At 41.1% G+C, this 141,247-nt stretch overlaps 3 protein-coding genes across 3 annotated transcripts; 1 reads left to right on the top strand and 2 right to left on the bottom strand.

Moving 5' to 3' along the window:
- Window positions 1-25,797: 25,797 nt before the first annotated feature.
- ndufs1 (NADH:ubiquinone oxidoreductase core subunit S1) lies at window positions 25,798-51,931 on the bottom strand. The gene is made up of 7 exons (XM_034173457.1): window positions 51,797-51,931; window positions 45,278-45,354; window positions 42,979-43,070; window positions 32,009-32,116; window positions 26,445-26,521; window positions 26,223-26,304; window positions 25,798-25,959 (listed from the first exon to the last, which is right to left on the bottom strand). Exons 2-7 carry the CDS (start codon window positions 45,351-45,353, stop codon window positions 25,798-25,800), a joined length of 597 nt encoding a protein of 198 aa, XP_034029348.1. The 5' UTR covers window position 45,354; window positions 51,797-51,931.
- Window positions 51,932-52,264: 333 nt separating this feature from the next.
- unc50 (unc-50 homolog (C. elegans)) lies at window positions 52,265-77,022 on the top strand. The gene is given in 8 exon segments (XM_034174179.1): window positions 52,265-52,402; window positions 54,938-55,137; window positions 55,140-55,172; window positions 55,175-55,207; window positions 66,021-66,141; window positions 66,281-66,420; window positions 71,647-71,754; window positions 76,378-77,022. Coding segments are annotated over 7 exon segments (768 nt in total). The 5' UTR covers window positions 52,265-52,402; window positions 54,938-54,941; the 3' UTR covers window positions 76,515-77,022.
- A 6,993-nt stretch (window positions 77,023-84,015) lies between these two features.
- Window positions 84,016-117,360, bottom strand: LOC117513919 (inosine-uridine preferring nucleoside hydrolase-like). The gene is made up of 8 exons (XM_034174168.1): window positions 117,243-117,360; window positions 95,624-95,805; window positions 95,368-95,547; window positions 87,041-87,152; window positions 86,819-86,955; window positions 86,612-86,689; window positions 84,940-85,056; window positions 84,016-84,315 (listed from the first exon to the last, which is right to left on the bottom strand). Exons 1-8 carry the CDS (start codon window positions 117,298-117,300, stop codon window positions 84,163-84,165), a joined length of 1,017 nt encoding a protein of 338 aa, XP_034030059.1. The 5' UTR covers window positions 117,301-117,360; the 3' UTR covers window positions 84,016-84,162.
- Window positions 117,361-141,247: the final 23,887 nt, after the last annotated feature.

The raw sequence follows: 141,247 nt of genomic DNA, 5'->3' as shown, positions 1-141,247 counted from the left end.
CATAATCAAAAAGTGAATGACAATTCAAACAAATGAAGCCCCAGGCGGAAATACACATAACTCCAAACAAGATACAGGGCGGTGTCACAACGGGAAGAACAAGGGAATAAACCAAATTCACTAAGGAATAAATAAACAGTAGGGGATTATTGCCAGGGAGTACTCACAAAGCAGCTGAAAGTAAGGCTGATGTAAATACGAACAGCAACATGAACATGACAGACAATGTCAGGCAATGACAGACATGAACAGATAACATCAAACAACTGGCGACCAGATGGGGAAAGGTGCAGCTTAAAAGCAAACAAACTGATTAACAACAGGTGCATGGAATCACGAAGGAAAGGAACAACAATGACACGTGAAAATTAAAGGAAGACAAGGAGACTGAAAACTAAAAAGACATGAAAATATGTCTTAGGGTGCCACTCAATTTATGGCCAAAAAACATTCAACTTTTTCCAGATCCCACCCCTAATTTTTTTTCCTCTCATGAAGCATATTAACTGCTACAAGTTTCATTCACAAATATGGATATTACTGGTAGCTCAATGATCGAAGTGTTTCCTATATCACGTAATATAATTGGGGCTCAACTGACCAGTCTGGCTATGAAAGTGGACTAGATGTAGGGTTCATAATGTCGACTGTCAATCCAGTTAAGGGTGATATCATTCGCTTCATTCAGCAACAACTAGCAGAATTTCATCCCAGAGATGATTACTGTGAGCTCCTGCACTTGTCACTGCTGTTTCTGGGATATGACTGCAATGGTGATGTACACATTCGGGCTCCTAGGGGATTCCATCAAGCTAGATGATGGCAAAGGTCATATGCAGCTTGAAGATATCATATTTCATTCCCAGTTCCAAATGACTGCACATTTCACTCATCTCTTGGCCATTTGAAAACACATTTGTGATAAAGGTCTACCTCAAGGTTCGGTTCACATGCATGTGTGCGTCATCTGCTCCACAAAATGATCTGCAGCTACTGTGTGAGCTGGACAGCTACAAGAGGACAAATGAAGCTGTTGCTAAAGCTGCAGTAAAGTCATTTTGACATTTTCAGCCATTTTTTGTGTTAATCTATTTTTGTTCAAAAAGCACGCATTAAGTTCTGAAGTAACTGCTAGCAGCTGTTAGTCTTTATTTTAAGTATTTCTACCATATTCTTATGTTTATGTTAAAACAACTGTTATTTATCATATCCAAATTTTTCCAAAAATTACATTTTGATGCTGTTCAGCTACCAGTAAATATTATTAAAATACATCAAAATTTTGTCAGCTTTTTTCTTTTCACATTATGAACAAATCTGGGTGGACAATAAAAATTAGAAACTTTATTTTTGTGTGACACCCTAATACGTAGGAACATACAGTGAGGAAAATAAGTATTTGAACACCGTGCGATTTTGCAAGTTCTCCCACTTAGAAATCATGGAGGGGTCTGAAATTTTCATCTTAGGTGCACATCCACTGTGAGAGACATAATCTAAAAAAGAAAATAAAAAAACGGAAATCACAATGAATGATTTGTTAATAATTTATTTGTATGTTACTGCTGCAAATAAGTATTTCAACACCTGTGAAAATCAATGTTAATATTTGGTACAGTAGCCTTTGTTTGCAGTTACAGAGGTCAAACGTTTCCTGTAGTTTTTCACCAGGTTTGCACACACTGCAGCAGGGATTTTGGCCCATTCTTCCATACAGATCTTCTCTAGATCAGCCAGGTTACTGGGCTGTTGCTGAGAAACACGGCGTTTGAGCTCCCTCCAAAGATTTTCTATTGGGTTTAGATCTGTAGACTGGCTAGGCCACTCCAGAACCTTGATATGCTTCTTACGGAGCCACTCCTTGGTTATCCTGGCTGTGTGCTTCAAGTCATTGTCATGTTGGAAGACCCATCCACGACCCACAGTGGTGGGCACAGTTCCGATAATCCGATAACAGATAATTATCGAAGATAACTTTAAAAACCATTATCGGACTAATTATCTTCAGATAAATTTTTGTCCGATAACTTTTAGACCGATACCGTAGTAAAAAGCAAACATTTTTAAAATTTAAAATCAGTTGAGCACCTACCTGTTAAAAGTTTTATAACAGATGTATAGTTCTACCTTTGAGAGCTGCTTCCAGGAGAAACTGCGTTATCCTCTGCAGGCAAAAGAGAAATGGTCACCAAAAAAAAAAAACAAAACATTTCCTTTAACACCATACTGCTGGCAATCACCCAAGTCATCCAGAGGCATACATTTTTAACTTATGGTTCAAATTTTAACCAAACTAATTTTGGACAAGTTATTTAAAATTACTGTCATGTCTGAAGTTTTATAAAGTGAAAATATCAGATATATGTTTTAGTTTTAAAGTAATGTGCTAATTTTTAAGGTTTTAGTGAGCACATGCTGTGCCCAGCAGCGCATTATGGGTAGGATAGGGTAATCTCAGTACGTTCACGACAGGACAAATGCATTTCAGACACTCTGTTCAGGCTCCACACACAACAGCATTAAACTCTAGTGCCTAAAACTCTCGTGAATATATTCTCTGGGCTTATAGACGTTATTGTATTTGCGTTTGTTAAATTCCACGCATCTTAAATGTAGCAGACACGGATTATCTGGAATTTTGTTTGGCAAGTTTTCATGGCCTCTACTGCTACTACTGGCCAGTAGTGCTCATGGCAGTTCATGGCAGTATACATCCTGAAGCAGGGCAGACACTGTATGATATTTTAATCACTGTACTCGGTTTCATTTCAAACTGTACCACAGAACCGCACGGTGTTAAACTTCAGAGCGCCCGATTTATGTTCTCACACACACTGTACATTCAAAAACCACAGGTTGGACTTGTGTTTCCAGAAGCAAAACATAAGCTTTTTTTCAAACTTAATTTACAAAAACTCTTGATGGGAGACTTCAAAGTTTAAAAACAAAACAACAACAACAACAACAACAACAAAAAAAAACATTACAAGACAGCTGTGTGCACAGTGGTTGCACTGGCCGATATCTGACCATACGATCGGCGATCAGGAGGTGGTCATGAGATGTTAACACAGCTTGTTACTCCATGTACTACACGATGCAGGACGTGCGATTAACCTGAAACTCGGTCCAAAAAATCTTGCACGAATGAAAAATCATCTGAAAAAGGGCCAAAACTCACACAGTGTAAAGCCAACATTTATGTGTCAAGACAATATTGAGTGCACGTTTTACAACATCATAAACATGCGCACATCATAAAACGTGTGCACATTTTCTCCACATGCAAAACATTTTGCGATGACACTTCCAGGGCTCCGTAAAAATGCCTGTTTTTACAAATAAAAAATGGAATATTTTACAAAAGCACATTTATCTGTAAACACCAACACACGACACACATCACATTAACGTGTTGGTTTACATAATGAATGAGTGAACCAATCAGTGTTTAGCAGAAGCACTTTTACCCAGAATACTTACAAAACATCAGAATTAGTGCATTATTCAACATTAAAAGATATGTGTTATATTTTAACTTTGTACAAATGACAGAATTGACATTAATGGAGTTATTCTATCAGTATTCACACCAAACCATAAGTCAGCATGACTTTATTTTCCAAGACCTCCGCCTGACCGGAGCGTTGTGGTTGGTAGAGGGCTGGCTTTGTGGCTGCTCTCAGGGTGCTTCTGCGCTGGAAGCTGTGTAGTAAACAAGAGCTTCCAGCAGGCGGCAAGATGTTCAAAGACAGAAGTGTGGGCTCATTGTATGGGTCTGTTGTTGTTTTTAATGCTATTAGAAGCGATCGTGGTGTTAAAACTCAAATTCAGTTTATTAGTAGTTGCAAATGTACCAGAGACAATACTAGAATTTATCGGTTTTCTGTAACTTCTGATACATTTTTGGGTGGTTTATCGTTTTATCTTTATCAAAGATAACTTTTCAGTTATCTGATTATCTGTTATCGAAGTTAATTTTTTGGTTATATGTGCCCACCACTGATGATCCATCTTCAATGCTCTAACTGAGGGAAGGAGGTTGTTCCCCAAAATCTCGCAATACATGGCCCCGGTCATCCTCTCCTTAATACAGTGTAGTTGTCCTGTCCCATGTGCAGAAAAACACCCCCAAAGCATGATGCTTCCACCCCCTATGCTTCACAGTAGGGACGGTGTTTTCGGGATGGTACTCAGCATTCTTCTTCCTCCAAACACGGCAAGTGGAATTAAGACCAAAAAGTTCTATTTTGGTCTCATCTGACCACATAAATTTCTCCCATGACTCCTCTGGATCATCCATATGGTCATGGGCAAACGTAAGACGGGCCTGGACGTGTGCTGATTTAAGCAGGGGAACCTTCTGTGCCATGCATGATTTTAACCCATGACGTCTTAGTGTATTACCCACAGTAACCTTGGAAACAGTGGTGCCAGCTCTCTTCAGGTCATTGACCAGCTCCTCCCGTGCAGTTCTGGGCTGATTCCTGACCTTCTTAGGATCATTGATATGTCACGAGGTGGGATCTTGCATGGAGCCCCAGTCCAAGGGAGTGACTTTTAGCTTATTTTCTAATTTGCACCAACAGTTGATCTTTTTTCACCAAGCTGCTTGGCAGTTGACCCGTAGCCTTTTCCAGCCTTGTGGAGGTCTACAATTTTGTCTCTGGTGTCTTTGGGCAGCTCTTTGTTCTTAGCCATGTTAGTAGTTAGAGTCTTACTGATTGTGTGGGTGGACAGGTGTCTTTATGCAGCTACCGACCTCAAATAGTTGCTTCTAATTTGGAATAATAAATGGAGTGGAGGTGGAATTTTAGAGGCGGACTAACAGGTCTTTGAGGGCCAGAATTTTTGCTGATTGGCAGGTGTTGAAATACTTATTTGCAGCAGTAACATGCAAATAATTATTAAAAAATAATACATTGTAATTTCCGGGGGTTTTTTTGGATTATGTCTCTCACAGTGGACATGCACCTAAGATGAAAATTTCAGACCCCTCCATGATTTCTAAGTGGGAGAACTTGCAAAATCGCAGGACGTTCAAATAATTATTCTCCTCACTGTAAAACCTAATAATGAAAAAACAAAAGACATAAGACCAAAATACACACCAAGTACAAAACAACCATGGAACTCAGGAGTGAGTGCAACAAAAGGAAAATTAACATAAAGACTAACAATAACACAGGCAATGAAACTATACCAGGACCTAACCAAATCAAACACTAAATCAAAGAACACACAGTGAAGAACATGGAACTCAAACATGAGTGGAGTGTAACATGAAAGACTGGGGAGCCAACTGGGGAGCAAGGAACCACAAAGACCAGGACAACGAATGGATGACTAGGACCAAGACCACCAACAGACGGGACAGACCACAAGGATGAGAAACACAAATGACTGTCACAGGAAGGAGAGTGAACACAAAGGATTACATGCACCCACACAAAAGGCACAGACATAACTGATAAAATGTACTTGACAGGGACCCACATGGATGACAGACAGTGGAGGATACACACAGAAAACTAATGTGGTGTGGGCAGCAGACAATGCAATATTGGAAAAAGTATAATGTAAGCTTAATTGAAAATATTATGAATGTGTTGACTATATACTTTTAGATTCACCAAGGGAGGAGACTGACACTGATGATGACCATGCAACATTGGATGACAACAGCAGCTGTAGCAGTGGGTGGAACCTCCCAGTTCAGCCTACTTTTGCTGTACCTAAGGGCCCCTTCACACATAGTGGGAAGTTTGGACAAATGCACACTTAGTGTGCATGACGCAGGAATCGTGTGCAAACCGTGTAATGTCATCCTTGCCCCCAAGGCCTCGTACACCTGTTGCTACAACTATTTGCGCACACAAGCGCCTGAAAGACAAAGTGTGTGCTGTGCGAACCTATCGCACCCTTTCGTGGCAGGTGCCGGCCAAATTCCAGGTGACACGCAGACACACTTTGTCCCCTGTTTACAATGTGGTACTCAGGTCAAAGCAGTTTCAGTCTTTTGTTCATGGTAATGAGTCATTCACGTCATCAGGAGAGAGTCGTCAAGGGAGCCATCAGGGGAGGCTTCCGTCCTGTCATTAGGAGAGTCCTAACTTGAGCACAATAGGTGCTAATTAGAGCTATTGTTTAGTCACTAGCCTATAGCAGTCTGCCTCTCGGTAGGTAGGGTCTGGTTAGGTTAAAAAACTCCAGCTTTTGTTGGCTTCTGGTTTATTCTTCTCTACAAGAGTCAAGACAGAAGTCAGACTACCAGAGCAAGAATTGTAGCTGAGGAAGCTTCTGTGATTTGAAGCGAAACGTCCTCACGTCAAGCAACCCAGTCCAGTCGAAGATTCAAGCTTCTCTACTCTGTTACAGATGATTAACCTGTGGAATGTCTAATATGTGTAAAAAAAAAATGACCTTCTTTCATTAATTACGCCCAGATGCAACACGATTCAGAAGTGGGCATAGGCCTACTAATAAATGTTAGGTTAATTTAATGTTTCCTAAATAGGCTACCTTGACTGTATGATTGCTATTCCTAATCCTGTCAATATTTCAGATGCAATAGCAGTGCCAAACGCACCTGGCAGCAGGTGAAGATGAAATATAAAAACATCCTTCAGAACGGTAGGTTTATATTCATAGCTTGATAAGCCCCACTTCGCCTAATTAATGGACATGCATTAGACCTAGTTTGATATTAGTAATTACCCGTGATTGCATAAAACCCTTCTTTGATTTGCATTGCGAATAAATGGCCAGGGAAAACGACAAATGCATCCAACAGTTTAGATAGAGCAAGTACTACCTTGCGAATCATACGACATACAGTATTCTTGCTCAGATGTTCAGCATCACCGATGGAATACATAAATTGTCCACTGGCAAAATAGGCACATTATCTGCTCGATCGTTGGGGCATTGCTACACTGTAAAAAATGATTGATTTTACAGGAAAACTCTGGCAGCTGTGGTTACCAGGGAATTCCTGTGAAACATACAGCAGCACAGTAGATAACATTACAGACATAATATGTATATGGATTTACAGTGAATGAACCACGGCTGACTCACATTAAAAGAACTGTTAAATCTACAAACAAGAGCTCTCTGTTTTTGTACATTTAACTGCTGTATTTTTTACAGGAATTCCCTGGTAACCACAGCTGCCAGTGTTTTCCTGTAAAAACAACAGCCTTTTTTACAGTGTATGATGGGTGACGTTACAGACTTCTGGCCCGATCAGCTGACAAAGATAACGAATTCCCTCGGCTGAGAATCTATATCTTTCATAGAGAATATCGTCCAGGTATGTCAGCGGTCTTCAAAAACCCTCGCCCCGCGAAATGAGCCCCTCACAATTTGTGCCCCAATATCAAACGGATCATCCAGGTAGGCCGGCAGTGTCTGTGCTGTGGTGTGTTGTCCACAAGATACGTGTGTCGGACACAACACGCGCGCGGCTGACTGGACGCGGCTGACCAGTAGATGTGGACATCAGAGCACACTGCTTCTCATTCATGTAATTTCATGACTGTATGTCTGTGACCATGGGTCATCACCAGAGGATTTTTTTTTGTTGTTGTTGTAATACTTCTATGTCCTTCCTGATATGAGGCAGCTTCCTGCAGCTTTCAAAGAACAGCTCTGTAGCTCAGTGGTAAAGTCTCTGACTGGGAATCAGAGGTTTTGAAAGGCGTGAGTTTGCGTTCCTGGTGCTGTGTTTTGTTTTTGTTTTTTGATTTTTTCCACATAAGCGGCGCGATGTGGTCCCACAGGTACTGGCTGTTTTTTTTTTTTTTTATTATTTATTCCACATAAGCGGTGTGATGTGGTTCCACACGTACCAGCAGGTTTTTATTTCTTCCACATACGTGGCGCCATGTGGTGCACCTGTTACTGTTCCTGCTCGATGGACACCCGCGCATGCACGAACTCTCGCACCGGGTTTGTGCACGCCCGTCGGCGCGATGTTTTGGCGCTAATTTCGAACTTTTTCGCACTGTTTCGCCATTTTCATCCAAACATCGTCCAAACTTCGCACTCTGTGTGAAGGGGCCATAAAGGTTCCCAAGGTAGAATGTTAATACACTAAAAATGTTATGAACCCATCATATAGTAATATGTGAATGTGAAAACAGGTACAACGTGACTACCTCAGTATGTTATTTCAGGCTGTCATTGCTTAATGATGCTAGACATGTTTTAAGATGATATAAAATACTCTACTTTGAAAAGTTAAATAGTCTTGTAAAAACCCTTGAAATTACATCTACTCTTTCCCCCTCATTTAAAAATTCCACAATCTATCAATATGAAAGTATTTTTTTAACTTTATTTTTATTGTTTTTAAAGGTTCATACAAAAATTAAATCAACAATAACATCAATCACAGTAACATAACAGTCTGAAGTTACAGATTTCTATAACAGATTGACAGATATTTTAGTACAATATTACAATATCAAATCAAAATATTTATGTCACTACATTGGTGCCATTTAAGAAGATTTTCCACTTTTTCCATTGCTTGTCATATTTGTCCCCCTTCAGTTTAAGATTATAAGTAATTTTCTCCATCCCTGAAATATTTTCCACAATATTGATCCAGTCCTGTTGTGTGGGTGGGTCTGGTTGTAACCATTTCTTTGTGATTGCTTTTTTAGAAGCAGCTAAGATGATTTTTGTGAGATACATGTCTTCATTCCTCACCACTTCAGTTATGTTTCCCAGATACAACACCAGACATGTATCTGGAATTTCATATCCCAAGATTTTAATGAAAGTTGTTTTAAATTGTTCCCAATAAGCCCTTATTTTTAAGCATGTCCAGAATATATGAGTATGATTAGCCTCCGTTTCCCCACATAACTCCAGCATGTTTGCAAGCTTGAGGTTTGTCCACTCTTGATTTTAGGTGTAATAAAAAAACAGGTCAATTCTTCCAGCAGTATTCTCTCCACAGCAATGAGTTTGTTGTACTGTGTTGCGTTTCACACATCTTAAACCAGTCCATCTGTAATGTCTATTGCCAATTCAGTTTCCCATTTCCTTTTTATGTAAAGAGTGCTTTCTTCTCTACCTTCTCCCTGTGAATTGTAAAAAGCTGAAATTACTTTAGCTGGATTCTGTTCGTATGCGCCTTTCACCACCCCTATAATACCTAGTGACTCATCATACAAGTCAAATTTACATTGTTTTTTACAGTAGTCCCTTACTTGCAAGTACCTAAACAAATCCTTGTTTTCTAGGCCATATTTCTCTTTCAGCTGCTGGAAGGACATCATTTTACCATTTTTCAAAAGAGTACAAATTGCAGTTATCCCTTTAGTTCCCATTGTTTAAATGTTTGATCTAGTTTACCAGGCTTAAAATTTGGGTCGTACCTAAACCATTTTAGTAAAAAGGATTTTTCTTTTAGTTTGTATTTTTCTAATGCAGTGTGCCATGTTTCTAAAGTAAATTTTACAATTGGGTTCATTTTTCCCCTTAATGATAACATTAACTGTTTGTCTGAGATGAGAATTTGAGTTTTGTATCCCTCCACTTTTCCCTCAATGTCCTTCCAGCGTGCTTCGTAGTCCGGAATGCACCAGCATGCCAAGGGTCTAAATTGAGCTGCATAAAAGTATTCCTTCAAATTAGGTAAACCCATTCCCCCTTTCTTTTTGGGGAGCTGCAATGTTGTATATTTTATTCTTGGCTTTTTGGAATTCCAAATAAACCTTGAAATCATTTTGTCCCATGCTTTAAATCGGTTTTGTGAAACAGGAAGTGGTAATGACTGGAACAAGTACAGTATTCTTGGGAGAACATTCATTTTAATTATTTGTATTCTGGAGTAGAAATGTGTAGGTAATGTAGACCATCTATTCAAATCCCTTTTAATGTCTTTTCTATTTTGTTGTAATTAGTGTCAGAAACTTCAGAGAGTGACTTTGTCAGAGTTATGCCCAAATATTTCAGGGTTTCAGAGTTCCACTTTAATTTATATTGATCTTTTATCTTTTGGGAAGGGGAGTAATTGAACACTAGAATTTGTGTCTTAGATATATTAATTTTGTAACCAGAGATGTATTCAAATGTTTCAAACAGGTGCATTAGATGTGGTAGGCAGTGTTCAGGATTTTGCAGAAAAATAATCACATCATCTGCAAATAATCCGATAAGGTGTTGCTGTTCAGCTATCTTAACACCCTCTAAATTTGGATTTTGCCTTACTGCCTGTGCAAGAGGTTCCGCATAGAGAGCAAAAAGTATCGGGAGAGAACGCAACCCTGTTTAGTTCCTCTCTGTAATTAATACTATCTTAAGCTGCCATTCACTTTGATTCGGGCTGTAGGTTTGTGGTATAATGTCTTAAAACACTGAATTGAACTATCATTAAAGCCAAATTTTCTCAATACTTCGTATAAAACTGCCAATTAACACTATCAAATGCTTTTTCTTGATCTAAACTAATTAATACAGTGCTAGTGCCAGTTGTTTGGGCATTATCAATAATGTGGGGATCTCTTATATTATCTTGTGTTTGGCGCCCCCTAATGAAACCAGTTTGATCTACCTCAATTAATCTGGTACAAATGCTTCAAGTCTTTTACAAATAATTGATGCATAAATTTTGTAATCCACACTGAGAGGGAAACGGGGCGAAAATTTTGACAGTACTCTTTATCTTTGCCTTCTTTCGGTAAGATGTAATAATGCCTCTCCCCAAGATGGTGGAGCAATGCCATGCTTTAGTGTCCAATTAAAACAGGATAAGAGGAGGGGTTTGAGATCTTCACTAAATACTTTATAGAATTCAGATTGATACCCATCACTGCCTGGTGACTTTGAAACCTTTTTTAAAATGGCTGCCTCTAACTCTTTGTCTGTGATCTGTGATGTATTAGTTTGTTCTGACTCTCCCCGATTGAGGCAGGTCAAGTGAATCAAGAAAATGTTTTATGGTTTCAGGATCAGCAGCTGCAGGTTGAGAGTATATTTTGTATAGTATTTTTAAACTCATTCTCTATCTCTTTTGGTTTAAATGTAGGTTATTATTTTCAAGATTTCTAATTTTATTTACAGTCATTGAGATTTGTTGTTTTGTTCTGGCTAATATTTTGCTGCTTTTGGCCCTGATTCATAGTATGTTTGCTGTGTAAACCTTGACTTTTTTCAACCTCTTCTCTTAGTATTTCATCAATTTCTTTCCTGACTGTGGTTATTTGTTGTAAGGTTCCTGGGTTGCTGGTGCGTTTGTGTTCCTCTTCAAGATTTTTAAGTTTTTCTATTTTGCTCTCATAAGCAGCCAGTCTAGCCCGTTTTTGTGCTGATGTGAGCGCAGTCAATTTTCCCCGCAAAACTGCTTTTAGTGCATCCCAGAGTATGACTGGGCTCACATCCCCTGTATCATTTTCGTCTATGTATCTTTTGATTTCTTCCTTTATACTTTTAATGTTGTCCTCTTTGTTTAAAATACCCACATTTAATCTCCATATTGTATTTATTTTCCTGCTGTTGAGGTTGATTTTAAGACTAATCAAACTATGATCTCAGACATCTGCTACATTAATTTTACATTCTGTTACATTATGAATTTCCTCAGCATTGATTAAAAAGTAATCTATTCTAGAATAAATTGAATGAGGAACTGAATAGTGTGTGTAGTCCTTAACTTGTGGATTCAGTGTCCTCCATACATCAGTCAGTCCCACTTCCTGTATTATTGTGTTCATTAAATTAGTCATGTGATTTTTGCACTTTTTAGTACTGGTTGTATCAATATTCCGGTTCAAAACAACGTTATAATCACCTGCACATATTAATAGACCTTCAGATTCTTGTACTATTAGGTTGAATAGAGTTTTAAAGAAATTCTTATTACTCTCCGGGGGAGCATAGATGTTTACCAAAGTAAAGTCTATTTTCCAGTTTACCTTTAATTATTACATACCTACCATCTTTGTCAGTTTCTCTTTAGCTAAATCAAATTGAACAGAGTTGGCGATTAATATAACTACTCCTCTTTTCTGGCTAGGTTTATAGGCGCTATAATATGTTTCTGTATCCAAACCTCTTGAGTTTTTCATGTTCTAGTGAAGGCAAATGTGTCTCCTGTAAAAGTATGATCTGGGCATTTTCTTTTTTAAGCTTAGACAAAACCTTACTTCTTTTTATTGGATTATTCAACCCATTTACATTCAATGACACCACTTTAATATTAGTAAAAGGCATGATCTTTTCCCATATTTGAATTGTAGCTCTCCAGACATCTGACACCGGCCTGAACAAATGGCCAACAACAAAACACCAAACATATCAAATAAAATACAAATAATAATCAATCAATCAATTTTTTTATATAGCGCCAAATCACAACAAACAGTTGCCCCAAGGCGCTTTATATTGTAAGGCAAGGCCATACAATAATTATGTAAAACCCCAACGGTCAAAACGACCCCCTGTGAGCAAGCACTTGGCTACAGTGGGAAGGAAAAACTCCCTATAAAAATAAAAAAGAAAAAATGTCTGACTCCCAAGTTAGGGTGAACTCTTCACACCCTTGGTCCCCGTTGGAAGGCTGAGGGGAGATTCTCTTCGTGGAGGGCCCCTCCTTGGTGGCGAAACACGCAGTCTCACACATCCAAAGTCCAACTTTACCTGATAGCAATAATTTTAGTTTAAACAAAGTTGAGTGTTTGTTGGAGGTATAAATCTCACGTTTCCACTATATTTCTAATTTACTAAGCACCCATTTCTAACAAAAACCTTACTTGCATACCGTAATTCCGAAAGTAGTGGGCGCTCTGATACGCGCTGGTTAGTGGTCACGCTGCGTCAAAGTGAGCGCTGGCCTCTCAGCTTCACCTATCGGCTCACTGCCACTGCGACGCCAGTGACAGACGCTCCAATTCTGGGCTCATCTCCGCTGGATCTGGTCCCAGGTCTGGTACAGCGAAACCTTTCATCACCAGGGCTGCTTCTTGCGTGCTACCGTAGGTGCGCGCGCGCCAGTGTCCCAATGAATACGTATCTTATCCAGCGGTGTTTGAAACTGAACACTTCCCCTCACTACCCCTCATACATGGCTCTTCCTGCCCAAGCCTTTCTCAATATCTCTTCCTTGCATGTGAATTCCTGGAAGTTTATTATAATCGACCTGGGTGGGGCATTTTGATCAGGTTTTGGGATCAGGGCTCTGTGGGCTCTTTGAATGCGTAGGTTCATGTCCTGTGGTAGCGAGAGTGATTTCTTCAGCAGCTTATCAGCAAACTGTAACACTGAATCTTTTTCAGTCCCCTCTTTGACGTTGTAAATGCGGATATTATTTTGTCATGATCTTCCTTCCAGATCTGTCAGTTTATGTTGCATGATTTTTTTTTTTTTTGCCTCACGAGCGCACCTTGTGTGTGCTTTTTATATGTGTTCATGTACCGGGCAGGCTTATGTGTGTTGTGTGTGTGTCGTCTGTTGTCATGAGGCCGGTCATGGTTTGCTCAGCCCTGCTGTTGACCTAGGCAGGGATGTACATCTGGAGCTGGTCCCTGGGCGCCTAAAGGCGACCTCTGCTCCTAACTGGCAATTAGGATGGGTTAAATGCAGTAGACACAATTCATTGTGCAGGGAACATGTTCCTATGTGCATATGACAATAAAATTCTTTTGAATCCTTGAATTATCCTGTTGTTTGAGATCACTTTGGTCAAAGCGTCCTTCATGGCTGCGGTCAACGTCTCAGCCTCCCTGATACGTGCCTAGCCTCGCTTAGCTTGTTTTCCAGTGCATTAGCTCGTTCGGTGTTTGCAGTAATACTCTGGTATATTTCAGTTTTTAAAGCTGCCATCTCAATTTTCATGTCTTCTCTCAGTTCTTCACGCATTTTCTGGAAGTCTTGCTTATTTTCTGTGCGGAATATTTGTAGTTCCATTTGAATCTCTTTTAGCATGTTGCTAATGCTATCTGCACCTTCACGTTGCTGTTCGGGGTTCTTGTTGTCGTGTTTCACGTTTTGCACAACTTCTAGTCCACGCACCCCCTTTCATTCCAGATGAATTTGGCTAAAAAAAAACCCACATTGGTCTTGAATTTGGGGTCTTTTTCTGAACTTTGCTATCGGGCACTCTGAGTTATGCTGCCATCTTGTCTCGCTCGCTACTGGAAGTCAGACCCAATATGAAAGTATTTTTAATTTCAAAAGTTTTCCTGTTGAACAAAAACAGTTGCACCATCAGTCCTCCTACAGAGTGACATGGTGTGTATGTCATAGTATGTGTATTACAGCTGTGGCACTCTGATCAGCTGCACTGTGGCGTGCTGCGCCAAGCCCCTGAAATGCATTGACACGCCTTGGGGCACCAGCCCAGTGCCAGCGCGGTGCCAGCATGAGGTTTCTACACGTGGTGTTACAACTATCAATCAATCAATTTTTCAATCAATTTTTTTTTATATAGCGCCAAATCACAACAAACAGTTGCCCCAAGGCGCTTTATATTGTAAGGCAAGGCCATACAATAATGATGTAAAACCCCAACGGTCAAAACGACCCCCTGTGAGCAAGCACTTGGCTACAGTGGGAAGGAAAAACTCCCTTTTAACAGGAAGAAACCTCCAGCAGAACCAGGCTCAGGGAGGGCAGTCTTCTGCTGGGACTGGTTGGGGCTGAGGGAGAGAACCAGGAAAAGACATGCTGTGGAGGGGAGCAGAGATCGATCACTAATGATTAAATGCAGAGTGGTGCTACAGAGCAAAAAGAGAAAGAAACAGTGCATCATGGGAACCCCCCAGCAGTCTACTGTCATAGCAGCATAACTAAGGGATGGTTCAGGGTCACCTGATCCAGCCCTAACTATAAGCCTTAGCGAAAAGGAAAGTTTTAAGCCTAATCTTAAAAGTAGAGAGGGTATCTGTCTCCCCTGATCTGAATTGGGAGCTGGTTCCACAGGAGAGGAGCCTGAAAGCTGAAGGCTCTGCCTCCCATTCTACTCTTACAAACCCTAGGAACTACAAGTAAGCCCGCAGTCTGAGAGCGAAGCGCTCTAATGGGGGCATATGGTACTACGAGGCCCCTAAGATAAGCTGGGACCTGATTATTCAAAACCTTATAAGTAAGAAGCAGAATTTAAATTCTATTCTAGCATTAACAAGAAGCCAATGAAGGGAGGCCAACACGGGTGAGATATGCTCTCTCCTGCTAGTCCCCGTCAGTACTCTAGCTGCAGCATTCTTGAACCAACTGAAGGCTTTTTAGGGAACTTTTAGGACAACCTGATAATAATGAATTACAATAGTCCAGCCTAGAGGAAACAAATGCATGAATTAGTTTTTCAGCATCACTCTGAGACAAGACCTTTCTGATTTTAGAGATATTGCGTAAATGCAAAAAGGCAGTCCTACATATTTGTTTAATATGCGCTTTGAATGACATATCCTGATCAAAAATAACTCCAAGATTTCTCACAGTATTACTAGAGATCAGGGAAATGCCATCCAGAGTAACGATCTGGTTAGACACCATGCTTCTAAGATTTGTGGGGCCAAGTACAATAACTTCAGTTTTATCTGAGTTTAAAAGCAGGAAATTAGAGGTCATCCATGTCTTTATGTCTGTAAGACAATCCTGCAGTTTAGCTAATTGGTGCGTATCCTCTGGCTTCATGGATAGATAAGCTGGGTATCATCTGCGTAACAATGAAAATTTAAGCAATACCGTCTAATAATACTGCCCAAGGGAAGCATGTATAAAGTGAATAAATTGGTCCTAGCACAGAACCTTGTGGAACTCCATAATTAACTTTAGTCTGTGAAGAAGATTCCCCATTTACATGAACAAACTGTAATCTATTAGACAAATATGATTCAAACCACCGCAGCGCAATGCCTTTAATACCTATGACATGCTCTAATCTCTGTAATAAAATTTTATGGTCAACAGTATCAAAAGCAGCACTGAGGTCCAACAGAACAAGCACAGAGATAAGTCCACTGTCCGAAGCCATAAGAAGATCATTTGTAACCTTCACTAATGCTGTTTCTGTACTATGATGAATTCTAAAACCTGACTGAAACTCTTCAATAGACCATTCCTCTGCAGGTGATCAGTTAGCTGTTTTACAACTACCCTCTCAAGAATCTTTGAGAGAAAAGGAAGGTTGGAGATTGGCCTATAATTAGCTAAGATAGCTGGGTCAAGTGATGGCTTTTTAAGTAATGGTTTAATTACTGCCACCTTAAAGGCCTGTGGTACATAACCAACTAACAAAGATAGATTGATCATATTTAAGATTGAAGCATTAAATAATGGTAGGACTTCCTTGAGCAGCCTGGCAGGAATGGGGTCTAATAAGCATGTTGATGGTTTGGATGAAGTAACTAATGAAAATAACTCAGACAGAACAAGCGGAGAGAAAGAGTCTAACCAAATACCGGCATCACTGAAAGCAGCCAAAGATAACGATACATCTTTGGGATGGTTATGAGTAATTTTTTCTCTAATAGTCAAAATTTTGTTAGCAAAGAAAGTCATGAAGTCATTACTAGTTAAAGTTAATGGAATACTCAGCTCAATAGAGCTCTGACTCTTTGTCAGCCTGGCTACAGTGCTGAAAAGAAACCTGGGGTTGTTCTTATTTTCTTCAATTAGTGATGAGTAGAAAGATGTCCTAGCTTCACGAAGGGCTTTCTTATAGAGCAACAAACTCTTTTTCCAGGCTAAGTGAAGATCTTCTAAATTAGTGAGACGCCATTTCCTCTCCAACTTACGGGTTATTCTGCTTTAAGCTACGAGTTTGTGAGTTATACCACGGAGTCAGACACTTCTGATTAAAGCTCTCTTTTTCAGAGGAGCTACAGCATCCAAAGTTGTCTTCAATGAGGATGTAAAACTATTGACAAGATACTCTAACTCCCTTACAGAGTTTAGGTAGCTACTCTGCTCTGTGTTGGTATATGACATTAGAGAACATAAAGAAGGAATCATATCCTTAAACCTAGTTACAGCGCTTTCTGAAAGACCTTCTAGTGTAATGAAACTTATTCCCCACTGCAGGGTAGTCCATCAGGGTAAATGTAAATGTTATTAAAAATGATCAGACAAAAGGGAGTTTTCAGGGAATACTGTTAGTCTTCTATTTCCATACCATAAGTCAGAACAAGATCTAAAATATGATTAAAGTGGTGGGTGGACTCATTACTTTTTGAGCAAAGCCGATAGAGTCTAATAATAGATTAAAGTGCAGTGTTGAGGCTGTCATTCTCAGCATCTGTGTGGATGTTAAAATCGCCCACTATAATTATCTTATCTGAGCTAAGCACTAAGTCAGACAAAAGGTCTGAAAATTCACAGAGAAAACTCACAGTAACGACCAGGTGGACGATAGATAATAACAAATAAAACTGGTTTTTGGGACTTTCCAATTTGGATGGACAAGACTAAGAGACAAGCTTTCAAATGAATTGAAAGCTCTGTCTAGGTTTTGATAATTAATAAGCTGGAATGGAAGATTGCTGCTAATCCTCCCCGCCCCGGCCCCGTGCTACGAGCATTCTGACAGTTAGTGTGACTCGGGGGTGTTGACTCATTTAAACTAACATATTCATCCTGCTGTACCAAGTTTCTGTTAGGCAGAATAAATCAATACGTTGATCAATTATTATATCATTTACCAACAGGGACTTAGAAGAAAGAGACCTAATGTTTAATAGACCACATTTAACTGTTTTAGTCTGTGGTGCAATTGAAGGTGCTATATTATTTTTTTCTTTTGGAATTTTATGCTTAAATAGATTTTTGCTGTTATTGGTGGTCTGGGAGCAGGCACCTTCTCTACGGGGATGGGGTAATAGGGGGATGGCAGGGGGAGAGAAGCTGCAGAGAGGTGTATAAGACACAGCTCTGCCTCCTGGTCCCCACCGCTAGACAGTCCAGTTTGGAGGATCCCAAAAAATTGGCCAGATTTCTAGAAATGAGAGCTGCTCCCTCTAAAGTGGGATGGATGCGTCTCTCCTAACAAGATCAGGTTTTCCCCAGAAGCTTTGCCAATTATCAATGAAGCCCACCTCATTTTTTTGGACACCACTCAGACAGCCAGCAATTCAAGGAGAACATGCGGCTAAACATGTCACTCCGGTCTTGATTGGGGAGGGGCCCAGAGAAAACAACAGAGTCCGACATTGTTTTTTGCAAAGTTACACACCGATTCAATGTTAATTTAGTGACCTCCGATTGGCGTAACCGAGTGTCATTACTGCCGACGTGAATTACAATCTTACCAAATTTACGCTTAGCCTTAGCCAGCAATTTCAAATGTCCTTCGATGTCTCCTGCTCTGGCCCCCGGAAGACAATTGACAATGGTTGCTGGTGTCGCTAACTTCACATTTCTCAAAACAGAGTCGCCAATAACCAGAGTTTGATCCTCGGCGAGTGTATCGTCGAGTGGGGAAAAACGGTTAGAGATGTGAACGGGTTGACGGTGTACACGGGGCTTCTGTTTAGGGCTACGCTTCCTCCTCACAGTCACCCAGTCAGCCTGCCTTCCCGACTGCACGGGGTCTGCCAGGGGGGAACTAACGGCGGCTAAGCTACCTTGGTCCGCACCGACTACAGGGGCCTGGCTAGCTGTAGAATTTTCCACGGTGCGGAGCCGAGCCTCCAATTCGCCCAGCCTGGCCTCCAAAGCTACGAATAAGCTGCACTTATTACATTAACCGTTACTGCTAAAAGAGGCCGAGGAATAACTAAACATTTCACACCCAGAGCAGAAAAGTACGGGAGAGACAGGAGAAGCCAGCCATGCTAAAACGGCTAAGAGCTAGTAGCTACGCTAAGCTAGCGGATTCCTAAAAACACGCAAAGTGAATAATGTGTAAATAATTTAGAGGTGATTCAGCAGAAGGAGTGCTTTAGTTAAGGCACGTAAAGATTACACTGGGAAACAAATCGTAATCTAGATAACTAGATCAATCTAACTGCGCAGATTAAACAGCTAACAGATACAGAAAAACACCGCTGTGCTCCGGAACAGGAAGTGATACAATACCGCAGTGAGAGCCAACCACCAGTAGAGGCAAGCAAGCAAGTGCAAGTACAAGTGCACTTGTAAGCCACAGACTTTGCACATTATAATATGTCCTTAGCACACCAAACGGGATGCCCCAATGTGCTGTCCGGCTCATCTGGTGCACACTTGGGACGTGCCGGCAGGATTAGTTGTGCCTGACCTTGGCAAATTACTCTTGAACATGATCAGACTGTTTCAAATTTTGAAACTGTTAGAACATTTAGAATGCAGTCAGACTGCACTTTGACCGCCATTTGAGCTTTTTCGTTCGAACGCACCTCGAGAGTTGGGTGCATGTGCTCCACATTAGGGCTGGCTGTGCAAACGTGCTCAAATGTTTGGACTGCACTCAGATAGCTGTCTGAGGTTTCTGATTGTGCCTCGACTTAGCCTTTGACTTCAAGTGGCATTCAAATTTTCATTCGGAGAGCATTCGGACTCATTTGACCTCTAGTGTGACGGGGGTTTAAAATAAATAACAAATATTCCAATATGTGATCATTGACGATGCTGCAAAGGCTACTGTTGTTGTTGAGATTACTAATTGCACATAAGATGTTATGTGTCGGACGCAGCTCGGAGAACCGACCAGCGTTTGAAGGACCCAGTATGAAATAAGCAGAGCACGGTACAAAGGCTAACTGAATTTAATACATAACAGTGATACAAAAATAACAGAAAGTGCGGTCTGGCGTGGTGCGCTCCCAGCAGCGCTAACGGTCCGGAGCCAGAAGCTGTTCGGACCCAAGGACCCCGCCGACACCCCCCAGGTGGCCGCAACAAACCGAGTCTGTGAAAGAAGGAACCATTATGTGAGTCCACACTCTACACACAGAGAGAACACTTAAAGGTGTACAAACAGCAAACACTTCCTGGCTTGATTACTAATCAGCTTCCCAACCTGCAGGCATGGAACATCCAGTTCACAAAACTCCACTGCAGTGGAAGCCGATACATGACTAACATACAGCTCAATATAATAAAGGTGTGAGGGACACCACATTTACTGACTGTATAAATGTTAGTCACAAAATCTAACGTACCTCAGGAAGTGTGCTGACGAGCGTGAGACCTCACCCCCTCCTCTTTCACAGACCGTGCATCAAACCCTGGACGTTCTCTGCATCCACTGATGATGAGATGGCTCCCAAACGACGATCTCACCCGTCTGGTCACAAGGTCGAGTCTCTGGCAAATACACACTGTATACTCCAGTCTTAAATGCCACCATGTTCCAATCCATATAGATGCACCTCAGCTGTGAGTCCTGACGAGCCGCAGGTGATCAGGGTGAGGTCCTGATAACCTCAGCACACAGCCACTCAGATGCAAGCCACCTGGAAAGGAGAAAGAGGCATGACAAACTGCAGGATTGTCTTACAGACATAAAGACATGGATGACCTCTAATTTCCTGCTTTTAAACTCAGATAAAACTGAAGTTATTGTACTTGGCCCCACAAATCTTAGAAGCATGGTGTCTAACCAGATCGTTACTCTGGATGGCATTTCCCTGATCTCTAGTAATACTGTGAGAAATCTTGGAGTTATTTTTGATCAGGATATGTCATTCAAAGCGCATATTAAACAAATATGTAGGACTGCCTTTTTGCATTTACGCAATATCTCTAAAATCAGAAAGGTCTTGTCTCAGAGTGATGCTGAAAAACTAATTCATGCATTTGTTTCCTCTAGGCTGGACTATTGTAATTCATTATTATCAGGTTGTCCTAAAAGTTCCCTAAAAAGCCTTCAGTTGGTTCAGAATGCTGCAGCTAGAGTACTGACGGGGACTAGCAGGAGAGAGCATATCTCACCCGTGTTGGCCTCCCTTCATTGGCTTCTTGTTAATGCTAGAATAGAATTTAAAATTCTTCTTCTTACTTATAAGGTTTTGAATAATCAGGTCCCATCTTATCTTAGGGACCTCGTAGTACCATATTACCCCATTAGAGCGCTTCGCTCTCAGACTGCGGGCTTACTTGTAGTTCCTAGGGTTTGTAAGAGTAGAATGGGAGGCAGAGCCTTCAGCTTTCAGGCTCCTCTCCTGTGGAACCAGCTCCCAATTCAGATCAGGGAGACAGATACCCTCTCTACTTTTAAGATTAGGCTTAAAACTTTCCTTTTCGCTAAGGCTTATAGTTAGGGCTGGATCGGGTGACCCTGGACCATCCCTTGGTTATGTTGCTTTAGACGTAGACTGTGTTTCATAATTATTGTATGGCCTTGCCTTGCAATGTGGAGCGCCTTGGGGCAACTGTTTGTTGTGATTTGGCGCTATACAAGAAAAAAGTTGATTGAGTTGATTGATATATACATATACATACACACACATACGTATGTATATACATATATACATATATACATACACACACATACGTATGTATATACACATACATACACACACATACGTATGTATATACACATATACATACACACACATACGTATGTATATACACATATACATACACACACATACGTATGTATATACACATATACATACACACACATACGTATGTATATACACATATACATACACACACATACGTATGTATACACACACATACGTACGTATATACACATATACATACACACACATACGTACGTATATACACATATACATACACACACATACGTACGTATATACACATATACATACACACACATACGTACGTATATACACATATACATACACACACATACGTATGTATATACACATATACATACACACACATACGTACGTATATACACATATACATACACACACATACGTACGTATATACACATATACATACACACACATACGTACGTATATACACATATACATACACACACATACGTACGTATATACACATATACATACACACACATACGTACGTATATACACATATACATACACACACATACGTACGTATGTATATACACATATACATACACACACATACGTACGTATGTATATACATACACACACATACGTACGTATGTATATACATACACACACATACGTACGTATGTATATACATACACACACATACGTACGTATGTATATACATACACACACATACGTACGTATGTATATATATACACATATATACATACACACACATACGTACGTATGTATATATATATACACATATATACATACACACACATACGTATACACATACGTACGTATACACATACGTATACACATACGTACGTATACACATACGTATACACATACGTATACACATACGTACGTATACACATACGTATACACATACGTATACATACGTATACACATACGTATACACATACGTATACACATACGTATACATACATATGTATACATACATACGTATACATACATACGTATACATACATACGTATACATACGTATACGTACGTATACATACGTATACATACATACGTATACATACGTATACATACATACGTATACATACATACGTATACATACATACGTATACATACGTATACGTACGTATACATACGTATACGTACGTATACATACGTATACGTACGTATACATACGTATACGTACGTATACATACGTATACATACATACGTATACATACGTATACATACATACGTATACGTACGTATGTACGTATACATACGTATATACGTATACATACGTATACGTACGTATACATACGTATACGTACATACGTATACATACGTATACTACATACGTATACATACGTATACGTACGTATACATACGTATACGTACATACGTATACATACGTATACATACATACGTATACATACGTACATACATACGTATACATACGTATATACATACGTATACATACGTATACATACATACGTATACATACGTGTACACATACACGTATACATACGTGTATACATACACGTATACATACGTATACATACGTATACATACATACGTATACATACATACGTATACATACGTATACATACGTATACATATGTATACATACATACGTATACATACATACATACGTATACATGTATACATACATACGTACATACGTATACATACATACATACGTATACATACGTATACACATACATACGTATACATATGTATACACGTATACATACGTATACATACGTATACATATGTATACATACATACGTATACATACGTATACATACGTATACATATGTATACATACATACGTATACATATGTATACATATGTATACATACATACGTATACATACGTATACATACGTATACATATGTATACATACATACGTATACATACGTATACATACGTATACATATGTATACATACATACGTATACATACGTATACATACGTATACATACATACGTATACATACGTATACATACGTATACATACGTATACGTATACATACGTATACATACGTATACATACGTATACATACGTATACGTATACATACGTATACATACGTATACGTATACATACGTATACATACGTATACATACGTATACATACGTATACATACGTATACATACATACGTATACATACGTATATACACATATGTACATATTATATATATATACACATATGTACATATTATATATATATACACATATGTACATATTATATATATATACACATATGTACATATTATATATATGTATATATATATATATACATATGTATATACATATATACACACATACATATGTACATATTATATATATATATATATATATATTTATTATTTTCTTTTTTAGTTCTTTTTAGTCAATGTTTTCCTTGACTTTCAACCTAATTACTCCAAAATCTAATAAAATCTCAATAGCTTTCCAAGTGATATTTCCACTAAGTTCAAAGAAAATCCATCAAGCTGTTTTTGAGCAATCTTGTACAAAGACAGACACAGATGAAAGGGATCAACAACCAGAGGAGGCTGTTCAGCCAAAGCCTACTCCTCCCCAAGTGCAAGGCTGACAGGCTGACTAACAGGAAGACAGAGGCTCGGAAGGAGAAGAACTGTTGTAGCCAGTAAGACAGTAGTGGTATTTATATTTGTATTTACTTGCAAATTGTTTCTTACTTCAACTTTGATACCTGTGAGCTTCTTACCCTGTGTGCTACTGTCCAATGCTGCTGGAACCTCAATTTCCCTGAGGAAGTCTTCCCAAGGGATTAATAAAGTTCTAACTAGTCTAATCTAAAAAATATCTCGCTATCACTGCTTTGCAGACCTGCAGGGTAATCAACAGCTGTTGTTAAAGACAATGAATTGTTTCTACTGCAGTATTATTTTCATTTCACAAAAAAAAAAAAAAAAGCTTTTGATTTCAGTGATAGATTAACATATTTCAAACCCTACAAACAGATGTTACTGCATTACTATGCTATGCCAATTCATTTAGCATGGTAGCAAGTTTCATTACAATCAATGAAGACCTTGTGACATTACTGCATACAACCTCTGGTGGCCACAGTCAGGAGTCAAATCGTGATTAACGTCAAACAAGCCCAAGATGTTATTTAAGTGACCTTGTGTGCCATGTTTTGCCTTAATACAAAGTCTTTGTTTAAATCTCACAAACACAATGACTACACGGATACACATGCATAGGAGTCAATGAATTCCAAAAGCTGCTCTGCCTTTGACATGTCAAAATCCTAAAATGTCTATAAACCCAGAGAATATATATTCACGAGAGTTTTAGGCACAATATACGAGTTTAATGCTGCTGTCCATGTGCAGCAGTGGAAGTGCAGCCTCATCAGAGCATCTCAATGCATTTCTCCTGTCGTGAAACGTTACCCATAATGCACTGCAGCATGTGTGGTGCAAACACTAAAACCTTCAAAATTAGTGCATTACTTTAAAACTAAAACATATAGCTGATATTTTCATTTTATAAAACCAGACGTAACATTAATTTAAATAACTTGTCTGGAATTAGTTTGGTCATAATTTTAACCATAAGTTAAAACTGTATGCCTGTTGATGACTTGTGTGATATGCCGACGAGTCATTATGGTGTTTAAAGAAATGATCTTTTTTCTCTCTCGCTTCCTTTTTCTCCTGTAACCAGCTCTCCTCTCCCCGCAGAGGATAGAGCTGTTTGTCTGCTAGGAAACATTTAACAGGTAGGTGCCAAAATCTCTGACTTCAGACTTCACAAATGTTTTTAACTATTAAGCTTTATTCGCTATGCCTGCAAAAAAATGTTAGCAGTCTAAAAATTATCGGACCTAAATTTATCGGAAGCTAATTGGAAGCTAACCCTACATAAGCAGCTATAATTATTAGAATTTAGAACAAATGGTAAATGGACTGCATTTATATAGCACTTTTCCATCTGCTTCAGACGCTCACAGCACTTTACAATTATGCCTCATTCACCCCGATGTGAGGGTGCTGCCATACAAGGCGCTCACTACACACCGGGAGCAATAGGGGATTAGGCCTTGCCCAATAGGCCTTGCCCAAGGGCCCTTAGTGATTTTTCAGTATGTAGTCACACAGACATAAGTTGCAGGACCAAAACTAGTGAATAAAATTTAAAAAATAAAACTCGACTTACACTCTGGAAAATACATTTTGATTTCTTATTCTACGTCTTCAACATCTCAAGGTATTTTATAAATGATATTCTTCCATTAGCAGACCTAAGACCATGACAGTTGAAATTAATTTTGGATAATGAAGACAATATAGAATAGACTGCACTCAAGTATGTCAAAACAGAAATATGATGTTTTCGGAGCAGTTACATTTGAAGCTTTGCAATGTACGTAAAAACTTTCACATCCTTTGGTGTTTTGTAAACACTGACCGGACACAGCGTGTACACTGGATGCAGCGAGTCATGATGGTTTTGATCAGAGGCCCAATGTTCTTGTCCTCCACTGCTCTTTTCCCTTCTGAGAAACGACTGCGGTCTGAACCAAACTGCATGGACTGATCCTGGTAAAACAGCCAGCAAAGTTACGAGGTCAAAACTGGAAGCTACTCGTAGTGAATTAGAGTTTACAAATCTGTTGTACAATAGCAACACCTGGCATTTCAGGTTCTCCTAAAAGTAATACGAATGACCTATACTGCTACATAATGGACAGTAAGTTGAAATGATTTATTTTGGTACTTTTGGTTATGTAACTCTTCAGCCTACAAGTGATGTTACAATTACAATGAAAGTCCTAAACCAAAGGCTTTCCATAGACAATTACCTGCAGGTCACACTCTCCTCCCTGATCACAAATGGGGCAGTCAAGTGGGTGGTTGGCCAACAGGAACTCCATTACTCCCTCTCTGAGGTTAGACACAGACACACAGAAAACAAGGGAACTGCTAGACAAACAACTCAAAAAACTGCTAACACAATAAATGTTTATGAAAGCTGGGTTTGGTGACATTTAAAAATTTTAGATTGGAATGATTATATTTTGTACCTGGCTTTGCATGTCTTCTCTGAATTGGTGAGAATATTCCAACCTTTCATGACAGGCATGGCACAGGCTGCTACTGGCTGCGACCATAAGACAAAACACACACATTTAAATATTTGTAGTGACTTCCAGAAGACTTCAGTTTCATTGGAAACTTACATTTGCATTGCATTTTGTGTCACCAGTTATCCATCTTCATGATGAAGTGGTACAGAGGAGGGTTTTCTTAAAAAGAAGACCTGAAAGTTTAGCTACAAATCGCCAGAAGGTACATCTGAGATGCAAGCCTAGATTTGATCTGTTTTGGTGAAAGAAAATCCTTCTCTGCTCTACTCCACTATGGAGCTAAGAGTGGTGATGCAAAAATGCAAAACTTGCACTGTGCACAATTTCTCCAATCACAGCCACATAAGCCTATAACTTCTGGGTTGTCTGGGTGTCTTGGTGGCTTTCCTCACTGTTCTTCTTGCACAGTCACTCAGTTTTTGAGAACAGTCTACTCCATGCAGATTTACCATAGAGTGCCATACTGTTTGTATTTCTTTGTAATTGATGTAAATAAAGTCCGAGACATATTCAGTGGCAGCTTTACCATCAGAGAGCCTCATCCAAAACCACCACAAAAAGACTCCAAGCTGCCATTGATGTTAAAGGGGGCAACACACAGTATTAAGAACAGGGGTATGTAAACCTTTGATCAGGGTCATTTGGGTCGTTTCTGTTGTCATTATGATTTAAAAAGAGTAAACACAGTTGTTTGACAATAAATGGCTTCACCCAACCACTAACCATGAGCAAAAAAAAAAAAAAAAAAGTTATTGTATCATTCATATTCTCTGAAAAACAGCCAAAAAAATTAGAAATTCTGCCAGGGTATGTAAACCTTTGAACAAAAGTGTAAGTCACACCGGAGTATAAGTCGCATTTACAACTTCAGGCAACAAGAAAATTAATTTAATCACTGCATTATTTAATTGTAAGGCATACACAGTGTTAAGAAGCACAGCTAACATCCAAATTAATGTCACTATACTAGGCACAAAAAGTGAGTAATCTCTTTCTCTGCAGCTGCACACACACTTTGCAGCAGTGAACCCACAAGGGCAAGGGGAAAGAAAGTCCCCCCACTTAAAGGTCCACTTTTGTAGCCATGTTAAAGACTTTTTTTGCATATAATAATAATAACAACAACAACAACAACAACATTAATAATGATAATAATACTTCGAAAAAATAAACTAATAATTTATTATCATCACTGACTTACTATTTGTAATATTTAAAAATAAAGTATTTCTGCCTAAAACCCAGGAGCTTCATACACTAAATACCAAGTATGTAGTGTATTATTTTAAAAATGACTGTATAATTCCTATCCTAAATCCTACTCAAATTGGTCTTATTTCACCATTGGCACTCAGTTGACTACACTGCGCCTCATTGTCAAACCCGCCGACATGAGAAAGTGAGGACAGCAATAGGACAAGTGGATCTTTCATTCTACTTGTTGTATTGGACAAGTTCCTGAAATGTTTCATGTCTATGCCTGCACTAATTTAAATGTGCAACGTCCTGGGGACATGGAAAGGCTCACGTGTTTTAATGGTGACCATAATAATTTTATGACATTGCTGACCACATGGCATTTTATGACAATGTTAAGGTGCCCTGACACTTGCATGACTTTGATCTGTGCACTTGCAACGATCGTCATGACGATCCCACCTGCTGTGTTCCCAGCTGAACGCTGCACTTTGTTACATTGGCTGCCACATGTTGTGCGCTGGACGCTACGTATATAAAACAATTATTTTATAGCGGATTAATCATTTTCTCTGTGAGTTGGCTGCTGAAAACACCTCTACACCGGTTTACAAAGACTTTGAGACAAGTTTACGCTCGTGCATGGCAGAGTACGTGCAAGTGCGTGGATCAAAGTCATCCAAGTGTCAGGGGGCCTTAATGGACATCATTCATTGATCAATTTGCATTCACATATAACATGCATACAAAGGGTTTAGTTATGTATCGTTAAACACTAAAAAAACAAAGAAAAAACAAAACACAAAAACAAAGTATGCCCATGAATCTAGCAGCAAATGGCCCATTAAAATTGCAAAAATGCCCATTGTGCTCAGCACTGAGGGGCCAATGGCCCATTCACGTTTAAGGTGCGCTGACACTTGCACAACTTTGATTCACGCACTTGCACGGCCTGTGTCGTGCAGGAGAGTAAACTCATCTTTAACGGGTGTAGACTGAATGTGAGAGGGGCGCCAGCGCATGCAATTGTGCAAAGAGAATTTTGAATAGTTCAAAAAATCTTTCATGCATAAATGTTGTGCAATGTGGTGCGATCTGCTCGCCAACACTATGTGCAGTTCATCAAGTTGAATAAAGTAGAAGTGAACAGAGCGAGTGGTTGCATCAGCGCACCGCATCAGAGTGCAGTTTGTCTGAACGATAATAACGAGATGTTAAATCTGTCACAAACATACTTTTACAGCTGCACACAAGAAGGAATGAACATGCAACTGTTTTATCAAGCCATGACAATGTAAACATGACAAATAATTACCTTTTTAGATGGCTCCAAATGCTTTCTAGAGCTCATTCAGCGCACACATGAACGGCTGCTGCTGGAGCGGTCCTCTATGATTCAGTAAGATTAGAGCCGTTTTCAGCAGCCAACTTGCAGCGAAAATTATTAATCCGCTACAAAATAATAATTTTATATACGCAGCGTCCAGCACAGAGTGCGTGGCAGCCAGTGGAACAAAACAGGGCGTCCAGATGGGAATACAGTGGGTGGGATCATCACAACAACATGCGTGTATCAAGTATCAGTGCACCTTCACTCGCTGAATCATTGTATGTGGAACAGAGCAGTAGTCCAAGAAAAAGGTGAGTCCAGTGCAATCCCAGCTCACTGGCATTTAACGGTTATTGTTTATGTTCTGTTTCTCTGGTCTGCACTCAGTTGTAACTCTGCCGGTGTTACTCAGTTGTTATTTAGTCTGCACTTTTTTCTGTTTAGTAATGACATTTATTCATATATGCTTGAAATTAACATGGCTGCTAATTGTATTTTATCTCTGGAGCCTGATGATCACCAAAGACATGAGGAAAAACTCAAAGGAGTAACACCATCATTAAGTACAACCCAACTCCATTTTAAACACAAAATAATTGAGCACAGTTATGAATCTTCCCCCCGATCTCTTGCTTATTTAAAACAAAAGAGATAGTTTAATGTTGTGTTTGTCGTTTCATTGTCATGAAAATATATGGAATCTTGATTTTTCAGTGTGTAATTCACAGTGGACTATAAATGACAGGAACTCCCAAATTAGTGAAAACACACACACACACACACACACACACACACACACACACACACACACACACACACACACACACACACACCTTGCACTTTGGAAAATACGGTAGTCTATTAGTTAAATACCTCAAAAGGAGATGAACAGATTTCAGTTAGTTCTGATGCCCCCTTCACATTGGTGTATTCGTAGAGCTGCTCATTGTGGCGTATCGTCTACGCTGAGTTGAGCAGCTCTACGCCCACTTTTAGCAGCTCTACGTCGAGTTTTTTCTTGCTACGCAACAGTATGTTGAGGGCTACGCGCGTAGGATGGAAGAAATTAAGCATGCTTAATTTTCTTCAGCGTAGAGCGCTGGACACAGGTCTGCATCACACAGCGTTACTGCATGCAAGTCTGTGCAACATTGCGCTTCTGTACACAACCAAAAACTGAGTGCTGCATCCAGAGTGAATCAGCTGAGAACATGATCACACAGCCCACAGCACCCGTGTGCTCATAACAGGGAATCGAACCTCGTTGCATGTCGGTGCGCTCATCAAACGCCCCGATCTTGGCAGTAATGATGTAAAAACCTCATGATACAGTCCACTGTTTTCCAAGTGCAGTGATGTTGTTCTGCACAGCCGGCAGGAGTGAACTGGGTTTAAATAGTGGCAAGGTACACGCAACTGTGTGCACACATTAAAAAAAGCGAACACACGCAGCTGCAAGTATGAAACGAACATGGAAAAAGGCTGAGTACGCGCGCATTTCGGGCATATTTAAATGACACACAACGCTGCAATACGCAGCTCTACGAATACGCCAATGTGAAAGGGGCTTCATATGTCTTGGGCCAAAGAAGCGATGACTAAATTTTGGTGTAGATCTGTATCAAGGGGTAGATCTTGCCTTTGACTTTTGACAAAAGAGAAATAATTCCATAGCAAGTATCCAAAATACTCCAGCATGTCACCATGTCAATATTCTGAGTTGATTTTAAGTCCACATTTTGGTTTGTATAAAAGCAAGCATATACTGAATAACCCATAAGATTGATCATATACAGCAGGGGTTTTCAACGTGTGGGAGACTGAACCCCCCTCAGAGAACAAATAAATAGTTGCCCCCCCCCCCCCCCCCCCACACACACACACACACAACACACATACAATTTCAACATCTTTGTGTATTTCTTTTTATTCTTTCACACATCTTAAACACATTTTAAAAGTATTTGTGTGTTTTTAAGGAATTCTGTATGCATTTACACATTTTGTCATATTTTAAACATCGTTTTTAACAGAGATGTTAAAAAAACGATATTTAAAATATGACAAAGGGTAAACACATGTTTAAAATGTTTGAAAAGTGTGTAAAATGTGTGAAAGAATAGAAAGGTCTTTGTCTTTGGCATAACTAACACATTTTAACATAAGTAATATTAATTCAACTTCAGGGATGGGTATTGATAAGATTTTATCGATATGGATGCCATTAGCGATTCCGCTTATCAATCCGATTCCTTATCGATCCCCTTATCGATGCCTCCTGTGGATTTTCTGTGTACTAAAAGTAGGCTTCACAGGTTTTCTATGTCAACAACATTTTGAGTCTTAAAGTAAATAAATATGAAATTGGTCACTGGATCCTTGATCTGTGGACATAAATAAAAATAAACAAAATCTGTAGTTTTTCTCAAAAGCATTTCTTTTCAGACATTAATGGCATGAATGTCACTCCATACCCATGAGCTCAGCTCAGCTCAGCTCGCTGCGCTGCAAGTCAGCATCAATGTAATTCATACAGAACACAAGGCGTCTCATTTTGGGAGGAAAAAATGTTTTAGTCTGTTGTAGTTTGTTGTCTGTGTGACAATGTTTGGAAAGAGGTGTCATTTGATTTAAAACGGTGATTCGCTTTGAAGTTATTAATTCCGACCGGACTCTAACTTGACTCGGCAGAGAGCGGCGCAGCGTTTTGAACTGTGCGAATGGAACGGAGGACAATTCTCGTTTCTTGCTCACAACAAGACAAGAGTCCCAGTTAGTAAATTTAAAACACACAAAAGTGACTCACGATTGACATTTTTAAATGGCTTTGAGAGGGGTTAAGAAGCAGAGTTGCCACTTCTGAAAAGCAGCAAATCAATGAACCAACGAAGCAGTGGGTCGAAGCACGGCTTCGTTGCTTCAAGAAAAGCCGTTAAAGTAGAGGTTGATGAATGGTTAATAAGCACTTTGTTACCTTTGGAGCTTTTTCAATTTCCACCAGACACATACGACAGTTCCCCGCCACAGAGAGCCGCTCATGGTAACAGAACCTGGGAATCTGAATTCCTGCCTTCTCACAAGCCTGAAAGAAAAGCAAGCAAACATTAGCTTCCCAAAAGGGGAATGTGGGGCCACAACCCCAAATCACAAAAAGCTGAGACCATATGGAAAATGGTGAAAACAGTGTAAGGAATTCTTACACTTACTTTCACTTCTGTTTCATTCCACAGACGTTTTGTTTGTTCAACTTCACTTTATGGTATTGATGGTACCAAGTGATGAAGCATGCCGGGTGTTATTTTGTCCCATTGCAAACATATCTTAAGGTGTGCAGTACTGGGTCTTCACACATTCTCTATTGAGGAAAGGTCAGCACTTATGCCTGGCCAGTCCAGTAACCGCACCCTCTACTTTTGCAGCTATGCCTTTATAATGTGTGCAGAATGTGCACACATTATGGTAAATGGATTGCATTTATATAGCGCTTTTCCATCTGCATCAGACGCTCAAAGTGCTGCAAGTTTTCACTTATGCTTTCAAGCATAAGGTTAAGGCAAAGACACTTGAAGATGCATCTGGAGTAAAAGTAGCTACAGAGCGGAGTATAGACCCTGCCTTTTTATTTCAAAGGCTTCTGGTAATTTCAAGGGCAGGGGATGTTTCTATGGAGGAAGTCCTTGAGCATGACTTAAGTCCATTCCCTCCTGCACTTTTTGAGGCAAATTATGTGTTCAGAAAACAAGAAAAAGCACAGCTTGTCAAAGCAATTGATCACCATGCCTGCACCCAGTTGTAAGATGCTGTCACAAGTGAAGTCCCCAAAACAGACCATTACGTGCTTGATGATGGTTCCTCAATTCATCATATGCCGTGGAGGAAAGGCACAACCTATGGTGAAATAGCTGACGTGGATTTCACTGTAAGAAACTATGAAAAACCTACTGTTGTGTTTGATGGCTATCAATCCATCCCTTCTACAACCCCAGTCCAATGAAGTTGGGACGTTGTGTAAAATGTAAATAAAAATGTAATACGATTTGCAAATCCTCTTCAACCTATATTCAATTGAATACATCACAAAGACAAGATATTTAATGTTCAAATTGATAAACTTTATTGTTTTTGTGCAAATATTTGCTCATTTTGAAATGGATGCCTGCAACACGTTTCAAAAAAGCTGGGACAGTGGTATGTTTACCACTGTGTTACTTAGACTTAGACGACTTTATTCATCCCACCAGGGGCAATTAGTTTCAGCAGCTTGCGTACTGGCACACAAAACACAATAACCACCCAATACAGAAAAACACGTAGAAAATAAGTTAGCCAAAAAAATAAATAAATACATAAAATAGAATAAAATAAAATACCATGGGATACAGTGTCATCACAACCATCTAATATTATATATATATATATATATATATATATATATATATATATATATATATATATATATATATATATATATATATATATATATATATATATATATATATATATATATATATATATATAGACCCTACAAAGAGCACAGCAGAGGGAATAAAAAGATTTTAACAACCGGTTCGTCCTGCAGACAGGTGAAACATAACGACGACCTAAAGGCAACAGGGAAAATTCACCTGCCAGCACGTGACCAGGAGAAGACAAAATACAATTTGCCTTCCTCAAAATTTGCTGGTCACAAAAACTGGTTAGATCCCTAAATTTCACTCCAGTGATCTTTGAACATATTTTTATAATACTATACAAACTGTTTTTATCTTTCAGTGCAAGGCTGGGAAACCAGCAGATGAAAGAGAAACACAGGAGACTTTCAATAAAGGACTGATAAAAACGACACATAATAACAGGACTGACAGAGAAAGAGTTCAGTTTGCGGAGGGAGGAGGAGGATCACATACATCACCTTTCCTTCTAACAACACTCAATAAGCGTTTGGGAACTGAGGACACTAATTGTTGAAGCTTTGTAGGCGGAATTCTTTCCCATTCTTGCTTGATGTACGACTTCAGTTGTTCAACAGTCATATGTTGTTCTCCGTTGTTGTATTTTGCGCTTCATAATGCGCCACACATTTTCAATGGGGGACAAGTCTGGACTGCAGGCAAGCCAGTCTAGTACCCGCACTCTTTTACTACGAAGCCACACTGTTGTAACAGGTTCAGAATGTGGCTTGGCATTGTCTTGCTGAAATAAGCAGGGACGTCCCTGAGAAAGACGTTACTTGGATGACAACATGTGTTGCTCCAAAACCTGGATGTACCTTTCAGCATTGATGTGTAAGTTGCCCATGCCATGGGCACGAACACACCCCCATACCATCACAGATGCTCGCTTTTGAACTTTGCGTTGGTAACAATCTAGATGGACTTTTTCCTCTTTTGTCCAGAGGACACGACGTCCATGATTTCCAAAAACAATTTGAAATGTGGACTCATCAGACCACAGTACACTTTTCCACTTTGCGTCTGTCTATTTCAAATGAGCTCAGGCCCAGAGAAGGCGGCAGCATTTCTGGATGTTGTTGATGTATGGCTTTCGCTCTGCATGGTAGAGTTTTAACTTGCAGTTGTAGACGTAGTACGAACTCTGTTAACTGACAATGGTTTTCCGAAGTGTTCCTGAGCCCACGCGATAAGATCCTTTACACAATGATGTCGGTTTTTAATGCAGTGCCGCCAGAGGAATCGAAGGTCACGTGCATTCAATGTTGGTTTTTGGCCTTGCTGCTTACGTGTAGAAAGTTCTCCAGATTCTCTGAATCTTCTGATTATATTATGGACTATAGATGATGGAATCCCTAAATTCCTTGCAATTGAACATTGAGAAACATTGTTCTTAAACTGTTGGACTATTTTTTCACCAGAGTTGTTCACAAAATGGTGATCCTCGCCCCATCTTTGCTTGTGAACGGCTGAGCCTTTTGGGGATGCTCCTTTTATACTCAATCATGACACTCACCTGTTTCCAGTTAACCTGTTCACCTGTGGAATTTTCCAAACAGGTGTTCTTTGAGCATTCATCAAGTTTACCAGCCTTTTGTTGCCCCTGTCCCAGCTTTTTTGAAATGTGTTGCAGGCATCCATTTCAAAATGAGCAAATATTTGCACAAAAACATAAATGTCTATCAGTTTGAACATTAAATATCTTGTGTTTGTGGTGTTTTCAATTGAACATAGGTTGAAGAGGATTTGCAAATCATTGTATTCTGTTTTTATTTATATTTCACACAACATCCCAACTTCATTGGAATTTGGTTTGTATAAAGGACAGTACCCATTTAAGACGAGAGCAGAAATCACATATGAAAGTCAGTGTCATACCTAAAACAAAATTCAATGGAAAAAAGGAGGAGTTCTTATCAAATGGTGAAAACAAGCAGGCCTAGATCAATATCATTAGTGAACGTTTGCGCAATAGTGGCTGTAAAGTCATCAACACAGAAGGAGATGCTGATTATGATATAGTTCAAGCTGCTATCGCTGCTTCTGCATGTTGCAGTACCACATTGGTTGGGGAAGATACCCACTTGCTGATCATGCTACTGTATCATATGGATCCAGAAAGAAAGAGTTTATACTTCCGTTCAGACAAAACAACAAACTGAAACGCATTCTTGTTCATATCTACTGTTTGTACACTCATTCACGGGGGGCGATACCACCTCCTGGATATTCAGGTTTGGCAAGAAGACAATCTTCAAAAGATTCATTAAACATGATGAAGCTGTTCCAAGGCTTTCACAAAGCCCCAAGAGACTCCTGGAGAAATCAAAGAATTTGGGAAACAAGCAATGGTAGTAATTTCTGGGGGAAACATACAAATTCACTCTCAGCACTAAGGTCATCCATACTGAGGAACAAGGTGGTCACTACAACATCCTTTGTGACGCCAAAAAGACTTCCCCCAACTACATCCTCAACAAATTTCCATTCCTTGCATGTTTATTACCAGATTATGGCATGGATGGGGAAAGAATCCACACTCCAAGCAATTGACTGGGGTTGGAAAATTGAGGACCATTCCTTGAGACCTGTAATGTGTGGAAATAAGGTAGCACCAGACAATCTTTTGAAAGTTGTACATTGCAACTGCACCACAGGGTGTACAACACAACACTGTACATGTGGGGGGGTATGGTCTTCCATGCACAAGTACTTACGGGGCACGCCAATTTGAATCATGTGAAAACCCGCACAACCAACTATCTTTGGACCAAGATGATGATGATGACAATGACAGTGGAGATATTTAAATGTGACAGCACTGTTGCAATAGAACTTCTTTTGTATTTAGTGTTTGTGACACTACAGTAGTGTTCAGAATAATAGTAGTGCTATGCAGGGGCATGCTGGGAACATTTTTCAGCCCGGGAGTTTCATATCCAACCGGCCCACAAACCGCCAGCGCACAGGGATAATAAGAGTTCTGCTGTGGCATTTAAATCCAGCATTTATGTGCTGACTGACTGTGAAAATTGGGTGGCTTATAATAGAAAGTAAAAGATAGTTAAAAGAATAACGGTATTGTTAACTCACCAGTGCACCACCTAAGGCTGGCCTTACACTATGCGATTTTTGGCCCTTTTTCAGCTGATTTTTCACTCATGCGAGAATGTTTTGGATCATGCCAAGTTTCAGCTTAATAGTGCATCCTGCATAGTGCAGTCTACATGGAGTAACGAGCTGCGTTTAACATCTCACGACCACCTCCCGATGAAGAATCATATGGTCGGATGAAAATCAAACCCGTTTGATATTTTGGTCGGCCATCGTGACTCGTGAGGGTTCTGTGCTGTTGAAGCAGCACTACAAGCGTCTACGCACTGATTACATCGCGCACTGTGCATGAGCAAACACCGGAGAGAGCAAACAGTGATCTCATGTAAAGTCTTGTGTTTTTTTTTTTTTTTGCGTTCCGTCGCAATAACCTAATTTCATATTAAAGTTCATGCCTATCAGCGCGCACAGTGAGTGGAATCAGGTGGGGGGAGACTGCACGTATATGCGTGTGTGCACGCACACACACACACACACACACACACACACACACACACACACACAACAACAGGATTTACGACAGATGAGCACAGCTGTAAGACTCCGTATGAAATATAGTTTATTTATACAACAGTGTAAGTAGCAGCACCTGTTATGAATGTTTATGTTTTCTTTTTTTACCGTCCTCTCGTGAATCATGTTGCTGTCTGCTGTGTGTGCGCGTACGCATACGCATATGCGCTCAGTCTCCCCCCACCTGATTTCACTCACTGTGCGCGCTGATAGGCATGAAATAAAAATTTTTTTAAAAGAAAAAAAAAAAGTTTTGCTTTTGGAAACACCAGTCCGACGTGTGGTTTTTGAACGTACAATGTGAGCAGTCAGATCACATCAGAGCATCGGGCCGTACAGTGTGAGACCATGAATCGTGCGCTCTGAACTTTTAATCCCTGCGGTTTTGTCGCACAATTTGAGCTGGAGCCAAGTACAACGATTGAAAATATCATACAGTGTCTGCCCAGCTTAAGTCAGTGAAGTCTGTAAGTAGCTGGAAGAGGTGGTACTGTACTACAAATGTTAGTACGGCTGACATCCTGGCATCAACAGGCACGTAGCCTGTTATTCCAGGCCCTATTTACCATTTCCCTCTTCACTCTGTCTTCTTGAAAAAAATATCTGTGAGCTTTGCACACTTGGCAGCATCTTCCTCCAAAGCTTTTCTTTTCTTAATCTAGCTTTTTCAGCTCCACCTGGCTTTTTTCTGTCCATCTTTTCACTCACGGGTAGCGCAAGTCCCATCTGAGCGCACAGGCTTGGTTGGACTGAACTAACTGTAATGAATGCATAGGGGTGTTAAACGTGTAATGGTATGTCCCTGCCTTAGGCTTTGGAAAAGATAACAAAGTTGCAAAAGAAGCACTCTTAAGTTATTTTCTTGTGGATTTTCATGATTATAAAACATTTTTAACACTTAATGTCTTCTCTTTAAGATACAGCAGCCCAAGTGTCTTGCTGTGTAGCCTAACAGTTAGTGGTGGTCATATATGTCTGCATATATATTAACACCCCCTCACAACGGCCCCAGGTTGGACCAGCCCACTGGGAAAACTCCCGAATCTCCCGATTACCCAGCACGCGGTAGGTGCTATGTGACTAAAAAGATTAATCCAGGTTTTGAGTATATTTCTTATTTTTACATGGGGAAACAAGGTACTAGTAGATTCAGCAGATTCTCACAAATCCAACAAGACCAAGCATTCATGATATGTACACTCTTAAGGCTATGAAATTGGACTATTAGTAAAAAAAAAAAGGTAGAAAAGGGGGTGTTCACAATAATAGTAGTGTGGCATTCAGTCAGTGAGTTCATCAATTTTGTGGAACAAACAGGTGTGAATCAGGTGTCCCCTATTTAAGGATGACGCCAGCACCTGTTGAACATGCTTTTCTCTTTGAAAGCCTGAGGAAAATGGGACGTTCAAGACATTGTTCAGAAGAACAGCATAGTTTGATTAAAAAGTTGATTGGAGAGGGGAAACTTATTACGCAGGTGCAAAGATTATAGGCTGTTCATCTACAATGATCTCCAATGCTTTAAAATGGACAAAAAAAACTAGAGACGTATGGAAGAAAATGGAAAACAACCATCAAAATGGATAGAAGAATAACCAGAATGCCAAAGGCTCACCCATTGATCAGCTCCAGGATGATCAAAGACAGTCTGGAGTTACGTGTAAGTGCTGTGACAGTTAGAAGACGCCTATGTGAAGCTAATTTATTTGCAAGAATCCCCCGCAAAGTCCCTCTGTTAAATAAAAGACGTGCAGAAGAGGTTACAATTTGCCAAAGAACACATCAACTGGCCTAAAGAGAAATGGAGGAATATTTTGTGGACTGATGAGAGTAAAATTGTTCTTTTTGGGACCTAGGGACCGCAGACAGTTTGTGAGACAACCCCCAAACTCTGAATTCAAGCCACAGTTCACAGTGAAGACAGTGAAGCATGGTGGTGCAAGCATCATGATATGGACATGTTTCTCCTACTATGGTGTTGGGCCTATATATCGCATACCAGGTATCATGGATCAGTTTGGATATGTCAAGATACTTGAAGAGGTCATGTTGCCTTATACTGAAGAGGACATGCCCTTGAAATGGGTGTTTCAACAAGACAATGACCCCAAGCCACTAGTAAATGAGCAACATCTTGGTTCCAAACCAACAAAATTAATGCCTCGCAGATGTGAAGAAATCATGAAAAACTGTGGTTATACAACTAAATACTAGTTTAGTGATTCACAGGATTGCTAAAAAAGCAGTTTGAACATAATAGTTTTGAGTTTGTAGCGTCAACAGCAGATGCTACTATTATTGTGAACACCCCCTTTACTACTTTTTTTTTTTTTTACTAATAGCCCAATTTTGTAGCCTTAAGAGTGTGCATATCATGAATGCTTGGTCTTGTTGGATTTGTGAGAATCTACTGAATCTACTGGTACCTTGTTTCCCATGTAACAATAAGAAATATACTCAAAACCTGGATTAATCTTTTTAGTCACATATGTCACGTATGTCAAATGACATCATCAGTGTGATGTCATGGACATTTTCATGAGGGCACAATTTGACTCTGTAATTGTAGCAACAGTAATGGTATTCTGTTCACAGGTAAAGACTTCTTTCAATGTGTTTTTCCAATCGTAATTTTAAGTGTTTTTGAGACACTACATCGCATGATGTCAGTTTGACGTCAGAGATATTTTCAAGTGGTGTTATTTTACAGATTGGTATCATATTTATATCTACTGGTAATACATTTATAGTGTCTAAACCAAACAGGAAAAAAGTTTTCTGTACATAGAAGTGTACGGGTGCGGCCATTTTGAAATTACGCAAATTAACCACTTTCCCAGGGCCAAAATTTTGGCAACTTTTTTTTCTGGAACTTTGGTCAGCCTAATGATTAACATAAACCAAAAAAAACCTTTTGTGTAAATTTTTTGGGGTAAATTTTTATATTTACCCGACTAATTGTAATGATTTTGAGCTTTACTCACTTTTTAAACACACTGCTATTATTCTGAACCCAACTGGGTGCAAAAATCTGTGCTTGAACCAGTAGTACGAATGTTCACTGCTCAAATGTGGGATTCACCAATATATTAATTTGTTTGCAGAGTATGAGTGTAACAGAGGACAGCAGGTGGTACAGAAGAATAAGAAATCCTCCCTCTCTGAGGTCAAAAGACGCTCTGGCAACAAAGAGCCGATGGGTTTTAGCCTCGCACTTAGAGTATCTGCCTCCCATCCTGGAGACTGAGAGTTCAAGCCCAGTGTGGGACAAAGCGACGCAGGTTTCATGAACAAATTTAAAACTTCCTCAAACCATACATACTACGCACAAATGATGAACGCCCAGTTGTCCTAGAAAATGCAAAAACACACCCATTTTTAATAAAATGCATATTATACTGACAATTCATTTTTAGAAAGGTTTTATTAAGAATTTAACTTAGCAATTTAATATAATTAAGTTATTTGATTCACTAATAACTGACCAAATATATTAAATGACCATGAAATTGACATCTTGACGAACATGCGCTGATGTAAAAGTCCTCTCTCTCTCTCTCTCTCTCTCCACCTCCCTCGCCCTCTCTCTCTCACTCCCTCACTTATTGTTTTCCTGCTGAGCAAACACAAAGCCTTTCAACTGTAAAATAAACTAAATTTCTAAATGTATCATCAGGGGATATGCTAAGGCGGTGCTCACGGGAGTAACTGGATAAACACTGAAGGATTTTGTTGGTTTTCACGTTCAGCAGAGAGAAGTGAATCTCTGTTCGGCTGTCCTCTTCAGCTGTGCTACGAGCTGCGGCTTCACAGCCTCAGGACTTTGAAGTGGCTGATTTTCAGTAACAATTCAGTTCTTTATTTGTAAAATCTGTGCTCTGAAGGACAGACCATTTGAAACCGAGAACCGGGCGGAAATTTGCCGTTACCGGTGGAACAAAACTCGTCTCTGGTGTGGTACATGGAAGAAACAGTTCGTCTTCAGCGCAGAAACTTTCTCCTCCTCCCGTTCAGCAGTAAACAGCAGAGAGCACGAGAGAGGTTTCACAGACGTGGCTTCTCTCCAGTATCGGAAAATCCTGCAGGTCGGATCAGGAAATTCCGACCTGCGAATTACATCAGTATCGGAACCCGATACCGATCCAGGATCCAGGATGTTGATTGCTGCTTACGTGCTTTGCCCCTTCTATATTGAAGAGCGACACTGGCGGAGTTGTGAACCTCTGTGCCCATGTGACGTCACACATTGCTGTTATAGCAGCTGGCATGGCCGCCTGCTGGTGGCTTTAGACCAGCCATACAAAAACGCTCTTAACTTTAACAAAAATGATCACACAGACCTACAACTTTTCATATGGGCTCTCAATATCATAATCTACCAACCCAATCATAAATTATTAGTGGGTTTTCTTTTCCATTAAGATATATGCAAGGTGGTAAGAAAAAAAATTGGCTGGAACACCAAGGGGAGGTGATGGTCTAGTGGTTAAAGAGTTGGGCTCGAGACCAGAGGATCCTGGGTTCAAATCCCATCCTGATGGAAAATCATTAATGTAGTCATTAAGGTGAATGTGAGGCATTATTTATAAAGCACTTTGAGCATCTGATGCAGATGGAAAAGCGCTATACAAAAGCAGTCAACTTAACGTGTGCGGAGAACATGTATAGACAGCAAGAGCATTTCTGCGTGAAGCCCACTGCCTTTAATGAAGCCCAATGAAGCCCATTGCCTTTAAACATTTTTCCTCATTGGTTGACAAACTGGAGGTTCTCTGCTCATGTTTTGTAGACACTGCTTTAGTACCAAATCATGATTACACTCACCTGTTGACATGACATGCTTGAAGTAACTTTTTTCTTTGAATAACATTTTTTCTAAGTTTATACCTCATTACTAGACCTAAACTGCCCCCGTTCCAATTAATTTTTTTGGAATGCGGTGCAGGCGTGAAATGCAGGATGTATATTAACAAATAAAATGCTAGTGATCACAAAAAACATGAAACTCCCTCTACAGAACAGCGGACAACTGAGACAAATGACAACATACTAATACAATAACATGCTTTTGGAGGGTGGTATGCATTTTCAGAGGCCCTCCATCCATGCCCAGTCGCCCAAAATGACAGATATTCACCCGGGTTAGACGAGGGTGAATATGTCATTGCATACCGCACGACAACTGCAAGTTATTTGCATTATTATCACTTACTGAGATACACAACACGTGGAATCACATTAACAATATTTAATGTCATTTCAAAATGCACGACACCCAGCAAACGCGTACATAAAAAGTTGGCTCACTTTAAGTTTTGTCGTGTTGGCTGGTATGCGCTGCTCTCCAAATTCGCCAGTGCATCCTCATCAAGCTGGCTGCTTTGGCTGCTGTTCATTGTCGGACTATCCATGAGAAAATCATCTGTAATATCCATATTGGGACCAACACACACTTCTCACCTTTTCGTCTGCAGACAGTTCTTGGGCTGCGTACGCTATGGCATCATCAGTTTATGCACAGTAGGTGGGTATTGGGATACCCGCCCGTTACTGCAGGCAGGTATAGCCAGGTAGCATAAATGTAAATCTATGCTACCGGCCCAGCAACGCCTCAGTAAGTGATAATAATGTACAATGAAACAGAAGTCAAAGTAAATGTAAGAAACTTTTTTAAGTATTTCCCACACTCGTAATTGCTCAGTCTCCCACCAAATAAAATTCATCTGGAGCTGCAAAATACAATGACTTTTAAAGTGAATAAAGTAAACAGATTATAAAATTATTTTATATGTGGCAGGAAACTGATCAACGTGCAATCAAAACCAGGACCTTCTTCCTATGGGGCTATTATCTGTCGTAACGTTACCTGCAGCACGGTTGTTCCAGGCTCCACCTCCACTGGTTTGCCATCCACAAACACCTCTACCATGTTGCTGGCAGCACGTACCGGAGTACACACTGCAATAAATACAAAAGACCAAAATTAATGCGCTAATAACAACAACAACAACAAAATATACAGATAATGCTTTTAAAAAATATAACATTACACAATGAAAAATAACCTGAAAGGCAGTACTACAAGAAGTTAGAACTAGTGAAGGACTCAAGGAAAAATGATCCATCCTCACCATGACTCTGTGACACAACATGCTTCATCTCACAATGTCAGAAAAATTCCAGGCTGCAGAAAAGTTTCAGGCTGCATCCTTAAAACTACATTTACTCTTGAGATTAATGCTATGCAACCTTTACATCAGCTACTACAAAACTGATTTACTTCTGGAGCAAACTTGCTAAAAAAATGTTAAAAATGTTTTAGGCACATTTAACTTTTTTAAGGCTAATATCTCACTCGGCTGCGCCACCTTGCGAACGGCATCTGCGAGGAAAGTCATGCAGTTCAGTGGGAGTTTCACAGCCGTTCGTGGTCCCCTTGCCTCAGTCACGAGGCAGAGCCCACACATTGCTTGATTTTTTAACAGACCAAAAGTTCACACAATAAACTTCCTCACCGTGAGGGGTACAAGTACAACTCTCTACGCCGTCTCTGTGACTCCAAACATGCGCAACGTGTGGGATCACTTGTCAGGGGCTGACACACACTTTTCCTTTTATATGATCAGAGAGGACCAGCACTTCTGGAAGCGGCCAAACGAGTCCAGCAGCCTCCACCCACCCGCCATGCACATGCATGAGCGGGCTGGATGTGTCCTGTCCAACCACGGATAAACCACAGAACCGGACTCATTCTGTTTATCAATTTATTTTTCTGAGGAAAGAAGTGAAAATTAAGTTTAATGCTGCTGGTTAGATGCATGCGCATGAGCGGGCTAGACACGTCCTGTCTGGCCACCAAGGAGCCGAGCCATCTAATGGATCTATGTTTTTTGCGTGGTCTGCCTGCACACATGCATCACCCTCTGGACGTGTCCTGTCCTGCCATGGAGGAGCTGCGCTTTCTAATGGAACTAAGTTTTAAGTGTAGTCAGCCTGTCAATGCACAGTCCGACTGTGCACGCTCGCTGGACTCGTCCTGTCTGGCCACATAGGGGCCACAGGAACCGGATTTACCACATTTTTCTCATTTTTCAATTATTTATTTTCCTGAGGACCGCAGTGATGCTGCTGGTCGGTGGCGGCCCTCATGCATACAGGGACAGCTGGCAACACCTGTGTGGCGAATGTGGACAAGATGATCCGGATTTATTGTTTTTATTTTCATTATCTGTGAAGGCATCACTAGAAACTGAGAGATGCAGCTCCTGGACATCATTGCGTAAGTCTCTGAGTCATTGTTCACACTTTTCTTCTTGTTTTTAATTATTAGTTATTTATTATTTTAGTATTATTTTCTGTGCTTTCACAATTTTCACAGCCTCTTTCACATAATAATGTAATAGTCCACATCCATCCTGAGCACTGTGTGTACAAACGTGTCATCATTTCAACCGCGCCAGTGGCGCTGTACATCTCTGAGAGTGCCGTGCAGCATTTGCATGCAAATCCTTGCGTCTGCAAAAAACACCGGGGCCGCTCGACTTTCACATGAGTGCTGCTCGGCATGTCAGTGGCACTCATACGTTATGTGTGTGCACTGCTCGAGATTTGTGGAAGTATTTTCTCCACCACTCCAGACGGCACTCAGTGGACAGTCAACCGACGTGTGCGTGAGTCGCAAGGACCAATTCAGTGAGATCCCACATGAAAAAGATTTTTTGGCTGTATTTGCGTGATTTTGTGTCTCTGCCTCCTCTCCGCCAGTTGTGCATCAGTGAGATATTAGCCCAACATTTAATGTTGTCCAATGATGACAACAAAAGAAAAAGATATTAGTGGATGCCTAATATGTTTTGCACAACATGTGTCAAAAACATGGTCCTTCACAAAGAAAGCGTGACAAAAAAAAAAGATATTAGGGTGAGAATGTTTCTATTCAAGTATTTATCAAATTATCATGAAGAAACAGGATATGACGATGATTACTGAAAATTCTTTCAGAATGAATAAATCTAAATAAAGAATTAAAAGGTAGATACCTGGACATACAAAGATATGGATGCATGCACATGCGTGCGTGCGTGCACGCATGTGTGAACGCACACACACACACACACACACACACACACACACACACACACACACACACACACATAAAGCCTTACCAGTGTTGCAGGGAGCCAGGCTGCCTTTGGCGGCTCCTGCTAAAGCTCGGCCGACACTCGGCAGTCGCAACATCATGCTGTGGTTGAAATTAGAAAGAGCAGCCATTTTGGTCAAAGTTTGAATTTTAACACAGGCAGCCAAAACCAAACCTGCAAGCATTACATAATAATAATGATGATGATGATTAAAAAATAAATAAATAAATCACAGTTATTCACAGCAGACATAGATGAATTGATAAAGTTACCAAACTGATTCTTGGCATGGCAGATTTGTGGCAAAAACTGTTGATATGTATGTAAATAATTTAGGAATTATGGGTACAAAACCACTACTAAAATGATGCAAATTTGTTATTTGAATCACAAAATACCATGAGCACAACCAGCTCTGTGCAGACACAGATAGTGAGGCACAGACAACACATGTTGCAAATCACTTGTAACATGGGCAGCGCAGTGGCTTAGTGGTTTGCACTGTTGCCTCACAGCAAGAAGGTCATGGGTTCGATTACCACCTGTAGCCTTTCTGTGTGGAGTTTGCATGTTCTCCCTGTGTTTGTATGGGTTTCCTCCCACATTTAAAGACATGCAGGTTAAATGAATTGGAAATTTTATAATTGTCCAGGTCTCCCTTGCAAAAGAGATCTCACTCTCAATGGGACAAACCTGGTTAAAGAAAGATTAATTTAAAAATATGAAGTTTTCCCTGCATTGTACAGGCCCAAAGGTGAGTACTAATGAGGCCAAACACTTCATTGCAATAGTTCAAACTTCATACCCATGTAAATAAATAACAGATACACAAATAAATAAGTAAATATATCAAATAAGAAGAATTGGGGGTGCCATGGACAGCTGCATTCTACTTTCCTGCTGAGGACATGAAGTGAAACTGTAAAGAGACTATTTTTGACTTATTTTCATAAGTGTTTTTCACAATAAAAGAATTTAAATTTCAAACCATTTTTAAAAGATAAGCATCCTGTCACTTTCCAAGATTTTATTAAACAATCTGGTTACTCCACTGCCATCTCCTAAACATTCCCATGCCTCCACTGGAATGTCATCTGGACCAACTGCCTTTCCACTCTTCACAGCTGGGTATTCACCACAGCCATTCCATCCTTTTTGAAAGATCAACTATCATCTGTCCTTCCACATTCCTCTCCTTGATACCATATCTACTCATTACTTTCTCATCACCTAGCCTATGTTCCCTTCACTAACATGCCCATCAATCACCACTCTTTTGTGTTTGGTACACTCTCCACGACCTCATCTAACTAACTCCAGAAATCATCTTCATCTCACAACCTACCTGGAGAGCATATGCACCAATGACATTCATCATCACCCCTTCAATCATTCCTCTACTAGTATTTTGCCCTTACTAGGACAAGAAAATCAGTTAGAGACCACACACGAAACAAAAACAAACCAAATTATCAAGAAGCATTTCAGTGTTAAACAAAGCAACATGTTCTGGATCACAAATCACTCCACATCCAATACTGTTCTATTGACTTACTGGATTTCAATTACTGTGTAGAAATCTGGTGCAATAACTACATGAGTTCAATAAAATCACTAACTATTCTTCAAAAAAGAGCAATACAGGTCCTTCCTAATGTCAGCTATCAAGACCATACTCACTCACTCTTCTTAAAGTCAAAAATATTCAAATGAACAGAAATCGTAAAATTCCAAACAGCACAGATCTTGTACAAAGTAAGAAAAAAAAAAAAAAACTCCTTTTACCAAAAAACATACAGAAATTGTTCAGGGATCAAAAGGAGATATATCAATTAAGAGGGAAAAATAACTTTAAAATTAATAAAATCTGTACAAACAAGAAAAGATTCTGCATTTCATTTTGTGGGGTGAAACTGTGAAAGAGCGTGGGTCAGGTGTTAAGGCGGCGTCCAAACATTCAGCAGTTTGAAACAAAATATAAAGAATGTGTTTTCACAGGATACAGGGATGAATGGCGGTGTGAGCGTCACTAGGTGTTCACAGGAAAACATTATTATCTATTTCTATATTTATCTTTGTCTTTTTCTGCAACCCAAATTCCGATGAAGATGAGACGTTGTGTGAAATGTAAACAAAAACAGAATACAATGATTTGCAAATCCTCTTCAACCTATATTCAATTGAATACACCACAAAGACAACATATTTAATGTTCAAACTGATAAACTTTATTGTTTTGTACAAATATTTGCTCATTTTGAAATGGATGCTTGCAACACATTTCAAAAAAGTTGGGACAAAAGACTGGGAAAGTTGATGAATGCTCAAAGAACACCTGTCTGGAACATTCCACAGGATAAGAGGTTAATTGGAAACAGGTGAGTCTCATGATTGGGTATAAAAGGAGCATCCCCAAAAGGCTCAGCCATTCACAAGCAAAGATGGGGTGAGGATCACCACTTTGTGAACAACTGCATAAAAAAATAGTCCAACAGTTTATGAACAATGATTCTCAACGTTCAATTGCAAGGAATTTAGGGATTCCATCATCTACATCATCTGAATGCTTATTTCAGCAAGACAATGCCAAGCCACATTCTGCACGTGTTACAACAGCGTGGCTTCGTAGTAAAAGAGTGCGGGTATTAGACTGACCTGCCTGCAGTCCAGACCTGTCGCCCATTGAAAATGTGTGGCACATTATGAAGTGCAAAATACGACAAGGGAGACCCCGGACTGTTGAACAACTGAAGTCGTACATCAAGCAAGAATGGGAAAGTATTCCACCTACAAAGCTTCAACAATTAGTGTCCTCAGTAAACGCTTATTGAGTGTTGTTAGAAGGAAAGGTGATGTAACACAGTGGTAAGCATACCACTGTCCCAGCTTTTTTGAAACGTGTTGCAGGCATCCATTTCAAAATGAGCAAATATTTGCACACAAACAATAAAGTTTATCAGTTTGAACATTAAATATCGTATCTTTATAGCGTATTCAATTGAATACAGGTTGAAGAGGATTTGCAAATCATTGCATTCTGTTTTTATTTACATTTTACCCAACGTCCCAATTCATTGGATTGGGGTTGTATAATATAGAGCATACCGATTTATGCATGCTTCGTAAAGTCTACAAAGCATGAATATAATGGTTTCCCCTTAAATCAAACATCTACTACCAATGCCTCAATAAACAATCACAAGTCTTTGTGTCTATTTTTCTCATAATTCCATCAAATTTGAAGAACTCTGCAGTTTTACTGAAAATTCAGCTGTATATCCCCCATTCTAATCCAATTACATTTGTTCTGCATACCTGATTGGTTAACCATGTGAGATTTCAGAATACAAAACATCACATTGACGGTGGCAAAATAATCGACCATTCCACATTTGATGCATTACTCTGCGCTCTGACCGCATTGCTACGCAAATGCCAATAATGGAGCTGTCAGCTGAGATCAAGTAACCATGTGAGATTTCAGAATACAAAACATCACATTGACGGTGGCAAAATAATCGACCATTCCACATTTGATGCATTACTCTGCGCTCTGACCGCATTGCTACGCAAATGCCAATAATGGAGCTGTCAGCTGAGATCAAGAGAAACTAGTGCAGTGATGACGATGCAGAAATGGGTGAATTTAAGATACCATACAAAAGTATAGATGTGGATTCCGATACAGAATTACTCAATACAATTGACGAGATGGAGAAATGTGTGGATATGCTCACAGAATTTCCAGTTTGGCATGACGACGCTGTTGCTATGGTAAGCTTTGACGAGCTGACCACACCCTTTGACGATTTACAGAAAAATAAAGCGTGCAAACAATGGAATTGGATTAGAATGGGAATAACCCCCTTGTGTCTGATGATTTGCGGATGTTAATGCTAGATTACAGTTGCAAATATATTTACCGGCGACGCATCATGATTTTACCCCTTTTGTATTTTGTGGCAAGATTTTTTTTTTTTTTTACTTTCAGAGAATGTGAAATTGGAGCTGGAATGTGTGCATGTACAGTGAGGAAAATAAGTATTTGAACATCCTGTGGTTTTGCAAGTTCTCCCACTTAGAAATCATGAAGGGGTCTGAAATTTTCATTTTAGGTGCATGTCCACTGTGAGAGATGTAACACTATATAACAAATTTTTATTTTTGTTTTGTTCCTGGGTACACAGTGTGTTTTCCTAACCTGAAATGCCTTAAATAAATAGAAAATAGCTGTTATTCCACAGAAACTTTGCTTCTGTGATCAGGACAATGATATTTTGAAATCTGTCTGTTTTCAAGAATATTCTCGATTCGCCTTCACTAATACTGAGTAGTCTTCTAGAATATTCTTTAACTGCTAGAACTGTCCAGAATTTTCTTGAAGTTTCCAGAATTATCTAGAAATTTCAAGAAACTTTTAGAACTTTCTAGAATGTTAAAAAAAATAAAATCAAAGTTTGTGCTGAATGTAGTCATTTTTCCATAGACTTTAGACATAAGCAGTTGAAATATAACACTTAGAAGCCAGGAACAAAAATTGTGTTATATAGTGTAATCTAAAAAAAATATCTGGACATCACAATGTATGATTTTTTTAATAATTTATTTGTATGTTACTGCTGCAAATAAGTTTTGAACACCTGTGAAAATCAATGTTAATATTTGGTACAGTAGCCTTTGTTTGCAATCTTCAGTGCTCTTACTGAGGGGTTGTTTGCCAAAATCTCTCAATACGAGGTCTGTCCAAAAGTAACGGACCTTTTTATTTTTTTTTCAAAAACTATATGGATTTGAATTACGTGTGATTGCATCAGCCAAGCTTGAACCTTCGTGCGCATGCGTGAGTTTTTTCACGCCTGTCGGTTGCGTCATTCGCCTGTGAGCAGGCTTTGAGTGAGCACTGGTCCACCCCCCTCGTCGGATTTTCATTGTCAGGGAAATGTCTGAACGATTTGGAGCTTTACTGCATCAAATTTTTCCAGAAACTGTGAGAGACAGCCAGGTGGACACCATTCACTAAATTCATATGGGTTTCAGGGATGATTTTATGGGGATCACACAGATTAAGGAGTGTTACAGTCGGTTTAAAGACCGCCCACAGTGGCTGAGAGCGCGCCGTATTCCGAGCGGCGATCGACAGGTTGAAACGACCAGATCATTTCCAAACTGAATGCTGTGTTGATCCGGGACATCGTCTGACTACCACAGAAATGGCAGAAGACGCGGACATCAAGACTTTTTCGGCACATTCCACTGTTACAGAAGTTTTTGTCATGGAAAGAGGAGCGGAGGAATGCGCCACCATGCCGCGAATGGCGCGGGACAAAACCACAGGAATTTGCGCATCGGAATGGAGCCGCATGGCGCAAAGCAACGCCGTGATGAAGCCTCACAGGACATGTTCTGGCATGTCTAGCTAATCCACAATTTCTCGGATAGTCACACGACTGAAAAGCCACCGAAAACCGTCTGAAAGCCATCTGAAAGCCGTCCTGTGAGACCAACACGGAGGTGGTTTTGTGCCGCGCCATTCGCAGCACGGTGGCGCACTCCTCCGCTCCTCTTTCCATGACAAAAACTCCTGTAACAGTGGAATGTGCCGAAAAAGTCTTGATGTCCACGTCTTCTGCCATTTCTGTGGTAGTCAGACGACGTCCCGGATCAACACAAGGGCTCCAAGAACCATCACAGGAACCACTACAAACGTTGTCATGTTCTATTAAGTATCACTAGTCATCAAAACGGATCAATACGCTCAGTTACGACCTCCATGACGTGAGACGAAATGAGGGTGGTGTGTGACATTCATGGAAGATTTTTTGACAGGCAAAAACATGCTCCACGAATATCAAGAATATCACGCACTATTAAGAATCCTATTCAGATGCGTTAAGTCACGTTAGAATGTCAGGAATGTGTCACGAATGACAGAAAAATGACATTCGGAACGCGTCTTGCTTATGTGTAAACGCACCTTAAGAGATTGTTTCTGTTTACCATGGCATTTTGAATGTTTTATCATGTTAGCTACACAAAATGAGGCCACTTATACCCTCTACGATGACGGCATTTGAACTAGCCAATCAGCGAGGAGATCCGATCAAATATCGCTAGGTGCGTGTTTGCCTTATCCGGCAAAATATTCAGTCAATATTTTAACCGCTAGAGGGCTACAAGTAGTGAATACACTTGTCCGCCTTGTGTTAACTCCAATGGCATTTTGGAACTGGCTTCGATGCCTATATACTCAAAGTGTTATTTGAAAATTAAGTAGATGGACGCTAAGGACACCAAAGCATTTTTTACAGTATAATACATGTACATCTATTATCGGCTCTTGTTGGTTCCCACCGGCTCCTGTCGGTGTTTACTCTCACCTCGTACGGAACACGTACTATCGTTAGCTAACAGTGCAACTCAAGGACACACGTAGTGCAACAAGATCACTAGAACACGAACTCGTACCCAGTACTGTTCACTACACCATTTAAACATAAGTGATAATTAAATAGATTTACATGTATAACATGCAAATCTTGTTACCTTTGACTTTCTTGTCCACAACAGCGACAACCAAATCTGCTAATCCAAAGTTAACGGAAATGGTATGATACCCTTCCAGTAAAATGAACTCTATATTTTCAAAATAAAAGTCACATCTATGCTTTTTGTCTCGACTTCAATGTGATCTGCGGTGGGATAGATGGATGGATAGTTGGCGTTCATTAAAGGTATAGCGATACAGTTCCTTGAAAAGGTTTTTATTTTATAATTATTATTGTTGTTATTGCTTTTTTCGTGCTTTCCAGTTCAGTTTGTTCCGTCGTCCTCATCAAGAAAGATACTGAGTTATCAGTACGCAGTTTACGGTTTTCCTATGCAATAAAACATTATTTATTTATTTATGTTTGTTTGTTGTATATATTTATTTAATGGGTGATTCATAGAGTTGTTTGTTTGTCCAGTCTTATTTATTTGACGACTTTCCTTCCGAGAACTACATTTACCACAATGCACGCATTGTTACCCGGAAGTAGCAACGTGTTCGCCGAAGTGCTTCAGGAAACGTACGCAGATAACTGTGTCTTCCTGTACAGCAAAAGACACAAGAATTTGCTCTTTGTAATGTGAAAAGGTACAGCAAGATAGGTAAATATATTTAAAATTATTATATTTCGTGGTGTAGGTCCTATCAAGCGGATATTGCGTTTACTACTATGTTAGCGAGAAGCTAAGTGTCGTCTAGCAAACAGCCTCAGTCAACTAAAATTAAAAATTAATCAGTTTCCGAATTACAGCTGTAAAATAGTACAATGCCTTTATATACGACCAAGTTTAATCAATGTATAATTTATTAACTAGATTGTGGTGTGTGATCGATGGAGTTGTATTTCCTTGTTGCGTAGGTGCGTTTACATGGACACTAATTTCTGATCTTAAATCTGAAAAGACCATATGCTGATTAAGAAACTGGCATGTAAACAACACTAATTACCTTAATCTGAATGTCATAATCAAAGTAAGCAATAATATAATCTAATTAAGCCTTTTGTTTATTGATGTGCATTGCACACATGTAAACCACCTTACTCACTCTGTGACCTCCTACTGGAGTTTTGGCAGTATTTTGCAACACATAAGACGTAGAGGATGAAGGTGAATAATTTATCAGACTGCTGTGCAATATGTGAACGGGAATATAAATAAAACTCCATAATCTAAATATGGTTTTTGTTACAATGGGTTGCAGGGGACATTACACTGAGCGCCCTCTGGTGGCCATTTCAGGCCAATGAAAACATCGCCGACCTCAATACAAAAATACATGTCACTTTTCTAAGGGGTCAGACTCGTCAATAAAGTCAATTAATGTACATCGGTTCATTTCAGGTCAGCTTGATGTATAAATCTTATCATTTCAAGCAGTGAGAGCTGTCAGCTGGCTGTTAGAAGCAAGTTAGAGACAAAACAAACCAGCTGATTTCAGTGGACAATCAATGCAGCCCGAGGTGGTTTTCATCGGGCGGCCAGTTGCGGAAGTACGAATTCTTGCCTTCGGATTGGCCACTTCGCCAGAAGTGACATGGCTCCGCGGCAACCCATAGGCCTTTGGATATCGTTATGGTAACCGTAAGTGTGTTGGTAGGTTATTATCACGGCAGTGACATGACACCCTAACCTTAATGTTAATAGTCCAAATATTGTGAATCTTAGAGGTACAGTGCATCCTGAAAGCATTCACAGCGCTTCACTTTTTCCACATTTTGTTATGTTACAGTCTTATTCCAAAATGGAGTAAATTCATTTTTCTCCCTCAAAATTCTACTCACAACACCCCAATAATGACAACATGAAAAAGTTTTTTTTTCAGATATTTGCAAATTTATTAAAAAAAAAGGAATCACGTGTACATAAGTATTCACATGCTTTGCTCAATTCTTTGTTGATGCACCTTTGACAGTAATTACAGCCTCAAGTCTTCTTGAATTAGTGATAAGGTCATTTTGAAATAAGGCTGTACATAAAAAAAATGTGGAAAAAGTGAAGCGCTGTGAATACCTTCCGGATGCACTAAATATGAATCCAAAGAATAGCAGAAACAAGAAATGTTGGTTGATACGAAGGGAGTTAAAAAAAATCTTTTCTTTCAGAGAATCAAACCCTGTCTCCTGCAGACAGGACACTCACTGCTATACTAATGAACTACCATCACACACTGAGTAACAGAACAGCAATTACAGAAGCTGCCATAAGAAAACCCCAAGATGTAGAGTTATGGCTGCTGTAACCGCTTCATTTAGAATAAGGTCAATAATCAAATTATTGCTGTCTATGTAAACATTGCTGTGTTTTCCAGACACTTTTCATAGAGCATTGTTGATAAGAGGCGAGGCAAGTCAATGGTCGTTTTTCATTGTACATCTATACAGATTGGATTAACTATTAGTAAGTGGCTCTTTGAGGTCTTTTTGAAACTGTTTGCTTTGCCATTATTCTAACCCTAGCTTCTGTGTGTAAGCAGTAAAGTTTGGGTCAGGCAAATTAAAAGCAAGGTGGTGTTTTTTTTTTCTTCAGTAACCTTGAAGTCTTTCAGTCTCTTCATTAGCATGATAAATGCTCTTGAAATAACTTTATTCTGGTTGTGTAGTAACAAAGTTGGGATTTGTCAAATAGATCAAGATGAAGGATAACAGTCCAAGTGGCCGTATGTACGCTTTGGTCCTGTCTGTATACTTTTCACAATTTTTTGATGTCAGAAATTCCTCTTTCTGTTTTTAATGAAAATATGTATGTTGTATATTAATTTTGTCCCAAAATAGTTTCATTAAATAATTTTCATGTCCATGATGTGTGTATGTGAATTTCTGACTACATGTTTTGTTTACAGTACTGTTCTTTTACTGGGATTTTATGCAAGGTGTTATCAAATGCAACAAACAAATTTAAAATCAGAAGTTGTCCTTGTCCGTTACTGCTTTGTTAATAGGTCCACTATGCTTTAAATGTTCAGTCTCGTCAGCTGTGCCTTCAGTTTATTTTGAGCAAAGCATCATGGCTATATTTGTATTTAGTTGGTATGTTTTCCTCTATACCAGACAGCATGTTCACCATTGGGTTTTTTTTTAGCTTCACCTTTCCATATACTCTTCTAATAAAATCTGTTTGTTTGGGTTTTTCTTAAAGCACCATGTTGCCGACCACGTCGCTGCAGAACAATGGTACCCTCAGTTCCAGAGATGCTGCACGCCACACAGCGGGTGCCAAGCGCTACAAATACCTGCGGCGGCTGCTGCATTTTAAACAGATGGACTTTGAATTTGCCCTGTGGCAGATGCTTTACCTTTTTACTTCACCACAGCGAGTATACCGCAACTTCCACTACAGGAACAGACCAAAGACCAGTGGGCCAGGGATGATCCCGCTTCCTTGTCCTGCTTAGCATCTGGTTGTGTGGTAAGTGTGAAGTACGGTGCATCATGAAAATATTCACAGCGCTTCATTTTTTCCAAATTTCATTATGTTAAAGCCTTATTCCAAAGTGGATGAAATTCAAATTTTTTCCTCAAAATCCTACACCAATACCCCATAATGACAATGTGAAAAAAGGTTTTGTTTTTGCAAAAACATTTTTGCAAATTTATTTAAAAACAACAACAAAAACAAAGAAATCACATGTACATAAGTATTCACAGCCTTTTGCCATGAAGCTCAAAATTGAGCTCAGGTGCATCCTGTTTTCACTGATCATCCTTGAGATGATTCTACAGCTTAACTGGAGTCCACCTCGTGGGTAAATTCAGTTGATTGACATGATTTGGAAAGACACACGCCTGTCTACATAAAAGGTCCCACAGTTGACAGTGCATGTTAGAGCTTAACCAAACATGAGTTCAAAGGAACTGTGTGTAGACCTCTGAGGCAGGATTGTTTCGAGGCACAAATCTGGGGAAGAGTACAGAAACATTTCTGCTGCTTTGAAGGTCCAATCATCTGTAAATGGAAGACATTCAGAATCCACCAGGACTCTTCCTAGAGCTGGCTGCCCGTCTAAATTGAGCGATCGGGGGAGAAGGGCCTTAGTCACGGAGCTGGCCAAGAACCCAATGGTCACTCCGCATTTCTCTGTGGAGAGAAAACACTGGAGCTACAACTTAATTGAAGTCCACCTGGGTAAATTCAGTTGATTGGATGTGATTTGGAAAGGCACAAAGGTGTCTACATATGAGGTCCCACAGATGACAGTGCATGTCAGAGCACAAACCAAGCATGAAGTCAAAGGAATTATCTGGAGGCACAAATCTGGGGAAGGGTACAAAAACATTTCTGCTGCTTTGAAGGTCCCAATGAGCACAGTGGCCTCCATAATCTGCAAATGGAAGCAGTTCAGATCCACCCAGGAACTCTTCCCTAGAGCTGGCCCGCCCGTCAAACTGAGCGATCGGGGGAGAAGTGCCTTAGTCAGGGATGTGACCAAAAAAAACCGATGGTCACTCTGTCAGAGCTCCAGCATTCCTCTGTGGAGGGAGGGGAACCTTCCATAAGGACAACCATCTCTGCAGCAATCCACCAATCAGGCTTGTATGGTTGAGTGGGCAGATGAAAGCCACTCCTTAGTAAAAGGCACATGGCAGTTTGCCAAAAGGCACCTGAAGGACTCTCCGACCATGAAAAACAAAATTCTCTGGTCCGATGAGATGAAGATTGAACTCTTTGGCGTGAATTCCAGGCAACGTGTTTGGAGGAAACCACCCACCATCCCTACAGTGAAGCATGGGGGTGGTTTTCAGCAGCAGAAACTGGGAGACTAGTCAGGATTGAGGGTAAGATGAATGCTGTAATGTACACAGACATCCTGGATGAAAACCTGCTCCAGAGCGCTCTTGACCTCAGACTGGGGAACGGTTCATCTTTCAGCAGGACAGTGACCCTAAGCACAGAGCCAAGATTTCAAAGGAACAGCTTCGGGACAACACTGAATGTCCTTGAGTGGCCCACCCAGGGCCCAGACCTGAATCTGATTTAACATCTCTGGAGAGATCTGAAAATGGCTGTGCACTGATGCTCCCCATCCAACCTGATGGAGCTTGAGAGGTGCTGCAAAGCGGAATGGGCAAAACTGTCCAAAAATAGGATTTTCTTAAAAAGAATGAATGAATGAATTTATGTGGCACACAAACTCAACAGTAACAAAAACTGATACACAAGACAATCCACATGTGTGACCAAAAGGGAGCAGAGCAGAAGCAAAGCTTATAAACGCCCACCCCTTATATACATACAAACATACATATATACTCATTACCAACCCCCAGAGCAAGCACACAGGCGACAGTGGTAAGGAAAAACTCCCTCCGATGTATTGAGGAAGAAACCTCAAGCAGACCAGACTCTAAGGGGTGACCTTCTGCTTGGGCCATGCTACAAACACATTTAACACAACACAAACTCAAGTCCCATCATCATAAACATCTCTAGTGTAGATACATACATATATACACATACTGCAGTATGAATAATGGTTGTGTTGTACATTTATAATTATTGCCCAGACCTCTGCACAATAGTGTAAATATGGTAAGATCAAGCAATAGAAAATGCGGAGTGAGTTGTGGTCCAGAATGTATTTAACTTTGTTCAGAACTGAAATGCTTCTTGACAGTTTGCTCTGTATATGTTTTATATGAGACTTCCAGTTTATTTTATTATCAATTATCATCAGTTATTCATATACTCTTTCAATATCCACCCCCTGTACTTGTAACTGTACTTGTATGTCTTTATTACAATTGCCAAATAACATATATTTTGTTTTACTTAAGTTTAATGATAATTTATTTCTGTCAAACCACATTTTCAGCTTTCCCATTTCTGTAGTGATGTTCCTTAGTAGTTTCTGCAAATCCCCCCCAGAACAAAAAATACTTGTCATCTGCAAATAATACTGATTTTAATATCTGGACACATTAAAAAATATCATTTATATAAAGTAAAAAGAGTTTCGGACCCAATACTGACCCCTGTGGGACACCACAAGCAATGTCCAAGCATCATGATGTATATTCCCCCAACTTCACAAATTTTCTGTTACTCAAATAACTTCTCACCCAGTGCAACACTAATCCCCTGATCCCATACCATTCAAGTTTATTAATATATCATGATTGATTGTGTCGAAAGCTTTTTTAAGATCTATGAATATTCCAACTGAATGTAATTTATGATCTATGGCATTTGTGATCTCCTCAACTGATTCTATTAATGCCAGTGATGTTGAACTATTTGCTCTAAATCCATATTGACTGTCAATAAGTAATTTATGTTTGTTTATAAATTTATCTAATCTATTGTTGAATAATTTTTCTAATATTTTGGAAAATTGTGGAAGCAAAGAAACAGGCCTATAATTTGTGAAGTGGTGTCTATCCCCAGTTTTATACAGCGGTACAACTTTGGCTATTTTCATTTCATTGGGAAATTTACCGGTTTGAAATGACAAATTACAAATATATGTTAATGGTTCTGAAATCCCTTCAATGACCTGTTTTACAACTATCATGTCAATTTCATTTCAGAAGGCTTGAAAGTTCAGTTACAATTTGCACATCTGAGCCTAAAATTGATGTTTTGGTCAAAGAAAATCCTCCTTTATACCACTTCATCATGAAGCTTTGTAACTGGGGATATAAAATGCAAAACATGCACTATGCACAATTTCTCCATTCAAAGCCAGAGAAGCCTATAAGCTCTTCTGGGTTGTCTGGGTGTCTTGGTGGCTTTCCTCCCTCTTCTTCTTGCACAGTCACTCAGTTTTTGAAAACTGTCTACTCCATACAGGTTTACCATGGAGTTACCATAATTGATGTACAACCCCAATTCCACTAAAGTTGGGGTGTTGTGTAAAATGTAAATAAAAACAGAATACAATGATTTTCAAATCCTCTTCAACCTATATTCAATTGAATACGCCACAAAGACAAGATATTTAATGTTCAAACTGATAAAGTTTATTGTTTTTTGCAAATATTTGCTCATTTTGAAATGGATGCCTGCAACACGGTTCAAACAAGTTGGGACATTGGTTTGTTTACCACTGTGTTACATCACCTTTCCTTGTAACAACACTCAATAAGCGTTTGGGAACTGAGGACACTAATTGTTGAAGCTTTGTAGGTGGAATTCTTTTCCATTCTTGCTTGATGTATGACTTCAGTTGTTCAACAGTCCGGGGTCTCCCTTATTGTATTTTGCGCTTCATAATGCGCCACACATTTCATTGGTGACAGGTCTGGACTGCATACAGGCAAGTCTAGTACCCACACTCTTTTACTACAAAGCCACACTGTTGTAACATGTGCAGAATGTGGCTTGGCATTGTCTTGCTGAAATAAACAGGGACGTCCCTGAAAAAGATGTTGCTTGGATGGCAGCATGTGTTGCTCGAAACCTGGATGTACCTTCAGAATTGTTGGTGCCATCACAGATGCGTAAGTTGCCCATGCCATGGGCACTAACACGCCCCCATACCATCACAGATGCTGGCTTTTGAGCATTGCACTGGCACGAATCTGGATGGTCTCTTTCCTCTTTTGTCCAGAGGACACAACGTACATGATTTCCAAAAACGGTTTGAAATGTGGACTCATGAGACCACACCACACTTTCACTTTGCATGGTAGAGTTTTAACTTGCACTTGTAGATGTAGGGACAAACTGTGACAGTCGTTTTCTGAAGTGTTCCTGAGCCCATGCGGTAAGATCCTTTACACAATGATGTCGGTTTTTAATGCAGTGCCGCCTGAGGGATCGAAGGTCACGGCCATTCAGTGTTAGTTTTCGGCCTTGCCGCTTACATGTAGAATGTTCTCCAGATTCTCTGAAGCTTATTATTATACTAGCTGAGGTACCCGGCGCTGCCCGGGTTAACCTATTTTAGACATAAGCCAGATGCCAGTCATTTTAATCAAAACAATTGCCCAACATTTGTTTTTGTAATGCTGATGTCTTATAAATATAATAGTTAATGGGCTAAAGTTTGTCCAGCAGAACTATAAGAGATGGACTCCCCAAACTAAGTGGAAATACAACCCCTGGCAAAAATTATGGAATCACCGGCCTCGGAGGATGTTCATTCAGTTTGTTTAATTTTGTAGGAAAAAAGCAGATCACAGACATGACACAAAACTAAAGTCATTTCAAATGGCAACTTTCTGGCTTTAAGAAACACTATAAGAAATCAGGAAAAAAAAATGGTGGCAGTCAGTAATGGTTACTTTTTTAGACCAAGCAGAGGGAAAAAAATATGGAATCAGTCAATTCTGAGGAAAAAATTATGGAATCATGAAAAACAAAAGACGCTCCAACACATCACTAGTATTTTGTTGCACCACCTCTGGCTTTTATAACAGCTTGCAGTCTCTGAGGCATGGACTTAATGAGTGACAAACAGTACTCTTCATCAATCTGGCTCCAACTTTCTCTGATTGCTGTTGCCAGATCAGCTTTGCAGGTTGGAGCCTTGTCATGGACCATTTTCTTCAACTTCCACCAAAGATTTTCAATTGGATTAAGATCCGGACTATTTGCAGGCCATGACATTGACCCTATGTGTCTATTGCAAGGAATGTTTTCACAGTTTTTGCTCTATGGCAAGATGCATTATCATCTTGAAAAATGATTTCATCATCCCCAAACATCCTTTCGATTGATGGGATAAGAAAAGTGTCCAAAATATCAACGTAAACTTGTGCATTTATTGATGATGTAATGACAGCCATCTCCCCAGTGCCTTTACCTGACATGCAGCCCCATATCATCAATGACTGTGAAAATTTACATGTTCTCTTTCAAGCAGTCATCTTTATAAATCTCATTGGAACGGCACCAAACAAAAGTTCCAGCATCATCACCTTGCCCAATGCAGATTCGAGATTCATCACTGAATATGACTTTCATCCAGTCATACACAGTCCACGATTGCTTTTCCTTAGCCCATTGTAACCTTGTTTTTTTTTCTGTTTAGGTGTTAATGATGGCTTTCGTTTAGCTTTTCTGTATGTAAATCCCATTTCCTTTAGGCAGTTTCTTACAGTTCGGTCACAGACGTTGACTCCAGTTTCCTCCCATTTGTTCCTCATTTGTTTTGTTGTGCATTTTTTGGATTTTTGAGACATATTGCTTTAAGTTTTCTGTCTTGACGCTTTGATGTCTTCCTTGGTCTACCAGTATGTTTGCCTTTAACAACCTTCCCATGTTGTTTGTATTTGGTCCAGAGTTTAGACACAGCTGACTGTGAACAACCAACGTCGTTTGCAACATTGCGTGATGATTTACCCTCTTTTAAGAGTTTGATAATTCTTTCCTTTGTTTTAATTGACATCTCTCGTGTTGGAGCCATGATTCATGTCAGTCCACTTGGTGCAACAACTCTCCAAGGTGTGATCACTCCTTTTTAGATGCAGACTAATGAGCAGATCTGATTTGATGCAGCTGTTAGTTTTGGGGATGAAAATTTACAGGGTGATTCCATAATTTATTCCTCAGAATTGAGTGATTCTATATTTTTTTCCCTCTGCTTGGTCTAAAAAAGTAACAGTTACTGACTGCCACAATTAGTTTTCCTGATTTCTTATAGTGTTTCTTAAAGCCAGAAAGTTGCCATTTGAAATGACTTTAGTTTTATGTCATGTCTGTGATCTGCTTTTTTTCTCCAAAATTATGTCTGTGATCTGCTTTTTTTTTTCTCCAAAATTAAACAACTTAATGAACATCCTCCGAGGCTGGTGATTCCTAATTTTGCCAGGGGTTGTACTTGGTTAAAAGACAAATACATTTGAAGTCCTTCATGCAGACTTTGTTTTGCAATCAAATTTATAAAAAATTACACACAAAAGGTAGGTAACAGTAAATGTACATATCAATGAATCAAAATAGGTAGTGAGGTAGTGGTGTATTTCACTGTTTTACATTGCAATTTTACAAACATAAAATGAATGTATTCAGACAGGAAGGCAAACTGGGTTGTACAGGACAGTCAGGTGCTTAACAGTTGAGAACATAAAGTAGCTGAAGAAAGGGGTTAAATAAACGGAGATGGCCAACACATATACAGGGCTGGAAATTTGAATCTGCCTGGTCATCCCCACAGCCTCAGCCTAAGGATGTTGTTGTTTGGCTGAGTGTGCTGTGGCTGTGCTGTGCTGAGTGTGCTGCAGAAAGGGATTAAATAAACAGAGATGGCCAACACATATACAGGGCTGGAAAGTTGAATCTGCCTGGTCATACCCACAGCCGGCTATTTTGGGGGAAATTTTCAGTTCAACTTTAAAAAAAAAAAATGGTACCAGTTTGTTCCCCATGTTGTATCTCGTTGTTGTAATGACAATGATAATAAATAAATTAAATATCTATCTATCTGTCTGTCTGTCTGTCTGTCTGTCTGTCTGTCTGTCTGTCTCTCTCATGAGGATTCAGAATATATATATATATTTTTTAGGGCTACATATTATAGTTTGGGAGTTTATCACGGACAGACAGAAGTGGCAGCATGAAAAGCACATGGTACAACACTGTATGGTCTTACATAAATGGCTATTTGGGGGGCAATTTTCAGTTCAACTTTTAAAAAATGGTACCAGTTTGTTCCCTATGTCATTATTTAGAATATATATAGTTTTTAGGGCGACATATTATAGTTTGGGAGTTTATCCCGGACAGACTGACAGATAGATTATGGACTGTAGATGATGGAATCCCTAAATTCCTTGCAATTGAACATTGACAAACATTGTTCTTAAACTGTTGGACTATTGTTCATGCAGTTGTTCACAAAGTGGTGATCCTCACCCCATCTTTGCTTGTGAATGGCTGAGCCTTTTGGGGATGCTCCTTTTATACCCAATCATGGCACTCACCTGTTTCCAATTAGGTGTTCTTTGAGCATTCATCAACATTCCCAGTCTTTTGTTGCCCCTTCCTAACTTTTTGGAAACATGTTGCAGGCATCCATTTCAAAATGAGCAAATATTTGCACAAAAACAACAAAGTTTATCAGTTTGAACATTAAATATCTTGTCTTTGTGGTGTATTCAATTAAATATAGGTTGAAGAGGATGTGCAAATCATTGTATTCTGTTTTTATTTACATTTTAAACAACGTTCCAACTTCATTGGAATTGGGGTTGTACATAAAGTCCAAGATATATTCAGTGACTTGGAAATGTTCATTTATCCATCCCCTGACTTGTCTGAAGAAAACTGGCAATAAAAGTGATTATTTAAAGGGATTGTTCCACTAATAAAATAAAAGATCTGTGCCAAATTTTATTACAATCAGACATTGTTTAGGGGTCCCCCACAAAGCAACAATTTTCCCCAAACAAGCAAATGTAGTACTCCAGTAATTTCAGTAATGTTCTCCTCTGGATGACCAATCAACCATCACTTTTTGCAATTAGAAGCCATCACATGTACCTGTAAAAGAAAAATGATTAAAAGAAAAATAATGGCATCAGAGTCTTCTCCCGTTAGGGTGACATTGCCTTGCCAGCGGAGGAAGAGGAAAATGTGTCACTCTGGGGGACTTCTACATCTTATCTGATTGAGTTCAGATTTGGGCTGCACCTATAAAACCCCAAGTGGAACAAAAAATGTGGCCCGAAGTCTCTCACAACTTTTATTTTTTCACTATATAACCTGAACAGCCCTAATGTTGGCTTTTCTGTTTTTAATTAATTTATTTCAAGTTGTAGAGATTTGCTTTCAGTTTGAGTTTAAGGAAGATAACGTTCAAATTTTTTTATTATTTATTTATTTATTTATTTATTTATTTGTTTGTTATTTGAAATGATATAAAGAAATTAAAATCTGTGAAATATCAAGTATTCCAATATTTTTGGAAGGCACTGTAATGCCACGTTTCTTTCACAATGATAATCTTTTGCCTGGGACAGCTGAAAATCGCCAAACGTATTCCAACATTGACAGTATTATCGTCAAAATATCAATAAACCACAGAGTAAAATTGTAGGGGCTGAAGGTTGCTTTTTACTCTCACATTGCTGCATGTCTGTGTCATTTCTCACTCACTCATCTTCAACCTTTTTTCTGAGATCGGGTCACAGGGGCAACACCTCCAGCAGGGGACCCCAGACTTCCCTTTTCCGGGCCACATTAACCACCTGAGACTGGGGGATCCTGATGCATTCCCAGGCCAGTGTGGATATATAATGTCTCCACCTAGTCCAGGGTCTTTCCCGGGGTCTCCTCCCAGGTGGATGTGCCTGGAACGCCTTCCTAGGGAGGCGCCCAGGAAGCATCCTTATCAAATGCCTGAAGCACCTCAGATGGCTCTTCTCAACGCGACGCAGCGGTGGCTCTACCCCAAGCTCCTCACAGATGACCAAACTTCGCATCTTATCACTTAGAGAGACCCTAGCCATCCTCCCAAGGAAACCCATTTTGGCTGCTTGTACCTGCGATCTAGTTCTTTCGGTCATGACCCAACCCTCATGACCATAAGTGAGAGTAGGAACGAAGATTGACCAGTAGATGGAAAGCTTCGCCTTTCGGTTCAGCTCCCTTTTCCTCACAACTACTGTACAGTGAATGCAATACCGCCCCTGCTGCACCGATTCTCCGGCCAATCTCACGCTCCATCGTCCCCTCACTCGTGAACAGGCCCCCGAGGTACTTGAACTCCTTCACTTGGGGCAAGACCTCATTCCCTACCCGGAGTAGGCAGGCCATCGGTTTCCTGCTAAGAACCATGGCCTCAGATTTAGAGGTGCTATCCTCATCCCAGCCGCTTCACACTCGGCTGCGAGTTGATCCAATGAGTGTTGGAGGTCACAGGCTGATGAAGCCACCAGGGCCACATCATCTGCAAAAAGCAGGGATGAGACCCTGAACCCACCAAACTGAAGACCCTCCTCCCCCCGACTACTCCTCGATATCCTGTCCATGAATATCACAAACAGGATTGGTGACAAGGTGCAGCCCTGGCAGAGGCCAACCTCTACCAGAAACGAGTCCGACTTACTGCAGAGAACCTGGACACAGCTCTTCCTTTGTGAGTACTGAGTTTGGATGGCCCTGAGAAGAGACCCCCTCATTCCATACTCCCACAGCATTTCCCGGGGTACCCGATCATATGTCTTCTCCAAGTCCACAAAACACATGTAGACAGGATGGGCATACTCCCAGGCTTTGTGTCATTTCTGTCCAGTGTAAAGAAGAGGATTATCGTAATCAAATGACACAGAGACTTTGTGACACACTGATGTGCACCTTGTCATATTGTAATACCATAGGCTTCATGCCAAGTTTGACAGACAACAAAACAGAAAATCGAGGGGTTCAATGTCTTTGTTAAACATCAACAAAAGGAAATGATTTTAACTCCAGAAAAAATTCTGGTAGTAAGGCATTAACAAACTGGAAACCCCTGGATTGTTCTCTGGTCTGCTTCTACGTTGTGCTTTCTGATGCTGTACATAGCAATGCCTCCAGTGGCGTTATATAAAACTGAATAGATACACACACACACACACAACGATCTGTTGGCATAGCACCGATGTGCAGCAGCACAGTTAAAAGTGGCCTAAAGCCATTTTAAGCCACTGAAATGCATCACAGTATTCCCAGACCGATTCTTCTGTCTTGATGCATCAAAAGTCAGAGAGGTTTGCTGGTGAACTAAGTCCATTTGTTTCTCACATTTAAACTTAGTAAGATATTCATTAAACTTTAATGTAGTTACATATACCATCATTTTCAGGACAGTCTTAAATTGAAATTGAAGTGAAACTTCCCCAGGCTGCCACAGTCACTGCATTTGTTGTGGATGGGCAGTAAGTGGCATGCTGCTCTTTGCAGTCAAACATTGTTTGCCCTCCAGGTGGCGGACCTGACCAGACAAAGATTTTCTTTCTGTTATAGGACTGATTAAGCCAGATGCACCAGACACCTGATTCACTCTAATGTATTATGGTTCCAACACAATCATCTAGATATTGCTTCTTTGTAGACTTTTCTATCTTTGTTTTTTCAAGTTGTGTTGTAAATGGACTGCATTTCTGTCACGCTTTTCCATCTGTAGCAGACACTGAAACTGCTTTATAATAATGTATACCTGTATATACGTATAAATAGAAACACACACAAAAGCAAAGTAAGGTGCTTTGACATTTAGTGCTTGATGTAGTCTGTTCTACAGTGACTGAATATAATGTGTGAGAACCAATAGCTGATCCTGTCTGTCTCCATGTAGTGTCAACAGTAGGCTTTGGTCTGGTGCTGGACATGGGCTTTCTGGAGACTCTGAAGCTGTTGCTCTGGGTGGTCTTTGTTGACTGTATTGGAGTCGGTCTGCTCATATCAACACTGATGTGGTAAGTCACAGGTTTTGGTGATTCTTTAAACTGGACTAGATGTATTAAATGAAATTTACTGTGAAAGTGTCATGTTTTGTTTTGTTTTTTTTGTTGTTTTTTTGCCTTTTATGAAACAAATTTGTTTTCTCTTTTTTAGGGTCATCAGCAACAAATATCTGCTGAAACAGCCCGGTAGAAACTTTGATGTGGAGTGGGGCTACGCCTTCGATGTTCATCTTAATGCTTTCTACCCCCTACTCGTCATCCTGCACTTTCTGCAGCTATTTTTCATTAACCGTGAGTCGATTGTGTGTTTTATCACCATGTCTGCAAGTGCCAGAAAAGGTTGTAGTGTCTGATATTGCATCATTTACAGCAGCCATTCCCAAACTTAAGAGTGTTATGCCCCACTTTGAAATCTGAACATCTTCTGGGGCCCCACCCAAACCTTAAATCATAATTTTGATCAGCACACGAGACTAAGATGAATTATTTTCATTTAAACCAGAAGAAGAAGTGGAGCCTTTATTGTCAATGTTCATACTAGTACAGTGCCCATAGGAAGTTTATATTCTATGGAAAATAGGAGCTTAAGTAGATTTTTCATGGATGGTCATATGAGGCTGTGTTTGAAGGTGGGATGTACAAAGAGGTGTAATTACTCTTACATAGTTTTAACAGACAATGTGTATGTTTAAGACATGGTTGACGTTGAGATACAAAGAGATGCAAATACAGTCATTTAAAAAAACGATTGCCATTCATCCAACATGGTCAGACATATAGTGGGGCAAATAAGTATTTGGTCCACTGTCGATTTTGCAAGTTTTCCCACCTACAAAGAATGGAGAGGTCTGTAATTTTTATTGTAGTTAAAATAACAGTTTAATGTCAAAGGTTTTGAAAATTAATCCCCAAATTTTCATAATAAAGGATGCAGATCATCGTACTATGTGCAAGCCATATCTGAAAGCTGAGATCGATCTGAGAAGCAGTCAGAGAGATATGCGAGCCACATACCCACACACAGACACATCTTGCTTTATAGATAGATATACATACATGCAACAAAATTTGTCCCCTGTATTTAACCCATCTTAATTACAGTTAGACACAATCCAACCACTAGGAGCAGTGGGCTGCTACAGTCCGGTTCCCGGGGACCAACTCCAGATGTAGAGATGCTGCCTTGGTCAGGAGCAGAGAAAGGAGCAGACCCTAAATAAGTATGTTTTTTTTTTTTTTACACAAGGCCAACATATGCCCATCAGGTATTGCGAAGACCTGGCGTCCCTCCGTCTGTCTGTCTGTCTGTGTATACCATAGATCCAGTTCTATTACTGCCATAGTCTTCAAATTCACAGGGAACATTCTTGGGACACAGACCTTGGACAAGTCCAAAGATGGCTAACCTTGATGTACTTTAAGAGGTTTAAAAGGTCCCATTCTGTTATCTGATCCGTGTCGTGCTTGAGTGACGCGGGTAACAGCTAATTAGAGTAGCGTTACACTGTGACGTCAGTTGCTGGTTTCTTCAAATCCGCTTTGTTTTGTGTGTTTATACACGTTTCTCATATTATGTAAAAGCTAGCTAGAAGTAAGCACTTCTAAAACTGAAAATGCTGTTTTTGGAACCTATTAACAGCTCTGAACTTATTTACAATAAATTTTTACGCAGGTTAGCATGGTGTCGTCACTTCCTAGTTTAGCGACTTGCTAACTGCTTTGTTTCTGGTATATTACGTAAAAGCAAATGAGAAATAAACACTTCACTGAAAACGCTGTTCTTGTAACCTGATAACACCTCTGGTGTAATTTACAAGACATTTTTTGGACGTTAGCTTGCATGCTAACATTCGCTAACTCAAAGCTAACTTTCTATGGAGTTAAATTTGTCTTATTAATATTAATACATGCAAATGCACAGAGGGTGCTCTACAAATATTCCTTGATTTGCACAACATGAACAAATGATTTGTTTGAACATGTACAAATTGTACGTAAGATAATAGGATCATAATAATTAACTAAACAACTACAAATGATAAATAACACAATGCTCATACGGCCGAGGGTATTTTAGCATTGCTTTATTTTTATTTATTTATTTTTTATTGTGGGAGGAAATCGGAGTGCCTGGAGGAAACCCATGCAGACATGGGGAGAACATGCAAACTCCACACAGAAAAGGCGGAAAGCAATCACGTGACCTTCTTGCTGTGAGGCACCAGGGCGAACCACTAATCCACTGTGTCACCACCAGTATATTGTATTAAAATAGGTCAGTTAAATGAAGAAAAACACGTCACTTAAATATGTTGATTCATTACTTTTGATTACATTTTTAAAATAATCAAATATTTTGGGTCATTTTAAACTTTTAAATCAAATCACTTCTAAATTTGCTTATTTTAAAGGACCTCTCATGGCCCGCCATGCAGTACTTTCATGGCCCACCAGGGGGCTTGTCCCATATTTTCATCACTCAGTCAAGCATTAATCACTTGTGGCATCTCCTGGCTTAAGCTGTGCAGTGATGTTGTAATAGAAAAATCTTGTTAGTTGATTTTATTTGTTTGTTTATGGGTCATTCCATGATGAGTGTGATGTTGTGTGATGTGCCTGTTCTGCAAAGCAGAAGTTCTCTTGTTGCATCATCTAAGTCTGTGATGGACTTGACCCCTTGTTTCCTACAAAAAACCATGAAATTGAAAAGTGTTATTCCAAAGCATTACATGACTCTGACAAGACTGATACCAATAGAATACAATACCAATAGAAAAACTGCATTCAGTGTTTATTGGTCTGTTTAAAGGAATTTGAAATGTAGATCATCAAAATATTCACCTGCAGAAAAAAGTGTGATGACATTCACTTTCATCAGAACAAAAAGAACAGGGAGGAAGATGTGCAGCCATTCTTACTCAAACCAGACTCACAGCAGCAGCTTTGAACATGTCCAGACATGCAGTACTCCCTTCACTGCATTGCTCATCATGCAGGTGGATATAAGCCTAGTAACTGTGGAAACCTTGGGGAATCCCCCTGGCAGATCTATGTGCAAGCATTCTGTGGTGTGCCATGAATCATATGAATGCAGTGTGTGCACACAATTAAAATGAAATTGTCATTTCAGCACTAGAAATACATTCGTGAGTGCACAAATTAGCCAGAATTGGATGCTTAAATAAACCAGGAAGGAGTTTCATAAAGAAGACCATATTTATAACACATAAAGTAGATATCAATACCTTCAAAATGGAATCAGTTTGAAGAGTTTTATTTACTGCCCACATGAGCTTTTCTAATAAAATTCGACCACAAAATGCTTTTTTCAGATTTCAGAGGTTTCTCCCACAATAACTGTTTACCACAGAAATGCCAAATTTACATATTTCATAGCCAGTATAGCTGGCATTAAGGAACCAAGAAATGGAAAGGCTTCTTTGAGTGTGATGGTATGCTTCAGTGTCTCAAACATGGATGCTTGCAGTAGTCAATGTAATATCTTCCATAGTTTGAGCATACATAATCTTCACAGTTTATTGTCAGTGTCTGTTATTTGACTATAGTCCAAGTCTGGGTGTCCATGACAACTGCCACAGAAAATTTCATTTCTCTAAGTCCATTATTTGCTGAGATATTCTACCTTGAACATGGCTCCAGAAATGATGGCCATAATTTTTGCCTAAAAAACGGCAGACCCCATGCACGCTAAATTGGCCATATCTCAGAAACTACTTGGCCTACAGTGTTTAGATTACGCTGCATTTGCATCATGAAGTATATTGTTTTGTTGTTTATAGTTGTTGGGGCAGTATGTCTCATGGCCAATTTGCTACTTTGCTAACTTCATGTAATAATAGTAATAACATCATATCTCCTTATACTACTACTAATAATAATAATTACTTCATATTTCCTCTGGAATGCCATGATGCATACTGTTCTTCTGCTTACCACGCTACATGGAGAAAACAGTTTTACTTTTACACATACCGTTTAATACAACGCGAGCAGTCACAGCAGATAAGTCAAAATGCAACATCTTAAACCGATCACATAACTTTACTGATCCACGCTGAGGAGAACGGCCCACCCATCTGTGTGTGAGGTGCTGGAGAGCAGGCAGAGCTCTCTGCGATGAGTTATTGAGTTAACTGAAGTTATTGTACTTGGCCCCACAAATCTTAGAAACATGGTGTCTAACCAGATCCTTACTCTGGATGGCATTACCCTGACCTCTAGTAATACTGTGAGAAATCTTGGAGTCATTTTTGATCAGGATATGTCATTCAAAGCGCATATTAAACAAATATGTAGGACTGCTTTTATGCATTTACGCAGTATCTCTAAAATTAGAAAGGTCTTGTCTCAGAGTGATGCTGAAAAACTAATTCATGCATTTATTTCCTCTAGGCTGGACTATTGTAATTCATTATTATCAGGTTGTCTTAAAAGTTCCCTGAAAAGCCTTCAGTTAATTCAAAATGTTGCAGCTAGAGTACTAACGGGGACTAGAAGGAGAGAGCATATCTCACCCATATTGGCCTCTCTTCATTGGCTTCCTGTTAATTCTAGAATAGAATTTAAAATTCTTCTTCTTACTTATAAGGTTTTGAATAATCAGGTCCCATCTTATCTTAGGGACCTCATAGTACCATATCACCCCAATAGAGCGCTTCGCTCTCAGACTGCAGGCTTACTTGTAGTTCCTAGGGTTTGTAAGAGTAGAATGGGAGGCAGAGCCTTCAGCTTTCAGGCTCCTCTCCTGTGGAACCAGCTCCCAATTCAGATCAGGGAGACAGACACTCTCTCTACTTTTAAGATTAGGCTTAGAACTTTCCTTTTTGCTAAAGCTTATAGTTAGGGCTGGATCAGGTGACCCTGAACCATCCCTTAGTTATGCTGCTATAGACTTAGACTGCTGGGGGGTTCCCATGATGCACTGAGTGTTTCTTTCTCTTTTTGCTCTGTATGCACCACTCTGCATTTAATCATTAGTGATTGATCTCTGCTCCCCTCCACAGCATGTCTTTTTCCTGGTTCTCTCCCTCAGCCCCAACCAGTCCCAGCAGAAGACTGCCCCTCCCTGAGCCTGGTTCTGCTGGAGGTTTCTTCCTGTTAAAAGGGAGTTTTTCCTTCCCACTGTCGCCAAGTGCTTGCTCACAGGGGGTCGTTTTGACCGTTGGGGTTTTTACGTAATTATTGTATGGCCTTGCCTTACAATATAAAGCGCCTTGGGGCAACTGTTTGTTGTGATTTGGCGCTATATAAATAAAATTGATTGATTGATTGATTGAGTTTGCAAACTTATGTGGTAATTACCTGTTTAGTGAAAGCATCTATTCAATGCATCCAAAATTGAAGTCTGTTTCCTATCAGTTTTTGAGTCTTCTAAGTTAGGCTCCCCAATAACCCTGGAAAAATTGGGAATTACAACCCAACGTTGCACTTTTCACATTATTTATTTATTTTTTCTTACTGATTTTGTGTTTGTTTTGTGTTTGTTTTGTGTTTCAGACCTTGTGGTGATCAATTCAGACTGGTTCCTCGGTTACTTTGTAGGCAACACTTTGTGGCTGGTAGCTATTGGTTATTATCTCTACATCACCTTCTTGGGCTACAATGGTGAGTCTCCTGCAAATTTAAATACCATGTGTGTGTCCATGTCCATGTTGTTGACATGTATGCAACATCTTGAAAAAGTGTTGTATTAAGGTACCCAGCTGTTGTTGTCGGTCGTATCCCAATTTAGAATGTTATTTTCCAAACTCCTGATTCATAGTTTAAAGCTCGTGAGGCCATATTGGCTTTCCACTACTCTGTCTTCTGTGTAGTAACGACAGTAACTAACATGTGTTTTTGAAAGTGACTTTTTCTTTTTTAAATCATGGTTCAGCTGACAGTACCTCCATGAAAGTACACTCTCACTCACTCACACATCTTCAACCACTTATCCAGAACCGGGTCGTGGAGACAACAGCTCCAGCAGGAGACCCCAAACTTCTCTTTTCCAGCCCACATTAACCACATCTGATTGGGGATACCAAGGTGTTCCCATGCCAGTGTGGAGATATAATCTCTCCACCTAGATTATATATATTATACATCAAGTTGAATGTGTTGCAGTATAAACTTAAAATATGAACAGATGTAATCTGTGCTGTGTCCCTCACTGGGCTCAAACTCACAGTCACCTCCGTAGGGGGCCAGGCTTTCTAACCACAAACCGAGCAACTGGGAATGAATTTTACTCACCACACACCACCACCTGCTGGCCACCTTTACAAATACAGTGAGAGTTCCAGGAAATTGCAACTATGTGCCGTTCAACCCGTAACTTGCAGTTCGGTCGGGTGTGGATAAGTTTGATCAGAAAATGTTGCGGGTCAGAAAGCAGAGTTCCCACAAAGTAATTTATTTAATTTTAATTATTTTATTTATGCATTTTATCTTTATTACCTTATTTCTTTTTAATATTTTGTATAAGTGAAGGGAAACAAGCAAAGTAAGAATTTCATTGCCTGGCCTTAATATGTTTTTAAGTTTGTCGGAAAGTTTGAAGTTTGTTGTGCGCTGATGCCTGCAAGCGCAATGCTCCAGAAATACCATGTCAAAACTGGGCGAAGTAAAATAGACTTTGGCAGGATGGGAAGGGCAGGTGGGGGGGAGGGCTGGAGTGGGTGGCCTCAGTAGGAGCTGATTGAGGTATAAGAACACTTTTGATCGACTGTCGGAACAAATGTTTGCGCCATAAGTTTATTTTGCACCTGGTGACCTTTAACCTAATGGCCCAGTCACACAGCACACAATGATTCCTGAACGAAGGGAAAAAGTAAAAAAAGTCACAATTCGTTGAGAAAAGGTGGACGAAATAATTTTATCACCGAATAGCCTCCGAGGCAAGCGCGCAAAAGGGACGAAAGAGGAAATTAACAAAACCGAAGCTAATGATCTCAACGCTTTAAATGAAATGCGTCTGGAGCCACAGCTGTAGCAGTGTGTGTCTGCATCTGAGTTCCAGGACTCGGCGCTGGGACGGAGCTCATAGCGGCTGAGTCCTGGAGAAACTGCAAACAGAAGCTGTGGAGATCTGTGTGCACGTCGGTGGACCACCTGCTCTGGTTCCTCGTCCAGAACAAAAGAGGGATCACTGCCTTCATCATCAGAATCCTCACTGTCTGCTGCGCGCTCGCTCCAAAAAAAAAAAAAAAAAACTCTGGTGTGCCGTACGTGGTCACTGCTGTATCACTGTATTACGTTACTAAGCCATATATATTGATTTATAACAAAACTGTCAAAACAGGGGATAAATATAAGTGTAAAGATGATTGAATATATCAGAGCAGTAAATTGATCAATGCGTGTGAACGTGTGCATTGACTCACATGTGCAGTTATTTCCACCAGCTGCAGCTTATCCACAACGTGAATTCTGTCTTCCAGAACAGCTCTTTATATAATTTTTTTTAATTATCTACCTGTTGCCACATGTACATAAGGGCTGGATTGTCATTCCTACACTCATATTTAATAAAAAATAATAAGCACACGCAGCAGCTGCTGCTCTTGCTACCGCTGTGTTCAGGTACCGTTGGAAAATACACAACGTTTTATTGTTTCAAATTCAGCAGTTGCTTGTGGCAAAATAATTAATTGTATCCACACAAAAGATTAATTCTTCCTTATATAAGGTGCCTGAGCCCATTGAACCTGACTCCCCACCCAGATTAAAAAAAAATCCAAGCAAACAGGCTGAGTAGGCTCAGTAATTAACGACAGTACATGTACGCAGCAGCAGAAGCAGCACTCACAAACCGGCTTCTGCACGGTGTGAAAACATTCAGCTGCTCCAACGAAGTCAAATTAAACAATAATGTGACAAAAACTAAACAAACGATTAAAAAACATCAAGAACGACAGCAAAACGAAACACGGACGAATTGAGGTTTTTGTTGCCCTAATGGCCCAGTCACATGGCACTTAACAAAGGGTGACAAAGCCCTGACGAAACAAGAAACCTGGACTTTCATTGGCGTCGTTTAACCTTCGTGCAGCTTCGTTCCTGCAGCTGGAGCTTCGTCAGGATTTTTGACCTGTTGAAAAATTTGAACGAAGCAATAAAAAAAATGAGAATAATCTTGCTTAGGAATTACTTATGGATATGAGTCAGTCAAACCATTTCACTTGTGGCATGTAATCAATGAAAGTGAAAGGAAACAGTATGTTAAAGAACTAAAAGTCACTCAACTACAGAGATATTTACAGAATAACATTTTATTTAATGTTTTCCTTTTTTCCTCACATTTTGAAAGCCTGTATGAACCTTACTATACAAAATATTGTAAAATAAGTTACATATCTTGATAGAAGATGTCAAATAAAACACTTTTTGAAAAATTTTGAATTTTGCACTCATTGACCATTGACCCTTAATTAGTGACCTTATTCATGTTCAGTGTGAAAAACTACACCAGAAAAGAGTGCTTTGACTACTTTTCCTCAAAAAATGCTTCTTGAATTCAATTTTCCCAGAAGTATAACCAGTCTAGTAGAGTGGCCAGATGGAAGCCACATCTTAGTAAAAGGCACATGGCAGTCCACTCCCGGAGTTTGCCAAAACAAAATTCTCTGGTCTGATGAGACAAAGATTAACTCTTTTGCATGAATGCCAGGCATCATGTTTGGAGGAAACCAGAAACCATCCCTACAGTGAAGCATGGTGGTGGCAGCATCATGCTGTGGGGATGGTTTTCAGCATCAGAAAATGGGAGACTAGTCAGGATTGAGGGAAAGATGAATGCAGCAATGTACAGAGACATCCTGGATGAAAACCTGCTCCAGAGCGCTCTTGACCTCAGACTGGGGCGACAGTTCATCTTTCAGCAAGATGATGACCCGAAGCACACAGCCAAGATATCAAAGGAGCGGATTCAGGACAACTCTGTGAATGTCCTTGAGTGGCCCAGCCAGAGCCCAGACCTGAATCTGATTGAACATCTCTGGAGAGATCTAAAAATGGCTGCACGACACTCCCCTTCCAACCTGATGGAGTTTGAGAGGTACTGCAAAGAGGAATGGGCAAAACTGTCCAAAGATAGATGCACCAAGCTTGTGGCAACATATTCCAGACTTGAGGCTGCCAAAGGTGCATCAACAAAGTATTGGCCAAAGGGTGAGAATACTTGTGTATGTGTGATTTCTTAGTTTTTTTTTTTTATTGTTAACAAATTTGCAAAAAAAAAAAAAAAAAAATGTTGCCATTGTGAGGTGTTATGAGTAGAATTTTGAGGGGAAAAATAAATGTACTGCATTTTGGAATAAGGCTGTAACATAACAAAATATGGAAAAAGTGAAGCACTGTGAATACTTTGTGGATGCACTGTCATTACCAACACACTTCTGGTCACTGCCACATCATCTACATCTCATCAAATGTATCTTTTTTTCTTTTGTTATGTTGTGTTGTTTGATTTCCTATTTTCTGTTTCTTCAGCTTTGTAAAACTGCAAAAACCTTTTAACTGTTAGCATAGCCTAAGCAGTGGGTCACCCATTTGAGTCTGGTCTCCTTGAGGTTTCTTCCACAAATCATCAGAGGGAGTTTCTCCTTACCACTGTCGTCTGTGTGCTTGCTCTGGGGCTGGGTACGGTTAGACTTTACTTGTGTGAAGCACCTTGAGGCAACTTTATTACTTTCACCAAGGACATATCATCTGCGTTTATTTATTTACTGTATTTGTCTGTCTGTCTGTTAGCAGGATTATGTCAAAACTACTGCACTGATTTTGATTAAATTTTCACCACAGATACATATTAGGCCAAGGAAAACTTTAGTAAATTTTGGAGGGGATCTGGATCTGGATTCTGGATCAAGATTTCACTTTATATAGGCTTTGAAGGATTACGTCAAAACTACTTCACGGATTCTCACCAAATTTGCGCCACAGATGGATATTACGGCATGGAAGACTCCACTGAATTTTGGAGTTGATCCGGATCCAGAATGGTGGACGTCAGAAATCTCTGATTGCTCTTGTTGTGATTTGGCACTATATAAAATGAAATAAACTGAAATTACATCTCCTGTGGAGAATGTGATTGTTCAGTGAGCAGTACGTTAGTCAAAAATAACTAATAAAAAATAAATAGCATTTCATGAGTGGAATGTGCCAAAAAAGTTTGATATATTTAATGTTATTGTGACTGTCAGGGTAAATTGTGTAATGTGAAATGTCTGTTTACCCACACAGCATTGCCTTTCCTCAAGAACACGGTGGTGCTGCTCTACCCCTTCACCCTCCTCAGCCTCCTCTACATCCTGTCCATCTCCCTGGGCTGGAATTTCACTCAAGGTCTCTGCTGGTTCTACAAGTACAGAGTGCAGTAACACGACTTTGATGTCAGTCTCCAGCTGGATCCAGGGCCGATTTGACACCCATTCCTAACTCACTTCTAGATGGCCAAAGGAGGGGGAAACTTGCTGCTGCTGTCAGCACCTGTTTGTGGAAACTCTGGGCTGCTTGTTGATGCTCAGTGAAGTGGGACACTAACGGATTCTTATCAGCTTCACTTTCAGTAAATCTGATATGTTTGAATCTCGTGCGGCTCTGCAGACTTGCTGTCCTTACGTTGAACTCGAGCTCCAAATTCTGTTGATTTGCTGGGGGTAGATGCAGGACGAAAACAGAAACTTTCCTTTTGTATGATCTGTAAATAGTATGTCTGACAGGTTGTAATATAGAAATTTGTAAAAAGATAAAGTTTCATTTGTTTATCTTGAACACAGTTCTAAAAAAAAAAGTTGTGGAACACGGATGTAGTAAATCAGACAATTTTCACTCTTTTTTCCTGGAAGTGTATTTATTAAGGCACTTTCAATAAAATGTTTTATCAACTTAAGTCAGAGTTCCTTCAGTTTTACTTTCTCTGGCTATAAAGTTGCTTTTTGCTGCTGTTGGACTGTGAAGGATTACCAGCAGCGGGTGAATCATTTGCAGGTGAGATCCCATTTCTGTACTAAAGTACCAAAAAAAAAAAAAAAAACCCAACCAAGAGTGTCCTGAAGAGCAAACATTTTGGCTGTTCTTGACTGGTTTAATATATGTAAATGAGCTCCTGTGCAGGATTTTACTCTATTTATTTATTTATATATATACAACCCCTGGCAAAAATTATGGAATCACCGGCCTCGGGGATGTTCATTCAGTTGTTTAATTTTGTAGAAAAAAAGCAGATCACAGACATGACACAAAACTAAAGTCATTTCAAATGGCAACTTTCTGGCTTTAAGAAACACTATAAGAAATCAATCAATCAATTCAATTAATTTTTTTTTATATAGCGCTAAATCACAACAAACAGTTGCCCCAAGGCGCCTTATATTGTAAGGCAAGGCCATACAATAATTATGTAAAACCCCAACGGTCAAAACGACCCCCTGTGAGCAAGCACTTGGCTACAGTGGGAAGGAAAAACTCCCTTTTAACAGGAAGAAACCTCCAGCAGAACCAGGCTCAGGGAGGGGCAGTCTTCTGCTGGGACTGGTTGGGGCTGAGGGAGAGAACCAGGAAAAAAGAAATCAGGGCAAAAAATTGTGGCAGTCAGTAACGGTTACTTTTTTAGGCCAAGCAGAGGGGAAAAAAATATGGAATCACTCAATTCTGAGGAAAAAATTATGGAATCATGAAAAACAAACACATCACGAGTATTTTGTTGCACCACCTCTGGCTTTTATAACAGCTTGCAGTCTCTGAGGCATGGACTTATTGAGTGACAAACAGTACTCTTCATCAATCAGGCTCCAACTTTCTCTGATTGCTGTTGCCAGATCAGCTTTGCAGGTTGGAGCCTTTTTCTTCAACTTCCACCAAAGATTTTCAATTGGATTAAGATCCGGACTATTTGCAGGCCATGACACTGACCCTATGTGTCTTTTTGCAAGGAATGTTTTCACAGTTTTTGCTCTATGGCAAGATGCATTATCATCTTGAAAAATGATTTAATCATCCCCAAATATCCTTTCAATTGATGGGATAAGAAAAGTGTCCAAAATATCAACGTAAACTTGTGCATTTATTGATGATGTAATGACAGCCATCTCCCCAGTGCCTTTACCTGACATGCAGCCCCATATCATCAATGACTGTGGAAATTTACATGTTCTCTTCAGGCAGTCATCTTTATAAATCTCATTGGAACGGCACCAAACAAAAGTTCCAGCATCATCACCTTGCCCAATGCAGATTTGAGATTCATCACTGAATATGACTTTCATCCAGTCATCCACAGTCCACGATTGCTTTTCCTTAGCCCATTGTAACCTTGTTTTTTTCTGTTTAGGTGTTAATGATGGCTTTCATTTAGCTTTTCTGTATGTAAATCCCATTTCCTTTAGGCGGTTTCTTACAGTTCGGTCACAGACGTTGACTCCAGTTTCCTCCCATTCGTTCCTCATTTGTTTTTTTCAATTTTTGAGACATATTGCTTTAAGTTTTCTGTCTTGACGCTTTGATGTCTTCCTTGGTCTACCAGTATGTTTGCCTTTAACAACCTTCCCATGTTGTTTGTATTTGGTCCAGAGTTTAGACACAGCTGACTGTGAACAACCAACATCTTTTGCAACATTGCGTGATTTACCCTCTTTTAAGAGTTTGATAATCCTCTCCTTTGTTTCAATTGACATCTCTCATGTTGTAGCCATGATTCATGTCAGTCCACTTGGTGCAACAGCTTTCCAAGGTGTGATCACTCCTTTTTAGATGCAGACTAACGAGCAGATCTGATTTGATGCAGGTGTTAGTTTTGGGGATGAAAATTTACAGGGAGATTCCATAATTTATTCCTCAGAATTGAGTGAGTCCATATTTTTTCCCTCTGCTTAGTTTTGTGTCATGTCTGTGATCTGCTTTTTTTTCTACAAAATTAAACAACTGAATGAACATCCTCCAAGGCCGGTGATTCCATAGTTTTTGCCAGGGGTTGTGTGTGTGTGTATATATATATATATATATACACACACACAGAGAGAGAGAGAATAATAATAATATGGCAGCACGGTGGCTTAGTGGTTAGGACTGGTGCCTCACAGGAAGAAAGTTGTGGGATCGCTTCCCACCCTTTCTGTGTGGAGTTTGCATGTTCTCCCTGTGTTTGTGTGGGTTTCCTCCCACAGCCAAACACATCCTTATTTAGGGTCTGCTTCTTTCTCTGCCCCTGACCAAGGCAGCATCTCTACATCTGGAGTTGGTCCCTGGGTGTCACACTGTGGTTGCCTACTGCTCCTTGTGGTTGGATTGTGTCGAACTGCACATAGGATGGGTTAAAGGCAGAGAACAAATTTTATTGTATGTATGTACAATGACAATAAAGGCTCTATTACTATGAATGCTCCAATGCCACACAGTGGCTCTGTACATGTGGTACATCCACGGAAACCGATGCTACTCAGAAACTTTTTTTAAAGAGCAACATATAGGACATTGATAAATTTATGGTTTGATCCACAATATTGTATTTTTTCATAATATATATGTGTATAAAAGACACTCATGGCTGTAAGTACTGTGTCCTTTTCAAATCTTTGTGGCTCTTCTCAAGTCCAGGGTAGTGTTGTAAGGAATGCAGTAAAAGCTAATTTTGCACTGACTGCATTCCTTTGTGAACTTGTGGATGCCAGATGTTTCTTTGCAGAGTGTTGCTGTCTTCCAGCAGTTTCTGTTGTTAGTTTCAGGCCTCTGTGTGCAAATACATAAAAATTGACAAAAACAAAGCAAAAAAGACTGTGTATGACAACGTTGACTTACTCTTGTAACAATACAAGAGAATGTACGACATTCTGCTTAGTCATTTCTATCTACTATATCTAATACATATCTAAGTTCCTTAAAAGCTTTTGGCCAAAATGAGGAGCCAACAAATCTGATGATATACTCATATATACCTTTTTGTTTTTTCAAACTTGATAAATTTCATTTTTAAAATAACAAGCTTTGGGGAAATAACAAACACACAAGTTTTCTTTCATCATACTTTTGTATTGTCAAAGTCATGAAGATTGTTTGTCTCATAATTCAACAGTACTCTTCTCAAACCAAAATTTGGGAGGCATATTAGAATCCCCCTGTACGTCTGTCTGTGATTCTTGTTAAACAGGCTGTCAGTCTGCTTTCACAGGTGTCGCCGACTGAACAGCCCCCCCTAAAAATTGGTCCGCCTTGCCTTCACTGCACATGCATCATTTCGGAGCTCAGCAGTGTCATTTCTGAACGTCACCAGCAGTTCATGGATTATCACCTCGTTTCTGCTTCAAACTGCACTCCAGTCATCATCTCAGCGACAGATATCTGAAGTTTTGTACAACAGTCATTTCCACATAAATTCAGCATTATTTCACAATAAAAGACGGGGGATGTGAGAGCACCACAGCAGCACGTCAGACTCAGACATGCTGCTACGCCTACATCATTCCAGAGCGTTGGAAACAACTCACTGATTTTCGCCTAATTTCTGCTTAAAACTGACTTTAGAATGATTTAAGAGGTTTTACTTTGTCATCTGATGGTTAATAATCATATTATTCCCTTTGATCACTTTGGGTGAAGAGAGTCAGACTCCAACATGCTGCTGTGGTCTGAAATGACGCATGCACAGTGGAGAGGCAGGACGGACCAATTTTTAGGGGGGGCCTGTTCGGTCGGAGACACCGGAGCTGTCGGCTTTGCCTTCACAGTGCTTACACAGCGTGAAGGTAAAAGTGGACATTTTCTTTACCAGCGCAAACAAGTGCTCCGTCACGTAACTTTTTAGTTAGGCTTTTTAGATTTTGAAGTAAAAACTGTGTTCACATGTGGCCACGACTTGTTAGATACTTCTTGTCCTGTGGTGTATTACATATAGTTTTTTCTGTGTTGTGTATGCATCCAGTGCAGAACCTCCAGCTGCACTGTGTGCTGTCTCTCCTGTTTTCACCTGGAGAGAAGATGGGAAAAAGCCATATGGCAAAATTACCGGTTCAGAAAAAAAATACTTGAGTAAAACTAGGAACACAGGTTTACATAAGGAACATGAAATGTGCTCATTAATGGTGGCCAGCAATCCCCTCCACTCACCCACCCCATCACAATTAACATAGGACTAGTGTGTTGCCCGTGGGGATCCATGGGCTCTAGATTGGACAGTGTTTATAAAATAGTTGGCTGATATTTTTCAAGGGTGGTAATAAATTAAGCCATGAGTGGGAATGACATATCAGTCCAGAATGTTTAACATTAGACCTCGAGTTTCTAGAAGAGGAACTCAAAACTTTTCTGTTAATTATGTAATTTGTAATGTTAATTTATTGTTTTAATGTCAATCAATCAATCAATCAATTTTTTTTTATATAGCGCCAAATCACAACAAACAGTTGCCCCAAGGCGCCTTATATTGTAAGGCAAGGCCATACAATAATTATGTAAAACCCCAACGGTCAAAACGACCCCCTGTGAGCAAGCACTTGGCTACAGTGGGAAGGAAAAATGTATTTATAAATGGTTTAGTTGTTATCATATACACACTATTATTATCATTATTTTTATTTTGTTATTACTTCTATTCTGTGATTTGATTTTTAAATGGACCACAATGGAAATAAGTGTTTTCACTTTCTTGTGTCATCCATGTATTTTTAACGTATTTACAATAGGGCAGCGCAGTCTCGCTTGAACCCTTGCGTGATATCGAGGGATTTGACCACTTATGGGGACAGCCTTCTGTTGCGCAATACAAACACAGCATAACTTCACACGGATAAATGTGTACTGTTTTGTTTTCAGCTGCAATCACCAAGCAGTCATGAAAAGATGAGGGGTTTTTTTTTTTTTTTGGTTTCCAGTGGAGAAGGGAAGATGAGGCGAGTGGGAGAGTTCATGTCGGTAAGTGCTCGTCTACACAGCTAACCAGAGTAGCTGCGTTCTGTCGCCTGCACAACCGCCTCGACATTTGAGCTCCAGGCCATAAACAAACCACAATACATGTCCACTTGTCTACACAATAACATTTAAAACCTCAAAACCCGAACTCCTAAGGTGCATTGCAGCACAGCATCCATTGTTTATTGGTTAACTAATATTGCTAATTTCTCCAACAATATTTATCCTATTAACTTTCCGTTTTTGCAGCTTTCATCCTTGACCCAAAATACATAAGCATACCAAACGGAAAATGTCAGCTCCTCAGTTTTTGCATGATCGAAGCCATACATACGCACACAGAGGTCACTTGGCTATTATGATATAGATCAATTGATGATTACTGGCATTTCTGAATCAGTTAAGAAGGGGTCATAATGTGCAGTTTTCTGTTTTCATATTTTCATATGTTTTAGTTTTCCTGTTAAACATTCTCAAAGTTCCTCATTTCTGTGAGTGTGCTCACAGAAAATCTGCTACAACTTAATTTAGTGCGACATGGCTCATTTTAGACCTCTGACATATGTAACAGAAATACTCCCACACCCACAAAATGCTTTAATTTTACTTCAGGTTATTCAAAGACAGTTCATGCAAGAAAAATGAAAAGGGTAGCACTCCAAATTCTGTATGGTTTATTGGCTATTAGGAAATTTTGAGCCGAGTCCTTCTTAACTCAAAAACAACAAATGTGATCATGTTGTAACTCAGTCCGTGAGGGCAGGTTAGATGAAATAGTGACTCTAACTTGACTGCAGGTGTGAGTGCGATTGTCTATATCTGTCGGTACTGTGTTAGAGTGGTAACCTGTCCAGGGTGTACCCTACCTCTTGCCCAGTGAATATTGGAATAGGCTGCAGACCCCCATGACCATTAACTGCAGGGTATGTATGGGTGATTCTTTAAATACGGGCATTATTGGCCTTGTAAATGTAATTTCCACCACACCATTGCCTTACAATATAAAGCGCCTTGGAGCAACTGTTTGTTGTGATTTGGCGCTATATACATGTGCTCTGATGTCACTGTTTATCTCCATAGAAACTACCCAAACAATCTTTCATACAAACTGTTTAAAGGGCCATTACAGTGTTGTGGTGGAAATTACGGCAATAGTGTGGGACAACTACATTTTGTTTAAAAAAAATCACAACAGTTGTATGACATTGAATACCCCAATTATGTTTTGATTATTTTACTGATATTTTATTCAGAGAGATTTTAAAACATTTGAAAAAAACGTTTCTTTACCATTCATTTTTATCATTGAAGATCAAAAGTCTGGGTGTGGGATAAGCACAAAACAGCAATATTTGCATATAATGATGCTGAAAAAAGGTGAAAAAGTCATCATAGACTACTAGAACAAATTTCTTAACACACTTTCATTGTAAAGATAACTATAAAAGTGTGAAATTTCCCCTTTTTTTCTGTTTTTCATACAATATGACCAAAGGACATAAGTGCCCGTAGTCTAAGAATCACCCGTACATGCCTTAGAATATTTCTTCAGCTTCCACCTTTTTCCACTCAGGGTCACTCACCACATAGAATCAAGATGGTTCAGCATGTTGATTTGGCACAGGTTCCATGCCAGATGCATGAACACAACTCCAAAATGGACACAGGCACAAGTGGTATTGAACTGGGGACCTTTTGCATGGGAAAGAAGCACACTAACTACTTGTCCACCACACTTGCTTGGTGTGTATGTGCACTCCACTGTTTAAAGAAACCAACAAAAAAAAAAACCAACAAAAAAAAGACCCTATTCCACTGTTTTTATGGAGAGAAAAAAGCAACTATGGTTGCCACAATAATTTTTGTTAAAAATGTGTAAATGCATTTACTGGACGTATGGTAAATTTTACAGTATAAAACTTGTAATTTGGAGAAAAAAAAATATGTGAGAATGTGTTTAAAAAGTGGGTAAAGCTCAAAATCCTTAAAATGGCTTTTATTTCCATACAGGCAAATGCACTTGGAACACTGCACATTCTGTTCCAAATTAAAATATGAAGAAAAATTTAGCAAATTTTAAGTGCACCTATTCCACAAAATGCAACAATGCTACTCAAAGTAACAGCACTATTTGAGTGCATCCATCAACATTTTCTTGAGCTTCTCCAAGTCAACTTTCTTCAGGATGTTAACCTTGTGTTCCTTTTTAAGCATCTCCATGTAGTCCAGGACCAGCATTCCTTGGGTGTGTTTCCCCTCAAGCTCCACCGTCACAGCAACCTGCAAGAAGAAGATGGGGAGTCTTGATTGGTTTCTTTACATTATTTGTTTAAGCATTTTGAGTTTCATTTGTGTTTTAAGTACATAAGCACTTCCCTCTTTCTGGGAGCATTCATTCTTTTAAAATAGCCATTGAAGTAAGTCCTACACAGGCCCTAAGCCTCATTGGACCAGTGCTCATCTCTAGATAATGTAGTGGTAGCGGTTGGGAGTCTACTACTCCCTCTAGATGGGATGCCAGTCCATCCTTGGTTATTTGCTCAGCCATTGCTGATACCCATTTACAGCTGGGTGGACTGCGTTGGTACTGATGAAGTGTCTTGTCCAAGGATACAAATCAATGCTGGTACAGGTCAGTGCTGTACCAGCATTGACCTGGAATCGAACCCTGGTCTGTATGTTGGTTGTTCAACTCGCACAGTGCTACCTGCTCTTTTAAAATGGACTTCTGCCACATTGGTCTGAATATGACAAGGTGTTTAGTTGGAAATACATCACAAAAAGAGGGAGTCATCCTATTTGGATCATACAATATGTAAAAATGCAATATTATTCTTTGATTGCAATATGTGCACACATAAACCCACATAAAACTGTTGAAATGGAAAGTGTGTAGATAAAAACCTGTTCCATTTCTGTCACCAGTTCATCATTAATGGCAGCAGCCACAGCATACGCATCACAGCAGTTGAACCCGGGTCCTCCCACCAGCTCTTTTTGATAGCGGTCTGACTGGATTGTCTTCAGTGACATTAATACAACATAAGTCAAAATAAATAAATAAAATCAGCAAACCATTCAATTTACCATTTTTCCCCCAATCGACAGTGTGCCATGCCTTTGCCATCCTAAAAATATCAAATACAGCACAGAATGATGATGTGCTAAGTTTTGATTTCACACACTTCCCTCTCTTTATTTGCCACCACCATGATATGATTGACGCTTACATGCAGCCTGGGCTGACAAGTTCAGAGAAATTAGATTTTTAATTTATACTTACAGCAGAAGGAAAAAAACAAACAAAAAACAAAACAAACAAATAAAACCTTTCTGTACTCTGTATGTAGTGAAAGTGTCAAACTTGTAGAGACATTCACTTATCTTGTCAGTAACATTTATGTCTCTGGGTCCCTGGTCTTTGAGAATGAGAGATGCCTGTGAAGATTTTATGGGTCACTAGACAGAGGTGTTTGGTGATACAAAGGTCAAGTCTTTGTGACCCCGATGCTTCCTGCCTTACTGTGTGGTTGTGATACATGGATGCTAACCAGTGTCTTAAGCTGACAAGTGGATATCTTTGCTACAACAGTGGGTCCCTTTAGTGGGTCCTCGAGTTCCACTGGGTTGACTTTGTGTCAAATGAGTGGTTAGCGTGACTCAGATGAGGAGTATCACTTGCATGAGGGAACGTCAGTATTGACATTCTGGACATACAGCAGGCTTCTCAGTGCATGATCCAGCATGCAGGTGCCTCAGTGCTCAGGGCCCCAGCAACTGAAATATGCCATGGAGATGCTAACATTTCAACTGGCTTCGCCTCGTTCAATGGTTTGTTCCAGCTTTCACCTCATAAAATATTCGTACCATTGAACTCATAATCATTCATTATTTGTATAATGTATACATATATATATATATATATATATATATATACTGTATAATACACAGTACAACTGGGCACTGTACAATTACACACAGGTGTGTATTTGTTTTTGTAAGTCACTGACATTTCAGTGAGCTGTGCTGCTCATGTAGATGGACTTTGAGCATTCACACTCATTTAATTAAACTCTTCACACAGGCAAACTCTTCACTGTTCTACATATGGGAAATACGTACTATTGCTGCAGCCTGTACATGCACAAATATGCATGTTCACTGCTAATGACTAAAAAGTGAGAAATGCAAAAAACAAACCAAAACACACAAAAAAAGAGAGGAAAATTAAAAGATAAAAGTGAAGCCAATTCATTGTGTTTTGTATTAGTGGAGCGACTGTTTTGCTGGGGCAGTGCAGTGCGTGGCTGCTATGCGCACTTGAGATACGGATCAGGCCTGCTATACAGTTAGCCACTTACGTTAGCCTCCAGTCCATTTGGTGTCCAGCAGTTGGCGGCACTGTCTGCCAACTGCTGGACATGTGTGGGCCTTTGGCAGAAAATTATTTTATTATCACCTTCTTTGAAATGAGTTGGTTTGTTTTTTTATCCCCCAGCTCTGGTGTCCATCAATGTCACTGCTGCTTGTTAAAGTACAGATTAATATATACAGAATTAGAAATCACTCACTGTACCTTCCTGGTATGTGCGGAAATCTTCTTCATGAAGTGAGCCTTTTCAGTATCTTGGGCGAGCCAAGCATCACAGAAAGACTAAACAGAAACAAACGGTGTAATTCAGCAACAAAATGCATAAAAGTAAAGTTAGTGTCAGAATTTACTGTCATAACAAATTCAAGCTTCACTGAAATATAATTTCAGGTTTGTGGGTTGTAAGCTCACCCATGGCAGGATGTTCCTGCAGGTGAACTCCCACGTGGCCATGTAGGTGGGACAGAGGTACTGATCCAGCACAATGTAGGCCGCCTCAGAGTCCGCCACAAAGTTAAACTCCCCACATGGTGTGGTGTTACCCCTGGCTACACACACACACACACACACACCCTTTTTCATGCTCACCATATGACACAAGTTGTATGTTGCAGTGCAAAATAAGAGGCTTACATTCAGTGTTGCCTCCCATTATGTAAAGCGCCTTCAGCAGCTGAGGGAAGGAAGGGTCCAGTTTGACAGCAATAGCCAGGTTAGTGAGGGGTGCTGTGGCAACCAGAATCACCTTCACAACACAAATAAAACATCTTAAACATGTCAGATGCTCAAGATGATCTTCAGTAACTTCATTGTTTTTAATCCTTCCCATTGGTGAGAAAAGTGATGACAAATGTACATTTCACTTGCTGTACCTTATCTTAGGATTAAACACACACACACACACACACACACACACACACACACACACACACACACACACACACACACACACACACACACACACACACTACTTTAACCAAATTGTTATAAATAAGACATTATGGAATAAAATACTCATATAAATAAATACAGACAGTTGTATCATATCACCACGAAATTCTGAAATTATAAAAATTTTAAAAAATATAATAAAATAAAAATTTTGTAATAAAATGGTTTATTACAGAGGCCTTTTCTTATTCATTTCCAGCCGTATTTATTTCAAAGTGTACACACATTGGACACACTTTCTCAATCAACTGAATGTGTCCAAACTTTTGACTGGGACAGTAATTATTCAAAGTTTACTTTTATTTCATAATGAAGTTTTCCCAATGCCCAGACAGTTCATAATGCTGTTTTTCAGCAGAATAGTTTGTCTTTCAATCAATGCCAGTGGGAGGGACCTGCACCCTGATTGGCTGATCTTTGGACATCAAGTCGTTTTCCCCAAGAGGTTAAGCTTTGATGGTCTCAGATGTGGCCCACCTGGAAGAAGAAAAAGTTGCAGTTCCTTGACTGGCCACTTGAGACTGGCTCCAAAAAGTGAGAAGGTTTCCATTCAAGTCCATGTTAAAAATATCTAACTTTAGAGCAGAAATAAACATGTTTATAGCCTGGTACAAAAAAAAAAAAAAAAAAAGGTTATGGTCTCTATAGATAGTTTCCCACTTCCATGACAACTGTAGGGTGGGGGTGAATGTTTTTCCAACTTTTTAGTTTAAGACATTTTAAGCCATAAATTTATACATAATTAGGGGTGTGGTCACTTTGAATCAAACAGCAATTCAGCTGAGACCGCGGCCTGCATCAATCATGCATTAAACATGTAAAGTAACACATTGTTCTCACCTCTAACATGTCCAAAAGCCACATCAACATGTTAACGCTTAGATTAGCACTCAAACATTTTTCCGCAGTGGCAAACTTTAATAGCAAACTTTAAATAAATGTGATTTTGTGTCATGGTGACGTGATTTTAAAGTGACGACTCCATTAATTTCCATTAACGGGGACTAGAAGGAGAGAGCATATCTCACCCATATTGGCCTCTCTTCATTGGTTTCCTGTTAATTCTAGAATAGAATTTAAAATTCTTCTTCTTATAAGGTTTTGAATAATCAGGTCCCATCTTATCTTAGAGACCTCATAGTACCATAACACCCCAATAGAGCGCTTCGCTCTCAGACTGCAGGCTTACTTGTAGTTCCTAGGGTTTTTAAGAGTAGAATGGGAGGCAGAGCCTTCAGCTTTCAGGCTCCTCTCCTGTGGAACCAGCTCCCAATTCAGATCAGGGAGACAGACACCCGCTCTACTTTTAAGATTAGGCTTAAAACTTTCCTTTTTGCTAAAGCTTATAGTTAGGGCTGGATCAGGTGACCCTGAACTATCCCTTAGTTATGCTGCTATAGACTTAGACTGCTGGGGGGTTCCCATGATGCACTGAGTGTTTCTTTCTCTTTTTGCTCTGTATGCACAACTCTGCTTTTAATCATTAGTGATTGATCTCTGCTGTCTTCTACAGCATGTCTTTTTCCTGATTCTCTCCCCTCAGCCCCAACCAGTCCCAGCAGAAGACTGCCCCTCCCTGAGCCTGGTTCTGCTGGAGGTTTCTTCCTGTTAAAAGGGAGTTTTTCCTTCCCTCTGTCGCCAAGTGCTTGCTCATAGGGGGTCGTTTTGACCGTTGGGGTTTTTCTGTAATTATTGTATGGCTTTTGCCTTACAATATAAAGTGCCTTGGGGCACCTGTTGTTGTGATTTGGCACTATATAAATAAAATTGATTTGATTTAATTTGATTAATTTTGATGCAGTTGCAGTAAAAATCACAGTTTGTTTGGAAGAAACACTGCAGCTCCACTCATAGCCATTTAAAAGTAACAGCCTCATGGAGAGATGAGCTCCTGTGGACTCTCCTGCCAGCTTAGCTGCTGTGCTCAGGCTCAACACTGAGGGGCCAATGGTGGATTAACATTTTTTACTGGTTGAATCCCTGGTGGAAGCTGCTGATCCGAGCTCCTCCTACCCTCATAACATCCATAGCTCAGAAGCGGATTGATGCTGCAGCTAGCTGTTGTGGAGGGCTTTATCTTTTTGATTGTCCGGGCTCATCGGGCCCCTGAGTGGGGTGCAACCTGATATGTAGTCACCCCTCTTCTTCCTCACACCTCATGTTTGTGGAGAACCTGATGCTCAGTTGCTTGCAAATTACCTGATTCTGGGTCAGGCTGGTTTGATGTCAGCAAACCAACTCTGACCTAATGGCAACCATATTCTGACAACAGATCATGGTCACTAACATGTCACATGATATTCTGTGTTCGTTGGGACTACAGCAATCTATGCTAAAGTGCAGGATGCTGCAGCAAGTTAAATATACAGCAAAGCTTTATATGCCGCAAAACATTGCATACAGTGCATGATCAATGATCGAGAACCAGTTCTTTTCGAGAATCGTTAAGAAATGATTCGATGCACCGACATCAATAGCCTTTTTGCTTAACGATTCCCTTATCAGTCCTTCAGAGTGGCTGTTGTTTTTGAGGGTGTTTTATCGGGAAAATGATTTCTTTACCTTGATTGCAGATCCTGCAGCGGGTCTGTAATCAACTGCTTTTGTAAGGGCTCCACTTTGAAGCTTGAAATAACGAAGTAGTGCTCTGATCTGCTGCTTTGTTGGTTCATTGCTTTGCTGCTTTTCAGAAGCGACAAGTCTGCTTCTTAACCCCCCTCAAAGCCATTTAAAAATGTCAATCGTGAGTCACTTTTGTGCGGATTAAAGTCACTAACTGGGACTCTTGTCTTGTTGCAGGAAAGAAACAAGACTCATCCTCCATTCCATTCGCACAACTTCAAATCCTGCGCCGCTCTCTGCCAAGTCAAGTTAGAGTCCGGTCGGAATTAATAACCTCAAATTGAATCACCATATAACTCAAATGACACCTCTTTCCAAACACTGTAACACAGGAAACAAACTACAACAGACTAAAACATTTTTTTTCCTCCCAAAATGAGACGTCCTGCGTTCTTTATGAATTACATTGATGTTGACTTGCAGCGTAGCCGGCTGTAATAGCTCAGCTCAGATGTATGGAGTGAAATTCATGCCATTATTGTCTGAAAAGAAATGCCTTTGAGAAAAACTACAGATTTTGTTTAATTTTATTTATGTCCAGAGATCAAGGATCCAGTGACCAATTTCATATTTATTTACTTTAAGACTCATCCATCCATCCATCCATCCATTTTCTTCCGCTTTATCCGGAGTTGGGTCGCGGGGGCAGCAGCTCAAGCAAAGCCGCCCAGACCTCCCGCCCAGACTTTAAGACTCAATAAAATGTTATTGACATAGAAAACCCGCAAAGCCTACTTTTAGTACACAGAAAATTCACAGAAGGTATTGATCAGGGAACTGATAAGGAATCGGATCGATAAGCAAAATTGATAATGGCATCAATATCGCTAAAATCTTATCAATACCCATCCCTTATTATTCATGTTAAAATGTGTTAGTTATGCCAAAGACATTTAAAAACACACAGAGATGTTTTACAAAATGATATTTAAAATATGACAAAAGATAAAAATAGAAAAATAGAAAGTTCTTTAAAAACATGTTTAAAATGTTTACAAAGGCTGTAAAATGTGTAAATGCATAGACATTAAAAACACACAGATACTTTTAAAATGTGTTTAAGATGTGTAAAAGAATAAAAAGAAACACACAAAGATATTGAAATTGTGTGTATGTGTGTCGGGGGAGCAGCTATTCATTTGTTCTCTGAGGGGGGGCTCACTCTCCCACACTTTGAAAACCCCTGGTCTAGTGGTTATGCGTTGGGCTTGAGACCAGAGGATCCTCGGATCAAATCCCAGCCTGACCGGAAAATCACTAGGGCCCTTTGGGCAAGGTCCTTAATCCCCTAGTTGCTCCCGGTGTGTAGCGAGCGCCTTGTATGGCAGCACACTGTCATCGGGGTGAATGTGAGGCATGAGTGTCTGATGCAGAGGAAAAGTGCTATATAAATGCAGTCCATTTACCATTTAACTTGTCCAAGGTCTGTGTCCCAAGAATGTTCCCTGTGAATTTGAAGACTGTGGTAGTAATAGAACTGGACTTATGCTGAACACAGATGGACAGACAGACGGACAGACACCAGGTCTTCGCAATACCAGATGGCCAAGTACATAAGTATTCACAGCCTTTGCCATGAAGCTCAAAATTGAGCTCAGGCATATCCTGTTTCCACTGACCATCCATGTGATGTTTCTACATCTTAATTGAAGTCCACCTGGGGTAAATTCAGTTGACTGAACATGATTTTGAAAGATACACACCTGCCTACATATAAGATCCCACAGTTCACAGTGCATGTCAGAGCACAAACCAAGCATGAAGTCAAAGGAATTGTTTGTAGACCTCTGAGACAGGTTGTCTCAAGGCTCAAATCTGGGGAAGGGTACAGAGATATGTATTTTTGCTCCTTTGAAGGTCCCAATGAACACAGTGGTCTCTGTCATCTGTAAATGGAAGACGTTCGGATCCACCTGGACTCTTCCTAGAGCTGCTCGCCCGTGAAACCTGAGCAATCGGGGAGAAAGGCCTTAGTCAGGGAGGTGACCAAGAACCCAATGGTCACTCTGTCAGAGCTTCAGATGGAAGTCACTCTGTAGTAAAAGGCACATGGCAGCCCACCTGGAGTTTGCCAAAAGGCAACAAGAAAACAAGAAACAAAATTCCTGGTTTGATGAGACAAAGATTGAACTCTTTGGCATGAATGCCAGGCAACATGTTTGGAGGAAACCAGGCACCACACCCACAGTGAAGCATAGTGGCAGCATCATGCTGTGGAGATGTTTTTCAGTGGCAGGAACTGGGACACTAGTCAGGATTGAGGGAAAGATGAATGCAGCAATGTACAGAGACATCCCTTGATGAAAACCTGCTCAAGAACACTCTTGACCTCAGACTGGGGTGACAGTTTATCTTTCAGTTGCATTGTGCTGCATGTCTAGTGCACAGGAATGGCTATGTAAGTTGTGCGCAGGGAAAAAAAAAAGTTGTGTGCAGGAGGGGAGAAGCTTGGCTCCATGATGCTGTTTTTACAGACTGCCTGGACATGCAGATGGATTTGATACTAGGAATGTCCCGATCCGATCACGTGATCGGAAATCGGGCCCAATCCCGTGGTTTCAGACTTGATCAAAATCGGACGTTGCATCCCGATCAGGAATCCGATATAGATTTCATCCTCATTATTTTGATCAGCGCTATTTCAGGCTCATTATTGCAGATTAATGGGCCTTTCACGCGTCGGAAGCATCAGAGGCGTAAGACGCGTTGCTTTTTAGAGGCATCAGAAGCGTCGCTTTAGCTCGGCTTTTGACGTGACACTTCTGACGGTGTCAGCCGCTTGTCAGCAGGCTGACACGGTCAATGTTCAATGCAATCTTTTTTTTTTTAATTGAACAAAAGAAAAAACATAAGTTCAACCGGACAGAGGTGGGGGGAGTTACGCGCGCAAAGTTTCTTTCACAGAACTGCTGTTTGTGTGTTTACACGCTCAGCCTGATGCCTCAATTGAATGATAAGAGGATGATGGACAATTTTCCACCGAAACTCTTGCTCAGTCATCCTTCCGTGCGCAGCAGGACCCGGTGCTGACCAAGTCCTCAGGACGACGATCTGTCATCTGATTAACAAAAAGAAAAAAACAAATTGTCCTGTGATCGTTTGTCTGCAAAACGGAGCAAGAGATGGTGTGTGTACGAGCGACGTGCGCACTCATCACATTTAGGAGCGCGTCTTAAAGAGCTTCCATCTTCATTCACGTTCACTGCGCTGCTCTGAATTTGTTGAACACTGATAAAGCATCAGAGGGGCACACTGAGGACTGTCAGGATGCAAATGTAAGTTGTTTTTTTTTTTCCTTTTACTTTTCAAGTTGACTTTTGAACTTTCGACGCTCTGAGCTGTGACGTAGCTTCACGCTGTCCAATAGGAACGACGCGTCGGGCCAAAACACGAAAGACTAGTGGCAGAAACCACTGATCTGTACAAATGGTAAATGGACTGCATTTATATAGTGCTTTTCCATCTGCATCAGACGCTCAAAGTGCTTTACAATTATGCCTCACATTCACCCCGATGTCAGGGTGCTGCCATACAAGGCGCTCACTACACACCGGGAGCAATAGGGGATTAAAGACCTTGCCCAAGGGCCCTTAGTGATTTTCCAGTCAGGCGGAGATTTGAACCACAGATGTGCAGAAACCACGTGTCTGAAGAAAAATCCTTGGAAATGTTTTTTGTTGTTTGTTACCTCAAAATTTCTGATTACTGTTTATAAAAGTTTAGAACACTTGTAATTAAAATAGCTAAATCAATAAATGGTTCTTTAGAAACCTTTAATCTATAAATTAAAACCACCTGTTATTTCAGATTAGATAATTTCTTGTTTAACATAAGGAACCTTTGACATTTATTTTTAGACAAATAAAAGAACATGGAAAATTGTACATTTTTTAAGTCTGGTAGATTATTACTTGATTGTTCAAGCTACCTCAAGGAGAAGTGCACTGTTTAAGTGATAACATGGAAGCTTGGCTGCTCGCCTCTTCTTCTTCTGTGATTTTAAAGCTTCACTGCCAGAAAAGTCTAGCAGGATGAATAAAATCAAGCAATGCAGGTATGTACTGATAGAAGACCTAAAAGGATTTTTTCACCCTGGTGTAGGGTTGTGTACAATTGCAGAGGCTTAGTGTACAGTAGTGCAGTGTTGCGTAAATTTACATACGGTACTGGAGTGTTGTCTAAACTTGTGCAGAGCACTGCATCTGCTGTTCTGCGCTAAAACATTTTTGCGTCCATTTCGCGGACCCTTTTGTGTCTCGTAGTGTCCCTCAGCATAATGCCACATAGGGCTGAATAAACCCGGCATAGTCTGTACGCGGCATTACACAACTCTAAGTCGGCCCACTGTGAAAGGGGCTTAAGCACACAGCCAAGATATCAAAGGAGTGGCTCCAGGACAACTCTTTGAATGTTTTTGAGTGCCCAGCCAGAGCCCAGACCTGAATCTGCTTGAACATCTCTGGAGAGGTCTGAAAATGGCTGTGCACTGACGCTCCCCATCAAACCTGATGGGGCTTGAGGGGTGCTGCAATGGGCAGCAGGAAAAGAGGAATAGGCAAAACTGCCCAAAGATAGGTATGCCAAGCTTGTGGCATCATAGTCAAGAAGACCTGGGGCTGTAATTGCTGCCAAAGGTGCATCAACAAAGTATTGAGCAAGTGGTATGAATACTTATGTACATGTGATTTCTTAATTTTTTATTGTAAATAAATTTGCAAAAGTAAGAAACAAACAAACTGTTTTTATGTTGTCATTATGGGGTGTTGTGTGTAGAATTTTGAGGGAAAAAAATAAATTTATTCCAGCTGGAATAAAACTACCACAACAAAATGTGGAAAAACTGAAGTGCTGTGAATACTTTCTGGATGCACTGTATTTGCAATGTTTCAAGTTGTTAGTGTCCTTTGGTGTTTTGGTAGTTGTAGTGCACCTTGCAAAAAAAAAAAAAAAAAAAAAGCTTATGTGAAAAAGCTTACCTGATGTGCTCAGGTGCATGTTTTAAAGCACAGTGTGTAATGGATCTGGAAAAAGTGGACATGGTATTGACGTGTGAAAATTATTGAGGAAAAAAAAAATCCACCAACCCTGTAATATCAATTACAGGGTTGGTGAATAGATCTCACTATGCATCTGCAAATCTGTTTACATATTTACACATAATTTTGTCACAATAATGACGATAACAAGCAGCTGGATATGGAACTATATCATCTTCCGACATCAAAATGAGTAAATCAGGTTGATATGAGTAGTTTATTGGATTATAGGTTAAAAGGTCAAAGGAATGCGGGTTGAGTTTGATATGGCTGAAGTTCTTGTTGTGTATTATGAGGTTCTGCTACTAGTCTGGACACTTTTCCTAAACTTGTGTTTGAGCTTGGACCCACCTCTCCAGGGTTCTCTTTCGCAATCCTGATCATGGCCTGCGCAGCTCCTTCCTCCTGCAGTAGCTCCAACCCTGGAGCATCTGGATCTGGGGCATCACCAAGTCCATCCTTCCCATGGAATTCTCCAGCATGGATTTTTCGTTGCAGCAGAGGCCCCGAGCTGCCACTGTACACTGAGACCTGAAGGATGTGACGGTTTTAACATCATACCATCATTGCATAAAACTGCTCTATGTTAAATGTTCCACAAACTTACATCCAGCCTCTGGCAAATCTTAAGGACACGAAGTGTGTTTTTGAGGACATTTGGCAGGGGTGTGTTACCATGGCAACAGGTTATTCCCAAGATTTGCACATTGGTTGCCGCCAGAGCCAACATAATAGCCTGAGCATCATCCACACCTGTGTCCACATCAAGCACCAATTTCTTCATCTTATCTGGAATGAAGAACAATACTGACAATGGAAGGATGATACAGAATAAAGGAGCAGCGAACTCAGACAATGCATTTTGCCAAAACAGAGTTTTGTGATGTCATAAAGTTAAAAATGTCAAAGAAACTGATTAGCAAATCTGCAAAGCTTAAGAATACACACACACAGACACACACACACACACACACACATCTTCAATCGCTTAGTCCAATTAGAGGTCACAGGGGGCTGGAGCCTGTCCAAGCAGTCATGGAGTAGGAGGTGGTGTACACCCTGGACAGGACGCCAGCCTGTCGCAGGGCCACATATAGACAAACACATTCACCCCCACACGCACACCTATGGACAATTTAAAGTTTCCAATCCACCTAATCTGCATGTCTTTGGATGTGGGAGGAAGCCGGAGCACGTGGAGGGAACCCACACAAACACGGGGAGAACATGCAAACTCCACACAGAAAGGACGCAGGTGGGAATTGAACCCATGACCTGCTTGCTGTTGTTTCGTTGTGAACATACTACACCGAGTTGCGTAGTCAGAATCCTTTATTTCCGGTCCCCTTCAGAATAAGACTTCCATTGTCAACATAAATCACTCAATACATTTCCCCTTTTTTCAAATAAAGGAAAATAAACATTACCGAGATGTTGAACTGTAAAAATAAATGTTTCCACCATAACATAAAATCACTGCTTATACAGGTATTACATTCTTTGTCAAACATTTCTTGTTAACAGAACCTTTTTCTTGTAACCTTGTACCTTTACATCTCCTCAATCAATCTCTTTGGTTTCACAATTTGTCTTTTAGACCTTTCTGTTTGTGTTACATTTCCACCCGTTTTATTTTCAGTTACAGGCACCTCAGGTGTATCAGCTGTGTGTGTTCCTCCTGTTTCATTTGGAATCACCAAGTCCTGTGTGTTACCGTCCTTGACTTGGAAAGGTTTGTTTTCAGGTACTTTCAACAGGTGTCTCCTATTTTTCCTTATTCTGAAAATTGTATTCTACCTCAAGGTTTTTCCATATTCTGTAATCTATATACATAAATGGCTACTTTTGTCTTTCTGTCAGTCCAGAATAGGCTCTAAAACTACAAAAGGTGAACTCCCCAAAGTTATATATTCTGAACCACCATGACATGGGCTACAACATGGGCTAGCACACATAGCGTGGGTGTGCATGCCAGCTTGGTTGTATAACCAAGCAGATTCAAATATCCCTCTTGATATGAATGCATCCTTTCTCTGCACATGCTGCATGTGGGTGCTATAAACCTGTTTGACTCTCCTTGAAAAGATTTGAACAACTCTACAAACTTTAGTGTTTTCAGACCTGTTTATAGCAAAAACAAATGTGAGTATTCTGTCATTTACTGACTAATCATATACTGAACATTTTGATTGTAAGAATATAAATACACAATTCAATACAAAGTAACTTTCTTCCATGTGCTTTGTTATCCCCATACTCCCCTCTACCAATATTACAGCCATGATATTTGACACCATGTGCGAATGAGTAGATATGCCATCCTACTTAAAAATAGACCTTAAATCTGGTTCAATCATTATGGCACTATGCACCCTCAAATTGAGATTTTTCTGTACCTAATGGCCAATACTACGTTATGTTTATCAACTTCAAAATAAATACAGGGTAAACTCTTCATAATGCTGTCCCCAGGAACAAGGATTTAGACCTGCAGATAAGGTGCCAGCTCAGAGATGTAGATGGGTTCTCCCAATGCCAGGCATTGGTGGCTGATAGGGGCTGGGGGTGGGGGGATCAATCCACATGAATTTTGATAGTTCGCCACCATGCCAGGCAATGGTGGCTGTGAAGGGGTGGTGGTGGGGGGGGGGGGGGGGGGTGAATCCACATGAATTTTGATAAAACGTATACACAATCACTATGATATAATACTTATCAGAATACAGCCTATTCCTTCTTGGAATGAAGGTTTTCACTCTTAGCAGAGAGCTTTCAACCACAGGCTGTAAATTAAACTTTAAAAGTTTACTGGATAAAATATCAAGCTTTGTCTTTTCTTGCAATTTGTACATGTATTTCTAAACATTTGCACATTTTCTAAAAATAAAGGTGTAGAGTGTAAATGATGTGTATCACTTGCCTAGTGTTGATCATAATGTATCAGTGCAAACGCATGTTTTCTGTATCACAACGGCACTCTGCAGATCATTTGAAAAAGTTATGTAGTTCTAACTGCTGATGGGGCAGCACTCTTTCAATCAGCCAGTAAGCGGGCATAGAGCCTGTGTTCTCCAATGGCGCATTGTATATAGGCTGCTCATTATGATGTAAATATCATAAATTTAATTTTGTTATTTATCAACTCTTCACAACCTGCTGTCCTATTATAATAGTGCACTAGCTTTGGGGTTGATCTAATAGTTTTGGTATGTTGATGTTTCATGGCTCAAACTGTTTTTAGTGGTCAAACCTCTTTTTTTACAATTGAAAAGATTGTTTGTTCTCTAAATATACCAATGAATGCATAACTTTAAGAAATATGCAAGGCAACATTTACACCATTTAAAGATGGAATGCCTCAAAGTGTGCAAAAAGAAACCATTACTTTTGCTGATAATGTGGCTGGCCTGAATATGGCAGAACCTGCGATCTTCTACAGTTAGTTAGTCAGATGCTCCAGAGCTGGTAACCCCAATCAGCTGTATACGAGGTCTGTTAGAAAAGTATCGGACCTTTTTATTTTTTTCAAAAACTATATGGATTTGAATCATGTGCGATTACATCAGACAAGCTTGAGCCCTCGTGGGCATGCGAGAGTTTTTTCACGCCTGTCGGTTACGTCATTCGCCTGTGGGCTGGCTTTGAGTGAGGAGTAGTCCACCCCCCCGTCGGAATCTCTTTGTCTGAGAACTTCCTGAGAGACTGACGCTTTGCTTGATCAAATTTTTTTGAAAAACTGTGAGGCACATCGAAGTGGACATCATTCGAGAAATTCAGCTGGTTTTCTGTGAAAATTTTAACGGCTGATGAGAGATTATGGACTGTTGCTGTCGCTTTAAGGACTGCCCACGGAGCAGGACGTCGCAACGCGCCCTGAGCCGCTGTTGTCTGCCTGTTTCGAGCTGAAAGCTTCCAAATTTAAGCCTCTGTTGACCCAGGACGTCGTGACAGAACAGAGAACTTTCAGAAGAGGTCGGGATCAGCAGTTTATCCGGACATTCCACTGTTAAAGAAGATTTTATTAATGAAAGACGTGCGAACGGGTCCGCGTGTCGGGACGCAGCCGGTGTGGTGCGGCGGCACAGGAAAAACACCTCCATTGGAAGCCTTAAGGACAAGTTGGAACATGTCCAGCTGTTACACAATTTCTCAGATACTCACTCAACTGAAAGTCATCAAAAGCCGCCTGGTTTTTACAAATGGTTATCAACACGGAGGCAGGCAGACAGCGGTGGCTCAGGGCGCGTTGCGATGTCCCGCTCCGTGGGCAGTCCTTAAAACGACAGCAACATTCCATAATCTCTCATCAGCCGTTAAAATTTTCACAGAAAACCAGCTGAATTTCTCGAATGATATCCACTTCGATGTGCCTCACAGTTTTGGAAAAAATTTTGATCAAGCAAAGCGTCAGTCTCTCAGGAAGTTCTCAGACAGAGATTCTGACGTGTGGGGTGGACCACTCCTCACTCAAAGCCAGCCCACAGGCGAATGACATAACTGACAGGTGTGAAAAAACTCACGCATGCGCACGATGGTTCAAGGTTGTCTGATGTAATCGCATGTGATTCAAATCCATATAGTTTTTGAAAAAAATAAAAAGGTACGTTAGTTTTATCACAGACCTCGTATCCACTTTCCTGACAGAAGGACAAGGAACATTGTCTATCAAGAGGCTCTTCAAAACTATTGGTCAGTAAAAGCTACATTTAAATATATATTCAACATCTCAAATCCAAAATTAACATTTGCTTAAAAGCCATTTTATTTTTGTAGCATTCTTATAAACTAGATTTGCAATGTATCAACAATTATAAAGGTCATAACATCAATTCTGATTAATGATTATGAGCATACTTGATCTGCAATATAAAGTCTGAAGAACTTCATTGTTGTTTCTTGCATGCAGCAAAATTCAGTTTTCTTTTTGGGTTTTTAGTTCAAACCTTTGCCTATTCGGACTACATATATACTTATAAGATATCTCCAATTATGACAAAATATAAACTTTGGAATATTTTGTAGATTATATCTTAAACAGGTTAACCTGGGCAACACCGGGTACCCCAGCTAGTGACTTCATACAACCTTGGTGTTGTCTCCTTGACTACCTTTGCAAGTGGTCCCCATTGTCCTTCACATCTCACTCGCACTACCTCCTCTTGTGCAAGTGGACTCAAAAGTTTAGCCGTTCTGTCATACAGTAGTGTTCAGAATAATAGTAGGGCTATGTGACTAAAAAGATTAATCCAGGTTTTGAGTATATTTCTTATTGTTACATGGGAAACAAGGTACCAGTAGATTCAGTAGATTCTCACAAATCCAACAAGATCACACATTCATGATATGCACACTCTTAAGGCTCTGAAATTGGGCTATTAGTAATAAAAAGTAGAAAAGGGGGTGTTCACAATAATAGTAGCATCTGCTGTTGATGCTACAAACTCAAAACTATTATGTTCAAACTGCTTTTTAGCAATCCTGTGAATCACTAAACTAGTATTTAGTTGTATAACCACAGTTTTTCATGATTTCTTCACATCTGCGAGGCATTAATTTTGTTAGTTTGGAACCAAGATTTTGCTCGGTTACTAGTGTGCTTGGGGTCATTGTCTTGTTGAAACACCCATTTCAAAGGCATGTCCTCTTCAGCATAAGGCAACATGACCTCTTCAAGTATTCTGACATATCCAAACTGATCCATGATACCTGATATGCGATATATAGGCCCAACACCATAGTAGGAGAAACATGCCCATATCATGATGCTTGCACCACCATGCTTCACTGTCTTCACTGTGAACTGTGGCTTGAATTCAGAGTTTGGGGGTCATCTCACAAACTGTCTGCGGCCCTTGGACCGAAAAAGAACAATTTTACTCTCATCAGTCCACAAAATATTCCTCCATTTCTCTTTAGGCCAGTTGATGTGTTCTTTGGCAAATTGTAACCTCTTCTGCACATGTCTTTTATTTAACAGAGGGACTTTGCGGGGGATTCTTGCAAATAAATTAGCTTCACACAGGCGTCTTCTAACTGTCACAGCACTTACAGGTAACTCCAGACTGTCTTTGATCATCCTGGAGCTGATCAATGGGTGAGCCTTTGCCATTGTGATTATTCTTCTATCCATTTTGATGGTTGTTTTCCATTTTCTTCCACGCATCTCTGTTTTTTTTTTTTTTGTCAATTTTAAAGCATTGGAGATCATTGAAGATGAACAGCCTATAATTTTTTTGCACCTGCGTATAAGTTTTCCTCTCTCCAATCAACTTTTTAATCAAACTATGCTGTTCTTCTGAACAATGTCTTGAACATCCCATTTTCCTCAGGCTTTCAAAGAGAAAAGCATGTTCCACAGGTGCTGGCTTCATCCTTAAATAGGGGACACCTGATTCACACCTGTTCCACAAAACTGACGAACTCACTGACTGAATGCCACACTACTATTATTATGAACACCCCCTTTTCTACTTTTTTTTTTTTTTTTTTTTACTAGTAGCCCAATTTCATAGCCTTAAGAGTGTGCATATCATGAATGCTTGGTCTTGTTGGATTTGTGAGAATCTACTGGTACCTTTTTTCCCATGTAACAATAAGAAATATACTCAAAACCTGGATTAATCTTTTTAGTCACATAGCACTACTATTATTCTGAACACTACTGTACGTTTCTGTTTGTCGCACCTGTGGGACAGGTGGCATCTTCAGCTCTCTGATATTTTTCTGATGGCAGGCTGGTCCTTAGCTTCCTGTTCATGAGGAGCTCTGCAGGTGAGAGTCCATTTTCCAGTGGTGCTGCTCTGTAGTTCAGAATAGCTGAGTAAGGATCTTCTCCTGCTTCTGTTGCTTTGGTCAAGAGTCTTTTCACTATTTGCTCTCCCTTTCGCGCTAACCCATTGGACTGTGGTTAATGAGGACCGAACGTGATATGATCAAATGAACACAGTCTTTAAAACTCTGGCTGCTAAATTGTGGTCCATTGTCACTCACAACTTATTATTATTGCTTATCCTTGCACACGCTGTTCGATGAACATTTTCCTCTACTTGCACCCACCTTGTGTGTTTTCTTAAGAGCTGAATTTCTCCTCTGTGAGATCAATAAAGTTGATCTATCTATCTATCTATCTGTCTATCAACACTCATTGGAATACCATGGCATGCAAATATGGCTTTTGTATGTACAACATGCTCTGCTGTAGTTCCTGTCAACAGTGCATAGTCTGGGTAGTTGGAATGGTAGTCAACAATCAGCGAGTAATCTTTACCCTTCAGCTGAAATAAGTACATTCCCACTTTTCTCCATGGTTCCTGTGGTTTGCTGTACAGCTTCATTGGCTCCTTTGGCTGCTGGTGTTGGTGACGCTAGCAAATCTTACAGAATTTCACCATTTCCTCAATGTCATTGTTCATACTCGGCCAATAAAGTGTCTTTCTTGCACGTCTCTTGGATTTTTCTATGCCTAAATGTCCTTCATGCACTAGTTTCAACATCTGCTTTCTCATGGATACAGGTATGACAATCCTGGTACCTTTCAACAGAACACCATCAAACACCATTAGTTCTTATTTTAGTACTTCATAAATTGGGCTTTGGAGAATCATTTATTTATTGGATCACAACTCTATATAACTCACCAAAGGCCACAGTCACAACTAATGAGATTACCTCGCAAAGTTTCACTTTGCAAAGAGGGACTAGACAAGGCTGCCCACTCTCACCGCTATTATTTGCAATATTTATAGAACCACTTGCGGCTGCAATACGTCAGAATGTCAACATCAAGGGTATCAACTCTTCAATGTCTGATCACAAAATCAATTTATATGCTGATGATATCATACTATATCTCCAAGAACCCTCAAAATCACTACAAGAAGTATTTAAACTGATCACTACTTTCTCACAGCTATCAGATTACTCTATTAACTGGTCAAAATTGATGATACTTCCTTTAATCGAGGATTCATGGAATCCTTGACCTCAAATCCACACTATACCTTTCCCACTGGCAATATTAAGTACCTAGGCATAAACATCTCTTCTAAATTAGGAGAGCTGACCCATTTGAACTTAGCCCCACTCACTGACAAAATCTGTAATGATTTGATACGATGGAACAACCTCCCCATCTCCTCATTAGGATGGATAACAACTATCAAAATGAAAATATTACCACAAATTAATTACCTTTTTTCAATGATTCCATTCAAGCCCACAGTCAAATGGTTTCAGACTTTAGATTCGGCCATTTCAAAGTTTTACTGGAAAAATAAAAAAGCTAAAATTAGTCTCGCTACTCTTCAGAAAAATACATCTCAAAGGGGTCTGGAAGCACCACACTTACTCCATTATTATCTGGCTAACCAGATATAATACTTGATTAAATGGATTCATCACAATCCAGTCCACAGCTCCTGGACTGAATTAGAACAGTTAGAATGTATATATATTAAATAGCATTATTAAAAATGGTACAAAACAGCAGAGCTATCCTCAATATTTCATTGATAATAATATCAGAAAGGAGAATATGGATGAGGTGGTTAATGGCTTTAATACTTTTTTTGTAAATATTGGACCTAACTTGGCAGAAAAGATTCCTGATTCATTGTTATCTGAGGACTGGAATGATAATCTTATAGAGAGGAATCCCTGTTCAATGTTCCTCACAGCAGTGGAAGAAAAAGAAATCATAGATATTGTTAACAACTGCAAATACAAAACATCTACTGATTTAAATGAAATTGACATTATAGTTGTAAAACAGGTCACTGAAGGGATTTCAGAACCATTAACATATATTTGTAATTTGTCATTTCGAACCGGTAAATTTCCCAATGAAATGAAAATAGCCAAAGTTGTACCACAGTATAAGACTGGGGATAGACACCACTTCACAAATTATAGGCCTGTTTCTTTGCTTCCACAATTTTCCAAAATATTAGAAAAATTATTCAACAATAGATTAGATAAATTTCTAAACAAACATAAATTACTTATTGACAGTCAATATGGATTTAGAGCAAATAGTTCAACATCACTGGCATTAATAGAATCAGTTGAGGAGATCACAAATGCCATAGATCATAAATTACATTCAGTTGGAATATTCATAGATCTTAAAAAAAGCTTTCAACACAATCAATCATGATATATTAATCAATAAACTTGAACGGTATGGGATCAGGGGATTAGTGTTGCACTGGGTGAGAAGTTATTTGAGTAACAGAAAACAATTTGTAAAGTTGGGGGAATATACATCATCATGCTTGGACATTGCTTGTGGTGTCCCACAGGGTCAGTATTGGGTCCGAAACTCTTTTTACATTATATAAATGATATTTTTAATGTGTCCAAGATATTAAAATTAGTATTATTTGCAGATGACAAGTATTTTTTGTTCGGAGGGGAGGGGGGGTTTGCAGAAACTACTAAGGAACATCACTACAGAAATGGGAAAGCTGAAAATGTGGTTTGACAGAAATAAATGATCATTAAACTTAAGTAAAACAAAATATATGTTATTTGGCAATTGTAATAAAGACATACAAGTAAAGTTACAAGTACAGGGGGTGGATATTGAAAGAACTAAGTTTCTTGGGGTGATAATTGATGATAAAATAAACTGGAAGTCTCATAAAACATATACAGAGCAAACTGTCAAGAAGCATTTCAGTTCTGAACAAAGTTAAATACATTCTGGACTACAACTCACTCCGCATTCTCTATTGCTCACTGATCTTACCATATTTACACTATTGTGCAGAGGTCTGGGGCAAGAATAATTCATAATACTGGTTATAGAGACCACACAAATTCACTATTCTTAAAATCAAAAATTTTTAAATTTACTGATCTGGTTCATTTTCAATCAGTACAAATCGTGTATAAAGCAATAAACAATTTACTTCCTGGAAATATTAAAAACATGTTCTTTAATAGAGTAGGGGATTATAATCTGAGGGGGGAGTTTAACTTAAAACATCAGTGGGCACGTACAACATTAAAAGGTTTTTGTATTTCTGTTTGTGGAGTGAGGATGTGGAACAGATTGAGGGTGGAGCTCAAGTAATGTCCAAGCATGAACCAGTTTAAGCAGCGGTATAGGTACATGGTTTTTTCTAGGTATAAGGAGGAGGAAGGGTGTTGAGGGTTAGGGTGTTTTGTTGATCATTGTTTAGTTGTGTGCACTTTGTTTTTCTATCTTGTAAATATGTAGTATAAAATCACACGCATTGCATATGTATGTAGGTATGTGTGTATTGTGTATATATGTATGTATCTACACTAGAGATGTTTATGATGACGGGACTTGAGTTTGTGTTGTGTTAAATGTGTTTGTAGCATGGCCCAAGCAGAGGGTCACCCCTTATAGTCTGGTCTGCTGGAGGTTTCTTCCTCAATACATCGGAGGGAGTTTTTCCTTACCACTGTCGCCTGTGTGCTTGCTCTGGGGGTTGGTAATGATTATATATGTATGTAAGTATGTATGTAAGGGGTGGGCGTTTACAAGCTTTGCTTCTGCTCACCACGGTGGAATTGTCTTGTTTATCAGTTTTTTGTTACGTTGAGTTTGTGTGCCAAATAAATTCATTCATTCATTCAATGTAACAACATCAAACTCTCAGATTTACCCATTATTACTTCTTCCATTAAATGCCATAAATGTTTTAAAAATCCGTTGATTTCTTCTACTTTGACTGCCTGGTGGAAAACCTTAGAAATTACAGACTCACTAATGGAAATCTGTATAGATGCTCCTATTTGGCACAACCCAGACTTTAAGATCAATAAAGCAACTCTTCATTTCAGCACATGGGAACAGAAAGGAATCACACACCTTCATCACCTCTTTCATAATAAAAGGTTTATACCATTTAACAACTTGATGCAGAGGTTTGGAATTATAGGAGAAAATTTTATTCATTACCATCAAGTAAAGTATGCTGTGATGTCAAAAATTCAGATGCATCAGTGCCCGCCAGAACCACCCACATTAGTGACAGACATCAAGAACCTCCTTCCAATAAAGAAAACCTTGTCTAAGGTATATAAGTTAATATCAGGCGTGAACACTGCTTTACATTTACCCAGCTTAAACTTCCTCCTCACCTCTGACCCTGATCACTGGACACAGATTTGTAAAAACACATTTTCAATGACAAAAAGTACCAACTTACAACTCATCCAATACAAATTCTTCATAGAATACACATTACACAATATAAGATGTATAAAATGGGCTTCTCAGTCTCTGATGTTTGTTCACAGTGTGAACTAAACACCACTGATACCTATTATCATGCTCTTTGGCTCTGCTCACTTGTCCAGTGTTTTTGGTCAAAAGTCACTGAAAAATTGTCCTCTATCTCGGGATATAGAATTCCCTTATCTCCTCATTTATGGCCTTGTGCGCTTCCTGGCCCCGGGGTTGGGCCTCGCCTCTTGTCTGGGGACCGGGCCCTGCCCTTGTATGGCTCGGTGGTCCCTACCTTGTGCTTTGGATTTTGTTGCAGCGGCTGCTTTGCCCCCCGTCCTTGCCGCAACTCGCTCCTGCTTTCGGGGGCCATTGCCCTGGTGGTGTGGTTCTGGGGCTCCCCCTATTGGTGGGCCTATGCCGACACCTTGTGTGCTTCCCTTGGGTATGGGGCTGCTCCCTGTGCCTCCGTGTGGAGGGGTGGTGTCGGGGGTGCATTCCGGCGGCGTCGGGCCGCTCCTCCTGTTGGTTTGCCGTGCTGCCCAGTGGCTCTGTAGGCTGCCTTTCCTGGCCCCTGTGCCCTTCCACTGCCCTTTTTCTCCTGGTTCCCCCGGGGCCCTGGGTCCTGGACCCATTTCCGTCGGTGCTCGCGGCCAGCCGCATGGCTTCTGACATGCCGGAGAGGTCCATGTCATATGGTAAGGTTCTGTACTCTTGTCTTGGCCCAACACACCAGCCACAGTAGTGATCGGATATTTAGCTGTGATCTGGGTCTCTGTGTGTGGATGGTTGCGTGTGGCCGTCACCACAATTCAGTTTTTTGGTGCTCTTAAGGGGATTAACACTACGGTATTCTAGATTAGGGTATGGATGCTCACTAATTAGACGACAGACTGTTGCTGTCACTGTTTGTTCATGTGTGGTTGTTTGTCATGGTATGTTGTATGGTTGGGGCCCCGTCTCCTCGGTGTCTCACGTCACAGTTATTGTCTTCACCAGTTGTCTCTCGTTCTTGTCAGTCTTTGTGTTGTTTTGGTGGTCGGCCCTTCCTGATAGAAGTTGTCGGTTGGCTTTGAGTAGGATGTTGTAGGCTGATCGGGAAGGGCAGATGGGGGTCACACACACACACACCACATTCACTCACGCACTACATACCTTCTGTCTTGCAAGAATAAATTGCATATATGTGTACTAGCTGGGGTACACGGCGTTGCCCAGGTTAACCTGTTTAAGATATAATCTACAAAATATTCCAAAGTTTATATTTTGTCATAATTGTAGATATCTTATAAGTATATATATAGTCCGAATAGACAAAGGTTTGAACTAAAAACCCAAAATAGGTGGAATCCCCAAACCAAGAGAGAAAACTGAATTTTGCTGCATGCAAGAAACAACAATGAAGCTCTTCAGACATTATATTGCAGATCAAGTATGCTCATAATCATTAATCAGAATTGATGTTATGACCTTTATAACTGTTGATACATTGACAATCTAGTTTATAAGAATGCTACAAAAATAAAATGGCTTTTAAGCAAATGTTAATTTTGGATTTGAGATGTTGAATATATATTTAAATGTAGCTTTTACTGACCAATAGTTCTGAAGAGCCTCTTGGTGTTGTGTGGGCCGCTGAAGAGGAGGTACTGCTGGCCCACCATTCAGAGGGCGCCCTCGCTGGAGTGCGGGCTTCAGGCACGAGAGGGTGCTGCCGCCTCACAGGACAGCCGAGAGTGACAGCTGTCACTCATTAACTCCTGACAGCTGTCACCAATCATCAACTCATCATCCACTCCATATAAGCTGGAAGACATCTCCACCCCGTTGCCGAGATATCGTTTGGCTTTGGAGGTATTTTCTCAGCAGTGTTCAGTAGGTGCTACTGTGCTTGTTATTGTGTTCCTGTTTTGGAGGTGGAGGTGTCTTACCCACCATTAAGGAACTGTCGCTACTTGTATTTGCTGGGTGTACACACACCCACACATAACTGTTTCTGCTTCCTGCCAGCAGTACCAGATCCGACAGCCGGAGACGGTGGCCACCTGGGGACTCGGAACTTGGTGGCTCCAGTATTCTCTGGGTTCGGTGGCAGTGGAAATCGTGTGGGATCCGGCTCTTCTTTGGACGGACGTCTTCTATCCTCGAGCCTGCCCACACATCACCTTAGTACATTTGACTCTGTCCAAATTCTGTATTTGGCTGTATTTCGTTGTGCACACTTCACAACAGTAGTGTTGTATTTTTGGCTCATCTATTGTACGTTCATTTACGCCCCCTGTTGTGGGACCGTGTCATTACACTTTCACAACAGGATATCTCGGCCAACGTCATGGATCCCGAGGGGCGTCAACCATCTGTTGGACAGCCAATGGAAGAGCAGGATGCACAGGCATCTGCAGGGGGCGTGATCGGCGAGTTGCAGCAAATCCTCTCCGCCTTTACTGCTCGGTTGGATTTAATGACTGAGCAAAATGTCATCCTCAACCGTAGGATGGAGGCTCTCACCGCGCAGGTGGAAGCGCGCGCTCAGGGCGCAGCTGGAGTTCCTCCTCCTGCTGACCCGGTGCCAAATATAGACGTTCCACTGGTCGTCCAACGAACCCCCCCACCATCCCCTGAAGCTTACATAAGTCCCCCGGAGCCGTACGGAGGTTGTGTGGAGACGTGCGCTGACTTCTTAATGCAGTGTTCGCTCGTCTTTGCACAGCGTCCCGTAATGTACGCTTCAGACGCCAGGAGGGTGGCTTATGTCATTAATTTGCTTCGAGGTGAGGCACGCGCTTGGGCTACAGCGCTTTGGGAGCAGAATTCACGGCTCCTTACCACTTACACTGGGTTTGTGAGGGAGTTCAGAACGGTTTTTGATCACCCTAACAGAGGCGAAACCGCTTCGACAGTGCTGCTGTCTATGAGACAGGGACGTCGGAGCGCAGCTGAGTATGCAGTCGACTTCCGCATTGCGGCTGCAGCTGGAATACGGCTGCGCTCCACGCCGCCTTCATAAACGAAGGCGCACCTGGTGGCTAAGGATGAGCCGCGGGATTTGGATAGTCTAATCGATCTAGTTATACGTTTGGACAATCGATTAGCGGAACACCATCTTGCGGGACTTCCTGCATCGATTTGTCTTCGTATATCTGGACGATATATTCACCTTCTCCCCGGACCCTGAGACTCATGTCCAGCATGTACATCGGGTCCTGCAGCGGTTGTTGGAGAACCGGCTGTTTGTGAAGGGCGAGAAGTGCGAGTTCCACCGCACTTCTTTGTTCCTGGGGTTCATCATCTCCTCCAACTCCGTCGCCCCTGATCCGGCCAAGGTTGTGGCGGTGAGAGACTGGCCCCAACCGACAAGCCGTAGGAAACTACAACAGTTCCTCAGTTTTGCAAATTTTTACCGGAGGTTCATTAAGGGCTACAGTCAGGTAGTTAGCCCCCTGACAGCCCTGACCTCCCCAAAAGTCCCCTTCACCTGGTCGGATCGGTGCGAAGCCGCATTTAGGGAGTTGAAACGTCGGTTCTCGACTGCACCAGTTCTGGTGCAGCCCGATCCTTGCCGCCAGTTTGTGGTTGAAGTGGACACCTCTGACTCAGGGATAGGAGCCGTGCTGTCCCAGAGTGGGGAGTCCGACAAGGTCCTCCACCCTTGTGCCTATTTTTCTCGCAGGTTGACCCCGGCAGAGCGGAACTATGATGTGGGCAATCGGGAACTTCTTGCGGTGAAGGAGGCTCTTGAGGAGTGGAGACACCTGTTGGAGGGAGCTTCGGAGCCGTTCACGGTTTTCACGGACCATCGGACCCTGGAGTATATCAGGACCACCAAGCGGCTGAACCCCAGGCAAGCCCGCTGGTCACTGTTCTTCAGGCGTTTTGACTTCCGGATCACCTATCGCCCCGGGACCAAGAATCAGAGGTCGGACGCATTGTCCCGGGTACACGAGGATGAAGTCAAAACAGAGCTGTCAGATCCACCGGAATCCATCATACCTGAGTCCACTATCGTGGCCACCCTCACCTGGGATGTGGAGTAGACCGTCCGGGAGGCCCTGGCACGAAGCCCGGACCCAGGTACAGGTCCGAAGAACCGCTTATACGTCCCACCAGAGGCCAGAGCTGCAGTTCTGGACTTCTGTCATGGTTCCAAGCTCTCCTGTCACCCAGGGGTGTGAAGAACCGTGGCAGTGGTCCGGCAGCGCTTCTGGTGGGCGTCCATGGAAGGTAAGGCCGACCATTCGAAGGCCCAAGGTCTGTTGCAACCGCTCCCGGTGCCTCATCGCCCCTGGTCCCACATCGGCATGGATTTTGTCACGGGCCTCCCGCCGTCCCAGGGCCTGACGACCATCTTCACGGTAGTGGACTGTTTCTCCAAGGCGGCCCACTTCGTGGCCCTCCCGAAGCTCCCGACGGCCCAGGAGACTACAGACCTCCTGGTTCAGCACGTCGTGCGTCTGCATGGGATACCAACAGACATTGTCTCGGATCGTGGTCCTCAGTTCTCCTCCCAGGTCTGGAGGAGCTTCTGCAGAGAACTGGGGGCCACCGTGAGCCTCTCGTCCGCGTATCACCCACAGACGAACAGACAGGCAGAGCGGGCCAACCAGGAACTGGAACAGGTCCTCTGCTGTGTTACATCTGCACACCCGACGGCCTGGAGCAACCACCTGGCCTGGATCGAGTACGCACATAACAGCCAGGTGTCCTCTGCCACCGGCCTCTCCCCGTTTGAGGTGTGTTTGGGGTACCAGCCCCCATTGTTTCCCGTGGTGGAGGGAGAGGTCGGTGTGCCCTCGGTCCAGGCCCACCTACGCAGATGCCGTCGGGTGTGGCGTTCCGCCCGTTCTGCCTTGTTGAAGGCCCGGACTTGGGCTAAGGCCCATGCAGACCGCCGGCGTTCCCCGGTCCCTGCATACCAGCCCAGGCAGGAGGTGTGGTTATCCACGAAGGGCATTCCTCTCCAAGTGGACTCCCCAAAACTGAAGGACAGGTACATAGGCCCCTTCACAATCCTCAAAGTCCTCAGTCCGGCAGTGAAGCTGGGAGCCGGAGCTTCACTGCAGATCCACCCCGTGTTTCATGTTTCCAGGATCAAACCGCACCACACCTCACTCCTCTGTGCACCCGGACCGGCGCCGCCTCCTGCCCGGATCATCGACGGGGAGACCGCGTGGACAGTCCGCTGGCTCCTGGACGTCCGTTGTATGGGCCGGGGGTTCCAGTATTTGGTGGACTGGGAGGGGTACGGACCTGAAGAACGCTCCTGGGTGAAGAGGAGCTTCATCCTGGACCCGGCCCTCCTGGCCGACTTCTACAACCGACACCCCGACAAGCCTGGTTGGGCGCCAGGAGGCGCCCGTTGAGGGGGGGTCCTGTTGTGTGGGCCGCTGAAGAGGAGGTACTGCTGGCCCACCATTCAGAGGGCGCCCTGCCTGGAGTGCGGGCTTCAGGCACGAGAGGGCGCTGCTGCCTCACAGGACAGCCGAGAGTGACAGCTGTCACTCATTAACTCCTGACAGCTGTCACCAATCATCAACTCATCATCCACTCCATATAAGCTGGAAGACATCTCCACCCCGCTGCCGAGATATCATTTGCCTTTGGAGGTATTTTCTCAGCAGTGTTCAGTAGGTGCTACTGTGCTTGTTATTGTGTTCCTGTTTTGGAGGTGGAGGTGTCTTACCCACCATTAAGGAACTGTCACTACTTGTATTTGCTGGGTGTACACACACCCACACATAACTGTTTCTGCTTCCTGCCAGCAGTACCAGATCCGACAGCCGGAGACGGTGGCCACCTGGGGACTCGGAACTTGGTGGCTCCAGTATTCTCTGGGTTCGGTGGCAGTGGAAATCGTGTGGGATCCGGCTCTTCTCTGGACGGACGTCTTCTATCCTCGAGCCTGCCCACACGTCACCTTAGTACATTTGACTCTGTCCAAATTCTGTATTTGTCTGTATTTCGTTGTGCACGCTTCACAACAGTAAAGTGTTGTATTTTTGGCTCATCTATTGTCCGTTCATTTACGCCCCCTGTTGTGGGTCCGTGTCATTACACTTTCACACCACTTGGTAGACAATGTTCCTTGTCCTTCTGTCAGGAAAGTAGATATACAGCTGATTGGGGTTACCAACTCTGGAGCATCTGACTAACTAACTGTGGAAGATCGCAGGTTCTGCCATATTCAGGCCAGCCACATTATCAGCAAAAGTAGTGGTTTCTTTTTGCACACTTTGAGGCATTCCATCTTTAAATGGTGTAAATGTTGCCTTGCATATTTCTTAAAGTTATGCATTCATTGGTATATTTAGAGAACAAACAATCTTTTCAATTGTAAAAAAAAGAGGTTTGACCACTAAAAACAGTTTGAGCCATGAAACATCAACATACCAAAACTATTAGATCAACCCCAAAGCTAGTGCACTATTATAATAGGACAGCAGGTTGTGAAGAGTTGATAAATAACAAAATTTAATTTATGATATTTACATCATAATGAGCAGCCTATATACAACGCGCCATTGGAGAACACAGGCTCTATGCCCGCTTACTGGCTGATTGAAAGAGTGCTGCCCCATCAGCAGTTAGAACTACATCACTTTTTCAAATGATCTGCAGAGTGCCATTGTGATACAGAAAACATGCGTTTGCACTGATACATTATGATCAACGCTAGGCAAGTGATACACATCATTTACACTCCACACCTTTATTTTTAGAAAATGTGCAAATGTTTAGAAATACATGTACAAATTGCAAGAAAAGACAAAGCTTGATATTTTATCCAGTAAACTTTTAAAGTTTAATTTACAGCCTGTGGTTGAAAGCTCTCTGCTAAGAGTGAAAACCTTCATTCCAAGAAGGAATAGGCTGTATTCTGATAAGTATTATATCATAGTGATTGTGTATAAGTTTTATCAAAATCAAAACTGTTATCAAAACTGTTGTGATTTTTTTAAACAAAATGTAGTTGTCCCACACTATTGTCGTAATTTCCACCACAACACTGTAATGTCCCTTTAAACAGTTTGTATGAAAGATTGTTTGAGTAGTTTCTATGGAGATAAACAGTGACATCAGAGCACATGTATATAGCGCCAAATCACAACAAACAGTTGCCCCAAGGCGCTTTATATTGTAAGGCAATGGTGTGGTGGAAATTACATTTACAAGGCCAATAGTGCCCGTACTTAAAGAATCACCCATGTAACTTTGGGGTTCAACTGTATGTATCAGATTATTGTTAATATTGTTGTCTTAATATTATTTTTTTTGTTTGAAAATAGTACCACGTTGTAGCCCATGTCATGGTGGTTCAGAATATGTAACTTTGGGGAGTTCACCTTTTGTAGTTTTAGAGCCTATTCTGGACTGACAGAAAGACAGAAGTAGCCATTTATGTATATAGATTAATGTTCATAAATGGTTCTGCCAGTGTGGCATTTACCTGACATCTCCAGGTAAGTTTATTTGTGCCATCATTCTGTTTAACCTGTCGTCATTCCGTGTCTGTCTGGCTATTTCGGCCCATTTTATCTCGGACACCGGTAAGTGTGTTCTGATAGAGTTTGCTCTGCATAGTCAAACGTTAGGTCATGTTTCTGCAGTCACAGCATTAACCTCTGGACACATGGAGGCTTATCACTCAGCAGTTTCTGGGATATTGCTATCAGTGGTTTGTGATCTGTTTCCAGCCTTACTGACTTTCCATACACATACTTACGAAACCTTTCATATCCATACACTGCCACTAAGGTTTCTTTTTCAATTTGTGCATAGTTTCTTTTTGCTGCTGTCATAGTATGTGATGCATACGCTACTGGATACCATTCCATGTCATGTTTCTGGAGTAGTAATGCTGCTGCAAGGCCTGCTTTTGAAGCATCTGTGGATACTTTCAGTGGTTTATCCTGGTCATAAAACGTTAGGATTGGCTCTTTTATTAAGCAGTTCTTCAACCACTCCAACTCTTTTACATGTTCTGACTGCCATTGCCACATCATATCAGATTCCAACAGGCTTCTTAAAGCTCTCGTGCTGGCTGATAAGTTTGGAACAAATCTCCCCAGGTAGTTAACTAACCCCAAGGCTCTCTGCAGGTCTTTTTTTCTTCCAGTACAGGCATCTCTGCCATGGTTCTCCCTGACCCTTGGTTTTTTTTGTTGTTTTTAACCTTATTGTCATGTGTGACTTTTCCCCCCAGATGGCGCCCTCAGGTTAGTTCCACAGCTGCTGCCCTTCACCGTTCTTCTCAGCCGCACACCTGCTGTGAATAAGCAACTGATGAGCGTCAGACTATTTAAACTCAGACTTTCAGATCAGTGGTTGTCAGACTGTTGCATGACAATCCACAGCCAGATTCTTCCCAGAGATCCCAGGTGCTTCCATGATCCTGTGGACCGAGCCCAATTCCTGGCAAGAATATGAATTTCAAAACTTTGCCTGAAAACTCACCAGTTCTCATCAACATTACCAGATAACTTCAGTTCTTCTGGTGGACAGATATTATTCATCATTTTTACAGTTTTCTCCTGGTACCATGTTTCATTGTGAACATACCACACCGAGTTGCATAGTCAGACTCCTTTGTTTCCGGTCCCCTTCAGAATAAGACTTCTGGTGTCAACATAAATCACCCATCAATACAGCTGTGAGGCAACAGTGTTGCCCAGAAGGAAATACAGTAGTGTTCAGAATAATAGTAGTGCTATGTGACTAAAAAGATTAATCCAGTTTTTGAGTATATTTCTTATTGTTACATGGGAAACAAGGTACCAATAGATTCAGTAGATTCTCACAAATCCAACAAGACGAAGCATTCATGATATGCACACTCTTAAGGCTATGAAATTGGGCTATTAGTAAAAAAAAAGTAGAAAAGGGGGTGTTCACAATAATAGTAGCATCTACTGTTGACGCTACAAACTCAAAACTATTATGTTCAAACTGCTTTTTTAGCAATCCTGTGAATCACTAAACTAGTATTTAGTGGTATAACCACAGTTTTTCATGATTTCTTCACATCTGCGAGGCATTAATTTTGCTGGTTTGGAACCAAGATTTTGCTCGTTACTAGTGTGCTTGGGGTCATTGTCTTGTTGAAACACCCATTTCAAGGGCATGTCCTCTTCAGCATAAGGCAACATGACCTCTTCAAGTATTTTTGACATATCCAAACTGATCCATGATACCTGGTATGCGATATATAGGCCCAACACCATAGTAGGAGACACATGCCCATATCATGATGCTTGCATCACCATGCTTCACTGTCTTCACTGTGAACTGTGGCTTGAATTCAGAGTTTGGGGGTCGTCTCACAAACTGTCTGCGGCCCTTGGACCCAAAAAGAACAATTTTACTCTCATCAGCCCACAAAATATTCCTCCATTTCTCTTTAGGCCAGTTGATGTGTTCTTTGGCAAATTGTAATCTCTTCTGCACGTCTTTTATTTAACAGATGGACTTTGCGGGGGGTTCTTGCAAATGAATTAGCTTCACACAGGCGTCTTCTAACTATCACAGCACTTACAGGTAACTCCAGACTGTCTTTGATCATCCTGGAGCTGATCAATGGGTGAGCCTTTGCCATTCTGGTTATTCTTCTATCCATTTTGATGGTTGTTTTCCATTTTCTTCCACACGTCTCTGTTTTTTTGTCCATTTTAAAGCATTGGAGATCATTGTAGATGAACAGCCTATAATTTTTTGCACCTGCGTATAAGTTTTCCCCTCTCCAATCAACTTTTTAATCAAACTACGCTGTTCTGAACAATGTCTTGAATGTCCCATTTTCCTCAGGCTTTCAAAGAGAAAAGCATGTTCAACAGGTGCTGGCTTCATCCTTAAATAGGGGACACCTGATTCACACCTGTTTGCTCCACAAAATTGACAAACTCACTGACTGAATGCCACACTACTATTATTGTGAACACCCCCTTTTCTACTTTTTTTTACTAATAGCCCAATTTCGTAGCCTTAAGAGTGTGCATATCATGAATGCTTGGTCTTGTTGGATTTGTGAGAATCTACTGGTACCTTGTTTCCCATGTAACAATAAGAAATATACTCAAAACCTGGATTAATCTTTTTAGTCACATAGCACTACTATTATTCTGAACACTACTGTACATAAAACGTAAATTTATTTCAGAAAATCAGGATGACTGCTGATATTTAAGCAAATTTGGCCTGAAGCCAAAACAAATGTGTCACACTTTATACAGGAATAGAATGCAATCCTGTCATCAAATGCAACAATCATTGTCCTCTTTGAATACGAGAGCCTGCAAGACCTCCACAAGCCCTCAGTAGTGGAAAAAGACATTTCAGTCAGACCACCCACATAAAATATTATTTATATCAACAGCAACATATATAGTTTTGAGACTGACGAATGCACACCGACTATCATCACTCCTCTCTTATGCTTCCTTGAGATATGATGGAGTGATGATTTGACATGCAGATTTTCTCAACAATCCAAATTTACAGGTGGACGCTGGGTGGAGGAGGGGTGAAGCAGAGACATTGTAGCTGGAGCCTTGGCAGGCTGAGGGAGAACAGGGAAATTATTACCTCTTAAATAGCTTGTACATTTCAGAGGGAGTGACTTAGAGGATCATGCAAACAATGTGTTTTAGTTGGAGATATGTGGTAATTATATGAATGAGGCAATGTAATGTTGCCTCAGGCAACCAACACAATGGAGCTGAAAAGAAACCATCTCCCTGACTGAACTGTGTTGAAAATACATAAATAAATAAAAATGTTACTTCTTTGGTCCAGTGCAAAAGCATCTGTAAAAAAAAAAATCAGGTTCTTTCTGTAACTTAAGAAAAGGGGGAAACATGAGAAGAAACATCTGCACATAATCAGGACATACAGCTGCAAGTGAAAAAAGAAAGAAAGTCATTCGTAAAAGAGGGAAAATAAAAAGCAGACTACAAAAATAGCTTTGTTTGCACAAAGACGGGATTTAAACATTAAAGCTTGAAGACAAGAGTCTGTTCTTGTTCAAGTTACATACCGTGCTGGTCTTTGCTTCTGCGTTCGACGACAGCATAGAAGATTAGACACTGCTGCATTCAGGCCAACAAGCCAACCCTGCTCGAATAGAACTGCAGGAAAACACTCCTCCCAAACCCCACCCAGTCCTAGAACCTCAGAAAAACAACATTCAGCTCAAAAAACATACCTACAGTCGTCTCAAAGAGGAGTTAAGGTTTGCCATGGCAATGCTTCACAAACGTTTCAAATCTTTGCTGTTTTTTACTTACTGCTAATATGAGCGAAGCGCCACACAGCGGCGCAAATGTCAAATGTCAAACACTTCCTGGATTGACAGACGAGATCCCATGGAATCTCACGGGAACTCAGTGGCAAGTTCACACTGAAACAGGAAATGCCAAATTTTGAGTCCACAGTGAAACAGGAAATGTCAAATGTTGAACACTTCCTGGCATGGGTGGAGCTAGAGCAGAGGCCAGGGTTGCACTGGACTCCCCTGAAATCTGATTGGACACAGATGATTGACATGTCACGGCACCACACGTCTAGTTGAAAGAGCTGCATTTTGAAAGTAATGAGTCTCATTGACTGCTAGGTTCCTCCTGTCCAGTAGTTGGTGCTGTGTACCACAAAAAGTTCTAATCCATCAGATGTACCTTATAGCAAATTGTAGCTAAATGTTCAGGGCTTCGTTTTAAGAAATAAAGATTAATGAAAGATGCTGTTAATATAATCTCTATTACTGTCAATATGCGTCTTTAAAAGTTATGTGTTTGGTCTCACCCATGGCAGGCTGTTTTCACAGGTGAACTCCCAGGTAGCAATGTATGTGGGACATTTGTATCAATCCAGGACAATATAGGCAGCTTCAGAATCAGCCACAAAGTTAAACGCTCCACACACTGAGGTGTTTCCCCTCGCTGCACACAGACCACACAGAATTGCAGGAGAGTACTGAAGCAGCTAAATGGTCAGACGTAACACATATTTTGAATTTCAATTTATTCAATTTATTTCATTCATATAGCACCAAATCACAACAAAGTTGCCTAAAGGCGCTTCACACAAGTAAGATCTAATGTTACCAACCACTAGAGCAAGCACACAGGTGACAGTGGTAAGGAAAAACTCCCTCTGATGATTTGAGGAAGAAACCTCAAGCAGACCAGACTCAAAGGGGTGACTCTCTGCTTGAGCCATTCTACTGACACAATTGACAATACAGGAAATTATACAGGAAATTTTGGGAGATTTTGGGAATCTATGCTGGTGCACAAGGCAGGAGGCCTGCAGAAGACAACACCCACTCCAATTCTGGATGGAGCCGCAGATTAAACAGAAAGAGAAAATACAGAATCAGGCGGCAGAAAGGCAACAAATGCAGTATAATTTATCAGCATTTAGCAACAAGGAAAACAGAAGAAATACTAAGGTGATCGCCGGCCACTAGCCCTAAGCTTCACTAAAAGACCCAGACTTTAGATACAGTTGACGCCGGTGGACCACTCTCTTTGCTAATAAAATTAATTTAAGTGTAGAAAGCATAGTAACATACTATGCCAGTATGCTAGGCATAGGAAAGGGAAAATAAGTGCTTCTTAATTCTGGACTGGAAAGTCTCTACAGAATCTGGCTGTTTTAAGGATGCAGGGAGATCATTCCACAACGGAGGTGCATGATAAGAGAAAGCTCTATGACCCGCAGACCTTTTATTAGGGACACAAAGTAGTCCTGCACCCTAGAGAATGTAGAGCCCGGGCAGGTACGTAGGGTTTAAGTAGGTTAGCTAAGTAGGGAGGCGCTAGTCCATGAATAATTTATAGGTTAGTAACACAACCTTAAAATTTGATCTCACAGGGACAGGAAGTCAGTGAAGAGATGCTAAAATGGGTGTAATGTGGTCAAACTTTCTGCTTCCTGTCAAAAGTCTGGCAGCAGCATTTTGAACCAATAGGAGACCCTTAATGCTGGACTGTGGTAAACCAGAAAATTGAACATTGTAGTAGTCCAATCTAGAAGAGACAAATGCATGAATCAGGGTCTCAGCATCAGCCATACAGGATGGGATGAATCTTTGCTATATTTTGCAGGTGGAAGAAAGCAGTCCTTGTAATGTGGAGGTCGAAGGACAATGCAGGATCAAAAATTACACCAAGGTTCCTCACTTTGTCAGTGTAATGTGTGACACACGAGCCTAGGCTAAGTGTTAATTGGTCCAATTGATGCTGATGTCTCACTGGACCAAGACCCATCATTTCAGTCTTATCAGAGTTTAAAAGTAGGAAGTTGCTACTGCAATGTTCTATTTTCTGGTTTACTGCAGTCCAGCATTTGGGGTCTCCAATTGGTTCAAAACGCTGCTGCCAGACTTTTGACAAGAAGCAGGAAGTTAGACCACATTACACCCATTTTGGCATCTCTTCACTGGCTTCCTGTCCCTGTGAGATCAGATTTTAAGGTTCTGCTACTAACCTATAAAATTGTTCACGGACTGGTACCTCCCTACTTAGCTGACCTAATTAAACCCTACGTACCGGCCCGGGCTTTGCGTTCTCAGGGTGCAGGACTACTTTGTGTCTCTCGGGTGAAAGAAAAGTCTGCGGGTCACAGAGCTTTCACTTATCATGCCCCTGTTCTGTGGAATGATCTCCCTGCATCAGTAAAACAGTCAGATTCTGTAGAGACTTTCAAGTCTAGACTTAAGACACTTATTTTCCCTTTTGTATCGCTAGCACACTGACATAGTATGTTACTATGCTTTTTACTCTTTTAAATTAAATGTATTAGGAAATGGAGTGGGCCGTGACATCAACTTTATCTAAGTTCTGGGTCTTTTAGTGAAGCTTAGAGCTAGTGACTGGTAATCACCTTAGTACCATAGCAACCAGGACAATAATCATGTCATTACCTGCTGTATTTATTAGGTGCAATAATTTAACTTATGGTGCAAACTCAAGTCACTTTACCTACTATATTTTAACCTGCCCATATTGTAAATATCAAAGTAACTTATCGTACATTTTACGCTGAAGTCACTTTATCTGATCACTTTTACATCCTGACAGTGTATAACATCCCGGCAGAGCAGCATTGAACTGAACAATGGTAGCCTTAGCTTTACCCGGCACTGAGTGCTTTGTTTAGTTCTTGTTTTTTAAGAGATACTTGTTTGTTTTATTGCATGCCCTTCTGTCTATTCCTACTGTTCTATGCTGCGATGTGACACTGAAATTTCCCCATTGAGGGATGAATAAAGGCTTTTCTTATCTTATTTCTTCTGTTTTTCTTAATGCTGACAAATTATACTGTATTTGTTGTCTTTCTGATGCCTGATTTTGTTTTTTTCTCTCCAAGGTGCGGCTCCATCCAGAAATGGGTGTGGTGTCTGTTTCTGAAACCCTTCTGTCCTGTGCACCGGCAACATTTCCTGTATATTTGTTTTGTAATTTCTGTCAGTAGTATGGCCCAAGCTGTTATGGTTAGGGGTTTAGATGGAACCAAACCAGTCAGACTATGAACCCAAATGCAGGGAGCTGGACACAGAGAGGTACAAAAGGAGAAATAATATTTATTAATAAATAAATGAAGATGCTGTGCTGGGGTCCATCTGCAGTATGGAGAGTGGTCCACCTCCTGGCGGCGAAAATAGGGAGATGCAGGTTCCCGAGCCAGTCTTAGAAGGATAAGGCACACAAGGAGATAATGACCTGGGGCCAGGTGGGACACTGCTTCGGTAACCAGGAACTACGGAGGAAGACACACTGGGTAAGTGGAATGCACTTAGTAACGCTTGCCACAAACAGTCTTAGTTCAGAACAGGAGCAAACACAGAATATCTCAGAAAGTGTAAAATAATGTCTGTAACTGTTCAGCAATTGTTCAAAGTTCAGAGTTTTTCAAGGTCAAGGGTCAAGCGCTGCGGTAGAACCGCAGCTCCAATTACACTGAACAGGATAGAGCTGGGCAGCGTTCCTTAATTGTTTGTTGTCAAAGTTTATGCAGTTCTTTAGCAGAGTTCTTGAATAGTGCTTTATGAAAGCGCAGTCACCGTCTTAAGGAATGTGAGAGCGGGATGCCACAGAGAGAGAGCAGAACTTAACTGGTGATTAGGTCCAGGAGCACTCCAGTCAGGAGCCGACGAGTTTCCACAGAGACGTGTGGAACTGTTAGCCAGTACCAGGGTCCAGGTCCGCATGGGGGCAGTACCGGATAATTCTGGAACATAAGGAGAAGAACAGTTTGTGCTAATGCAGAGTCAAGCTGCAGGGCGCTTCGGCATCTGAGCGCACAGCTGGAAATGCATTCAAGGTCACAGTGCAGCAGTCAGGTAAACGTCTCTGATCTTCCTCTGGAGCATGGACGAGACGTGGCAGCTGGCGAGGCAAAAGGTTAAGCAAGGCAAGACAGATAGACATGCGAGTCCACAGTAGTATCTCACCTATGCTGGCAAGATAAAATCAAGTATGTATGTGGCAAAGAATGAACACAAAGTCTGGGTTTAAATAGTCTCAGAATAATCAGTCACAATCCACATCTGGTGTGCAATTCAACCTAAGGATGCCATCTAGTGGAGAACAGAAAATATTACATGAACAGAAAAGGAGGGCACCATCTAGTGGAGAAAGCAAGTCATTACAGGGCCAGGCAGGGCAAAACATAACGAGCAGAGGGTCACCCCTTTGAGTCTGGTCTTCTTGAGGTTTCTTCCTCAGAGGGAGTTTTTCCTTACTACTGTCACCTGTGTGCTTGCTCTGGGGTTCTGTGAGGTTAGACCTTACTTGTGTGAAGTGCCCTAAGGCAGCTTTGATGTGATTTGGTGCTATATAAATGAAATAAATTGAAACTGAAATTGGATCTGACATATTTGGGTTTCCGACCAAGGGATTGTTAAGTGAACACCAACTAAAACTTTTGAAAGAGAAGCTGGAAGACCAAGAAAAAGAGTTGAAGAAGGGAAAGAAAGTTGAAGTAAAAGATTTAGAACTGATAGAAAAACACCATAAATGTTTCACTTTATGGCAAACTGAATGTGATTGGAGAAGGACTCAGCAAGTTCATAACATGGCAGCACAGAAAGAAAAAACAATAGAAAGGCAGAAAAACAGAAAAGTGATCCTGTGAATCCATTTACAGGTTCCATATATCCTTCTCTTACAGGATTTTGAGGCCCTCTCCTCAGCACTTGTGCTCCCTACTGAACTTCAGCAGCCGTCCCAAATGCCCAGTTGGTGAATCCATCTCCGTCCTATGTTCCTGCTGCAGTGATCAGCCAACCAGCATCATTCGCGGTCACTTCACCTCCTGCCACACCTTCAAACACAGCAATGATGTCCACTGGTGATCTGATGGGTCCACTGTCTGGGCTTGCTAGTCTCTTCTCTAACATTGGCAGTCCTGTGTCCTCCCATACACACTCACAAACTGGAGGAAACGAAGTTCTTCATCTGCTGATGATTCAAGTCATGGGGCCTGACAACGTCCTACTTGTCTACCACCCATGGACATTGACTGACATGGAGGCTGCCCCCCTCAAGCACCTTCCACCTTGCGACCAGGATGGTGAAAGATTGGCAGAGGCCCTTCTCACATTCTGCAAACAGTTCAGCCCCACAGGAGCTGAACTCAAACGTCTCCTCATGAGCATACATATGAGCCCGGTCAACTTCACCAAAATCCAATGATTCCTGACAAACGACCACCGTCAGGTCAACCCGGACTGGAATCATGCTGATAATGGATATTACAGCATGGATAATGGATGTCATCAGCGGAATCAGAGATGCCTTCCCCAGAAGAGTGGACATGGCAAAGATTTTCTCTTGTAAACAAGGACCAAATGAGATGGTGAGTGAATTCTACACTGGCCTCAGGGCCATGTTCAAAGACAATTATTGGATGGACGAGCCAAAAAAAGGGGTGTCTGGGAGACCCTCCTCTGCCAAGCTTTGTGAACTGGACTCATCCCACAGCTCTCCAGGGTCGTTACTCAGTCCTGCATAGTCATCAGTGAAGCCTGCCTTGAGGAGGTCTGCCACCACGCCCTGCACACTGAGAAATATCACACTGATAAGCACAAAGATGACAAGTGCCAGCATGAGGCTGAACGTCATGCCCACGTGACCATGGTAAAACTGGCTGTCTCACTCTCCGCCCCTCAGGGCCAACAGCAAACAGGACAACATCCACGTGACCACTCACAAAATGATGGTTGCTGTTTCATCTGTGGCTCTTCTGGCCACTAGTCCAGAGACTGTCACTGCCATTGTGCCCCACCTAGGAGCCGTGTGGGCCCACGAGGAAGAAGTTACGGATGTTGTGGGCCACGCCGTCAACCACAATCTGACTGAAATGAGCTTCTGAGATGGGAAGTGAAAATGCATGCACTGACACACACACACACACACACACACACACACACACACACACACACACACACACACACACACACACACACACACACACACACACACACACACACACACACACACACACACACACACACACACACACACACACACACACAGAGACAAAACACATACGTATGCTCAGCTGACATCAAACGCATTTCAAAAGCTGCCAAAACTCACAATGACAGTTAAGGGAAAACCTTTAGATTTCTTAGTTTATACGGGTGCAGTGTATTCAGTTACCAAATTCAGATTTTCCTGAATGCCCACCAAGTGGTAGATTTGTGTATTCCACGGGGGCATCTGGCAAGACAGTGAAGGAAAGCTTCACAAAGCCATTGACATGTGACATCTCAGACAAATTTCTAATCACACCACTCAAACACAACTTCTTGCTGTCCCAAAATTGTTCTGTAAATTTACTTGGATGTGATTTAATCCTGTCTTTAGGCCTTGATATTTTGTATACATCAGAAGGCCTTCAAATCACCCACTCTGAGCCTATTCACACTCTATTGGAGGTGACCGTTTGTCTATCAGTGGCTCATTCCTATAGGCGTTGCCACTGCCCACGCGAGTCTCTGTGTTCATGGATCCGGCTCATCTTCACTGTACTGATCATGTGTCACCTGAACAGATGAGAAATATGAAAAACTATTTGTACACGATCCAAATGATCAGATAACCATGTGCACATTTTTTAGAGCTCCATGTGCAGCATTGTCTCTGTTTCTCACACCACAGAAACAGCAAATGTTTTGTGTACTCACACCCACACATCTCTCTCTCCATAGCGTGCAGACAGGTGGAGAGATTTGGGCCCTTTTACACTCGAGTGCACTCAGGCTGATGATTGGCAAGTAACTGCAGATCCTCAAAACCTGTTTTCCCATTTTTGAACATTCGTAAATCTGTCTATCAAATTCACACTACAGCGCTGTGTTTGAAGGACGCTCTCTAAAATATCACACCTGTCATCACGGCCACATCATTTACACTAGATAATCTACCTGATACGTTACAGGGTGTGCCCTCTTCCCTCTGGGCTAAAACAAAATACGATGTGGGGCTTATTAAATCCGTTCAACCTGTTCACATCAAACCAACGTCTGATTTTCGCCCACACCAACCACAATATCCTCTCAAGCCTGATGCCGTTGAAAGCATTCACCTGGTTTTTAATTAATTTCTTGCAGCAGGTGTCATTGTTCCCTGTGCATATTCACCTGTCAGAACTCCACTTTTCCCTGTGAGAAAAATCAGAGATAAAGGTCAGCCTCGTGTATGGTGTTTTGTCCAAGATCTCCACATAGTTAATGCAGCCGCACATCCTCGCACAACACTGGTTCCAAACCCTTACACCATTTTGTGTCAAGTCCCATCAGATGCTAAATGGTTATGGTGATTGACCTCTCCAGTGCTTTTTTCAGTGACCCTGTACATCCAGACAGCCATTTCTGGTTTGCATTTCAGTATGATGCCAAATGTTACACATTCACTCGCCTTTGTCAGGGATATTGTGAGTCTCCAACCATTTACAGTCAGGCTCTGTGTGACAGCCTCACTTCATTCCAGCCACTAAAAGGATCCGCCCTACTGCAATATGTTGATCTTTTTCTGTGCTCTCCCACAGAACAACAATGTAGGGAAGACAGCGTTGCCCTCTTACGCCACCTAGCATCTGAAGGCCATAAAACCAGCCTCTCCAAACTCCAGTTTGTGGCTCAGGAAGTAACCTTTCTAGGTCACATCATTTCTGGTTCTGGTAAAACATTGTCACCAAAAAGCATCCATTGTCTCTCTTCCAAAACCACAAACTCAAAAACAGATGTCATTTCTGGGAATATGTTCCTATTGTCCCCTTTCTGCGCCATTACACACAGTAGGGGCATCACCTCATCCACTCTTCTGCTTTGGACACCTAAGGCTGACCATTTGTTGATATAAAAACCACGCTTCAAACTCCACCAACACTAGGTCTTCCTGATCCAACTAAACCATTTACACAAACTGTGTTGGTATCTGTCTCTGTTCTCCTCTGCACAGGTGGTACGCCTCAAGCTGATTGACACACTTGCCGTTCACCTGTATTTAAGCTCTGGCTCATCACCAGTGGTGTCAAAAGTACACACATTTGTTACTTAAGTAGAAGTATAGATACTGCAGTTTAAAAACACTCTGGTAAAAGTTGAAGTATCAACTTGACCTCTTTACTCAAGTAAAAGTGAAAAAGTATGTGCTCCAAAACCTACTTAAAGTATAAAAGTATAAAGTAACCTTAAAAAAAAGGGGGGTAGATGCCACTATATGAATTGAAAGCTTAATTTAAAAACTGATTCGTTCTACATGTGGCTCAAGACCTACAACCCCAAATTACCCCCCAACACCACCTGCACCAAAATGTTTCAATTCTAGAAGCTCTGAAATGCAATCTGGGACTATTCCAGACAATAAACTGCAGTGAGTACAGCATCCATTTAGTGAAGGAAAAACAAAAACAAACAAACAAAAAAAACCCCACAACTTTCCTTATTCAAATTCATTCCAGTAGTATTCTGCTCTTACTAGAATGCAGCAGTTTTCTAGTTTGGCATAGTTCTGGAGGAAATCACTGAAGAAATTAACAAATAGAAAATATGGTTTGGTAACAAACTGTCATTAAATAAGACAGGGATGAAGTGGAGGTGTAAGAGTCACTAGGTGTTCACAGGAAACATTTATTTATGTATGTATGTATTTATTTATGTATGTTCATTGTTAGTTGCTTTTATATTTTCTGTTGTGTTGCTATTCAGGTTCTTTTTGCCTCTTCCTCTAAAATTGTATATAATAATCATTAGATTATTAATATATAAACAAAAATAAATGTAAGAAATATTACAATTTGAAAACAAATGCACCCGAACGTGATGAGAGCTGCAATTGCTTAATGCTAAGTTTTAACATTGAAAATGCCATAGACATGCTAACGCGTTAGCATCGCTCCCGTTTTTAAGTTATAAAATACATCTATCAGCTGTTACAGAAGACCATAACAGGTCGGTTTAACATAGAAAAGGTAAATAATACTCACAGAAGTATGATCTTTATGGTTTTAGCGGGGGAAATTAAGCGAAAGAAAGAAAGAATAAACGAAGCAATAGGTCGAAGCATTGCTTCAATCTGCGAACCACTGCTTCGATTGGTTCACGGTTCAAAGCAAAGCCGTGCTGCAGAAAAGTTGATTACAGGCGCACATGACGTGAAATATATATATAAACATTAAACTGAAGCCAAGAGTAACGAGGCTGTTTGTTTTAAAAATGTAAGGAATAGAAAGTACAGATACTTGTGTGAAAATGTAATGAGTAGAAGTCAGAAGTAGGCAGAAAAATAAGTAATGGAGTAAAGTATAGATACCTAAAAAGTGTACTTAAGTACAGTAACGAAGTATTTGTACTTCGTTACTTGACACCTCTGCTCATCACATCATCTTTGCCAGAAACTCAGAGTTTCCTATCGAGTAATCTGGCCTCTCTGGCCTTTTGTTCGTTCCTACGCAGTGATTTTCGGAGCTTCCACGCTCTGCAACCTGCACGCTGCTGTTTTTCCTGCAGCCTTTCCTGGTGATCCAAACTCAGTGTCTATTTATCTGTTGTTTCAGCTGTCAGCACGTTCAGTGTGTTTTTGATTCAGCTAAGAGACTATCCACGCTTCATGTGCTTCATATGCTTCATATGCTTCACGCTGAACTTCACTCTGCACTTGGAACTGTTACTGGGTCCACGTGCTTTGCACAACACTCACCTGTTTGTCTCCTGCAGAATTCTGTTGACAGCTTGCAAGCGGCCACCTGGCTCCTGGAACCACACCTCCACTACAGCAATTCCTGGTGCGGACTTCCACATCCACTCATCATCCTGGTTCCAACTTTGGTCAGGCTGCGGTCCACTGGTTCCACCGCTCTCCCCAACGTGTTGCACATTCAATTGTCAAATAAATCCTTTTCTGGTTCCATCCAGCTCTCTTTTCTGCTCCTTGTATTTGGGTTCTTCATTTCACCCCAGGTCTAACCGTAACAGGAGTTTCTGGCCACGTCATGGACCCAGCGGGAGCCGATCATATGCAACAAGTTCTCAGCATCCAGGGAGAGTAAATCGGCAAACTCAACTGGGCTATAGATTCCATTGCAGATCATGTAAGCTCCATTACAGATCATGTTAAACATTCCAACACTTGTCTCACAGATTTCTCCACACAGCTCAATCAGTCAAAGTTCAACCCAATCCAACTTTCGCTGCTGTGCGCTGTAACATAACTTTCCACTGTCCAATAGAAATGAGGCATCAGGCCAAAACACAGAAGACCACAGTGGCCAAACCACTGATCTGTATATAACACTGTTATATACAGATCAGTGGCAGAAATGTGTCACAGAACTGCTCATTTATACACAGCAGTTTTCTGAAGAAAATCCTTGCAAATGTTTTTTTTTTTACTTCAGAATTAATTTCTGATTACTGTAAAAAAAAGTTTACAACACTTTAATTAAAATAGTAAAAGAAAATTCTTTAGAAACCATTCTTCATCTGTAAATTAAAACCATAATGTACCTGTTATTTCAGATTAGGTGAGTTCTTGTTTAACATAAGGAACCATGGACATTTATTTTTATACAACCCCTGGCAATAATTATGGAATCACCGGCCTCGGAGGATGTTCATTCAGTTGTTTAATTTTGTAGAAAAAAAGCAGATCATGCATGACACAAAACTAAAGTCATTTCAGATGGCAACTTTCTGGCTTTAAGAAACACTATAAGAAATCAGGAAAAAAAATTGTGGCAGTCAGTAACGGTTACTTTTTTAGACCAAGCAGAGGGAAAAAAAATATGGACTCACTCAGTTCTGAGGAATAAATTATGGAATCACCCTGTAAATTTTCATCCCCAAAACTAACACCTGCATCAAATCAGATCTGCTCGTTAGTCTGCATCTAAAAAGGAGTGATAACACCTTGGAGAGCTGTTGCACCAAGTGGACTGACATGAATCATGGCTCCAACACGAGAGATGTCAATTGAAACAAAGGAAAGGATTATCCAACTCTTAAAAGAGGGTAAATCATCACACAATGTTGCAAAAGATGTTGGTTGTTCACAGTCAGCTGTGTGTAAACTCTGGACCAAATACAAACAACATGGGAAGGTTGTTAAAGGCAAACATACTGGTAGACCAAGGAAGACATCAAAGCGTCAAGACAGAAAACTTAAAGCAATATGTCTCAAAAATTGAAAATGCACAACAAAACAAATGAGGAACAAATGGGAGGAAACTGGAGTCAATGTCTGTGACCGAACTGTAAGAAACCGCCTGAAGGGAATGGGATTTACATACAGAAAAGCTAAACGAAAGCCATCATTAACACCTAAACAGAAAAAAACAAGGTTACAATGGGCTAAGGAAAAGCAATCGTGGACTGTGGATGACTGGATGAAAGTCATATTCGGTGATGAATCTCGAATCTGCATTGGGCAAGGTGATGATGCTGGAACTTTTGTTTGGTGCTGTTCCAATGAGATTTATAAAGATGACTGCCTGAAGAGAACATGTAAATTTCCGCAGTCATTAATGATATGGGGCTGCATGTCAGGTAAAGGCACTGGGGAGATGGCTGTCATTACATCATAAATAAATGCACAAGTTTACGTTGACATTTTGGACACTTTTCTTATCCCATCAATTGAAAGGATGTTTGGGGATGATGAAATCATTTTTCAAGATGATAATGCATCTTGCCATGGAGCAAAAACTGTGAAAACATTCCTTGCAAAAAGACACATAGGGTCAATGTCATGGCCTGCAAATAGTCCGGATCTTAATCCAATTGAAAATCTTTGGTGGAAGTTGAAGAAAATGGTCCATGACAAGGCTCCAACCTGCAAAGCTGATCTGGCAACAGTAATCAGAGAAAGGTGGAGCCAGATTGATGAAGAGTACTGTTTGTCACTCATTATAATTTTTTCCTCAGAATTGAGTGATTCCATATTTTTTTCCCTCTGCTTGGTCTAAAAAAGTAACAGTTACTGACTGCCACAATTTTTTTTCCTGATTTCTTATAGTGTTTCTTAAAGCCAGAAAGTTGCCATTTGAAATGAATTTAGTTTTGTGTCATGTCTGTGATCTGCTTTTTTCTACAAAATTATACAACCGAATGAACATCCTCCGAGGCTGGTGATTCCATAATTTTTGCCAGGGGTTGTAGTTTCAGCAGCAGAGATTGTCCATCAGGTTGCTGAGTTTAAGCCTTTGGTGTGTTCAGGCCGATGGAAGACCAGCTCGGTCTACTACAGGTGAAATACATTTGTAGAATGTCCGTGGCACTGCGTTCAGAATCTCCGCTCCTCCTCCATGAGCTGCACTTTGGGCCAGAAGTTAAGTTACTGCTCCTCATTAAAGGCTCATTTACCACAGGCAATGGGCTATTCTGTCTGAACACATGGAAATTAGGCCATGATCCACAAAGAAAAAATAAAATGTTAAAATTGCTCTGTTTTGCCTCTGTGTGTTGCAGAGATGGCTTGCGACTGTGTGTGTGCATGCTGTGCTCCTCCAGTATTACATGTTCCACCTTTGGGGGGAAAAACATTTATGGTATGTATTTGTGTATGTCATTGGTACGTATTTAATTAAAAGTTAAAAAATAGTGTGGAGAGTGAAAAGCTGTTTAGCTCAGTGTCACACATTGTAGATAAAAACAGAAACAGTCCCACAGCTGATCACACAGAGAAGCTGATTTTCATCAAAATGAATCTGTCCCTCACATTTTCAAAAAAAAAAAAAAAATCATTTTAGTCCTCACAGACAAAGTTATTGATGGACAGTTTTAGTTCAGCTATTGGTGTGTTGCATACTCCCCATCTGTCCTTCCTATAGCCATCCATCCCAAGAGAGACAGAGAGAAAGGCCTTTTGTCAAGGAAGATTTGCGCTTAACATGATCTGGTAAGTCCTCCAACTGTTTGTTGACAGACAGTGAAACTGTGATTCAGTTCTTTTACAAGTTACAATCCGTGTTCGTACTCCGATCGAGCAGGGTGCTGACACAGGTCCATATGTGCAGCAAAACAGATTTCTGTAAGGTATGAGGCCAGAGTTGGCCACATTGGTAAGAAACATTGGTCACTTGGGAAACCAAAAGGTCTCCAGGATGTTAAAGATTATGCAGTGCATGCTGAGAAAGTACAGAAAAATAAATATAAATCTAAACCTCTTAAAGGCATTTACACTATATGCATGACGCTGGGTGAGACATGGGTCAGGAGAAGGAAGAGAGAGAGAGGTTGATGTTTGCTGTTGGGAAAGTGTAGTGACACGGACCCACAACAGGGGGCGTAAATTAACGGACAATGAAAGAGTCGAATATGAACACTTTACTGTTGTGAATGAGCACAACCACAATACAGAGGAATACAGAATTTTGCAAACAGTCAATCCACAACGGTGACGTGTGGGCAGGCTTGAGGATAGAAGACGTCTGTCCTGAGAAGAACCGGAACCACACAATTTCCTCCGCCACCGAACCTGGAGAATACTGGAGCCGCCAAGTCCCAAGTCCCCAGGTGGCCACCGTCTCCGAATGTCGGATCTGGTACTGCTGGCGAGGAGCAGAAACAATAAGAAGTGGGTGTGTGTACACCCAGTAACAACAATGGTGGAGATTCCACCTCCACCTCTCACACACACTTGTGCAGCTCCTGTCTCAACACTTATCTGGCTGGGGTGTGAAGCGAAGCCGTCGCTGATTACACCAACCTCACTGATAAGGCACTCCACAGGAAAGCAGCTGCAAAATGAATTCATACTAAGACACAATTAGCTTCTGGCTGAGGATGTTACCTTCACAGGTAGATGATATCTCGGCAACGAGGTGGAGATGACGTCCGGGTTTTATGGAGTAGTATGATGAAGTGTAGATGGGTGACAGCTGTCATGAGATAATGAGTGACAGCTGTCACCCCCGGCTGTGTCCGTGGCGGCAGCGCCCTCTCGTACCTGAAGCCTGCACTTCAGGCAGGGCGCCCTCTAGTGGTGGGCCAGCAGTACCTCCTCTTCTGGCGGCCCACACAACAGGACCCCCCTGTCGCGGCTCGTCTTTAGTCTTCTCAGGATGTCGTCTTTTAGATAACACAAACTAATTGCAAGTGATATGCTAGAAAATGACACAACACTTTAGAATAATTCAGCCTTAAGCAAGATAAAATGCACAGAGTTTTTAAGTTTATTTAAGCCTTCGACACAAAGCTTAGACAAACTGAGTCCTCTAGAGAGACTGAATATGACAACCGCGCTCGTCTATTTATTGGAGACCCGCGGGCATCGCTCCTCCTTCGACTTTTTTATTTATTTCATTCCCAAGACATGGTTTCTATTGGAAGCGTCCTCTAGTGAACCCTAAGCAGGTGTTAGGCCATTATTTCAATGTGACAAATGCTCCCATTAAAACATGAAGGATTTACAACTGATTTTTTTTAAAAGACCTTCAGCCACAGGTGCAGCTGGCCTGAGGCCCCCTCCGCACGTGGCCTCAGCCACACGTGCAGCTGGCCTGAGGCCCCTGCACGCGGCCTGTGGGAAAGCACCTAAAAGGCCTTGGAAAGCCCCTGACAGACTAAATGACTAATAGAGCCCTTTTTTTGGGTTGAACACCTGCTAGTTCAACCAGAGGACATACAGTTCGGATCAGGACACTTGATAGTTCATCACAGTTCAAATATGGACCTAAAAATTCTTCTACAGTCCCTCCTCTGGGACTCGAAAGAGTCCCATTACATCAACTATACTCTTGGGTTGTTTACTGACAAGACATCCTCATTTGTGCATTGCAATAAAAAAGAAAAACACATCACTCGACGTACTGATAACTCTGGTGCGGATATGAATATCAGTGATACGTCACACGGTAAATATATTGAAGTGCAGGTGAACCTACATACTAAGGCACAAGGTGATCAATTAGCTGGATTATATCAACACAAGGTGACATTCAAACATTGAGTTTTGGTATAATTTAAGGCACTTAAAATGGCCACCTAAAACAAGTTACAGCAACCTCTTAATCATGGCAAAGTAAAGGCTTACATTGACATCAGTGCAACCAATCATCTTCTGGCATCTATTGTCTCACTCGACCAGAGGCTCCAACCCATTATACTTGGTTCTACATATTATTTTGTTAAAGAGTCACACATGTATTACTTAAATGCATCAAATAACGCCTACGTTACCACTATTTAGTCAACCAATCAAGAAACTATTCTAAGGTTAGCGCAGCTATGTCTAGTTAAATGATAAACACAATAAATGGTTTCCCTTCATGTCCGTCCTTAAGTCATTTGCCTTAGTCAATCATATAATGGTTTTCATTATAGGCCATTTCTCAACATTCTCCACTTTGTTTTTCTTCTTTTTCAGCTTGTTTTCTAATGCCCTTTTTGGCCAGACGCCAAATTTAGGCGATGCATGTCTCTTGACGCATGCTATAATTTAAGAAAAAGGGGTCCCTATGGTGCATCTTTACTACTAAATCTACAAACACGCCGTGTAAGGGTCCCCTTTTTATAACTTTGCAATGTGATATCTATGTGTATGCATTTAGCTTTATCTGTGTTACGCAGATGATGGTAAGGACAGACATTTACCCAACCTTTGTTACTAACATATATCCTTCTTTGTTTTATTTACACTCAGATTTCTGAAACCAGTCCGCAATTCAAACTCAAGAACCAAGATCATAGTCCGTGTTCAGTGCCATTACGTCAGTCCGCGCTCCTCAGCATTTACTCAGCATCTGAAGTTTTGGGAGAGTTGGGGAACATGGGGAGGTTGGCCTTTCAGGGGTAGTGGGGGAAGGATCAGGAATTCTGGCTTTCAGACAGTCGTGCAGTTCTCTGATGGATCTTTCCAGCTCCTTGTGCTGCTTGGCCAGGTTGTACAGGGCCCCCAGAGAATTCTTGCCCACATTCAGGGTGGTGGTGGCCAGCCCTAGCTGTTCCCTTTCCATATGCTCCATCATGCAGGCTAGCATGTCCATACTAGACTGAAGACCACACAGTTGAGTATGGAGGCCCTCCTGAGCACAAGAGATGTTGGCGTTGTCACGGTGTATCCTGAACAGGTATGCAGCTGTCTGACTTAGTTGTGGCATGATTTCCTCAAATAGCTCATGGGGAATGTGATTTGTGAGGGGCAGGAGCTGCTCCAAGGTTTTTGGAACAGACTCTTGTGGAAGACGAAGCTCTCGAACCAAGATTGCCATGTCCTGTGGGGTGACCATGACCAGATTAAGGTTGTGCAGTCCAGGGGACAGGAAGTACAAGGGGGAAGGCATTTCGTGTGTGGGGGAGTATTGTTGATGTCACACAGGCAAGTGGGTGGGACACTCTGGGCATTTAGCAGCCTGTACAAAGCTCCCCTCTGTCCTGGTGGGTGAGTTTGGCTAAGGTCTACCCCTGCTGATCCTCCTCCAGAGGTACTGGGCTGATCAGAATATCTCTCCTGCCTTGGGGGTGGAAAGCTGGGGACAGGTCCTAGCAGTGAATTGGGTCTAGGATGCACTCGGGCGGTTGCTGCATATGGCCGACCTTGGCTGCCTCCCCTGGAGGGTATCGTTGCCACTGGCACATGTGACTGTCTCCATGGCTGTTCCTGAGTCCAAAGGGTCTTTCAGGTGATGGTGGAGTCCTCGGGCCGACTCTTGCTGCAGGCAGATTCTGTGAAGCCGTCATCGCCAGGTGCTGGAACGATGAAGATCCTTCTGTTGCCAACTGGTTTAGCTGCTGGATGGAAGGCGGCTGTGGCGACCAATCATGTCTCGACCATCCCTCCTGTATATCCTCTTCTTCCAAACAGTTCTGAGAGTCCAATCAGACTTGATAGAGGCAGATCAGGCATAGGTCCCTGATCAGGGGAGTCTGGTCTCTCAGCCATACTCTGTGTCCTAGTAATATACATATACGTTCATTATTACAGCTCCATGTCATTCTTTCAGATATTGTCTATCCTATCCCTCATTTTGTGGGTGCATGTGTGTGAATGTAAATGTGCGTGCATGTCTTCTTCCTCGTCTACAATATCACCAAGCACGGTCCATCCCAGTCCTCCCTATCTGGGGTATACGCCACAATATTAGGGAGCTGGGGGCTGTCGGGGAGGATAATTGGTATTTCATCCATTTCCATATATTCTGGTTCTCTGTCTGTTTCGTTTGTGCTTTCTTCTAGGGCTCGGATGGCTACAGTGGGAGCTGTCCTACTGTGGATGAAAATCATTTATGACCAGAAATTTTATCAAGGGAACACCACAACATATTACCAGCAGACCCGCCACCCCTGTTAGTGCCAAGATTACACCTATCTGGTATAACCAGTCTTTCCATGATATCCAACCCTCTCCTTAGAGTCCCAAACAGTGAAAACAGTGGGCCATATTCATTCCTTCCCTACAATGTATCCAGAATCGTCAGTTTCATTTCTTCCCTCCTATGGAGTTACTTAAGCAGTTCCTGTTGCATCTCTTCAAGTGTGATTAAGAGCTCTGTCAATTTCCGTCTTCCCTGTACGCATGGGAATAGCTGTGCAACATTCGGTGCTTTGATCATAATACAAACTCCTGTTCTCAGCCATCATCATCTCGTAGCTAATCTATTTTGCATTGTCATTAGCGAGGTGGCGTGCAGTTGTTCGGTTAAGGCTCCTACTGCGCCAATGTCCAGTTCAGGTATCTTTGCTGATTATTACCACAAGTAAATTAATCCACTGCACCTCCTGGAACCTAGAACGGATTTTTGGAGTAACCCCAACAGAGCCAATGCCCATCCCCATTTATCCGCATCTTCATCTGCTTTAAACTCTGCTACGGTCTATGGCTTCTAACTGTCGGGGTATCCCTTCTGGTATCCCGTTTCTTACTGTGATGTTGTAGTCTGTTTTAAAACGTCATTATTCCTCTTTTCTTACGAAGTTTTCTGTGGCATGGGTTGTATTGAATTTGGCATTTCAATTACTGTTATTGCTCCTGTGAGCATCACAGGAGCACAAAGGCCTTTCCATTCGGGGACCAGCGATGACAGGAGTTTCCTTTTTTGTCCGCATATCCAAAAAGATGTCAGCTAAGGGTACCGTTCCCTTAGCTAAATTTGGAGTAGATACCCATGAAGCATGGGTGAGATTCAGTCCAATTACAGACCCCCTGTGGCCGTACTATTTGTTCACACTGTATGCCTGCTGCTGGCAGGGTGTGACAGACGGTAATGTTCCATGCTGTTTTGGCCGGTTTGTATCTTGCTTGCTTTTGCATACACTGTATGTGGTGTTTTGGCTGGGTCGTCCCTACCTGCCCAATCGCTTATGTATTGTGCTACTAAGCTTTAGCTATACAGAATGGGTGTATCATCCCTTTCTCTATTTTAATCATAGGTGGAACGGTTCCTTCTGTACTTAGGGGCACTGGACAAAGTTAACTGCGGCAGTATATTTTTCATCACCTACTGCCATTTTCATAACACATTGTGTATAAGCATTCTGCTTGGTCTGAGTTATGTTGGGGACTCCTATGAACAGTTGTTGATATCAGGTAGGGGTTTAGCCTGAGGTATCACACCTTTCCGGTGACAGGCTATGCAAGGCTTTTCACTGATCTGCCTAGCCGAAAATTTCAACCATTGGTAAAATAAATTGGTCTTCAACCCTTGTGTGCGGGCTAGGTCTGTACTGGGATCCCATCTCCCTAAGTGACTGCTTGTTTCTAGGCTTCTAATTGTCCTCTTTTTCCTTGGTTTGATTTTTACCCATTTTGTGGCTTCATGTACTGTAACAGTTACGTCTTGCTTGGTTTCCCTGCATCCTCTTTTATCACAATTACCTCTATGTTGAGTGTTCCCTCCTCTTCACATTTGATGCTAATGGCTTCGCCTAATATGTAATCCCCCAGCTTTCCTGTATTCCTATGTTCTTGTAGGCTTTTGATTTAATGTATACCAAATTTATATGTTTTTCCTGTGTTTAGAATGCCTTGTTTAGCTGCTATTGCGGCCATGGCCACGGCACAGTCCGTTGTATGTTTTGGATGTCTATTTTCTCCCATACTGACCACCAGTAGTATTGTCAATCCCTTGAATAATTCCTTAATCATTGCTCTGATGACTGTTGAGATGTGCTACTAGATGTGCTACTGAGGTGAGCCTCACTAGATGAGCTGTCACTAGGGATGTGTGGTGTATCTGTGCTTTGGTCTGGGTTGTACTTCCTGTGGTTCTTCTGTCGGTAAATCTACTGAGTTGCTGTCCGAGTCGATGTCTCCTGTGGCCTGTCTATCTGTCGGTCTGTATTTCTGTCTGGCTGTTGGCCTGCGTCTCCAGTTTGTCTCTGAGTCTGCATCTGAGTCTGTCGCTGCTCTTCTGGCAGGGATCCACTACTACTCTGAAGTGTGCGTCGTCTTTGTTCAAAATCAGTCTCTGTGAGCGCACTTGGCCAGTGTTCGCCTGGCTGCAGGGAGGCGTGCGGCCTTCCCTCGGTGCTTCTTCTGGCTGCAGGGAGGCGTGGCCATCCCTCGGTGCTGCCTGTAGGTCTCTGGCTTCTCCTGCTTCCCCCCTTGGCCCGGCGGCTCTGCCAAGACGAGCTGCCGAGGCCGCAGGGGGCGCTGGGGCCACCAACCCTACAGCAGTGGTTTAAATGAAACCAAGTGTCCTTACCGTCTACTTTGACTGCTGTACGTGAGGCAAGAATAACTTTGAAAGGACCTTCTCGGCGGGGCCTGTCCCACTTCTTTTTGAACACCTTGACGTAAACCAGATCACCAGGCTGGATGCTCTGATTTTCGAGTGGAATCTCTGCCTTCTCTGTCTTCTGTAGCACCTTTGACCTGCAAAAAGATAGTTTTGTGTATTTGGGTTAACTGTCTCAGATAATTATGCCATTCGTCTTGTAGCTGCTCCAGCGATGGTCCTTCGTAGGGTCCTCTCAGGTATGGAATAGGCATCGGCCGACCTGTAAGAGCTTCAAATGGTGTCAAAGGGTTAGTCGGTTAGTTTGTGAGCGCATTGACAATAAAGCAAGCGGCAACGCATCCAGCCAGGTTAGTTTGCCATTGCTGTCTGCTATGATTTTTGCTAGTTTGTTCTTTAAAATGCCATTAGCCCGTTCCACCTGCCCCATTTGATTGAGGGGATAAACACCCCAAACATTCTGTTTGATACCCAATTGTTGAATGTTTCTTGTGTAACCTTGGCTACAAAAGCCCTACCGTTGTCAGATGAGATAGTATCTGGAATGCCAAATCTTGGAAAGACATCTCGGCACAAGAATTTGGCTACGTTTTATGGTCTTGATTTGCAGAGGCTACTGCCTCAATCCATCGGCTGAATCTGCATATCACTACAAAACATATCTCATCGTTTAACTCGATTTTCAGCTCCCAGTCTATGAAATCCATCATAAGATGTCTGAATGGCCCATCAGGGACCGGAATGTGGGGCCATAAAGGGGCTGTGAAGGATTTCCGGACATTGTACTGTGCACATACCTGCACAGCTCATTCACAAACGGTCCACTGTATGCTGCCATATATGGTGACCACCAGACAGCTTTAGTTTGTTCATAATTGGACTCCAGCGAACAATGATCGGGTCCGTGGGCCCAAATGATTGCATGTCGTAATAATTGGGGGTAACACAAAATGTCCATGACTACTGCGCCACAGCTTGTCCTGCTGGCCCCTGACTGCGTGTCTCAATAGCGCCTCGTTTTAACCCACATTCGTTTTTCTTCTCCACGGCCCTACTTGAGCCACTATCAGTGCGTCACGTGACACCAGTGGGGCACAATCTTGGATGGTTAGCAGGGGAAACATATTTCTCCTTGTGCTCCTTTGCGAGCTGCGTCATCTGCTAGGTTGTTACCTTGAGCTATGATGTTATTATTCTTTTTGATGACCTGCACATTTAATGATGGCTACCTCAGACGGTAATTGGAGAGCTTGTAACAGTGGGAAATCGCTTCTCCATTAGGACAGGGGTGCCATCTGCTCTCAGGAATCCCCTTGTTTCAAATGTTGCATGACATGACATACGCCATAAGCGTAGGCTGAGTCTGTGTAGATATTAACACCGTTGATCTTTAGCTATCTGGCAAGCCATAGTTAAGGCTTTGATTTCTGCCAGTTTGGGCCTGAACAAGGCTGATCAATTCCTTGGGACTCCAGTAAATTCAAAAGGTCTCTCGCCATCACGTGTTTATTTAACATCCCCATACCCGCTGCAATCCCGCGGCATCCCGAAAGCATGGCCATCCACGAACAGGGTTAGATCTGCATCTAGGCGTGATTATACAAATGTTCTCTGGCTCTCAAAAATTTCTCTGTCTTGCCCACACAGTTAGTGAGTACCATCTAACGGTGTGGTCAATTGGTGGCGGATTCACCGTGTGACAACGTTGTATGTTATTTCTGGGGCGGACACACAACTTCATATCCAGTGCGTCTAGCTTGTGTTAAGACAAAACGTTGACTGGTTAGCAGGGCATGTAAACGATGCGACGTGTACAACGTTACTGCATGTCCCATGATTTGGATGATGCTTTTTGAAATGCAAAGGCGACTGCTGCTAGACCCTGATAGCATGGTGGCAATCCTGTTTCAATTTGTCAAGCATTATGTACTATAATAGGCCAATGGTTGTTTTCCTTCATTTGTTTCCTGCATTAGTACAGCACAGCATAACCAGCTTTTTCAGTAACATACAATGGAAAGGTTTCCCATAATCTGGGTTACCTAACGCGGAGCAGATTGCATGTCTGTTTTTTAGGGCCTCAAAAGCTCCCGTTGCCTCATCTGTCCAGACGAGGAGAGCTGCATTGCTTGTTTGCCCCACTGCTCTAATCATGGCACGCAAAGGTGCAGTTTTTATAGCATAATCACAAATCCACGGCCGACTGTACCCTGCCATCCCAAGAATGAAAGCATCTGTCCCACTGTTTGGGGTTTGGGAGCCTTGATTATAGCCTCCACTTGGCTTGGGGCTATACATCGCGTGGTCCCACACAACTGTCTTCCCAAGTATTCTACTTGTTGTTTGCAGAACTGCAATTTGTCCTTACTTACTTTATGACCTCCATCTGCCAATGCATGCATACAATTAATGAATCTTTTTCACACTGTTCTTGAGTCTCTGATGCAATAAGGAGATCATCCATATATACACCAATGTACGGGTATATCAAGGTGTTGTAAATCTTCAGCCAGGACTTTGTTAAAGATGGCTGGGGACAGGTTCAGTCCCTGAGGTAGCCGTGTATACGTTAGCTGTTGTCCCAGAAATGTGAATGCAAACAAATGTTGTGAGTCTGGGTGCACAGGCACACTGAAATAGGCTGAACACAGATCGATTACTGTGTACCATTTTGGCTCCAGCAGGGATGCTTGATAGTATAGTATGCGGATCAGGTACTATAGGTGCATCCATTCTATTATTGCATTGATAGGCGCAATCATGTACCAGCCGATACTCTTTGGTATTGTTTTAGGGATAGGATAGATAGGAGTATTGCATGGGCTTGCAGTTTTATTAGAACTCCAGCTGCCATTAGTCCCTTAATTACTGGTTTTATGCCTTCAATAGCCTGAGGTTTTAATGGATACTGCCTTTGGTGAGGCAGTTGCTCCCGGTTTTACTTTATTTTTACTGGTAAGGCTGTTTTTACTAGTCCTACATCCGTTTTGCTTTTGGGACCACACCACTGGGTATGCTCTAACAATCTCTCTTGGGCCGATAACACCATCTGTCCCTCTGGTCTAGGATTGAGCTCCACTTTTTGAGCTATAGCCTCATCATTTACTTTTAAATTAATTCGTATAAACTGCTGGTCTTTTGACAGATGTACTTGTGGACTTTCCATGTTTTGCCATTCTTCAACTTCTGAGGCTGTCTTTACCATTGGACCTAGGTCATGGGATTCGTACTTTTCAGAGACTAAAAGGGTCACATGAGGTGTGGCATTCGGCACTTGATACCATTGTTGTACAGCTGAAGTTAGCTTGACAGAAGCTGCGGCCCCTTGGGGGCCTAAATAAATTTCTGTGGTGGTTATGTGAAACAGCCGTTGATTCATCAATGCATCCCAGCAGCATGCGTAGTCAGTTTGTTCTTGTTTGGCATCGAACATCAGGGTGACATGTAAAGGTAAACTAGGTGTATATACTGCTTCATAGTGTTGTTCGGCCCAGGGCTTCCATTTTTCCCATTGCAGTTGAAGATTTGAATTTTCGGTTGTAACTTCAGCCAGTATACCATGGTTGCACAGGTCGGACCTTGTTTCCATGTCCATAAGCACCATAATTGGCGAGTGCTTCGTCGGGAAAGTGTATTTGCAGTCCTTGATGGGTACACACTATCTGGGTTTGTAGCTTACATAAAATGTCTCTTCCAGCAAATTCACAGGTGTATTTTGTGAGTATAACAGGGGTGCTTCAATTGTTTTTCCTGCAATCGTTACAGGAAGTGGGCGTGGTAAACGGTATATTTGAGTCTTCCAGAGAAGCCGATGGTCTTAATTACAGACCCAGGGGGGGGAGATGAGCGCCCATTTTC

This window comes from Thalassophryne amazonica, chromosome 1 (genome assembly GCF_902500255.1).
Source record: "Thalassophryne amazonica chromosome 1, fThaAma1.1, whole genome shotgun sequence".
NCBI classification, from domain to species: Eukaryota; Metazoa; Chordata; class Actinopteri; order Batrachoidiformes; family Batrachoididae; genus Thalassophryne; species Thalassophryne amazonica.
Note: the sequence above shows the minus strand (reverse complement) of the source record. Positions and strands in the feature narration are given on the sequence as shown.

Excerpts from the sequence above, each read along its gene's own strand:
- ndufs1 (XM_034173457.1), bottom strand. The coding sequence starts at position 45,353 with ATGATGTTGCGACTGCCGAGTGTCGGCCGAGCTTTAGCAGGAGCCGCC. Across the intron at positions 26,522-32,008 it reads AAATTGAAAAAGCTCCAAAG|CCAGTAGCAGCCTGTGCCAT; the intron begins GTAACAAAGTGC and ends TTATGGTCGCAG. Across the intron at positions 25,960-26,222 it reads GAGGAGAGTGTGACCTGCAG|GATCAGTCCATGCAGTTTGG; the intron begins GTAATTGTCTAT and ends CTGTTTTACCAG.
- LOC117513919 (XM_034174168.1), bottom strand. The coding sequence starts at position 117,300 with ATGCAGCAGTGTCTAATCTTCTATGCTGTCGTCGAACGCAGAAGCAAA. Across the intron at positions 85,057-86,611 it reads TTTCCGCACATACCAGGAAG|ACAATCCAGTCAGACCGCTA; the intron begins GTACAGTGAGTG and ends ATGTCACTGAAG. Across the intron at positions 84,316-84,939 it reads TGGTGACAGAAATGGAACAG|GTTGCTGTGACGGTGGAGCT; the intron begins GTTTTTATCTAC and ends TTCTTCTTGCAG.